The following is a 144,179-nucleotide window of genomic DNA, read 5'->3' as shown; positions in this document are numbered from 1 at the left end:
AAATTAAGCAACAGAATGCTATTATATATTTTTAGTCAACTAAAAACAAACCACCCAATCTTTAAAAAAGAAAAAGAAAGAAACAAAAGAGAGAAAGAGAAAAAGAAAGAAAGAAAGAGAGAGAGAGAGAGAGAGAAGGAATGAAGGAAGGAAGGAAGAAAAGGAAGGAAGGAAGGAAGGAAGGAAGGAAGGAAGGAAGGAAGGAAAGAGAACAAGAAACAAAGAAAGAGAAAAGCAAGGAAGGAAGGAAAGAAAGAAGGAAAGAAAGAAAGAAAGAAAGAAAGAAAGAAAGAAAGAAAGAAAGAAAGAAGGAAGGAAGGAAGGAAGGAAGGAAGGAAGGAAGGAAGGAAGGAAGGAAGGAAGGAAGGAAAGAAAGAAAGAAAGAAAGAAAGAAAGAAAGAAAGAAAGAAAGAAAGAAACTGAACCACTTTCTTACACCATATGCAAAAAATAAGTTTAAATGGATTAAAGACTTAAATGTAAAACCTAAAGCCAGAAAACTCCTAGACAAAAATATAGGTAGTAAGCCCTTGACATTGATCTTAGCAATATTTTTTGGATATGTCCTCCTGGACAAGAGCAACTAAAGCAAAAAATAAACAGGACTACATTAAACTCAAAAACTTTTTTACAGTGAAGGAAGCCACCAACAAAATAATAAGACAACCTGCTGAATGGGAGAAGATATTTTTAAATAATATATCTGATAAGGGGTTAATGACCAAAATACATAAGTAACTCATACAACTCAACCTAAAAACAAAAAGAGGTTACTGAAAAGATGGGTGAGGGCCTGAGAGCCACTTCTGCAAAGAAGAATACAGATGACCAACAGACATACGAAAAAATGCGCAACAACACTAATCATAAGAGAAATGCAAATCAAAACCACAATGAGATACAACCTCATACCTATTAGAACAGTTCATATCAAAAAGAAAACAAATAAGGCTTGACAAGTCTGTGGTGGAAAGGGAACCCTTGTGCACTGTTGCTGGTAATGTAATTTAGTGCAGCTACTATGCAAAAGAGTATGGAGGTTCCTCAAAAAATTAAAAATAGAAATATCAATACTGTATGATCCAACAATCCCAATTCTGAGTATATGAGGTCTGTCCAGAAGGTATCCAGCCATGTAATATGAAAAACAGAAACATTTATTGAGGATACAAGATACAAGAAACATTGTACATAGGGCAATGACACCTCAGTCCCCTTCAAAGTAGGCACATTGGGACCTCACACAGTTCTCCCAGTTACCACCAGCTGCCCAGTCATATTTTCCTGAATTTCATCAACAGTCTGAAATCTCTTCCCTTTCGAAGGTGACTTTAGTTTTGGGAAAATCCAGAATTCTTAGGGCACCAAATCTGGGCTGTAGGGGCACAGAGTCATCTGCGTGATTTGATGTTTCACCAAAACATTCTGTACAAGATGTGAGACATGATGCATGAGTGAGCACATTGTAATGAAGCTGCCAATCACCAGTTACCCATCTAATCATCCGAACAGTTTCTGAGGAGGAATGGTAAAGCTTAACACAAAATTTGATGCACATTCATTGTTCTCTTCTGTCATTTTGAATGTGGTGGTCACACAGTACACATGCATATGGCCCCCACCGACTAGTCGAGTGAAGTTGTCATTGTTCGTGCAGGTGCATTCCAGTCCATTCTCCTTGGCTGCCAAGTTACATCAGTATCATGCAAACTATTCTCATTATATTAACAATGGCTGGCTTTTTTCTGAACAGACCTCACATACTCAAAAGAAATGAAAACAGGATCTCAAAAAAAAAAGAAAAAATCTGTATACCTGTGGTCATTGCAGCATTATTCACCATAGTGAATATATGAAAACAACCTAGTATTTATGGATGGAAAGATAAAGAAGTTATGGTATGTATGTGTGTGTATGTGTCATATATCCATATATCATATAGATATCATATATATGGAATGTAACTTAGTCATGAGAAAGAAGGAAATCATGTTTGTGACAACATGGATGAACCTTGAGGGCGTTGTATTAAGTGAAGTAAGTCAGGCAGAGAAAGACAAATACTGAATTATATCACTGATATACTGAATGATCTCTGTTCTAACTGGAATCTTAAAAAGCCAAAATCATGAAAATAGAGACTATAATGGTATTCCTTGTGTCTGGGGGTGGGGCAAAAGGGAAGTGTTGGTCAGAGAATAAAAACTTCCAGAAAATAGGAAAGAAGGAAGGAAGGACGGAAGGAAAGAAAGAAGGAAGGAAGGAAGAATGGAAGTAAAGAATGAAGCAAGGAAGACAAAAGCACCATAGAGAAAATGAAGACAGCTGGGAAGAATTTGCTACTAAATATCATGAAGACTTGCTTGCTGAAAAAAAATGTATTATGTCCCTCCTTGATTGGTAAGACTCATTTTTTCATTAAAAATGGAACTACCTTATGACCTAGCAATTACCCTTCTGGCAATTTATCCAGAGAAACCTGAAACACTAATTTTAAGGACTATAAGCAACCCTGTGTTCATTGCAATGTTATTTACAATACCAAGATATGCAAGTAGCCCAAACAGTCCATCAGTAGATGAGTGGATAAAACAACTGTGGTAATTTACAAATGGAATACTACTCAGCCATGAAAAAAGAAAATTCTTCCATTGAGACAGTATGGAAAGACATGCAGAACATTATGCTAAGTCAAATAAGCCAGTCAGAGAAAGACAAATATCATATGGTTTTACTCATATGGAGAACCTAATGAACAAACTGAATTAACACCCAAAACAGAGACAGACTCACAGATGGAGAGCAGGATGACAGCTAAGGGGGGGGGGGGGGATTATGGGGTGAAAGAATTGAACACAAAAGAAAAAGGACTTGGATGCATACAACAGTATGGTGACTGTGGTGGTGGGGGGATGGAAGTGGAAGAGGGTACAAGGCGGGTAAACAGTAATGGAAAAATACAATAAAAATCTTTTAAAGAAAATAAATAAATAATGCAGCTAGAAAGAAACAGAAAGCACAAAATAGGGAAGTATAAAATAATAATCAAGATCAGCAGTATTAGAAGTAATGTTTAGCATGGCAACAATATATACTAAGGCAGAAGAATATAAGAAAATCTGTTATGGAGAAGATGATAACAGACTTTCAAAGAACTAAGCATAATTTTCCACCATCATTTATCCTGATTTTTCCTTAACTATTTCTTAAACTGCTATCACTCTCTGCTGCTTATAGAACATCATCACCATTTGTTGAGCATTTATTACACTCCAGATAGTGATTTTAAATGATTTACGCAGATCATCTTATTTATTCCTTGCATCTACTCTGTAAGGTTGATATTATTACTTTAAGTCCATGATTCGGGAAAACAAATTTAGCAGAGGTGAAAAAACCTTTCCCAGATCATAATACATTGTGGAAGTGACAGTTCTAGGATTTGAACTCCAGCCTATGTGTTTCCAAATAGTGAGCCATTACAATATTTTCAATGACTGAGAAAGAACATTATTATGCTGTTCCTACAAGTTGGCATCATATCCATGTGACTCCATTTTCCTCTCCATCTATATCACTGCCTATAGCTGAAGCTTTAGTGTTTTCCAATAAACAATGTTCATGGAGATTACTCTGACTCAATAAAAGAAAAAAATGGTTGTATCAAGCTCAGTGTACTATTTGGTTAAAAAGACAAGAAAGAAAGTAATTTACAAAGATATTCAGATAAGTATTTAAAATAAGTATATCCAAGCTTAAGGAGTTAACCTTTAGCTTTATTCCTTCTGAAAAGATACAGTTCACTAAAGATTTACTCTAATATCATTTTTTTTTACATGAGCAATTAGTGCTTTAAAAAAATGTATGTACATCAGATGACCCTTTGGGTAGACATATCAACATACACAGAAATATGAAGAATTCATTAAACTCTTCTATCTTTATTTAGCTAATAGATGTAAGATGTGGATATATATCGCTATATAATCTATAAACACACTAAATTCATTTTGAAAAATTCAGCAATAAATTTAAGCCACTCAGCTTTATACCATTTATATTTTAAAAACTTACTGAGATTACTTCCTGTTTATATTTTACTGCAGTGTCCATCAAATAAATTTTAATTGGGATGTAATTCATTTGGATCACGAAGTTTAATATCTCCCTAATTATTTTTAAAAGCCTTACTTATGACATTAAGAGCGTAACTTTTTAAAAAGTCACCTTATTATGAAGCACTGAACATTTTACTCAGTTTTATTTTCCCATACATAAGTGATATAATTTAAATATTTTTCTTTCCTAATTTCTACCATTGCCAAAGTAGATATTTTAGTGAATAATTAAAACTGTTTGAGATGCTAAAGTTTATGTAAGCTATATCTATTACAAAAGGCTCAGCAATACCAAATCTATGAAATTTATACAGAATACAGTATGGGTTAACCTTTTCTTTTTTGGAATATTTCATATTTTTGTATTTGATTATTCTGATCTGTACTGCATTGTGAGGCATGTTACTATTTAACATCCTACAGTGAGTTTGGCAGAAACAAGGACTAATACCAAGGTTATCTAAATCCTTTGTGGTTTTCTGGGCACTAAATACGCTTACAACACTGGAACCATTTTCTATGAGGAATCACTTAATTGTACAAGTTGTGAAGAACATGAAGACTAAGAAATAAAGATATAATAAAATCTTAGATTTTTAAAAATTTTAAATTTGTTCCTGAATAATGATAAACCTGATCTTTCTTCCTTTATGGTATGCTATGGAGTGGAATATAAGTATGATACTGGGGTCAAGGATTACTAGTAGCCCTAAAGATCATGAGGGTTCTTATTTTCTTAGTCTGTTAGCTTTTTCTTTCATCCATCCATTCATCCATCCATCCATCCTTTTGTTCATTTCCTTAATGAATAGTATCTCTTCACCTCAAACACAAGAAAAGAATAGGCCTCAGGAAAATCTGGATTATCTTTCTCTTCCTTTCTTCTGTAGACCATGTAAATAGTATGGCAAAAGTAGGTTTACAGTTGTGAGTATGTGAAAGTTTACTTTTGTATTATTATTTATTAATTATTGTATTATTTTCCATATAAAAAACTGTAAACTGACTTTTACCCCACCCCATATGTGCAGTTTTATTAATTTGACAAGAAAATGATACTTAAAAACAAAAGTACAGTGTTTGTTTGTAAAGATAGGTGATGTATATTTCAAAAAATTCTCCACAGAATCTTTTCACAATATTAAGTAATAGGAGCATAAAAGTCATCCTTGGAAGAGACAAGGATTCTCATTAAAGTTATGCTTCACAACTAAATATTTGCCTTGTTTTCTTCATCTGCAAATAACAGCTTTATTTAAAAAGGTCAAATTAGTTTTCTATTCATTTTATATAAGATATCTCATAACTGCAATTAACTACATTCGGTAAGGAAGAGTGTTTTTTAAAAATAAAGCACAAGGACTTCCGGCCAAGATGGAGGCTTAGACTGACGCGCTAGGTCTCCCTCTACAACTAGAGAGGAATACCACTACTTCAAAACAAAGGATAACTAGAAATTCCAGAAAATAAAACTACACGGAAGCCCAACATATGAAGTTATAAACCAGCAGCGCCCTTTGGGCAGGTAAGAGCGAAAGGGGGCGGTGCTATTTGCGGTCGCACCAGGGACAGTGGCGGGGAGAACAACCCCGGCTGCAGTCGAACCCCCGGCAGCTCGCGACCCCAACGCTGGGGAAAGCAGCCACCACATCGCCTTGAACAGTGAGGCCCAGGGGGGCGGGAGGACGGATCCCGGTCTCCTAGCGGAATAACTGTGTGAATCCATCTTGGACCCCCGCCCCCAAAGAAAGCGCCACAGGGCTGCGAAATAGGTCGCGGACAGGCGCCGGTCGCTGGGTTGTGACGACAAAGCACCACGGCACAGCAAGAAAGGTTGCCGAACGGCGCCAGTCGCTGGGTCATTACGAGTACACAGGCACTGCCCCCTACAGCCGGCCCAAGAAAACAAAACGCATCTGTCAAAATGAGGCAGGCAACTATAGAAATCCCAGTGACACAGCTCACCAGGCAACAGATGGAGAACCTGACAGATGAACAGATAAGAAACCTGTCAGATGCTCAGTTCTGGGCCATTGTTATCAGGTGGCTTACAGAATTCACAAAAGATCTGGAAAAAGATGAGAAAGAAGCGAAAAACACTCATAACGAAAGGAACAAAACCACATACGAGACAGATGGTGAGGAAAAAAAAATCCAGAGTTCATTTCAACAAACTGGAATATGGAGAAGGAACAAGCAGTCAACCAATGCAGAGAGAGGAAATGGGAAGCAACGATGAGAGGATCAGAAACCTCTGGGACAGCTATAAAAGGCCCAACATAAGAATCATTGGTTTGCCAGAGAGCGAGGAAGATGAACTAGAACTTGAAAAATTGAGTGAAAATATAATAAAGGAGAACTTCCCAGACTTGGGGAAGGAAATAGACTTACAGGTCCAGGAAGCACAGAGAGTTCCAAAAAAACTGGACCCAGGGAGAACCACTCCAAGACACATTATAATCAAAATGTCAAAAATTAAAGATAAAGAGAGAATCTTAAAAGCAGCAAGAGAGAAGAAAAGAATCATGTACAAAGGGGTCCCAATTAGACTACCAGCTGACTTCTCAAGGGAGACCCTGCAGGCAAGAAGGGACTGGCAAGAAATATTCAAAGTAATGAAAATCCAAAACCTACAACCACGAATACTCTATCCAGCGAAATTGTCATTCAGAATAGAAGGACAGAGAAAGTGTTTCCAGGACAAAATAAAACTGAAAGAGTTCATTAGATCCAAACCACTGTTATATGAGATGTTAAAGGGACTGGTTTAGAAAAAGGAGGATCAAGACAATGAAATCTAAAATGAAAACTGCATCACAAGAAACAACAGAAGCTAGGGAATTGAAACAAAGGCAAACTAAACAGGCAACAAGAGTGGAAAAAGAACTATAGGTACGGGGAACATATTGGGGGGAGGTCAACAGGGAGGGGGAATGGGGAGAGGGAGGGAGATGATATAGGAATTAAGGATCATGGTAGGAGGGAATGGAATAGACAGAGAGAGGTTGAGAAGAACTGTATGCACAACTAATGGACATGATCTAAAAGGGGGGGACAACTGGAGGGAGGGGGGCCACCGGGTGGAGGGGAGCAGAGGGAAGGGAAATTGGCACAAATGTAATATTATAATCAATAAAACGCATTAAAAAAATAAAAAAAAATAAAAATAAAGCACAAAATGATAATTGCAAATTTAGAACAAAATAGGGTAAATACATAATTTAAAAGTTAATAATTAATTTAGAATGGTGGTGTTCAGTTAGTTTAATTTTATGGAAAGCAACAATCATATTTTTCCACAAAATCACCATGGGTATCCCTTTAAGAGGTATAAATGTAACTATTAAATAAGTTTTTTTTTAAATTCCAAATAGGCAGTCAATTAAACATCTACTGTGTTTCTAAATTGTGATACATTACTCAAAACAGAGCTATTTATAGTTCTGGAGGGAGGATGGCTTGCAGTGGTGTGGATTACAGTCTGCTAAGGAAATTCAGAGACACTCCTGCAGATGGTAACATTAGAGCTGGACTTAGAAATCTGATTCTGGAGAGTAAGTTTATGAAACACTAAGTTTATTCCATTTGCCCAGAAAGTGAGGTTGATGAAGAAAATATCTGTTGTATGGAGGAAAATAGAAAACAACTAAGCAATAAAAGATAATACCAGTGTTAAAATTTAATATAAATTTAGAAAACATTAAGGAGCCCCTGGAGTCTTTTGATAAAGATAGTGGCATAATAGAGTTCTATTTATGAGCATTAGTCTGGCATTCATCTTGTAGGATAGATGGGAAATAGAAAATGTTTTGAGATTGAAAATAATTTAGGTTATTGAAATATGCCAAGAGAGATGATAAGATCTTGAAATAAGATAGAAGAGATGTCGGCAGCCGTCCGTCTCGAGAGACGATGGTGTAGCTTCTTAAGAGTCTATCTGCACCGCCGAGAATGGCTGTGCAGTCCGACTCGGGAGTGACACGGTATCTGTCTCCTCCCGTGTTGAATCGACATCTTGCGATGACGCTGGAGTGTCCTCTCCAGTGAAGCTGAAGCTACAGAGCCTGGGCAGGGTGATATGGAGGGTCTGCTGTTGCCCATGCAGCAGACCCCCCCTCTCTTCACAGCTGAAGGGCCCAAGGGAAAGACGGAGTCAATACAGCTTGGCTTCAGGTGCGCCGCAGGAGTTGCCGGTGTTGACTACAACGTCAAACCGCCTTAGGGACTCTGGCTCTGGATTTTCTGTCGGGGTTTACTCCCTTAGCCTTTCCCCTGAAGAGGTATGCCGCAAGGCAGCGGAGGTTTTTTGGAGTCAGAGTTTTCCTTCTCTGAGAAGAGATGTGAATTAACAAAAATCTAAGTATAAGGATGTTGCAGAATAAGCAGATCTCATCACTATTATCGTCCAGGATTATTAAGGTGCCTACTACAGTGTATAGGGCACCACACTAACTCAGAAAGTACAACAAAACATATCTTCATAGGTAAAACAATTTCTTCCCTTCAAACTGACAATACATTAAAAATCACAAGCTAGGGTTTGTTTTTTAAAGGAGTTTCCCAAGAAAATATTTATATAATGCACTTATATACATAATCATACCTCTAGAGTAAAGAAAACTTCCTTGAGCTATTTATTTTCATTGATAGGTATACAGACTGACTGATTTTGAAGAGGCAAACAAGAGCAGAGGAAAAAAGTAACAGAGATTTTTTTGCTATGCCAAAGATAATTAAGACTTCCATTTTAGGTTGGAAGAATATACTATACAAAGATATTATGTAAAGCTTTTTAGTTTGACTTTTATTAAAAGTTCTGTTTTCATTTTATTTAAGTTAACAATGTTATATTACAAATTTTAAGTAATGAATTTTTCATAAATGTTTGGAAATTTTAAAAATTCATTCAGCGGTAAATGGTAAATGGTACACCTGGTGCAGAAGAAAGTAGCAGAGAGAACAAGCAAGTGGTTGTAAAAACATATTAGAGATATTTGTAGTATTAGCTATAATTATAAATAGTATGTGATATTATTCTTTGAGAAAGTATTTCTTACAATTTATATGAAGTTTAATACAGCAATGAATCTGCCATAAAATAAAATGTAAGATTAAAAAATATACAGTGGATGATTATTGTATGTATTACAAATTTTGACTTGTTTTAAGGAGACAGGACACTTGTACTTTCATTTCAGACATAGTTGAAATTTATTAGATGAAATTCCTTAAATAAAATAATATTTTATTGATTAGCATGAAATTCCTTTCAAAGCTTTCTTCATTACATTTTATGTGTTTAATGTAACTTTTAAATCCTCACCTGAGGATATATTTATTGATATTAAAGAGAGAGTAAGTGGGAGAGAGAGAAGCATCAATGTGAGAGAGAAATACTGATTGATTGCCTCCTATCTTCTCCCCAACTGAGGATTGAACCTGTAAACTAGGTATGTGCCCTGACAGGGAATCAAATCCACATCATTTTGGTGTACAGTGTGACTCTCCAACTAAGCCATCTGGCCAAAACTAACATAATCTTTAATTAATGATTTGCTTACTATATAGGAGCTGATATAATTAAATTTATATTATCATTGTCATATTTGACATTCACATAAACTGAATATTCCAAAGAGTTTATATAATAGATGCATACTATTTTTAGAAATACATCCGTTTAGAAACTCTCTAAAGATAAAATTACAGAATTATAAAAGAAATACATTGTGCTGACTGATAAAGAATGAAACTAATATGTTCTTTGCATAAGTTGAGAAAAGTTTGTGTAAGAGGTACCAGTACTTTCTGCTCTCTAGGATGAAGATTGGCAGAATTATATTGGGAACCAATTAATCCTTTCTTGTTGGAGGGACTGCTCTAAAAGGCTCTGCTTTGGATTCGATGTTTAAATATAGGCCTTTGGGGAAGGTCTGAATACAGTGCAATAAATCAAGTGCAGATGTTTCAAGATAGAAAGTGTTCTGTTCAGTAATGTAATTGTTTATTTTAGAAAAACTCAGCCTCTGTAATATGTTGGACATAGTTATCCTAAATCCTAAAAATCTACACTTAGGTAGCATTGTGCCTGAAACATTGTTATGAGAGAATATTAAGCATTAGCAGAAGGCTATTGGAAATGGAGACAAGACAACTGCAAGAGAAAAAGCACAGTCCTGACATTCCACTTCCCTACAGAGTGAATGGATTAATAGTGCTGGGAAAAGAATGCTATTGTCTCATCCATGTATTAGTTAAAACTGAACAAACAATCAAGAGTTTGGAAAATGTTCTTTTTGGCTAATTATCATGCTGGAGCCATGGTATGGGACCACACACCAGGAAGTGTGGCCTGGGAGATTTCCCTGGAAGTAGCTATGGGAGAAATAAGTTAATCCAGGGCAGTAGTGTCATGGGGTTTAGATGGGGCAAGAGGTCTACCTAATCTTTTCTCAGTGGCTGATAATAAATGGTATGACAGTTTGGTCAATAGTCCAAGGCAACTAAATGTTTGAAATATATATACATTTAGGAAAAAGTTGACTCCTGTCAGGGGGAGACCAGCTAAAAGCTAGACAGAGGCACAGTAAGGTCTTGATGTCAAGTTGGGACATACAATACTTAAGAAAAGCCACTCCCAACCCTGGCTGATTTGGCTGAGTGGATTGAGCACCAGCCTGCAAACCAAAGGGTCACTGGTTCAATTCTCAGTCAGGGCACATGTCTGGGTTGCAGGTCAGGTCCCCAGTTGGGGGCACTCGAGAGGCAACCACACATTGATGTTTCTCTCCCTCTTTCCAATAAAGGAGAGCTATGCATAACAGGACACCACTACCCTGGGGGTCATTATTAGTGGAGTATTGTTGTAAATAGATAAGGAAGAAACTGAATTACCTGCATTGAACACACAGGGGTCAGCACACTAGAAACCTCTCAAAAAGAACTTAGGGGTGATTTAAGGGGACACAGTTTCCAGCAATTATAGCAAACAAGGGGTTTAACATTAATAATTTGAATATATAAAATAAAGTCTTATTTTTGTATACAGGCTGGAAGGGATCCAAGACATATGTGTTGAGCAAATAATGAATAAGGTAATATTCATAAATAATAAAATAGAAATATTGAGTACTACATCTTCTGTATTACAAATTTGGTATTGCTGGTTGCACTTTTTTATTGTTAAAGCTTTTGTGTGTGTGTGTGTGTGTGTGTGTGTGTGCTTCTTTAACCCTGCAGAAACTCCATTTCTTTAACAAGGCCCTTTCTCCTTTCTGTCAGTCTACTTCCTTCCTTAATCATTAAGCCGTAGGATATCAGATTCTGGTCAGCATCAAATTGTCTTAAGAACAAAGTCTTAGGTCTATTGATCACAGAAACAGAGTTAAGATAACATCAATACTTGTTTTGTTTCAGCCCCAGGCACATGAAAGCAGAAGACCCTATGGACCATACCCTCAGCAAACTAGACAGAACAATGCCATGGCTGACATCAGGACCTGACACAACGATCAACTACTCCCTACCCTGGAGCTGAAACAGGATAGTAAAAAGTTAGGAAAATTCATTGGCAAATATTATAGGGAAACTAAAAGAGAAAGACTGTTAAACAGGCCTTGCAATTTACAGCCAGAAAATAAATTGCAAGCTCTTATCTTCTCTAACCAATGACACTTAGGAGCAAATGGTTTACACATTCTAGAATGTGGAGGGTGTGGGGAGACCCACTTCAGTTCCAGGGTCCCTCTTCAGTAACATTCTTTGAAGATGAAACTGACCAGAGAATGGCCCTGAACCTTCTATGCACTTGTTTTGATGAATTAGCATATTAAAGGACACACTTGGAAAGCCAATGAATATCCTATTGAGATTGTACCCTGAGAGTGCCCCTAAAATTCTTGCCTTTAGAAAATAGATAAAAACCCTTAAGACAAAGGGCCCATTCCATTCTCTCCCTGGATCACCTTGGCACCTTTCCCACCTTTCTTTTCTTAGGTGCATATCTAGGTTTTCTTTCTCCTAAGCAATAAGGGTTCTGAGGAGATATGCAACCAAGGGAGCAACAGGCAGCAGCAGCTCATCCCAGGCTAACTCCTGAACCTGTCTCCAGCCTTGCCTCTGTAACTAGTTTCCTGAGTCCACATAGCCCACCTGGCTCACATCTTCTGCCTCTGTGACTTCCTTCCTAAAGGGACATGGTGACCTTGACTAGGTTTGACTCTTCTTCACATTTCTATGTCCAAGGTGGCTCCACGTAGCCTTGCTCTTGTTGCTATGATCTTGCCTCTTCTACCTTAAGTCCTTCCTTTGTTTCACTGTTCCCAGCTTTAATAAACATACTCTCAAAATCACATGGACTCATAAATTTTTTCATGCACAAGGTCAAAAACTCACACATTCCAGACAGTGGTGGGAAAGACCCACCTCAGTTCCAGTCCCTTTCTGGTAACTACTCTAACCAATCAGTAGAGCCCATGACCTCAACTCCTTTAGCAACCATTATTAATGATTCTTCCCCTATAAAACTAATTTCCTGGAAGTGATAGGAGAGCCAGTTCTTTGAGGCTGGGCTCAAATGTGACTCTGAGCGTAGCATCATTTTCTTTAAAATGAATAATTAACTTTCTTGGCTGCCAACTCCTGTTCTCAATTGATTAGGCTTCAATGTGTGTAAGCAAATGGACCCCGCTAGTCCTTTAACACTTCTGACAAGGGGTTAATATCCAAAATTTATAAAGAACTTACAAAACTCAATACCAAAAAAACAAACAACCTAATTAAAAAATAGGCAAAGGATTTGAATAGACACTTCTCCAAAGAGGACATACAGATGGCCAATAGATATGAAAAAATGCTCAACATCACTAATCATCAGAGAAGTGCAAATTAAAACCATAATGAGATGTCATCTCACACCTGTCAGAATGGCTGTCATCAAAGAACAAGTGCTGGCCAGGACGTGGAGAAAGGAGAACCCTTTAGCACTTTTTGTGGGAATGCAGACTGGTGCAGCCACTGTGGAAAGCATTGTGGAGATACCTCAAAAAATTAAAAGTGGATCTGCCTTTTGACCCAGTGATCCCACTTCTAGGACCATATCTGAAGAAACCCAAAACATTAATTTAAAAGAACATAAGCACCCCGGCATTTATTGCAGCATTATTTACAATCGCCAAGACATGGAAGCAGCCCAATTGTCCATCAGTAGATGAGTGGATAAAATAACCATGGGACATTTACATACTGGAATACTACTCATTATAAAAAAGAAGAAACTTTTACTCTTTGCAATAGTAGAGATGGATATGGAAAACATTATGCTAAGTGAAATAAGCCTGTCAAAGAAAGACAAACACCATATAATTTCACTCATATGTGGAATCTAATGAACAAACTGAACTAAACAAGGAAAATAGAAACAGATTCATAGATGGAGAGCAGGATGACAGCTAAGGTGGGGGAGCGTGAGGGGGAAGAGGGACTTGGGCAAAAAGGAAAAAGGATTCATGGACATGAACAACAGTGTGGTGATTAGGGGGAGGGGAATGAATAAGGAGATTAAATGGGAATGGAAAAAATAAAATAAAAAATAAGTCTGAAAATTAGGTAGGTAAAGGATATTTTAAACAATTTTTAATCATAAAATACAAGATAGTCCTAATATTTTCCATTCCAATTTTAAAATGTTTCACAAAAATTTTCTTAATACCTTATATTTGTTACACATAATTAATCAAAACTCTCTTAAATTTAGAAATTTAGAACTTCGGGTACTTTTCTTTTTAATGGTAAAAATCCTTTCTTTTTTAAAGGGAAAACTTTTTCAAAAGCTGATTTTTCTAATAATGTAGGTACCTAAGTGCAACATTGGAAAGCATCCAATTGAAGTTAAATTATTAAAACAAATGCTCTTCATGTCACAATACAGGACAACACAATGTTTTAACAAATGTAAATAGAATTATCAAGATGTTAGTTGGAAATATGTGCTTCCCTTCACTTATAAAGAAAATTATCATGTCAGTCAAAAACAAATTATATTTTCTCTCTCAAACATGTGTTTTAAGCTTTTAAAAATCAGCAAAGATTTGTTGTTTACATTTCAGGATACTTAAAAGAACCAAAAAGTACAATTAAGTAAAGCTGCCCTTACTGCTGGTGCACTGTCCTATCCCTCATGCAACAATTTTATTTGCCTAGTCCATAGTGTTTAAAAATTACATATCCCATATAAGCAGATGGGAATAGGAAGTCTTGTTAGCAGAAGAGAAAAGGATGAAGAATGAAAATTGATGCAAGCCTCAGAGATCTTGTAGCAGCAGCTTCCCTATTAAACATACTTGCTGTAAGAGAAGATACAGCCCATTACCCATAAAGCTTCATTGACCCTTTCTTGTTTATGCTAGTTTTGTTTTAAAATCATGATTACAGAATCAAAAAGAAAAGTACAGAGACAACAGACTGGTATTTGAGTTTGAATAAATGAAAAGGAAATTAATAGTATGCTACAAAAAGCATAACATTAATATCATTCATTGAGTGTATGGCATTCAACTTGATTTTGTGTGTGTGTGTGTGTGTGTGTGTGTGTGTGTGTGTGTCTGTGTTTAACTTCATTTAATCACCAGAACAACCCTAAAAGATAGATATGATAATTCCCATATAACAGATGAGAAACAGGCTCAGGAATGAAACTTGCCTCAAATCAAACGGCTGCTAAGGACTTGAACTTTGTGATGTTCTTTCCATTGATGCGAGAGCTGTCATCCTGGAGAATAAGCCACTATGAGTCAAATCAAAATCAAAATAGACTCCTTAAATGTTTTTAGGGAATTATAGCAGACCTAAATCATTTTAGTTTGTGGATGTTTCTGAAAGCTATCTTGTAAGAAATGTGAGACAATACAATAGACTGTCCCCTTTCCACAGACATTCACTGAGCTTAAATTAAAATAAGAACAGGCATATTCTACTGCTCTTGCACTTCTGCAAGGCTAGTAGGGATAAGAGCCACCAACTAAAGGTAATAATAACTCCTGCTAGTGGAACTTAGTTCAAGAATAATTAAGATAAGCAATAAAAGAAAATGGCATATTCACAATAACTTATCTTTCAAGATTTACTTTTTTACCATCTTTACTACCACCTAATATCTCCTTTTCATAGCCAAATTTCTTCTAATAATATTCCAAGCTATTTTCCAATCTAATTTATTTTCCCCATCATTTCACCAAAATCATCTTTGCTAAGACCACTAATGACTACCAGGTTGCTAAAGCCATTGGAGCATTTTCAGTTCTCATCTTTCTTGACCAGACAACAGCATATGTTGCTGATGACCATATTTTCCTTTGTGAAATCTGGTCCTTCCATGGATTCATAATATCACATCCACCTTATGCCTCTATCCTCTATGTCAAAGTCACTGACTGCAGCATCCTTTTCAAAAATAGCAAATGCCACAGGTACTCAAGACTTAGGGCCCCCATCTATCCCCTACAAAAGGGAAATCTCATTTATACCCACAGTTTGGCAACTGAAGAGTTACCAAACCAGTATATCAAACTTTCTATTCAGCTTGCATAGCACAAAAAGCCTCAAACTCTAAGTGTAAATATAAAAATTCAACAACTTCTTCCAAATATCTGGTCCACTTCCAACACTCAATAAATTGTGCTAGTGAGAAGTCTAAATATCAAATAATGCTTCCTTCCATTTCCCTTCATTTTCTCTTATTCAGTAAATCATCCCATGTTATAGATGTAGTCTTCTTAAATATCCACTGAATCCTGCGATTCCTCTCCAATTCTCCCACCACCACCCAAGTACAATTGGCCACCATTTTTACCTGGAACACTTTAATTGCCCCTTAGCTGTCTTCTTCATATATACTCCTCCTTTCAATATTTTCTACATAATGCAGCCAGGTTAACTATATTTAAATGCTATATAATAATATCACACTGTTGATTAAGCCTTTCAGTGGTGTCCCATTAATCTTAGGATAAAGAAAAAATTGCTTGATATTGTCTCAATCATATTCTAGTAGATAATTTGACCTACCTTTCCATCCTTGATTCATACCAGGCCTTCCTCATTCTCGTTGTTTCAATCCCTGGTTTACTTCCATTTCCTCAACTGTGCCAGCTCCTTCTCTCAGAGCTATTACATATGCTATTCCTCCTTCCTGGGCATTTTCTATCCTTGCTTACCTTCCTTTTAGTGCTCAGCTCTAAAAGTTTTCCTCAAGGAAGGCCTTCCTAACCTGTAAGGTTAGATCAGGTCCATAGGTACACACTCTCAAAGCACCAAGCAATTCTCCTTTATAATGGGCAAGCAATTATTTAAAGACTTTCATTCCTGCAGGACTAAAAGCTCCATGACTTCAGGGGCTAAGCCACAGTCATGGCTGCATTCCAGACACAATGCTTTGTATGTCACGAGTTTACAACAAATATATGTTGAAAGGATGAATTAGGCAATAGCTGATAATCATGTTCACTCTTTCAGAACTAATCCACACTCCAACATATTACTCTGCTTTCTAATCTCCACCTTCCAATAACATTGTTTTATTTTCAAAAAGTTACCAGTGACCAAACTTTAGTTGTCAAATCTGGTAAACACACTTATAAGCTGATATACTGAATTTCCCATATGTTTTAATACCCCTGATCTTCTATGCTTGAAGTTATCTTTTACTTTGTGTCCCATGACTTCATTATCTTCTGTTTTTTCCATTTTTCTGGCCTTTATTTTTGGGTCTTTTTGGCATAGTGTTTCTCTGCTTTTTCTTTGAAGGATGATATTCTGAAGGTTACAGACACAGCTTTCCTCTCTTTAACATGCTCCTTAGAAATATAGCTGATAGTTTCTTTAGTATTTTATACCACTTTCATAAGTATATTATAGATATTATCTCTTAAATTCTCAAAGTTTCATTATTATACCATATATATTTTACTGATAAGAAACAGACATTAAAAGGTTAATTAATTTTCTAAGGTTTTAAAGTTAGTAGCTGAAAAAGTTTTGATTTTAATCCAATTAGTCTAGTTCAAGAACAAGTTTCTTGACCTCTTTCTGTATTACAACTAATTTAAACCATTCAATTGACTATCCCTTTACAATGATGACTTTCAAATCTTTCAGCTCAAATATCTCTAACACACTCTGATTGTTAATATCCACCTGCCTACTGGATATTTCCACTTGGTGTCTCACAGGTATGTTGAAAACTGCATGACCCCGATATTGAACATGCACCTTTGCTCAAAATATTTTTCTAAATTCTTTGTATTGTAAAGCATCACCATGACCCTCACACAATCAGCAAATTTGCAAATTCAATTCCTTTCTCTCCTTCATTTCTACTGATGCTGCATCCCTAAATGAGTTTTCCTTGACCTCCCTCAGAGCCTAGTTATCTCAAAAATGCAACCTAGAGCCTCCTTAGAGGTTTTTTGCATTCTCTGGCAAAAGAATATCCCAAATGCTTTTGAAATTGTATATGAGCAATCTGTTTCCAAGGTTCATGGTTGCTATCACTGTTCTTTCATCACTCAGCCCCATGCCTAGGCATAGTTGAGTCCTCAAGGAATGATAAGATAAATATAACAAAAGTCTACATGTATTCTCTATTCTTTCTAGTATAGAAATTTTCATTTAAGACTTATTTTCCCTTGTCTACATTCTTCAGAACATTAACTGTCATAGACATTTTTATATATATCTTTACCACTTCTATAAAAGAATAAAAGAATGCATCCTTAAGACAGTGTTTTCTTTTGAAAACCATTGTTGGACAACATCCAAATAGCCATTCTGTTCTCTTATCACAAAAATCCTACCTTCAAATTGCTAATACACTGATGATAAGAAATGAATAGAAATACCAAGTTTTGGACTGTTAGTAATAACATGACTTAAAATGAACTTTTACAAACAGTGAGGTTTCATGGGGTATTTTTTCCATTTAAGACTTACTTTGTTTTCTTTTGCTTTGAGTAAAGAAATACTTTTACTGATGCAAAGGGCATCAAGTCTTTTAAAGAATTTAGAGTTTCTTGAATGACTTATAGTAGTTAAATAGCATCTTCCAAATTATTTCTCAATAATCACAGTGTTCAGTTTTAAAAATTTATCTTTTTTGTGCAACTCCCCTTATTTTTTAAATATGCAGTTTCTAATGATCTATAATGTGGTTAAAAATGATAATCAAACCATGTCAAAAATGGCAAGACCGCAGTACATTTATCAAGATTACGGATATACTACTCTGGCAGTGGAAACAAAAACATGTGACCTCCCATTTTTAAGCTTGAAAATACTGAATAGCTGTAGTCAGATGGAGTCTTTTTAGTGACCCTAAAAGACATTTTTAATACCAACAAAATTAAGCACTCATTTGCCCATAGCTTGGTTAATTTAGAAAATATGACTCATTGACATGTAATATATAATTATTAATAGCTATTTTGAAGATAAAATCCACAATGTATCAATAAAGCAAAATAAACAGAATGTTGGAGGAATGTACTCCAGTCTCTTGACACTCATTTGATGGAGGTGAGCCATGTTCTCACACAAAGTGTGTGTTTTTTGCTAATAATGGAGAGGAATATAGGCTGTGAGGACTGTAACTCTAACGTAACAAGTCTTAAGCATTTTTCCTAATACTACCACATCAAATAAGCTGACCTATTACTCTGCTATTAGCAGCATCAAGCTTGTGAACCTTACCTTGTTTACAGCACTTTCCTATTGATCTCATATCTACCTCACATTCCATTTCTGAGACTATCTCAGGCCTCCCTGATTTCCAATGTCTAGCTCCCTCCCTTCCTCCCTGATATGGTCTTTTGAACCTGGTGATGATGTGGTCCCTATGGCAATAATATTATGAATTGCTCTTGCTTCTCCATATTTATTCTCAAAATTAGCCCAGGACACTCCTGCAGAGCACCATGATTACTGCCAAAGTTCATGTATTACTCAAGGTAGTCTATGTTGTAATAAACTTTTAACATCTTTGTGGCTCTTTCTAACTCTGCCACAGGTCCAGCAGCTCTCTAGGAAGGCATGAGGATTCAGATGGGTCCAACCTGTGGCTCCACAATCTCACAGCGAAACTTCCATGAGCAAGAGTTTTTAAATATCCCAGCCTCAAGGAGACAAAGGTCACTCTCACAGCCCACTCACTAGACAACTAACATGGCCCCACGTTATTCCAAAAAAGACGAGGAATGTGAATGATCATATGCATATTTGGTAATCAATAAATATCTCATCCGAGAGTTTAATATTTTTTTTCTTTCATTTCAAAATGTAGTGGCAGTCCTAATTGAATCTGTTTGATACTCAAATCAAAAAGGAATTGCTAAATTCAGGAAAAAATAATAAAATTTAAGTGACAATTTAGTACTGAAAACCACATATTCTGTGTTTCTCTATTCAATGAGAATGAGACACTTAAAATTAATAAAAGTTAGCCCTGGCTGCTGTGGCTCAGTGGATTGAGCATTGGCCTGCAAACCAGATGTCGCTGTTTCGATTCCCAGTCAGGGCACATGACTAGGTTGCACACCAGGTCCCCAGTTGGGACCGTGTGAGAGGCAACCATGCATTAATGTTTCTCTCCCTCTCTTTCTCCTTTCCCCTCTCTCTAAAAACAAATAAATAAAATAAAATAAATTTAAAAAAATTAATAAAAGTTTTCAAAGGTGGCAGTGAACCAGGACTCTGTGGATCATATAAGTCACTTTCTCTTCAATGAAATGAAACATCAGGAAAATGGGGCAAGGTGATTTCTCAGGAAAAAGGCTATATGTTGTAGGTAGGTACTTTCAAACGTAAACAAAAATTAAGTTCAGAATTTTATAGTGATATAAACCACATTCTTTCATTGTTTATATATCTGCACACACACACCCACACAAGCTGAATACAACTACTGACTTCAGTGACAGTCTAATGATGGAAACAAAAGTAGACAGTACAAACTGTGAAGTAAGTGTGATGATAAATAAAAGTCTTAAGTTTTGGGGGGGCTTCAGTAGTCAGCTAATTCAGACTAATGAACTGGTGAAAAGAGGAAAGGAGATACAAGAGAACCATAAATATGCATGGTTTACAAAGAAGCTGTCTCTCCCACATTGTTATTAAAATCATAAGGCAGTTAAGGTCAAAGGTAGTAAAGAATAAATGTTTGAACAGTATTATGTGCCCAACATTTTTGGGATTAGCTGATTTTAAATATAGTTAAATCCCTGTCCTTGAGATACGTATAGTCAAATAAATAGATCACATACAGTCTTAATCCCCACATAATTGAGATACCTTTGGTCAACACAAAGAACACTAAAACTTGAATGGGATGTTACATTTGATCTGACATTACAATGCTCAAAGTAATACAACCATAAAGTACTATTCTGTAACCCAAATAGATGCAAAGTATATGAAGTATATGTTTAGGAGATTAAACATCTAATTAGAAAAACAAATAAATCAACTATTTGAAGGAAGGTAGAATACACGGACATAATTAGAGGTCCAAACCATGCTAAAAAATACCAATGACCAGTTGGTTTCCATTATAGTTATACAGGAAGGTACAGAGCTGGACCATAAAAAAATAGGAGTTCACTTTATTAGTAGAAAGTGAGATGAGGAGGTGGATATATTAAATATTGTGTGACTCCTCAGGGAAATCAAAGAGAAAATTCAGTAAAGTGATGGAATATAGAGTAGGGGTGGTCATGCAGGTGATTTCAAGACCAGAAAGATGAGTTGTAACAAGATTTTTAAAAGTCTCTGGAATGGTCCATGTCAAAATTGGTTTTTATTTGTAAAAAATCAAGTATTATGGAAAATTTCAGAAAAATAATTTTATATTGTTAACTCTGGTATAAAAGTGTAAGAAGCAAATTAAAGAAGAGGCTCCAGGTAGTACAATGATCATTAAAATAGTTATATAATGGGTTAAGGTGAAAATAATGATGGTATGAACTAAGTATTAAAATAAGGAGTTAGACATAGCAAGCATTTCAAAAAAATGACTGATTGGATGTTAAGGGTTATTGAGCAAAAGGAAAATTTACTATAACTCCTTTCCTTAATAATAAAAGAGAAGAAAAGAAAAAAGAGGTCATTACTGAATGAGATAAAAGTACAGAAGAAGCAAAAAGTTTTGCGATCATTCTTTGATTTTTATAATATTTGATATGAGTTGCATTGATATACAGCAAAAGATGAAAATTCACATCAGCAGTTCAAAAGAGAGGTCAGGGACAGAGATTTATAGATGGTAGTCAACTGAAGGCCCCTAATATAATGCTTAAAGACATGAAGTAGGTAACTTCACCTGTGACAGGGTTAGGAATGAAGCCTCATCATAGAAAAGCTATTGCTGAGGGGTAGTCTAAAAAAATGGCAGTCAACCAAGGAAAATAAGAATCAAAGGGGAGGAAAAGGGAGAATGGAAAATGTTTCACATCTGTACAATTTGGGCCTCAACTGTTTCCAACTTCTCATTAAACCTACCTCCATCCTAACCACAGGCATTGTAAACTTGAACCACACTATTTCCAAAACACACTATGCCGGTTCCCAACTCTATTTAATCTGCCTGAAACTCCTACTGAGTAATTCTTTCAAATACAACTTCCTCTGCAAAATTACCCCACAATGTCTTTGCCTGAAAATGTTTTACTTGGCAAACAGTTGCATTACAGTACTCATATCCCTGTACTTTAATTGTTCGGGCCTCTATTTCTGCATTTTAAATGGGAACTCCAGGTGGGCATACACGGGGCCTTTATCCATCTTCCAAAGTCTTGAACATAACGGGCAGCTACAGAATGCTTACTGAATATAGAAGGCTTAGATGGATATTAATGATACAGGTTTCTGAGTGATTAAGCAGAATGAGCACAAAGAACAGGAAGCGAGATTTGGCTATTTACAGGGAGGTGATGACTTTTGTAAGAATGATTTTGTTGCAGTGCTGTGGGTAGAAACCAGATAATAAAAGATTAAGGAAAGAAAGGGTGGTGATTAAAAAACTGCAGATCATTTTACTGACAAATTGTTACTAAAGGGCAGGTGAGAGATACGAGAGTAACTTGAACAGGAAGCAATGTTGAGGAAAGAAATCTAAAAATAAAAATATCTTGATTACATTTATAAGCTGAAAGTCGTCGTCGGCAGCCGTCCGTCTCGAGAGACGATGGTGTAGCTTCTTCAGAGTCTATCTGCACCGCCAAGAATGGCTGTGCAGTCCGACTCGGGAGTGACATGGTATCTGTCTCCTCCCGTGTTGAATCGACATCTTGCGATGACGCTGAAGCTACAGAGCCTGGGCAGGGTAATATGGAGGGTCTGCTGTTGCCCATGCAGCAGACCCCCCCCTCTCTTCGCAGCTGAAGGGTCCAAGGGAAAGACGGAGTCGATACAGCTTGGGTTCAGGTGCGCCGCAGGAGTTGCCGGTGTTGACTACAACGTCAAACCGCCTTAGGGACTCCGGCTCCGGATTTTCTGTCGGGGTTTACTCCCTTAGCCTTTCCCCTGAAGAGGTATGCCGCAAGGCAGCGGAGGTTTTTTGGAGTCAGAGTTTTCCTTCTCTGATGTACCCTGACTGGAAGATCGAACCAGCGACACTTAGCTCGCAGGCCGACGCTCAATCCACTGAGCTAAACCAGCCAGGGCAAAAGCTGAAAGTAGATACTTAAGAAACCAGATAATAGGGGTAATTTTGCGATGTAAAGAAAGATGAAGAGGGAGAGCTACCAAGTATGCAGGTAGCTGAACACAAATAGGAACCTTTCCTCCTTTGAGATTAGAAGGCAAAAGGGAAGTGTCATAGAAATTTTCTGTTGTAGGTGAGAAAATAGTTTTTTCTCTTATTGAGAGGCTTCTGAGAAAAGGTGGTAATTATTCTGCCACCTTCCATGAGTTACAGGACTAGAGAATGAGAATATGAACAAATGGATGTAGAATTAAGGAAAGCTGCATGGCTATATAACTCAGAGAGAAATAATTTTTCAAGCATTTAAAACTAACTTTGCTAGAAAATGTAGTTTCAACACAGAGAGAATAAAGCACTTAAAAAACATAAAAGCTTATTTAAAGTAAAAAATAATGTAGAAATTCTATAAAAGTTTTTCCAAACTCTAATATTACTTAAATTTTTCTTACCCTAATCCACTGTAAAGTACCACAAATACATCACCTTATTTATTGTCTTCAAATTATCACCATGAAGAAGGCTCCTAAAACATAGTACAGTGGTTAAGAGTCTGAGGTTTGGCATTAAACAGACCTGTTTAAATACTCAATGCAACATTTACTAGCTAAGTGTTTCTTGGCAAGATGCTTCACTGTCCACACCTGTTACCTATTGTGCAATGGAGATAACAGCACCAATCTCATGGGTTTGTGGTAAAGATAAAACAACCTGCTGCATGTAAACCATTTAATAAGGTGCCTGGCACGGAGTGAGCTCTCAATAAATGGTGGCTACAGTTACCACTAATGGCTTTCTACAGACCAACCATTCTCCTTCTGACAGGTTTCTTCTACACTAATTTTTAAAAAATCAAATACATATGAAGGAAGAGCTGTTACTTTTGTTAATCGAATATTACCAATATATCACACAGAGTGATAGCAGTATTCTTTGGCAAATCAACTTTTGAAAAATCAATTAGCTTAATCTACTAATGAAAGGAAAACAAAATGAGGAGATTAATGTTTTATTAAAATGGTTCAGGTAAAAATACCTTTGGATAACTTTCAAAAGTGTCATGTCCTTATGATTAGCAATTATGGGAATATATAGACATTTGCAATTTGGAGATAAATATGCAATATACATATCAAAATAAAAATGTCAAGCACCTTCTGATAAAATAACAAGAAATTACTGAAAACCTTAGTGTTTAAAACCCCCATTTATTACATTGTCCTCCCTCTCCTTCAATACTAATTAATTTATTTTTGTTTCTTTCTCATATTACTATATACTGTTCCAGTACAAAGTCAGATATTCATTATCTCATCTGAAAGACATCATTTTCAAAATTCCCAATGCATTACCCATGTTTGTATTTACCTCAACAAAAAGTCAGATGAAAAATTAAATTAAATAATGCAGTCAAAATGACCACGTATTTAATAATGTTTGTTTCTTCAATCTTGAGAATGTAATTGAAAAAGCAACATTTACCAACAAAGATTCATATTTAAAGACTTCCCGAAATATTATAATTGAATTAAATAAAAATATTTTATAAATGCTCTTTAAAAGAAAAACTATGCACCCAAATAAAAGACAATTACATAAAATTTCAGCTAAAAATGTTCAATTCTGGATGCGCCACTTTCTTGACTAAACTTGAAGTCCAAATGTGTCTGGATAGAGAAGTTACTCTGAATTACCCACGTGTCTCATAATGCAAAATATGTCAAACGTGACATTGAACAGAAGGGTCAAGAACTACTGAGCCAGATGTTTTCTGAAAATCAAGAGAGCCATCACATGCATGCTGCTTGCCATAACGGGATATGTTCCACAAAACTCCCTAGGACCCTATAGTTACAATATCCAGGTGGGAACAAACTAGCTCTCGCTTACAGTGCAGCACACCTCTGCACAGCCCTGTCACTGTTTGAAAAGCTCATTTCAGCTCATTTTCTTTGAGGACTAACTGGACTTTGGTTTTGATGTGCTAACAAAAAAGTGAAAGTGGCTACAACATAAGAAACAGTAAAATACAAATACAAATATCAAGCCTGAATATGCAAGGAAACCACAAAACTACTAATAAATGAAAAAAAAAAAAGAATGTGAACAGCATACTTTCAGTATTCAGTATTGCAATTTTTCTCAATAATGTTTCAACTACAAATTTTAAAAAATGGTCAGGAAGGATGTGGGAATCAAATCTGATTACAACTCACCATTGTCTTCTTTTCTCATCTTTCCTCTCCAGTTAAAAGATCACTCAGTTATGCCATAGCCCTATCACATACTGTACATTCACTGTTGACTGGTCACATGTAAACATGGTTGTTTGGGGGAAAAGTAAATACTTAAATCAGTATATTTCATAACAAAGAGTATCCTTTCTACATAGAGGTACAGATTATTTTCAGCAAGCATGCATCAGAAATGTACAGAGTGAGGCGTTTTTGTCACACTACGTTGGACAATAAAAGAGAAACAATAAATTCACAACTTGACCCTCAGGAGCCTACCATCTTGTGAAGAATATACATAGAATGGTATTAAAAAATAATTTCAGAGTTTTTGGTAATTGCCATGATAGTGATGCATAGAATTTGATGGGCAACTCTGGGAGGCCACCTAACACAGACAGTGGTAGGTAGATATGGGGACAGAGGGCAGTAGAAAAAGAGATATAAATTATTTTCTTCAGAATATAGTGTTGGAAATGCTCTGACCCACACAATTCTTTTGATTAATTCCACCTAATATCCCAGCAGCAACAAATTAGAAATTGTGAATATTTTAATTAGCTTTTTGGATGGGTTGCGAAGAACAAAAATCTAGTTATCTCTAACCAAAATACCCTCATGTATATGAGTGTGCGTGTGTGTGTGTGTGTGTGTGTGTGTGTGTATCTGTATGTGTGTGTTGCGGAGGGACAATTTTAAGGACACAGACAGTGGGAATAAAAAGCCATCAGGAGACTTGGCAATCTTGGCCCCACTGTTTCTCAGGGCTGTTTATTCTCTCTCTCACATGGCATCTCTGCTTTTTCTCCCTACCTCTGTTCTTTTTATTGCAGTTTCTGCTTCCTTATGTATGTTCAGCCATGATTTTCCTGATTTAGCTCTTCCTGCTAGTGGCTTTAGTCTCTGCTTAAACATACCTCAAATTCTGATGCCAGGGCAGGCATAGAAGGATAAGTAACTGTCATTGGGTCAGGAACCCATTGAAATCTAGCCAGGTATGCACAGGAAAGTGGTTCCAACCACATCTGCCAGTCAGTAGGTAGTTTCTTTGGAAGGAGATATGGGCAAGTAAGCACAGACTGAGCATTGAGACTCAATATATTTCCTGACAGGTTTAAGGCACATTCTGGCTCTTTCCTATTTTAGCCTTTGTTCTTTGTACTTTGACCTTTAGAATCCTGTGACTCCTTCCAATTCTCTAAAATTTGAACCTTGGCCTGAAAAACCTAATTGTTTTAGCTGAATTCCTAATTATCTTTGTCATGCTGCATTCCATGACACAAATTTAACTTGCTCATATAAGGAAGGAAACTTTGACTTTGGCCTTATTAGTTCTCTGCACAGAGTAAGACCCTAAGTAAACTCCAGGTTATCCTTCCCACTATGATTCTATAATCAAATTCTAATGGCAGTATTTTTTCATTTAAGGATAATTTGTTCATTTGTTAAATAATTATTTACCTTTTATTGTGTGCCAGAAACTATTATAAATGAAAGGCACAAACAAAAATAATTCTTTATTCATCAGAAAATAGGAGAAGATAAAAAATATGAACAATAAAGTGGCAACAAATATATATCTATCAACAAATGAATCTACAGAACAAAAAGGCAAACAAGTAACACAGAAACAGAATCATGGATGCGGAGAGCATTTTGATGGTTGCCAAAGGGGGGTGGGTGGGTGAGGAGAATGGGCAAAAAAAGAGAAGGGATTAAGAAGTACAAATTGGTAGCTACAGAATAGTCATGGAGATATAAAGTCCAGCAAAGAAAATAGAAGAGCCAAAAAAAGTCATCTGTAGGACCCATGGACATGGACAATGGCATAGGGATTGCCTGAGAGAGCAGGGTAGCTAGGTGGAGGGGAGCAAAGGGGGGAAACTTGGCATAATCAATAAAATCTAATTATAAAACAAAATTGCTGGAAAATGGAATATTTGAAATAATAGCTATTCTAGAAAATGAAACATATCCTTTTAATTAACACATTTTGAAATAAGTCTTTTTATGATAAATTTGATAAATTCCTACCTTTTAATCAATAATCTTGGAAAGATTTCACCATTTCCTAATGAATAAGAACAATTATTATGAACATCTATGTGCCACATAATACTTATGGTACTGTGTATAATTCTATATTGTGTTTATAATATTATATTTCAATTGTTTCTTTTCCTCTCTTCCAAAAATGTGAGCTCTTTGAAGACATTTTCTATTCCCCCAGCCCCATCCTAATCCCTGCCAGAGAACTGGCCTTGACCTTGAATGAATAAGGATAAAATATTTATTGGTATAGCTTTGAGGGATAATTGATTTGATCATGTACACTTATAATATGATTTCAAGTAGAAATTAAAGAGCATGCTGTTGTACAGAACTTTACACACTTATCAGAGTCCAACAGTTTCAACTTCAAAGTGTTTTGAGAGTATTCCCTACTGATCATCTCTGAACACCAATGAAAAAGCAAAGAAGCCTCAGGTGGCAGGAGAAGCTTTTTCATTTGTGGCTTTTGAAGTGCCTAGAAAAATAAGCTCATAGTAGAATGCTGAGCACTACACCTTTCTAATCCTCAGGTGTACAGACAGCAGGCTAGACACATCTGTGCTGGGCAGAGCATCGTGATGAGTGCCACATCATGTGCAATGAAGCATCCCAAAGGCCAATGACGCTAAAAGCACATGCTGAGATTTCCACCCATATATAATGTCAAAAAAGGAGCAGAGCCAAATTTTGGATGGGAGGAACCACTCTTCAAGAACCTCTAATGATCACCTTCACTAACCCTTTTACCATTGGCCCTCTAGAAAATAAGGAGGCAATGTGGGGATGAGAGAGCACCCATAAGTTTTACTCCAAAAAATCCTGCCAAAGCATAAGCAGAGACTATGCTGCATAAGGCCTATAATATATTTCTGGGAGGAGAGGGAGAGAAAACAAGAAACAGGGATCTTCTGGGTTAAAGTTCAAGGCTGCTCTCTTAAAACTAGACTCTTGGTGCTTTTACTCTTTAGCACCACAACTTCTCAATAACTTTCTATATAATTATGACAATTCATTTGAAATCCTTGAGCTCAGTTTTCTCAGCTGCAAATGAATGGTTTGTGCAGTGCATCGATGAATGTACTTGTACTTCCAAGGCCCTCCCTTTTCTAAAACTCAAGTTGGTAGTCCTTCTCTCTATCCTCCAGCCAGGGCACTGAAAGAAACCCGCACATGTTGCCCTCTCTCTCAATCACTCTCTACTATGACAAAATCTATTGACAGACCAAATTAAAATTCACCCAGTGCTATTCATTTATGATTAGCTTATTACCTAGGTCAGCACTGTGTTTGATGCTAAAGATTTACAGCAATCTTCCCAACTGAAAATCTTTGCCACAGTATCAGAAAGTGAGAGGCCACCACATAAACATGTTTTGTCTATTACACTAATAAATTTGTTTCCTAGTACTATCTGTTCAGTTTCTGTGGCAAAATAAAATCCCAATAATTAAAAAAATCAACATGAAGTGATAATTATATAAGTAGGCATAAAAATGATGCTCAGGTGAAAATCAGCTCCTACCTCAGTGCTGAATTCTTCTTGGTATGTCTTATAATGTCAAAGATTTTGTCCATTTAGTTCCCTTCTGTGTCCCCAGGACCTAGAAAAATGCCAGACACACTGGATGCACAATTTCTTGTTTATTAAATGAGTGAATGAACATAATTGGGATTCAGCTAGATCCAGACATAACCATGTTCATTTACTAACTGAAAAAAATATTTAAATTTCTCAATCATAAATCTTTCAGAGTCTTACTCCCCTAAAATTCTGTTCCCATTGATCTAATCCCAAAGTCACTCATGCCTATGTATAGTGATAAAAATGAATAGTATAATAAATTATGAATAACCTAAGCTAGCATACAAAAATAAACTAGAATAGTCTTTATGGGCTTGAAAATGTGAATACCACCTGCATGTCTCCACAACAGAGACAACCATCTCATTTGCCTATTTGCAAAGGCTCTGTAAACCTCTTTCAAATGAGAACTAGACTTGGAAGTTTACTGTACACCAGTCTCTTAAAAAAATGCTATCTTCCTATAAGTTTCATTCTGAAGGTTTTCTGGACAAGCTCTCAGTAAACAGGCATCTCTGAGGGTAACAGTGTAGGGGGAAGTTTGAGATCACAGTGATTTGGCTCTTGCTGTCCATTCGTGGAGAAACTATAGTCATGAGGTGAGTCTTAGATGGTGCTGACCTGAGGCTTCCTCAGGTTGTTGGAGCAGAGGCAACACAGAGGTGAAAATGATAAAATTCCCAAGATCATAAAACATTCATGTTTCTATCCCAAATGGCTACCAAAAGATTTAGAAAAACCACTTTATTTTCTAGGTAAGGAAACAGAAACCCAGAGAAGTGAAGAAACATGCCCAAGGTTATTCAGCTTATTAGTGGCAGATGGGTGTTCTCTCCAAATCATAAATGCTTTGAAAGTAAAACTGTACCAACAGCATTTTTGCACATGCTACATCTGTCTACTTTCACTGCATATGTGGGAACATGCTATTCACTTTTGACTAGAAAGGTAAAATTGAGCCAAATAATATTTAATTCCCCACTGTAATAGTGGTTTTACATTCCACATTCAGACAGCTGGCATAATTGAAGATAGCTCAGAACCCCTGAGGATATCCAAACTGTCACAATGGGAGAAAAGAGTTAAGTATCCCGCAGTGTAAGACCTACTCAATGACATTACAAAGCTGATTCAAAATATCATCTTTCTTGGATTCTCAATATCCAATCTATGAACAATAGACATAATTAAACATAAAAGCTGTAAATTAAGCAAACTAAATGATGGAGCAAATCATTTCATTTTTGCACCTGTGAAGTACAGTATGCCATTGTTAATTTCCCAAAGAAAAGAGAGAAAGCAGACTTTCATGGACAATTATCAAAAGAGTTCAGAGCAGTAGCAGCTATAATGGACAATAGATTTCTTTCCAAAGACTAACAAGATATCAATGAATGTAGTTTTCAAGTCAAAGTAAGAATACACAGCTGCCTCTACAGATTCTATTTAATGTATTTCAATGTTACTAATTAAAATAAAAGCTTAAGTCTCCTATTTTCAAGCTAATAAAAAGCAGAGAACACAGAAAAAAACTTCAAGTTATAATTTTGTATGTCTTTGAAAAAGAGCTTTTGGCTCTTTTTGTGCTTGACAGCTATAGAAAAAGTCTGTGTAATGAAGCACCCTGCCTAGACATGACTGTCAAAGGAGGTGGTATCATGGTTTAGAGCTTGAGTTCCAGAGACAGGGGCCTGGATGCAAACTTTACTTGGCTACCTCCTGACTCCTGAGTAGCCTCAGGCAAGTTATTTAACTACCTCATGGTGTGTTTTCAACAGCTAGTAAAATGGGGCAATTATAGTTCTTACCTTATTGCATTGCTGTGACAATTAAAAGCTACAATCTAGATAAAGCACCTGAAACATTGACACTCAGTGACTACACAGCAAGTGTTAGCTTTTATTATTTTGGTTTAAAATATTGGATGTGAGATTTTAAATCAGGCCAACAAGAGCAGGTTGCTGACTTAATTTACTAAGATCCTATTCTTATCCTAGCATTTTAATGTCAAATTCATACCACGACCAAGGAAATTTCAACCATAAAGTAGCTCTCTAAAAATTTAAGTGAAAAACAAACAAACAAAAATCCATTTAAATCAGGTAGAAGAAAAATATTCTAATATGAACTGGTAAAATATTGGCAATGTCATTGTATGTGTATTGCCAGTAGAGATACAGTGTCACCTCAGAGACCGGAATGAACTGAAGAGCCAAGGGAAGGATCTGCCAATGAGCCCACCATGAACTAGCACAAAACCACCTGCAAAATCCATTCAAGCATCTGTCTCTGTGAAATGCCAAGCCTTCTCCTCCAACCCCACCCGGCTGGCCCCATCTACCACAGAAAATACTAGAAGTCATCCTTTTTTCCCAATTCATTATTACTAGTCTTCTGCCATTGGATCGTTCCAGGATATGTAACCACCTACAGGAACTTGTTTACATTCTATGTCACCATTTATGTTGTATATGCTTCTCCCTCTAATGTAGTGCTTGCCAAAACCAATCAGATTGGTCATGTGTTCAAGTATTGGACCTTTAATATCCCCTAAAATAATCTTTGAAATTGTCATAAGGAAAATCAATGGTCATTTCTCATCTTCAGAGGGTTTAAAGTAGGGAAGGAAGAGTGGATTATCTTTAACGAAGTTTCAGCTATAATGGTTCTCTGCATCAATGCAAAGGTTAAAACAGAAGCAAGAGGAGTAACCATGCCTACATTTCAACATCTGTAACTGAAGATACTACCTGCTTCACATGGTTTTTGTGAAGATTTAATGATTCTATAAATCTAAGTCCTTACAGCAGTTTCTGTCAGGTCCTAACAACTCAATAAATGTTAGATATGAAGAGATCATGATCATGTGATGGTAATAAAAATGATGATGGTGAAAAAATTTGGTAATAGACAATGCACCTATCACCATACAGCAGACTAATAAATGCAATTTGGAGAGGATAATTATAATATTCAGCTCATGCTCTGCTTGCACTGATTTTACATGTTTTAGGAGAAAATGGAATATACAATAACATAGATGGCAGACATTTATTTCATAATAATGAGGCATGAGCGAGAAAAGCAAAAATAGATGAGAGCTGGAGGAATACAGAAAAGCCAAAAAGTATGAAATATATACTAGAACTATAAAATTATCTTTTCTTTTGTGGTTAAATTCAGGAGTTAATAAAATAATATCACAGGATGGTATTAATAGCACACATCGCTTGCAATGTATCAGTCACTATTCTATAGTCTCTAATGTGTATCACTAATTTAATCTAAACAATAATCCTATGTGGTAGGAACTATTATTAACCTGTAAAACTGGGGCACAGAAAGATTAATTTGTCATAAGTGATAAATGATAAAACCAGGATTTAATACCTTCAATTTGTCTCCAGTCTTTGCTCTTATCTGCTCTGCTACAATGTACCTTTGTTATATGAAGAAGATCTTTCAAGAGTCTTAACACTTAAGCTAAGGCAAATTATTGGGGGAGATATGGGAAATTCTCAAACAAATTACCCATGTAAAATTTCAATGTTTCCAAGGGTATAAGATTAACCATTAGAGGTGATTATCATACAATGTTTAAAGTAATCAGACTCAGTTAAGACAGAAATACTTATCACTATTTTTCTGAAATCATTTATGAGGGAACTGTAATATTTTATATTATCATTTTAATAATAAAGATGCTTATCCCATAACAGATTTTATATTTTTATTATTTGTCATCATATCTCAATATCACTCTTATTGGTAACATAAGTAAATAGAAATAATCCATTGCCCTTTAAGAGTCTGCAATCCAAAAGTGAATAACCATGAAAAGTGCATGCAATACACTTAAGTAAAGTAGAGATTTTACTCCATTCAGCTTCATGGAAGACATGGATGGGGAACTAGATGCTGGGGAATGAGAAAGCTGGATGAAGCTGTTCAAGAAAAATAAATCTGAGAACTAAATGGTAGCACAGAAAAACAAGAATTATAATCTCACGAAAATAGGAAAGAAAAGATAAATGAGTCAAAAATTCAGGTATGTTGTAAGACTCTGAAAAGAATAGCTATTTATAAAATAAAACAAATCTTTGGGAGGTCTTTGTGAGAAAGGCTTCAAGGTTTGTTGCTTAAGAATTGAGAGGTATAATTATGGTTCCAAAATCTCAGATTAACTTCAAATTAAAATCTTAACCAAGCAAAACATTAGTCTTATAAAAAATATAATACATATTGGCATTATACTTATTTAAAAATTCATACTCTTTTATATTCTCTAAAATCAAGCCAAGTGCCTATGATACACAAATATGCAAACTTATGCACTTCATAATTACACAGTCATGTGTTCTCAAACAGGCTTCCATAACATAGTTATTCAGGTTCTGAGATGAAACATGGCTCAACCTGAGGTCTATGTTTGTGAAGGAATGTGCTTCTGTCCAGAGCATTCAGCCTCTGGACAGGACACAGGAGTCCATAGGATAAACATGACACACGATTTTAAGCACATTTTCTTGAAGATATAGGAATATATTATTTTTATATTTCAACAAAACCTCTGTATTACAGAATAAAATGCCAAATGTAAATAAAATTTAAGTGACTTCCAAGAGATTTGCTCTTAAAATAAGCCACACTGGGTAACTCTAACTGGAAATGTGCACATGGCCTTTAGAAGCTCCTAGAAAACAAAGTGAAAGAAGCACCACTTAGCTTTGTTTTGTGAGAAAGAACATACAGAGGTGATGCTCTGAAGCCTCCATACACCTGTGAGGTAGATCAGAGAAGCACTAATCTACTTAAGACGTCAGGAAAAAAGGCCAACCATCTGGGAGCACCTTCCCAGTGACAGAACTAAACATTCACAGAGAAATATTAAGGAATTATTAATATAATCTAAAATTAACGAACAATTTGAGAATGGGTCTTAGAAGGTTTGAGATAGGAAAAACTCCAGAGGAAAAAAAGAGCGGCAAAGATGAGAAAATAACTTGTTTAGCTTTGAACATATAACTTGAAGAAATAGAAAACATGTGAAATCAACTCCTTATTTTTCTACAAAAGAAGCAAACAAACCTTTTTTTGAAAGCATTTTTCTATATTTATCTCTTCAGCAGAATGCAATAGGAGATTTGGAAAAAATCTGCAGGTTGCACAATGAGAAAACCCGAGTCTGAATTTTAGGTCCACCATTACTTGGTTGGATAGCCTGGAACAAATTAACTTTTCTGAATTTCAGTTCTCTCCATTGAATAATGAGCAGAATAATAACTCTATCAAAGAATTCTTTTAAGGATTAAATGATTTGAAATGTGTCAGAGCACAGAGCATGGTTAAAGGGGAGGCACCCAAAGGAGATTAGCTGACTTGAAAAGAAGCCCACATAACATAAAAAGAGGAAAGCATATTACAAGTATAGAATCCAAAATAAAATAGTAATTGAGAGGAGAGACAAAAGAGAGAAGCACTATAGTGGTGATTTATACAGAATCTACAACAATGATACAGGTCCTGTATGGTGCATGAAATTGAGTCACATATTGCCTATTTCCCAGGCAGGACCAAAGCCCAGTGTCACTCCTGAGGGTGCAATGAAGGTACTGCTCTATAGGAGAACAGAACTGACATGGAAGTTCAGTGAGTTAAAAAGCAGAACCTATTCAGACTTTTCTTTTTTCTTTCTTTTTCTTTTTCTTTTTCTTTTTATGTTTTACTGTTTATGCTGTTACAGTTTGAATTACTTCCCCTTCTTCCCCCCTCTGCCCAGCCTGCCCCCCACTTCCACAGTCAAACCCCACCCCGTTGTCCATGTCCACAGGTCCTTCATATTTTTTCCTTGACTAATCCCTTCACCTTCTCTCAAACAGTGCCCCCTTTCATCCTCCCACCTTACCACTGTCAGTCTATTCTGTGATTCCATGCCTCTGGTTCTATTTTGCCCCTTAATTTGTTTTGTTCATTAGATTCTTCTTGTAAGTGAGGTCATGTGGTATTTCTCTTTCACCAACTGACATTTCACTTAGCGTGATAGTACCCAATTTCATCCATGCTGTCCCAAAAGGTATGAGTTCCTTCTTTCTCTCTGCTGTGAGCACTCCATTGTGTAAAAGTACCACAGTTTTTTAATCCACTCACCAACTGATGGCCACTTTGGCTGTTTCCAGCACTTGACTATTGTAAGTAGCGCTGCTATGAACATAGGGGTGCATAAATTCTTCTGTATTGGTGTTTCAGGATTCTTAGGGTATATTCCCAGCAGTAGAATAATTGGGTCAAAAGGTAATTTCATTTTAAATTTTTTAGGAAATTCCTTCTTGTTTTCCACAGAGGTTGCACCAGTCTTCATTCCCACCAGCAGTGCACTAGGGTTCCCTTTTCTCCACATCCTCGCCAGCACTTGTTTCTTGATTTGTTAGTGATGGCCATTCTGACAGGTGTGAGATTGTATCTTATTGTGGTTTTAATTTGCACCTCTCTGATGGGTAGTGATGTTGAGCATTTTTTCATTGTCTATGGGCCATTTGTACATCCTCCTTGGAGAAGTGTCTATTCAAGTCATTTGCCCATTTTTAATTGGATTATTTGTCTTCCTGGTGTTGAATCATATGAGTTCTGCACACCAAGTATATTTTGGAGATTGAACCCTTGTCCAAGGTATGATTGGCAAATATGTTCTCCCATATAGTTGGTTTCCTTCTCATTCTGATGATGGTTTCTTTAGTCTTGCAGAAGCTTTTTAATTTGTTGTAGTCCCATTCGTTTATTTTTCCTTTATTTCTGTCTTAGGAGATACACTGGCAAAAATATTGCTATGTGAGATATCCTAAATTTTACCACCTAAGTTTTCCACTAGTATTTTTATGATATCACAACCTTTATTTAAATATTTTATCCATTTGAGGTGTATGGTATGAGTTGGTGGTCTAGTTTCTTTCTTTTTTTTTTTCCATGCTTTTTCTTAAATGATGACATGGTATAGGAATGCCTTAAAATTCTATTTAGAATACAAAATATCCTATATAGACAATCTATCAGTTCAAACTCAATTTTCTCTAGTATATAATTTTTCAATTATAAAAAATTGTTATTGTTTTTATTCCCCCCCAGGCAATCTTTTTTATCTCTTAATTATTATTTTTTAAATAAAAAGAGAAAAGAAGAAAGGTCGAAGAATAGGAGGGAGGTAGAATAAGAAGAAAATAAATTTGGTTACAATTTACTGAAAAGAAGCAAAAACACTAAACCCACTCACTGTCAATGCAGTTTTGACACTCTTCCATCAATGCAACCTAGTGCCTGTGTATTTTAAGTAATTACAGCCCTGCGTTCTTGACATATGCTCAACCAGTGTCCCACTGAGATCACAGCACTTCTTCTGCTGTATTATACTCTGCTTACTCAATCATTTTCTATCACAAGGCACCATTTGGAGCTCATCACTAAAAGCAATACTTTGGCCAATTCCTTACTAAGCATTATTCTGTAATTGACAATTCATTGTCTGTATTACATTTTTCACTTATTTAACAAAATGCTTGTAGCTACTATTGAAGCACTTTATAAACAATAACTTGTTTAATCCTCAGAACAACTCTAAGGGTTAAGAATTATTATCCCTGGCTGCTGTGGCTCAGTGGATTGAGCGTCGGCCTGGGTGCCAAGTGTTGCTGGTTCGATTCCCAGTCAGGGCACACGACTAGGTTGCACGTCAAATCCCCAGTTGGGGGCGTGAGTGAGAGGCAACCACACAGTGATGTTTCTCTCCCTCTCTTTCTCCTTTCCCCTCTCTTTAAAAATAAATAAACAAACAAACAAATTTTAGAAAAAGAATTATTATCATCAATTGCACATGAGCAATCCTAGACAGAGAGACAGAATATCTTGCCCAAGGCACCACATAGATAAATTGTAGAGCTAGAGTTGAACCCAGGCTTAGGAGTCTTTGCCTTTAAAGAGCATCTGATGCTGTTTATTAAATAGGATAAATGGGCTAATACATATAAAATCCCATAGAATAATTCTTGGCACATAATAAGGGCTGAATAAATGTCAGTTTCTTCATTGTTTTTGTGAAGGTGTTGTTGAGATCACATATAAAGGTATTGGGTGATCATTCTGGCAAAGTTTATTTGAAATGTTCCCATTGGGCAAAACTATCACTAACCTTTTGCATACTGGTAGGAAAGTTTACATTTCCCAGGCTGTTAACTGGGATACAGTTCAGAATAAAAGAAAAGATTCACTAAGTCAAGTCATATTGACACTTTGACTTCAGGTGGATTTACTAAGTCTGTCATTTTGGCACAGAAGGAAATTGGATTAATCCAACAAGTTTTCCTCATGGAGTCACATTGATTTTTGCCTGCATTAAATGTTCTTCCATATGCTTACAAAATTGACCAAATTTAGGTGAACAGAAAATCTATCATTTTTGGAGTCTGTCCTTTTTTTGTTTGCTTGGATTTTAAATGGCTTTGAGCTTACCTATTATTAAGCATATATTCCAAAAGTAAAGATGAAAAGAGAATCAAATTTTCCATAAAATACAAATATAGTTTTTACTCTTATATGGCTTAACACAACAGTAGTTCTCAATTAAATTATCCTAATAATTATTTATCTTTTCTTACCAACCTGATAACAATGAATCAGTAGTAACCTAAACATATGACAGCTTTTAAATAAAATAACCACTAATAACATTCCACAAGTACAATAGGGACATAGTTATTAATGTACCATTCTTGATACCACTGAATTTTCATTTTATGTGAAGGCAATAATGTTTCACAGTTTAGTTAATTTTCTGTTTGAGCTATGAGGTCATTTATACTCTTATAGTTACTATATAATAATAACTATATAAAAGCTCCAAATGCCTTATGCTCTACCCCAATAGCTTTTTGTAAGTAGGGTCTAAAAGTTGCTGAGTTGGAAATACATTGCACTTATTTACATAACACTTAAAATAGTACAAGCTATTATCTTTTATGTACATTTTCTGACAGAAAGAAATGTCTTTTAAAGGAAGATGCTGCCATTTTTTTCTTCAGGTTCTGTGCATTAAACACAATCTTCTCACTATAGCCACCATTCTTTATGTATGTATGTTACTGATATGAAAGCATTTATATACATTATGTGCCTGTAAAATGCAAAGAGCCCTCAAGTTCTGGATACAATGAACATGATATATAGACAATTTACTTTTAAGAGAATTATTATTTAATTTTGAAATACTATTATGATTCAGTTACTTTTATCTTCATTTTACAAGAAATATCTCTTAAATCTTATTCTAAACTATAATTAGTCTACCTTTGAACTAGATCCCACCAAAGCCTTAAAAAAAATCAGATGATTATTACAGTTCCCTTAGAGTAAAAACACCCTAAAATCTATGACCTTTTTTGGCAAGGAGTCTTACAGTCTATCTGCTGTGTTCAACTACTAAGAGAATACAAACAGAATAGTGAACAATCAAAAGTCATGGTGTATAATTATACTTTGTTAATACAGGGAAAGAAATTACATTGTCTTTATGATCTATAAGTATATAATTAATACATATTAGAAGAAAGCAAGAAGAGAAAAAGTGAGGAAAGGAGGGAGGGAGGGAGAAACAAAAGGAAATGAATGGAAAAAGGGAAGAACAAGATGAAGCTTGACCTCCTTCACTATCCACTGACCAATGTGTGTTTTAATAGCCCCTGAAGGTCACTGGGTTAAGAGTTTGCTAACCTGTACTGGCTAGAAGTCATGGTGGCTGGAATCTCCTCTCGGACCAACCTCCCTTTTCACTCCCTGCCTTGAAAACAGAAGTATTATTACATAATTTAAGTCTACTAGTTTTCACTGGAAATTTGAATACTGAAAACAGACATACAAAAATAGAATTTTAAACTGAGTCATCCAAAGTCCACAAATTCTGTTGTCGAGATTCAATGCTGCCATAGTTCCCATCTTTTCCCAAAGTTTATGTTCAACTGTTCATTCAATTCCAACTATAGCTAGCCTCTCAAAGAATCTGTTTTTCTTTTACTTGCTTACACTAGTCAGATTGGAGTTGAAATCCTGGCTTATTCTTCGTCGGCAGCCGTCCGTCGCGAGAGACGATGGTGTAGCTTCTTAAGAGTCTATCTGCACCGCCGAGAATGGTTGTGCAGTCCGACTCGGGAGTGACACGGTATCTGTCTTCTCCCGTGTTGAATCAACATCTTGCGATGACGCTGGAGTATCCTCTCCAGTGAAGCTGAAGCTACAGAGCCTGGGCAGGGTGATATGGAGGGTCTGCTGTTGCCCATGCAGCAGACCCCCCCTCTCTTCGCAGCTGAAGGGCCCAAGGGAAAGACAGAGTCAATACAGCTTGGCTTCAGGTGCGCCGCAGGAGTTGCCGGTGTTGACTACAACATCAAACCTCCTTAGGGACTCCGGCTCCAGATTTTCTGTCGGGGTTTACTCCCTTAGCTTTTCCCCTGAAGAGGTATGCCGCAAGGCAGCGGAGGTTTTTTGGAGTCAGGGTTTTCCTTCTCTGATGTGCCCTGACTGGAAGATCGAACCAGCGACACTTAGCTCGCAGGCCGATGCTCAATCCACTCCTGGCTTATTAATAACTTTAATATACCACTGTAAATCCCCATGCATAGCTGAGAAAGACAGATATTCTAAATCTTCTTCTTCATGGAATCCTTACTTTACCACAATTCCCAGATAAATATAATTATATTTCATTTGGGATTTATAGAAACTTAAAATTAGAAAGAACCTTAAAGAAAGGCCATTCAGTGTCCCACTCACAAGTTTTGAAAAGCTCCAAAATATAACCATGCAACTGCTCTTTGAATACAACCATTGACAGGGGAACTGACAGCACACAAGCAGTTTGTTTCCCCTCTGGATGGTTCTAGTTGTCAGAAAGGCCTGTCATTTAGCTAAAATTTGATCTCTCAGAAATTTTCATAACTTTCCAAGGATCATTATTTTCTTTGCCATTTCTTATAAAGGTCTAAACTTAATCTGAAACTTTCACTATTGACCAGTTTTCTCATATGTTCCAATATAAATTGTCAGAACAGGCTCAAAATCCTAAAAATAGAGTTGCAAAAACATGTACATCTTCACAGACCACAACTTTGACCACAAAAAAATAGCCATGCTTGAATGAACATTAAAAGATCAGGTGAAAACTGCCAAGAAACTCTAACCTTTCATGACAAGCTGCCAAAAAAATAAATATTTCCTGGCAAGTAGACCAGGTCCAAAGGCCAAATATCAATGGATGCTCTCACCCTCCAATTTTTAATATGATTCAATGAATCTTAACATTGGTCAGAATTTTAGAGATCATGTAGGCAAAATCCTGTCATTTTACTAAAAGGAAACTGAGGCATGGAAATTAACTTCGTTCTTTAAATAAAGTTGCTGTTACTTTTTGAAAAATCATTCCCTCTAAGATAGAATTTCTGGTGTTTTAAGATGTGAGAAAAACCTAGACTTAAAATTGTTATTTTTATTGTGCAGGCATGACATAAGGCATTGAGAATTGGGTTTCTTTATGACTCACTCGTCTAGAATGCAAAGTATGAGACAAAAACTTAAATGTACTTGGGAGATGTCATATTAGCAAAGACTGTAAGAGGCTGCCCATTAAAAAGCCATAAATAAATGAAGATTATCACTTATTGCTACCCCTCCTAAGCAGATGACTTTTAAAATTATGGTAATTAATTGAAGATGATAAATAGCGATTTCAAAATTTCAATTTCCTGTTTTAGACGTCTTAAAATTTGAAAAAGAAGGACTCGTGGACATGGACAACAGTGTGGCAACTGCTGGGGGACAGGGGATTAGGGGGCTAAATAGTTAAGGAAAAATATACAATAAAGATAAAATAAAAATCTTTGCAGGCAAGAAGGGACTGGCGAGCAGTATTCAATGTGATGAAAAGCAAGGACCTACAACCAGGATTACTCTACCCAGCAAAGCTATCACTTAGAATGGAAGGGCAGATAAGTGCTTCCCAGACAAGGTAAAGCTAAAGGAGTTCATCACCACCAAGCCTCTATTACATGAAATGTTAAAGGGATTTATTCAAGAAAAAGATGATCAAAACCATGAGCATTAAAAAGGCAACACATTCACAACTATCAACAGCTGAATCAAAAAAACAAACAAACAAACAAACAAAAAAACTAAACAGACAACTGGAACTGGAACAGAATCATACATATGGAGATCATTTGGAGGGTTATCAGCTAAGAGGGCGGAGAAGGAGAATGGGGGAAATTGCACATGAATTAAGAATTATATTTGGAAGGGACAAAATAGGCAAGGGGATGTTAAGAATAATATAGGAAGTGGAGAAGCCAAAGAACTTATATGCATGACCCATGGACATGAACTCAGGGGGATGATTGCTGGAGGGAAGGATTACCAGGTGGAGGAGGAAAAGGGGGAAACAATTGGGACAACTGTAATAGCATAATCAATAAAATATATTTTATAAAAGTAAAATAAAATAATTTAAAAAGATTAAATTTAAAAATAAAAAGTGTCTTCAATGATTCATATTATTTTCTTTTTTTCTATTTCCATGATAACTTAATTAATGTTCTAAATTTGGGGGTTGAACTGATTTTCATTTCTTCAGTATAATATATAACACTTCCAAAATACAATAATAACTCCACTTATCATTAAGTTAGCCATCCAGCATTCTCAATCATAGAAAATTCAGCTAGAAGATGATGTTGATAAAAGAGACATTTGGGCAGCAGAAATAAATTTTAAAAAACATTCATTAAACCCATATTTTAATTATAAGAAAAGACTGATATGCTTACTCAGAGCCTATTTGTTCTTATTCTGCAGACATTTCTAACCTATTCACATAGATTTTAAAAAATAGTAATTAAGTGAATAACATGGAGAAGGAGCTCTGATAGTTAAGGAACAGTTGATAGGAATGTGTATTATACCAGACTGGCATCATTTAGAGTAAACACAATCAAGGCTTAATAAGCAAAAGTTCCTGAGGGCATCTATGAGTCACAGAAAAATACTATAATCAATAGCCTTAATTATGCATCCTGACCATCAAGGAAAAATTTAAATCTGCTCAATGTACTATGTATAAAAAAATTAAGAATATACTATCTATCAAAATTTTTCTATCATGAGTGGCAAAAACTTGACAAATTACTAATGTTTAAAATGGTAACTTTAATTATATAAAAAATTAGGTTGGGAATATATCATATTATCTATCATTGTCAAAGAATATACAATGTCACAATAAAAACACAGATCAGTATAAGTTTTACTCTTCAATCTATTTGTATACCTGGGTGTTCAGTTGCCATTGTTAAGCTTAGATTAATTTATTCTATTCTCTGAATATAGAAAACTATATCCTAAATAATCTACTTGAGCATCTTGGCATCTTGAGATAAATATAAGTCAAATATATGCTTTATAGTAAAACCTCAAAGCCAAAAGTTATTCTGTAAGCAAAAGATGCTAGATTATAATGTGTTGTTACCAAGAGCCTTGTTGGCTTCAAATATTGTTGACATTGTGCATACTTTTTGTTATTCAGTTTCCCTCACAATCAGTCTAAACCTGAATATTTCATCTTCGTTATATTTCAGAATTCTTGAAGAAAACAATACTATGCAGATGGTTTTCAGAAAATCTTAATGTGATAAGCATTTGCTAAGCGATGACTGCTCATATTATGGTATTCCCTCCAGCACTGCTGAATTGTTTTGTTAAATGGCAGTGGCACATGTAAAACACGGCACTTAAAAACAGGAGACTTTGGTTCCCTCTTCAGCTGTGTCATTGATAAGTTGCAAAAGCCAACATTTCTTAATTAATAGCAAGCTAGAAAAACTATCAATAGTTCTAAGTCTGCAGGCAATTTGAAATCTCCTCAAGCCATTCTACCTTGCCAGGACTATCACCCTCTGTCTGTGGCACAGAGGCCCATGTGACCACAAATACTGGGACACAGGTAAAGAAATCACTAAAAAGTCATTGCTTTCTGCCTCTGTCAACCTTGGAATATTGCCCCTCTGATTTGCATAAAACAAGACAAAAATAAAATCACTCTCATTCTGTGAAACAAAACAATTAATTCAAATGCTGACTTGTTTTTAACTATTGGCTTTCAAGCAATGGATTTACTTTAGCTGAAACTACTATTTATTAAGCAAAATACAACTATCTTCTGTTGACTGGTACACAAAATGGAATTAAAATGTATTATAAATTCATTTTTAGTCCTTATTGAAAAGAGTAGTTTATATATAATATGAATTATAAAATAATAAGGAATAAAAACATGGAGAGCCAAAAGTGCTCCGCGGGACTAAAAGATCATTTTCACAAGTACATTTAACTCATTTGGCCCACTGGGGTATCATTTCAAGTTCTAGCAGAATAACATACTAAATGAAACTCTTGTGACCTAGAGGAGCAATCATGCCTCAGTGTATTTCGATCCACTTCCACACCAGACCAACAGCATACCACATTCATTTGAAAAGCCATATATTTAGAATTTTTATCTTCTTAATCCTCAATATTAAGATTAAAATTGATAATGTTAAGCTTATTTGGATTGTAATAATGTGGAATTGATTATAACTACAATAAATTTGGCCTTTTAACTAAGAATTATTATATACTGGAATCTAAATGAATGTATATGAACTTTTCACTAATAAAAATTGTTTTATATTCATGATAATAATCTGATTATAACCCAAGTAGGTTGATAAATACTTATCTAAAATTATTAAAGGAAGCTCTGGAGCCAGAGAAAAATTATGTTATGACTTAAAGCATAATATATAACAGAATAAACCTAATAATAAATAAACAATTAGAATCCAAGTAATGTAATTTCTGTAAATGTTTTTTTCTTATTCATTTTGTGCTGCTTACCCCTACTCCCACCCTGCTGGACTCCATACCTGGAAAAACTAAATGTACAGATATCTTTCATAAAAAAAACAATATATAGGGAGAATAAAAGAAGATAGACATGCTAGAATGAAAAGAAGAAGTCCCTGCTATGCCTAAGATCATTCTTGAAAGTTGAATACATGGAATACATTTTCCTGCCACAATAGCATTCTATATAAGGTATTGCAAAAACCAGATCATCTCTGATGAACAACATGAATGGAATATGTTGGAGCAATGTATATCATTCCTGAACACCTTTTAGCAACAAAAAGAATGAGGGCTTTGAAAGCAAGTTCATGAAAACAGCGTCCTTTACCCTTTTAAAATGTCAATGAAACAAATGGGAAATGGAATTAATAATAGGTAATTAGTATAATAATTATCTTTGATGACCATGAAATTATAGCTTGTCCCTCAAGATTTTCTATCTGCTGCCATGCAACTAGGAAGAATTAAATCCATGAATTAAAGAGAAAATGCATTAAAATCTGCTAGCAGGCTATATACTTTCTCTCTGAAGCATAGTCTGCTAATTGGTTTGATGTTTTGCTTAAACACTAAAGTGTGTGTGACCAAAACATTTGCACAATACTTCATTTAGGTGCTTACTGTCAATAAAAGCAGCATTTTACAGCAACAAGATGTTGTATCTTCGTAAAGTATGTCCGCATTATGAAAGAAAAGAGAAAAAACCATAGCCAGTGAATTCTTCAACATAGCTCATCTATATCATATACAAGCATAATATTACAATCACTTTTTAAATAGAAGAGAACCCAACAATTGTACAATGTGACCCTATTTACTTTATATACTAGAGTTAATTCAGTGAAGGGAAGAAGGGAGGTGAACAAATATACTAAGAACTGAAATAAGAGCATGGCAATTATATGATCGCCACTTGAATTAAAAAATGATCAGCAGTTTGTTATCACCTTAATTTCCCAAACAAAGCCATCTTGTAGTACAGTTGCCTGGCTTTTATTTTCCTTACATTAAAAACAAAACATTATCAACATGGACAGGAGAAGAATTATGCCTTAGATCAAAAAGCAAATTTCCAGTTTCATGTGTTACAACTAGGCAGTTATAGTCTGTTAGTTGACAAGCACGATATTGCTACCATACTGATGTAATCTCAGTTTAAGCCCAATATTTCATGAATGTTTCTCATTTCCAGCCAAGATTTAGAGATATCAACAGTAAACACATTATGCCTTTATGGAGGTTTTAGTTCCCCTCTGACACACCATTTTAGTGATACATTTTGTTACATTAATAGAATTCTGTTGTTGGTTTTTTTTCTTTTTAACAGGACTGGAGCAATACCTAGTTATTTTCACAGAAATCATACGTTTTACTTCTTGTAGAAAATGTGGGGTATTATGCCACAAAATGAAACTCCTTTGCTTTTAGGCATAAACAGTATGTTAATGATGTAGTTCAGAACCCAGCAAAATAATGTCAAACTAATCTGCAATCTGCCCAGAAAAAAATGAAATGTCAGCCAATTCTACCAAATGGCAAATAGTTTTGCTATTCGAGTATATGGCTTATAAATCTGATGCTTTAGAGTAAGGATGAAAAAGGAAAGAAAAATAGAAAGCCTGAAAAAAAATAATGATGATGCTATCTTTTATTCTTTCTCAGAGAAAAATCCTAAAATTTTGATGATGCTTTAATTAGCAAGTTTTGTTTTATTTTCAGGGCTGTTAGAATGACTGATTTAGTAGCAAAAAGATATGTTAGCATTTTTCAGGGTTTGTAGGACAATATGCTTCAAAGGAATTATAAACAGAGAGACTGTCTTCCTCAAACATTAATTTTAAAAATAGCCCTTAAAACTAACCCATTAAATGAAATTTTGTACATAAAGTCATTCACCTGCATCAACATTCACAAGGATTTCCACAGATTGCACTAGGAGTACATCTAACTTAAAACTAAGACCAGCATAAAATGCCTTCTGTATATGGTTTAGATCATTTGTACTGACTTCAGAACCACTCATCATAATAGTAGCATATAGATTTAATGTGTTGTGGGTAAGAAAGCAAAATAGTATTTCCAGAACCAGTATGTCTTAAAAAGTGATAACCTTTTCAAATATGTTAACACCACAAACTGGCTGAAGCTTTTCTGTATTAAATGCAGACATGGAAAGCATTCAGCAATGCCCTTTAATGCCAGTGTCTAATCAACCAATATCAAACAAATCTTAGTGTCAGTCATTGATAAAAGGCGACAAAGTTGTGAGCGTTTATCTTTCAACTCATATTATTTTCCTAAGACTAGCAATGCTGTTAAATTGTGTAAATTATATTTAGAAAAAAAAAAGTTAATACAATTTATAATCACATCTCTGCTCCTTATTAGCTGTAGATTATTCCCCCTACTTCTAGTCTACGTCACCAAAAACCCCTCCTAAAGACTGTTTCCAGAACAACTTCTAACTAAGGGATTTTAGTAATCATTACTCAGTTCAAAACCATAGTTGCCCCTCTCTGTATTTGCCAATCACAAAGAGTCAGATTTGTATTTTTTTAAGCTTTGCAGGATTTTCCAATTATTAGTTTTCCAAATTTACTTCAGCCATCTTTTCTTCATCATTTTTTCATCTACTTTCTGCTCTCATCAAACTGGACTGTTTTCATGAATACACACACACACAGCTATAATTTCTAATTGTCTTGTTCTTCACTAATTTATTACTAAAAGTTAAAATATTGTTCATAATAACATAATAACTTTAAATTACTTCAGTTCTTTTGTAAAACTGATTCACAGTCACTGCAAATTATTCAAAGAAAATAGAAAATACAAAGAAGTAGGTAAATAGTATCTGAAATTCTATTCAACTTTTGTTAAACACCTTTTCAGCCAATTATATATATATATATATATATATATATATATATAATTTTATACAAATAGATCATACTACACATGCTGCTATTTATCTTGTTCTTTAAAATTTAACAGCATGTTTCAGGTATCCTTCTATGTAAAGAAACGTAGATTTAAGTCTTTATTTTAATTATTCTATACTCCATTAGAGGTAAGGTTCATATTCAGCCAATATGTGTTAGTATAGTGCATAGGTAGGCATCTGTCCATTCTGAAAAGTCTGACATCTATTCTGAACTGTTAGTATGAACATTGTAATGGCTGTTAGATATTTTTAATGTCAGCTTTATTTTAGAAGTGTACCCAGCCCTGACCAGGTAGCCCAATTGGTTGGGATGTCATCCTGATACACCGAGGCTGCAGGTTCGATCCTTGGTCAAAGCACATATAAGAATCAACTAATGAATATATAAATAAGTGGAACAACATACTGATATCTCTCATTAATAAATAAAAATTTAAAAAAGAAGTGTACTATTATTTGCCTAGGCAGTTAACTTTTGATGAACTATAAAAAAGGTAACATTTTAACCAATTTTAATAAAAATAAATTGCATTTATTCTTTAATATACCACTTAGTGCCATTTCCTCAATTAAAACAACTCCAACCAGAATCTCCATTCTTCTTCAGGATTCCCATAGGACTTTGCCCAAGCCTCTGCATTTATCACTTTCAACCTTGAATTCTAATTGTCTTAGTCTTCTTTCCCTATTAGAACATAAGCTCCTTTAGGACAACAACCCTCTTTAAAGATTCTACAGAAGTTGGATCAATGCCTTGCTCATCATAAACATTCAAAAACTGTTTGTTGAATAATGGTTGAATTAATTCATGCTAAAAATATATCAACAGAGAACATGATATCACAAGGGCAACTCAGAATTCAGCATGTTGAAATTATTTGTAAATACTTAAATAAATTATGTAACTTATCCTAAATTATCTAGTAAGCAAATTAGCAACTGTCAATGACTAGAAGGGAAAAGGAGAAAAACCTATCAAATAGCAATTTCTCATAAAGCAATTAGAAAAGCAATTAATGAGTGATGAGCCTAGGAGACTATTATGGAATTATTGGGTTGAAATGCATCCATTTAGCCATCATTTTTCTAAAGGTCAAGCAAAATTCTACAAAGTTAATTTGCTGATGGTGTTCTGCTGTAAAAAGGAAAAAGCTAAAAACAACAACAACAACAAAAAAAAAAAAAAAAACAGAAGGAGACAGATAAATGAAATTGTGTGAACTATAGTTTGAGTTTTGCCATCATCAGTATACTCCAAAAGAATTTTGAAATCTATAAAGAAACAAGGTAAAGGAATATTAATACAAGTTTAATTTCTACAGGCATGGGGCTTCCAGGCACTCAATCTTTTGTTGATAAGAAAGAAATCCAACTTAACACTCCAGCTGGACCATTAATCTGACAAAATAGAAGGCACGGGTTTTTGCCCTTAAGAGAAGATATTCATAGACTAAGCCATAGCATCACCCAATCTCATGCCTTAGATAATTAACTTTTCTCAGTGTAGTTAAGTAATATAGAAAGTCATTTCTTTACCTTACATTTCATAACCAAAGTAATAACATGAATTTGTAGCACTATCATGTAGTGAATATTCAGAATGGGGGAAACAGCAAAATGAGTTAGTTTTTGGAATACCGTAATTAAGTGGATGGTTTGACATTTTCTTATTTAGAACTTCAAATCAACCTTCCTATTGAACATCATTGTCCACATAAGCATAGCAAAACAGCAATGTGGGACCTGGATATAGGCACTGGAGACCTGGAGGCGAGCCCTTCTGCCTCTGGGCACCAGGAGCTTTCTGGGAAAACGTGGGATGAGCCAAAGCTAGATGATTCTGTGGACGTGAGATCCAGCTAGAGGCAGCCTTATGTATCTTGTATCAAGAAAAATCTCTGAAGTAGTGGGACAATGCCAGATTGTGAGAACATGTTTTATGAAAATCAAGCTGGGATATTTCAGTGAGGAATAATTTCATTTCATGTGTATTGTCTGTTCAGTCCTAAGAGAATATTAGGACCTTCATACAAGCCTCACAGCCCTACAGTGAGGCCTCAGTCAGCAATATGTTGCAAATCACAGAGAATGAGTCTGGCCTTGTTCTTGCAGGAATGCTCACCATCCTACTGTACGGTCTGGCTTGGCTTAGGGATATAGGAAATATCATAGAGGTTTACAATCCCTTATCTGAAATATACAAATATAAATTTCTCTCTTTAAAAAAGATTTTTGGTAACTTGGTTAGTAGCAAAACCTAACTTGAGTTGACCTGAGTCTGTTTATAATTTTCCTTCATCCCATATAGTACAAATATTCTACATATTTTTCTATAGAAGTATCAATGTGTTTCATTTATAGTTTCTGCTTCAGACCCTAAAGTGGGAGTTATATAACATATTGGTAACTCTAAAATCTACATTCTTACTTCCAAAATCTATGGTCCCACAGGTTTCAAATGTAATCAGTTAATATTATCACAGTTAATATTTTTTACTAAGCACTAGCTGATTTCCAGGTACCTTTCTAAGCACTCAATATGAGTTGGCTCATTTAATTCTTATTGCAGGAACTCTATGATTATGCACATTTTATAGTTGAAGAAACCAGGTAAAGGTAGATTCAGCAACTTGCACAGTTACCCGTCACACTAAGTAGAGAGCTGGGATACAAACCCAGTAGCCTGATGCCACAGCGCACACACCTACCAACTCCAGCCATCCTACATGCCTTGCTAGAAGACAGTGTGAATTAATCTGCTCCTTGAAAGAATTAACTCTATGATAAAGCCTTGCTCCACAAGGAAAGATTAAACATGTAGTCACCACCAGTCATCACCTGCCAAAATTTCCCTAGAGTGGGTGGATAAGGAAAGAGCACCTATTTTCCTATTTTCTACAAAATGTTACTGAACGAGGCATACTGTATGAGACATTGTGCCCTGGAATGAACCGATGAGATGGTCACTGCTGGCATCCACTCCTAATGACATCTGAAGAACACCAGAAATACTTCTGTGCACCTCTTCACGTCACACACGAGGCCATGGAGACACACAGGTGCAACTGGCCTTCCTCAAAAAGCAGTTGACATATTCAGAGAACACTCCCTTCTGGTAACTGGAAATTGACTTTTTAACTGAAAATTAACTTGCATTCTAAACTTTAGTTCCAACTATGTCATCACAATATTATATCTATTTTGATAAGAGGTCCCTGAGACCATCCTCTTTGGCTGAGCTTTAGGGGATTCTTAAGCAAATACCCTTTTGTAACCAGACTTGCTTTCTTGGGTTCCTGAAAGAGAGGATGCCTATGGGACTCCAATCTAAAGTTAGCTAATAGAGTTTAATCATAATACAGTAGTTTTCATTTGAATGGCAAAATTAAGTGTAAGTGTGTGACTGGTTTATAGTTAACTTTTCTAAAAGGATGAGCAGATTGTTTTTGCTTGTGGGGGAGACTTAGAGCATCTTGCTATACTTGATGTGATGGGGTACCTGGTATCTGATCTGTCCACTCTCTGAAAGATTGCAAGCCACCCTTTTGCTGGGTTCAACAGGAAAAGAACGTGAAAGCCTCTACTCTGGGGCAGCCTGCGGTTGTGCACACATCTAGGGAATCACTTCTACTCTGCTGCCTTTACAGATACCATTCCAGCTTTTTCTGGTTTATGCACTCTAATTTCACAATCTCAGTGCATCTTGTTGTACACTACTCTTTTTTTTTTTTTTTTCATTCTTCACTATACCACACTTTCTACAGTACTAGTGTGATTGTTTCCCTCTCTTTTTATTCACTTCATTATATGGTCTTTAAAGCAGCAATAATGCTCAGAGGAGAAAAGTCAGAAACCACATGCCCGACTAATATACAGACTTTATAATCCTCCTTCATATAAGAGAAATGACAGCATGTAATTTTACACTCTCAGTATTTTCATAAAGTTACTCTCCTAGGTCATGTGTGAAATTCATAGTACAATTCTTATTTTTTATAAGGCAAGTGCTGAAAAATAAGGAAGTTTGACTCATCCTAAAGGATAAGAAATTAAAGTAAGAGTGTGAAGGTATATAAATGATTTTAATAGTTTGCTCTTCTATGAAATTCAAGGATTGGTCCTTTAAAGGTATCAAACATTTAAAAATGAAAGGACATTTATTAACTAAGCTCCTATAGGTTTGCATCAGTTGTGTTTTTTCTTAGCTCTTTGTGTTTTCCATATTTGCATTTTCCTACTTGGCAGTAGGACTCAATCTTCCAAAAGGTGAAGAGGTTCTAATTCTTTGTCAATAACAGAAATATACACTCCACCATAATTGGTAGAATACTGAAACCCCAGAATCGGTAACTCATGAGGCTGTCTTAACTCCTAGAGCTGAATATAAACACTAGCCTTACCTCCAGAGTAAATATTCATGCTGCAGATAATATAAATCCACCCTCAAAATAAACAATCATCTCTGTGTAACTGAACATGTGAAAAACAGGAAGTAAATGACACAATCTAAAACAAATAAACTGTGTTTTTCTTGAATGAAAATAACATGTATGCATACTCTTCTTTAAATAGTCTAACTTCCCATCTGTGCTATGTCTAGCCACATCACTGCAGTTTTTAATGCCTGTCAAGTTACTCATTAGGTATCAGAATGTGAAGAACAACAACAAAAATACCCTGGAGAACTAATTTTTTATACTGCCCACAAGAGGATGAAACTCCTACGTTTACTATCAATTTGAGGAAAAATCAATTTCTAAAATAGTATGATGTCAGGTGATTAAATGTTAGACAAAAAATTGGCAGTCTATTTACTGTCTATCACTGTCTTGTATCTGGGGAGTATACAATCTAAGCCACAGGCTTTTCCTATGGATTTCACTTATTAAATCCCAGTCTGACATTTAAAGTAGGCAGAGAGAATATACATCTAATGAATAAAATTAAGTACTATTTAAAATTCTTAATATCAACTCCATTATAAATTTAAATATTATATATATGTACATGTATAATGGAACATTGACTAGATTTCTGCAGTTGGTTAGAATAAACTAGATTATGTTATAGTAACAATCAAATCCAAATATCAGTGATTTTAAAGAACAAATGTTTCTTTCTTGCTCATGCTACATGCTCAACAGGTGTTGATGAAGAGGGTTCTGACCCATATCGGCAAGGGCCCCCTCAAAAAAAACAGAATTAACTTCTGGGGGGCAGACCCCTTGTAGTACAGGCTTCTCCCACTAGGTGAGTGTTCTAGGAACCCATCTGCTGGGGGCAACACTCTGTAAGGTACATAATTTTCTAACCATTTTGCTGTACACCTGAAACTAGTACAGAATACTATTGAATGTAAACTGTAACTAGAAAAAATGTTTTAAAAAAAGAATAGTGTAATTACCCCCCCTAAAAAAATGTTGCATGATTTTTCATGCCTTTTCCTCTATATTGTTTATTGCAGAATTGTCAGTTAAGTTAGATGTACTACAAGATGGAAGAAAGTGGAAGACAGAGACTCTACATGAAAAACATGACAGTCTATGACAGCCACCTCCATCTACAACAGGCTTGTTTGAGTGAGAAATAAATATTTGCTATGCTAAAGCACTGAGATTTGGTCTCTTTTTAAATGCATCATAACCTAGCCTATCCAAACTAATACATACAGACCAACAGAATAAACAGGGATTGGCCTAATGAAAGGGGCAAGAAAAAGGACAAGATGTATTAAGGAAAAAAAAAGCTGGGACAAAGCCTTGGCATCAGAGATGACAGGTGCTTTTGAGAAAAAGGACAAATTTAACTTCATGGTTTAAATTGATACAAAAGAACCTAAATAGTTTCTAGGGGGAGCTCTACAAAGTGGTATATTAGACCTAAAATTCTGATATCAACTGACGAGATGTGAGGTACAAATCTGACCTATAATAACACAACCTCTAAGGAAACATTATCTCTGTAATATCTTCAATACATTAATGAAAATAAATGCCCACAATAATCATTGAAATTTCTTTAAATATAAACACTGTCACTTTGAATGCTTACTTTATTTTTGAGTTAAAGGAACTTAATCCAAAAAATACATTGTTTCAGAAGATTAAATTTTGTTTACATGTCAATTAAAATAAAATTGAGCTCCTTCTATATGATTATTTCTATATTCTCTCTGAAATGCATAAACCAAAAAAAATGAGGTAGATGGAATAGTTATTTTATCCCACATCATAAATTATTTCAAAATAACTCTAATTTACTATTAAGAAACTAAACATGTATCCCCTATATAAAAATTGCTTTAAAGTAAAAATACCTTGTTATTTTACTCTATTTTATTTTAAAATAAAATAATTTTACTCAATTTCTGATCAATATTGTTAATTGTTTACCAATTTTTTAACTTTGAACAACTGAGGATAAAAGACTTCAATCATCACAGAAACAGTTTTGTGCCGCCAAGTAATGCAGTGTAAAATTAACAACAACAAAAAATACAAATAAAAGTCTACATAAAGGTGGTATAAATGGCCAATTCCTAGAACTAATGGTTCTACAAAATAATACTTATTGAAACATACAAGCAAAAAAAGTATATTAATGTAGGTTTGCTAATAAAGTTAGTGATTTGTTTCTATACTTTTATTTTTAATAAACCCAGTCAACTGGCCTGTTATTAAAACACAACTCAAAATCTATTAAGACTACATGAAGTTTAGTTTATACAATAGTTTTCTTAGCCAGAATAGATGTAGCAACTCTTTTACTAGGAAGTGAAATCAGAATTTATCTTTGAAATAGTAATTCATATGTTTTCATTTCTATAGAGAAACTAAGTATAAAAATTGATTATGAACATTTTATTTCAGAGTAATGAAAATCTAGCATGGTCATATATTATAATACAATGTTGCTTCTATTTGACAAACTTTCTTTTTCATTTTAGGGATTTTTTTTTCTGGGGAACTTAATTTCCTATGTATATAAAACATGACATATCAACACACATACATATTAATAATTCTGAAAACTTTGAACATAGTTGAATATGTTTCCATGAAAACAATCATAAACAAAATTAAGTTTTAGAGATAACAAGACAGTGTTCTGCTTCACAGCACTGCAATATGTCACATTTAATTCCACAGTATGTACATTAAGAATATTGAGGAGATTATGTTCTACTTTACTAAGTCTGTGTGATCACTTGGTTGTCCACATTTTTTAAATGCTTATTGATTGTTTACCACCATATATATTTTCTCAGAAAGAAGTTGCAAATAAAATGTTAAATGAAACTGGATATCAGATAGATAAGAAGTTCCTGGTCCTTGACTACATTCCATGAGATTTGAGAACACTGGGCCTAAAATAACCAGTGTTTTATGGTATTTTCTTCTCTAAGTACCTTTTTTTTTTCCTGTTTTTATTTGATTATCCAGTACTTATAATATCAAACATATATTAGCTGTTCATTACCAGTTACTCCACCCTCAGTACATATTCTGTCTGGTGCTTATTGAGCTCTGTCAAACACCTCACATATTAGTTTGATATATAAAAGAAAATGCGAACACTGAAAAAGTGCTAAATGTTAAAGAAAAAATTACCTTGTATAATAGCAGTTAATTATGAAAATCCAGAAAAAGTGTGAAAAATATTGATAGTTATTTACATTTGTGTGGGATGAAAAAATAGTTTTCCATGTATAATAATAAAAAATAACTTTAATAATTTTATTATGTTAGTATTCTAAACATGATCCATACTACTAACACTTTATCAATAACATTGGACTAAAAAGAAGTCAGAAAATCTTTGGACTCCCTGTAGGCTCCCCCTGATTTTTTGAGGCAATCTATATCTTTCAGTTAATGTTTATATATATGTATACACACACACACACACACACACACACACACACACACACACATATATATATATATATATATATATATATATATATATTTCTCATACATACTGCTGTGGAGATTATCTAGATGATTTTGCATCATTAAATAAACTCAATCTCAATTCTAGCCGATTGTACTAACAAAAGAAACAAATCAAGCAAGTAATTAGAACTGTCCCATATATACTCTATGGAAACAATAATATATAAAATTACTTAAGAAAGAGTCAAATATAGAGTCCAGATAAGCAAGTTGACTGGATCCATTTCGGATCAAGAGAAGTTCAGAATTTATATAAATAATTTGAGTTTGATACTTTTTATGCATATGTACAATTGCAACTCAAGTAACAGCAGTGGTTCATAATCTTTTTTTATTTTTATGTCCCATCAATAACTCAAACAAAGAATGTGGGTTTCAGTATGATAGAAAAGAAATAACATTTTCCTTAAGAATAAGAAAGAAACTATTCGGTATTCTGGGACTTAATTAGACAATAATCTTATACCAATATAACAAAATGACTAAAATACAAGCTCTGAGATGGGGTTATAAATCTCCAACAGTCACTAGAAGTGTAACCCAAGTAAGTTTACATGAACTCTCAGTCACTTGATGTATATAAAAAAGAAAAATAATAAAATTAATTTCATGGAATGGTTTTATGGACTGAAATATAATAACATGCTGAAAACACTGTCTGACATGTAATAGCACCACCAGCCAAAAAAAAAAAAAAGGAAATTTTTAATTCCACAATGTACCAATTGCTCATTTTGGACTTGGAATTTGGAGTATCAAATGTAGAATGATGTCTCTTCTCTTATCAAAATATTGCCCATCCACTGAGGCTGATTTAAGTCCCACATGCTCCATGAATCTTTTTCCAACCTTTCTACCCTGCATAAATCTGTCTCTGTTCTTCATCTCAGCAGCACATTCTGTGTGTGCCAGTAGATCCCAAGGTGTTTTGGAAAATGTTGCAAAGGATATTACCTAGCATGCTGATAAGATTACTCTCAGTCCAGAAGCAAGGCTTACCCATTAAGAGCGTTTGAACATGGGTAAATTTCTAGAAGCATGATTCCTAAGCCACAAGCATTTATATTTTATATTTTTGCATGTTGTAGCAAATTTTTCTCCTGAAAGGCTGTAACTATACTAACTGCCTTCAATAATGTATTTTTTAATGGACACTTTTAAAATCAGCATTTCATCATGGAAAATAAGCTTTCCAATCCATTAAGACGTTCTGTGGATTAATTAGATTCAAAATCAAGATGCATTTCCTGAAGTGGGTTCCTATAGAGAATACTCAGGAACATGGTCAAAACAAGTTTGGAAAATTTCTTGTCCATGTAATTTTTACTGGCTTCTTTATTGCAGTTCATCAAAGGATCTTTAATATTCTAAAGTATACTGTAAATCTCTAAAAGAAATATATATTGCACCACATTTCCCAAATACATTTGACTATAGAATTTTTTTCCCAGAGCGTTTCAAGGAAACAATGTTTCACAGAATACTTTGGGAAATGGTGTTCAACATTCATAAATATCAGCTAACACTGCTATCTATTGCATGTGGAGATAATATTCTTTCCAAAGTGATGGGAAGCTACTTACCTTTTCTTACAACCTTTGTATTCTGCATAACTATCACAGCATAGATTGCAGGAAAGGTCTTCAATAAATCTTGGATGATTACATCTTTAACAAAAGAAAATTATGTATGCTAGGAGTTAAAACAGAATACATAAGAAAGTAATGCCCCTAAGTAAGTAGGGCCTCAAGTCATTTCCATCTTTTTAACTAATGAAAGTATTTTTTGCTTTTATCACACACAGAAGTGTCATTAAAGGCTGCAGTACATTAACAGTGACTGTTTCCTCTCTAACAAGAATTAAAACACTTACTACACTACTTTTCAAAAACTTTATTGCCAATATATTTGTCTGCCAACAAGACACACTCCAATAAACACTTGATCTTGCAGTCTTAATAATTCAATACAGTTGGGGTCTTAAAACAGTCACAGTATCTCTTTATGTGAGGAATACTTTTTTTTTTAAGTATGATTCATATCTAAAGAAGATTAGCTTTAGGTTGAAAAGGCTACAGCTTATAATAATCACATAATTGTCTGGTGGGAAACAGACACCAGGGAGTCAATTCCTAACTGTGAGAACAGTAAAAGAAAATAGTTAATATATGGCTACAGCTATTATGAATTTTAAAATATCTTTATCCTATTAATAAGATTCTTTATTAGGAATTAAATATTGCTTGAGAAACAGGCACTGAGTAAAATCACAACTCTTCACATGCAATACTTTAGATAAAGCCAATAAATGTTACTCAGTATCTGCTTAGAAGGCAACACATTTTCCATAATTAACACAACAGATTAAAATTCAAAATGTGTTTGCCCACTTGACTGTTGCCTGACTAGAGCACATCATGCTGCCTGCTTTAAAGAACAATATACTTACAATTGGAGATCTTTTTTTGGTATGCTTAAACTTCCTACATAAGTAAATGCCATATTTAGTATTGCAATAAAAGTAAATACATAATTGGCTCAAATTTTTTAAAATTTTCAACTAATTTTTTATTACTTCTCATTTCTTTTTTCTTTGTTATTCATTCTAATACAATTGTCTCAATTTTTTTCCACTTTGCCCCCCTCACCCAGCCTACCCCACAGTCAACTCCTTCTCTGATGTCCAGGTACAAGAGTCATTCATACATATTCTCTGACTAATCCCTTCTCCTTTCTTCCTCCATTTCTCCTCTCTCTCCTCCCCTCCTACAGCTCTCAGTCTGTTCCCAGTTTCCATGTCTCTGGTTCTATTTTCCTTGTTAGTTTATTTTGTTCATTAGATTGTAGTTATCAACGAGGTCATATGGTATTTGTCTTTCACTGACTGACTTATTCCACTTAGCATAAGCCTCCAGTTCCATCCATGCTTTCCCAAAAGGTAGGATATTTTCTTTTCTTTCTGCTCCTTAGTATTCCACTCTGTAAACATACCACAGTTTTTTAATCCACTCATCTACTGATGGGTACGTGGACTGTTTCCAACACTAGACTATTATAAATAGCACTGTTATCAACAGAGGAGTGCATAGGTTCTTTGATTGGTATTTCAGGATTCTTAGAGTATATTCCCATCAGAAGAATCTCTTGGTAATAAGCCAATTCCATTTTTAACTTTTGAGGAAATTACATAGATTTTTTTACAGTGGCTGCACCAGTCTGCATTCCCATCAACAGTGCACTAGGGTTCCCTTTTCTCCACATCCTCACCAGCATTTGTTGTTTGCTAATTTGTTAATGATGACCATTCTGACTGGTGTGAGGTGATATCTCATTGTGGTTTTAATTTGTATCTCTCTGATGGCTAGTGATGTTGAGCATGTTTTCATATGCCTATGGGCCCTCTGTATGTCCTCCTCAGAGAAGTGTCTGTTCAGGTCCTTTGCCCATTTTTAGTTGGGTTGACTGTCTTCCTGGTGTTGAGTCACATGAGTTCTTTATATATTTGGAGATTAAACCCTTGTCTGTGCTATCATTTGCAAATATGTTCTCCCATACAGTCAGTTCCCTTTTCATTTTGATGATGGTTTCTTTAACCATGCAGAAACTTCTTAATTTGATGTTGTCCCATTCATTTATTTTTTCTTTTATTTCCCTTGTCCGAGGAGAGATATCAACAAAAATATTGCTAGATGCAGTGTCTGAAATCTTACCACCTATATTTTCTACTAAGAGTTTTATGGTATCACAACTCACAATATTTAAGTACTTTATTCAGTTTTTAGTTTATTCTGATGTATGGTATAAGTTGGTGGTTTAGTTTCTTTTCTTTTCTTTTATTCTTTTTTTTTTTTTTGTATGTACCAGTCCAGTTCTCCCAACACTTTTTATTGACAAGATTGTTTTTACTCCACTGTATGCTCATGCACCCTTTGTTAAATAGTAACTGAACATAGAGACATACATTTATTTCTGAATTTTCTGTTCTTATGCCATATCAGACTGTTTTGATTACAGTGGCCTTGTAGTGTAGTTTTATATCAGGTATTATGATCCCTCCTACTTTGTTCTTCTTTCTCAGGATTGCTGAGGCTATTCGGGGTGTTTTTGGGTTTCATATAAACTTTTGAAATATTTGTTCTAGTTCTGTGAAATACATCATTGGAATCTTGATAGGAATTGTGTTGAATCTATAGTTTACTTTGGGTAGTATGAAGATTTTAATAATGTTAATTCCTCTAATCCATGAACATGGTATATGCTTCCATTTATTTATATCTTTCTCAATTTCTTTTATCAGTGTTCTATAGCTTTCCAAGGACAGGTCTTTTACATCCTTTGTTAAATTTATTCCTAGGTACTTTATTTTTCTTATTGCTATAGTAAATGGGATTTTTTCCCCTAGTTTTTTCTTTCTGATATTTCGTCCTTGGTGTACCAAAATGTCATTGATTTCAGAATATTGACTTTGCATCTGGATATTTTGCTGAATTCACTAATTAGGTCAAGTACATTTTTAGTGGAGGCTATAGTGTTTTCCATGTACATTATTACATCGTCTGTGAATAATGACAGTTTTACTTCCTCCTTTCCGATTTGGATGCCCTTTATTTATTTTTTCTTGTGTAATCACTATTGCCAGAACTTCCAGTAGTATGTTGAATAAGAGTAGTGAAAGTGGACATCTTTGTCTTGTTCCTGATTTCAAGGGAAACACATTCATTTTTTGTCCGTTGAGTATGTTGGCTATAGGTTTCTCATATATGGCCTTTATTATGTTGCGGTAATTCCCTCTATTCCCATTTTGCTAAGTGTTTATCATGAATGGGTTCTGGATTTTATCAAGTGCTTTTTCATCATCCATTGATATGATCATGTGACTTTTGTCTTTCATTTTGTTTATTTGATGTTATGTTTATTGATTTGGGAATGTTATATCATCCTTGCATCCTTGGATAAATCCCACTTCAAATTTTCTTTGAGTCTTACATAACAGTAAAATATAATTGATTAATCATCTACTATGAGGACCCATTTCATACACTATAGTTAAATTCTCTTGCATTTAACCACCCCTCTCAAATATGCAAACTGAGACACAAGATAAGCAACTCTCCTAGTTTCACAGTTAGCAAGTGATAAGTTCAGGTTTCAAGCTCAAGGTCCACCTGGTTTTTAAGAATGTCCTCCTCTCTCTACAACATGCTGGCTCATTTCGTAATCACACATCCTCCCACAAACTAGGTGCATTTAGTATTATGTCTTATAAAACATGCATACTCATTAAATAAAAAGTAAAAATTAAGAAGATTGTGTACCTTAATTTAAGTTATTCAATAAAAAGGTCTGGATGCAGAAAATGTATTCCAGAGAAAAGCAATTGACCATTGCTTATACAGTGACCTGAGAATTTGGTCTTTTAGTTCCATTAAAAAATTGTAGTTTGGGACATAAGACTACTAACTCTAATTACCAGAGTCAAAGCACAGAAAATTTATCTGCATGTGATTTACCAAATAGAATAAAAAGATGTGTTATCACTGAAATTACATACACATGCACAAAAGGTCTGTTCAGAAAGTATTGAAGACATGAAGAAGATACAAGAAAGACTGCACATAGGACAATGACGCCTCAGTCCCCTTCAAAGTAGGCACCTTGGGACCTCATGCAGTTCTTTCAATCTCCATCAGATGCCCTGTCATGTTTTCCTGAATCTCATTGATGGTCTGAAATCTTTTCCCTTTCAAAGATTATTTTAGTTTTGGGAAAAGCCAGAAGTCACAGGGCTGCAGGGGGGCTAAATCACCTCAGTGACTATGTTTTGCCAAGCAACTCTGCACGAGATGTGCTGCTTGGGGGGGGGGGGGTGTGCAGTGTCATGATGAAGCTGCCGATCATCAGTTGCTTATAGCTGTGGCCTTCTGAAACATCTGAATAGTTTCCATGGAAAAAATGTGCAAGCTTAATGCAAAATCTGATGCAGATTCATTGCTCTAGTCACTCAGTCATTCTGAATGTGATGGCCACACAGTACACATGCTCATTCGACGGCATCTATAGCCCCCCACTGACTAGTCCAGTGAAGCCATCACTGCTCACATGTGAACATTCCCATCACTCTCCTTGGCTTCTAGGTTACATTGATGTCATGCAAACTGTTCTTGTTATATTAACAATGGTTAGGCTTTTTCCTCACACAGCACAGATATATAAATACATGGGGTTGAGGAGGCCAACTTGTTTAACAGATGAGGACATTCAGTTTTTATATACTTGTCTTTTGCTGGGAAGGCAGCCAAATTTCTAACTGTATCTCAGAAAGTCTTTATTTTATTATAGCTATATACATGTAAATGAAGAGTGTAGAAAATATGGGTAGTCTCCTTTCACATTATTTAAAGAATAAGGGATGAGTATAGCATTAAGAAAACATTTTCTGTTCCACTTTTCTTTAGAAATTAAAAATTTCAAGATGTCTTCAAAAGTTGTCATTTCAGAATTTCAATATTTCCATAAAATTACACATAAGAGCTAACTTACTTTATTCTAAGGGAAAAAAAACATGGAAGAAGCTATCTGATCATTACATATTTCTATACTGCAATATCTTGGTATAGGTATAATTCACTATCATGATCTCATTTGTTGTAAACTACCTTTATTCTACCATCACTGCTCTCATTTTTTTATAAACAGTTGGATTGCTACACAGCTAACTCAAACAAAATATCTTTAACATGTCTCAGGGGCATTAGAGTGTTAAAAAAAAAATCCATGTTCTACTTATGAACATGATGAAGTTGCCAATCATCAGTTGCTTGTAGCTATGGCCTTCTAAATCATCTGAATCATTAAAGCCAATGTTCCAATAGAGAATTTGTAGCCTTAAGATTAAATGAATTCCTTAAAGATAATATTCTATGCAAAGACTGTATATAAGTGACGGGGTGTAAATGTAACTGAAATTTAAAAAATAGCAAAACTAGGATACAGTAATAGCATCACATATGAAAGCAACAGTTTATATTAATTATAAGCAAAATATTATGACAAACAATTTGAAGCCTGTTTTCTGAGTGTGACAAGATATTGTCAAAGCAGTTAATCATTTGAAAACAAGACTTTTAAAACATAGTAAATCTTTATAATACTTTGTATTGAAGTGAGGCTGACCATAAAGTCATTGCTGCCACACACTGATTTGCTGACTATATCAGGGCAAATGGGGGGAAAAAGTGGTTTATTTAAAAAAAAAAAAAAAAAAGACGTTAATACTATGAAAAGAATGTGGTAAAAGTGTATGTTTAGAAATATTTTCATTATGTTTTACAAGATTTTAAACCTGTTTGTTAAGAATGTATATAAGACTAATTCCTTGTGATTAGTTTAGAATAACTGACTTATTTCAATTGAGATGAAAATTTACTAACTGTATTTCAATTAAAATCCTTGGCATAATTATAGGCCAACAATTTTCTTTCTACATTTGGAACTATATAGCTTTGTGAGAACTCATTTTTCAGTTATCCTAGCCATTAAACAAATAAACCAAACTTCAGGACCAGAACTAGACTTTCAATTCCTACATTTCAAAGTATTAAGCCAATTTTTTAAAAAATCATTCATATTATATTGTATTACTTCACAGAAATATTAGCATTATTCCATTACTATGTTTTAGCTAGAACAAAATATAGCATGAGTGGAAGTAAATAAATTTCTTTTTAAAATATCAGTTATTTCATTATCTTATCCTTCTAAATTTCTACATTGTATATTTTATAAGGTACATAAGATAGGCTATGTATATATAATTCATAAATAAATAAAATGGAGGTATAGCCTTAAATATATTTTATGTACACTCGTATGTATATATTTATATTTTAAAAGTAGACATAGTAAACAAAAATGTTTTTAGAAACCATGGCTTTAGCAAAATGACATTTCTGGGCCTAACTTTATAGACTGTTTTCTTTAGCTAGTTATCTAGTCCCACTTAACTGTTCAACCAATAATTAGTGCATATCCCACTCTGTGTTCTAGGTATTCAAAATATCAAGTTACACTACTAATCCAATCACTGGTAAGAGGTAGCTCCATAAAAAAGTGCCGTACATTTTCTGAAGTAATAATCTTTAACCAATATACATAAAAAAAAAAAAATAAGATTAAGTATCTCAAAAGTTTCTCACCATATAACTATGATTAAAACAGTCTTCCATTTTCAATTTCCATTTTGCTATTTCCGTAACTCAGAAATATTAAAACAATAATTTAATTTTATATTTGTCTTTCTAATAGTAAATTTTAATTATTAGAAAATTTATATATTTTATAACCATAGAGTCTAAAATGCTTAACACATTGATCTATGTGCTGTACATATAAATTTTAAACATTAAATAATCTTCACATTAATACTTCTCTCCATAATTTTATTTGTGCCACTTAGAATAATCTGACTACAATGTTTTACTGAATTGGAAGGGATCTTTAAGATCATCACCCAACAGCTTCACTCAGCAAATAAGGGATTAGGGACCAAGACCATTGCTAAAGGTCAAGAAGGCAGGTCATGTAAATCTTTATCCAGTATTTTCCCCATTAAACTGCAAGAATGCAGGAGATCCACATGCAAATTAAATTGTAATGATCTCTTATTGGGACAGAAAATTTCCAATGATAAATTCTTAAGGTACTCTTTTTGTTGTAAGATAAGCAGTATTCTCAGTCCCATAAGATATTTACCTTGTGGCAGAGCAACTTCCCTAACCTCCAGGTAAATGGATGTTTATAAAATGTCCTACAAGTTTCCTGTAATGTTTCCACTTAGTGTTAATAGCTGATTTGATAAGGTCTCTGTGATTTACATTATAAAGCAGAATATCTCATCTTTTGCTTGATCATTTTATTCTATTTTTATGAATCCTACTCTACTAAATATTTTTGTTATTTTCTACACACATACACAAGTTCACAGATTATGAATTATTTGATAATATCTAAATGTCATTTTCTCCAGACCAAAGTAAGTAATTTACAGAAGATAACATATAATTAAAGATGCAGACTGTGAAACCCAAAGGAATCATTTAAGCCAGCATAGCGATTACACAGCTAATCACATTTCCTTTACAAAAGGATGAAATTTAATATAATTTTGGAAATTCAACAAAGTTGTGCTCAAAATAGAAAAAATAGCTCCAATATTGTGTTTTCTAAAACTTAATGGTGAATCTAGTCTCTTCTAGGTCCTACAAAATAGGTTCAGAGAGCAAAGGTTTAAGCTGTTCCTCAGGATATGTAGCTGTTGCTGTTTTGGGTAAGTTCTGAATAATTGCAGAAACACTTCCTTTTACTGAAATCATAGTTTGCCTTTCATCAGTGTTCCTTGAAAATGTTTAGACTTGCTCTCTAAAGTACTTAGGATTAAGAATTTCAGGTATCCTTACATCTCTGAAATTGAATATGCTGCTAAAAAAGCAAACAATCGTTATAAACTAAGTTGTACTATATCCAATTCAAATTATAAACTATTATTTGACTCGTAAAAATAAAGATGTTTCTGAGCACTAAATTCATTTTAAATATTTTTACCTCTCACCACCCCCCTAGAAAAGCCAAACAGTTTGTAGGGATATTTTTTTGACAGAATCAAAACCTTCCAATTAGTTGTTTACAAAATTTAGAATTACTGAATTCTAATTACTAGGACATGGGTATTGATTTTATTTAAGGAATTATAAACCTACTTCAATGTCATTAAAATAAGTTTATTTAAATTTCTTTTAAAATTGAGATAGTCATTTATTTAAAGAGAATTAATGTATACTTCTAAATTGATAAAAATATGACAAAATTTAGCCAGTTAATTATAATTAACTAAATATATATTTGAAAGAGGTTTGCATGCACTTCTAAAGAAGCAGTGAAACATTACAAATTTAAAATACTTTGTGAAGGTTTAGGTGTTTTTTGTTTTGTTTTTGTTTTGTTTTCTTGGAAACAGGACTGAACAGAACAGAGGGAGGGGAGAGAGAGACTGACGTGCACACAGTAGTGACATTTCTATAGTCAACTCCAATGATTCATACTAAGAAAGCAAAGCAATAGAGCAGAAAGCACCAAACTGCAAACAATCCAAATACTATTTGGAATGCATGTGTTGCTTTCTATTTGATTATAAATACCCTTGATACTTTGGGATTTACAGGCAGGACTTCAAACAAAAGAACCAAGCCAAGGTTATTATCTAATTCAGAAACAGATGGAAAGCTTCCCAGATTCTTCATCCTCTATCTGGATCATTTCCTTTCTGTGCCTATTCCATCCCAGGATGCAGAGACAAGGTAGTGTGAGCTTCTCTATAATTTCTTTCTAACCTTTCAGTTCAAGGCAAGAAGATAACAATACATTTTTGTTAAAAAGATATTTACTGGTAGCTGAATTAAGAAAGAAGTCTTCAAACACCCTTGACTTTCAGCTTTTAATGGGTAATTCATTTATAAATTCAGTCACTCAGCACATCCAGGTCTAGGAAACTAATAAATTCAGTGTTTTTAAAAATTCAGTTTTTATTCACTGAAACCATATCTTTAAGTGACCTTAATTCCTATCTGGCATTATGGGGGATATAAACAAATAACAGCCACCATAGTCAGTCTGGGTAAGCACTTTGTATACATAATAAAATTTAGTATCTCCCAGCTTTGTCTGGGAGATATTAGCAACTCCATTGTACATATGAAGAAATTGAGGCTTAGAGAAAATAAATAATTTACATAAATTCACATAGACAGAAAATGTCAGAGATGAAATTCAAACCAAGTCTCTCAAAAACTTGATGCTCTTTTCAACATACCAAACTGATTCTTAGAGAAGGTAAAGGACTTGTTAAATTAAAATAAATTATAATGTTATCCAGGTCAAGGGTCTCTGGTATAAACATATCTTTGGCATAAGCTATACCACAGTTACTTCATTAAACTGATACACTAGCCTTCATATCTTAATATATTAAAAAGAAAAAAATCATAAGGATGAGCTTTATACAAACTTATGTAATGATCAAAGCAAAGAGAGAGTTGACAAAATAAACAGTTTCATATCTTTTCTGTTTAAGCTGTTATATAAGACTTTTCTTAAAGGAACTAAATAGAACAAAGAGCAGAATAGCAGTCAATAGGGGGGAGGGGAGAGGAAGAGAAGGGGGATAAGTAAGGGAAAGGTTTAGCCAAAGAACCCATATAAATGACTCATGGACATGGACAACGGGGAGGGATATGATTGCGGGAGAGGGGGTGGGTTGGGTGGGAGAGAGAAATTAGGGGAAAAGGGGACAGCTGTAACTGAAAAACCAAAATTAAAAAAAAAAAAAAGACTTTTCTTTATTCACATTTTTGGAATATTAAAGGATAGATTAGTTTCAAGTATTCCTTTCACTGAAATTTGCTTAACTCTTTGTGTTTTCAGAATTTGTACTAATTAGAATGATAGGAAGAGTTGCACATTGCTCACTTTAAATAAAAAACTAGAAATGATTAAGCTTAGTTATGAAGGCAGGTTGAAAGCTGTGATAGGTTGAAATCTAGGCCTCTTGTGACAGTTAGCCAAATTGTGGGTTGCCTCCCACATCTCCTTGTGCATCACTCTGTTCTAGAGGGTAACCCCTGTGTGGCCCTGCATGAGTTTGTTTTCCTCCTCCCCTGGGCTGTGAGTATTCGTGACCACTGCTACCATACCTGTATAGTACTGTATGTCAATTTAGATTGTATAGAGTAAATCTATGATTCATGTAGCATGCTGAAGTAAATTTTATACTTTGACTCCTTGAGAGTATAGAAAATACCTGTAGTGGTCTTTCTCCCCAGTTCCTGGCACCGAGCTCCGAAAACCCTTGTAATTTCTTCAGTGATAATGTTACCAAGTGAAAGGAGGTTCTTTCACGTGGCACCTTCGTGTAAAACCCAACAATTAGTGTTGAGAAAAACAGGTCTTTATCTATAATATTCCAACTTGGGGAGGGCAGTGAGCACTTTAGCTCAGAGCTCTGTTTTCCCACGGGACCCAGCACTTCCCTTGCTCCCCAAAACGCTAGAAGCCAAAAACATGCCCAGAAGTTCCCCATCCCTTATCTGTCAGCTGTCTCCTTCAGGATCTGGAGTACAATGTTATCAGCCTCCATATAACAGTCCAGGAAAACATGTGCTGTGTTACACTGGATCACACATGGTTCTCTCCTTTTTCCTTTCAAAGCCGCATGGTTTTCTCTTTTCCCTTTCAAAACTGCATGGATCTCTTTTTCTTCTAAAACCACATGGTGCTCTCTCTACAAAATGGCTGCCACCTTATTTTTAAATCTCTGAACTGTGGCCTTTGATGCAGGGGGTGTGGTAACAGGTTCTGACCATTCGCAGAACCTTGCGCAGGCCCCGTATGCTCTTTCCTCACCATTCTATGGTCACCTCCCATCTCCTTGGGGCCTTGGAAGAACCAGATCCATTTGCATAACTAAAACACTGGCTATGAGCCATAGATGTGCAAAGGCTTGAGAGCTGTCCCCTTCCCCCCATCCCCCAACCACAGGCTTTGGGGAATTTTGGGGACCCCACTCTGTAACAATAACAGTGCTAAAAGCATCATTTGTTCTAATATTTGGTCATTGACTCTAGTTTCTGACAGAGTTCCTGAATCCCTTGGAATTTCCTGGGTGATAGAAACGTCTTTGTTCTAATGAGTTGACTTTTGGTGGGTCCTGGATGGGGCCTAGTCACCAGAAAGACCAAGCCATGAGTAGAAGCTTAGAATTTTCAACTCCATCCCCATTCTCCAGAGAGAGGAGAGCTCAGTAGCCACATGTCGTTCATGGCTACTGTGGTGGAGAGTGGAGTTCTAGACCTTTTGGGGAGAGCATTTTCATACATATGTATGTATCTACTGAGTGGATCTGAGTAGGGCCACCTGGTAGTGCGTGGGTTCTTGACTTTGTGCAGGAAAAATTTCAAAATACGAGTCCAAGTACTTTTTAGGGGACTATCGGGGTATATTTCCCCCTGGCTGGTTTGGCTCAGTGGATTGAGCGTCGGCCTGCGAGCTAAGTGTCGCTGGTTCGATCTTCCAGTCAGGGCACATCAGAGAAGGAAAACTCTGATTCCAAAAAACCTCCGCTGCCTTGCGGCATACCTCTTCAGGGGAAAGGCTAAGGAGAAGGGAAACTCTGACTCCAAACCTCCGCTGCCTTGCGGCATACCTCCTCAGGGGAAAGGCTAAGGGAGTAAACCCTGACAGAAAATCCGGAGCCGGAGTCCCTAAGGCGGTTTGACGTTGTAGTCAACACCGGCAACTCCTGCGGCGCACCTGAAGCCAAGCTGTATTGACTCTGTCTTTCCCCTTGGATCCTTCAGCTGCGAAGAGAGGGGGGGTCTGCTGCATGGGCAACAGCTGGCCCTCCATATCACCCTGCCCAGGCTTTGTAGCTTCACTGGAGAGGACACTCCAGCGTCATCGCAAGATGTCAACTTAACACAGGAGGAGACAGTTACCGGTTATAAGCTCATCCGATTGGCGAAGGAAACAAGTGCCAGGGGTCTCCTCTGACGGTGGGAGAGGTCATCGCACCTCACTGGACAGCTACCGCCCGCCTCAAGCTGGGCAGCCCCCAGCCAATTAGGTGCCGTCTCGCCATGGCTCACCTGCCCCACTGGGTGCGTGGGGATCAGAGAGGCGTCTCTTGAAAAGTGAGCCATAAAACACTCGCAACAGGCAATTCCAAGCAAACAACAAGAAAGAAGCCTCCAGCTCTTTGCCTCGCTAGCTGGAACATCAGGACCATGTGTCCCGGACTTACTGCAGACCTTCCGTGGATCAATGGTGCCAGGAAAACCGCCGTCATCGACAGGGAACTGGCACGACTAAACATCGACATTGCGGCTCTACAGGAGACCCGGTTGGCCGACAACGGAACTATCAGAGAAACCAACTACACCTTCTACTGGCAAGGGAAGTCTCCGGACCAACCAAGACAGCACGGTGTTGGGTTCGCTGTGAAGAACACGCTTGTTAACTCCATAGAGCCACCCACAGGAGGCACAGAGAGATTACTTACCCTCCAATTGTCAACAACTTTCGGCCCAGTCAGCATTCTTAGCACTTATGCCCCAACCCTCTGCGCCACCACTGAAGAGAAAGAACAGTTCTACCATGCACTGGACGAAGCGTTATCCAAGATCCCCAGAAGTAACGCTCTTTATCTCCTTGGAGACTTCAATGCAAGAGTAGGAGCCGACCACATGGCCTGGCCCACCTGCCTCGGAAACTTTGGGAGAGGAAAAATCAATGAGAATGGTCAGCGACTGCTTGAGCTTTTGTGTCACCACGGCCTGTGCGTGACAAACACATTCTTCAAGTGCAAAGAGATCCACCAGGTGTCATGGAGGCACCCCCGCTCCCACCACTGGCACCAGCTTGACCTCGTCATCACCAGAAGAACGGATATTGGCAGCACCCTCCTCACCCGCAGCTACCACAGTGCAGACTGCGACACAGACCATGCCCTCGTGGTAAGCAATGTGCGCATAATGCCGAAGAGATTGCACCACTCCAAGATGAAGGGTCGCCCACGCATCAACACCAGTTGTGCCAGCAACCCAGTTAAGACCCAGCAATTCATCAACAGGATGGAAGATGCACTCGGCAAGGGAATGGCGGCAGACGACATTATCGAATCCAATTGGTCACGTCTCCGCGACGCCATATACAACTCCACCATTATTGCTTACGGGAAGAAAGAGCGGAAGAACGCTGACTGATACGAGGCTCACTGGGAAGAAATGGAACCCGTGATCGAGGCTAAGAGGAAGGCCCTACTGGCTTACAAGGCCACGCCCACTCCCAGTACACTTCAAGCTCTACGGGCTGCCAAGAACAAAGTCCAGAAGACCGCCCGCCACTGTGCCAACACCTATTGGCTAAACCTGTGCAGAACCATCCAGGAAGCCGCCGATATAGGCAACGCACGAGGAATGTATGAGGGTATCAAGAAGGCAACAGGCCCAATCCCTTCCAAGATCGCCCCCCTTAAGTCCAAGACAGGTGAGGTCATCACTGACCAGGAACAGCAAATGCGGCGGTGGACCGAGCACTACCTCGAGCTGTACGCGACGAGGAACACCGTAACAGACACTGCTCTTAACGCCATCCCAGACCTACCAGTCATGGAGGAGCTAGACACCCCACCTACTGCGGCAGAGCTCGGCAAAGCCATCGACCGCCTCGCTTGCGGGAAAACACCAGGAAGCGATGGAATCCCTCCAGAAATCCTAAAGAGTGGGAAACCAGTCCTGCTACAGCCGCTCCACCATCTACTCTGTCTCTGCTGGAAGGAGGGTTACATCCCCTAGGAGATGAGAGACGCCAACATTATCACCATGTACAAGAACAAAGGAGACCGCAGTGACTGCAACAACTACCGGGGCATCTCTCTCCTCAGCGTTGTCAGCAAAGTATTCGCCCGGGTCGCTCTTGCCCGCCTGCAGACCCTTGCTTCCCGTGTCTACCCAGAGTCCCAGTGTGGCTTCAGAGCTGGCCGATCAACAGTGGACATGATCTTCTCCCTACGCCAGCTGCAGGAGAAGTGTCACGAGCAGCATAAACCACTCTACCTCGCCTTTATCGACCTCACAAAGGCATTTGATCTGGTCAGTCGAAGCGGACTCTTCAGCTTGCTACGGAAGATTGGCTGTCCACCACATCTGCTTGCTGTGGTCATGTCCTTTCACGACAACATGCACAGCACGGTGTCCTACAACGGCGCAACCTCTGAGGCCTTCCCAGTCAGCAGCGGAGTAAAGCAGGGCTGCGTCCTCGCGCCTACGCTGTTCGGAATCTTCTTCTCCATGCTCCTCCAATACGCCTTTAAGGACTGCAGCGAGGGTGTCTTCATTCACACCAGATCCGATGGCAAGCTCTACAACCTGGCCCGTCTACGAGCAAAGACCAAAGTCAAAGAGGTGCTCATCCGTGAGATGCTCTTCGCCGACGACGCAGCCTTGACATCACACTCCGAAGAGGGACTCCAGCAGCTAGTCACTTGCCTTTCCCACGCATGCAAGGAGTTCGGACTAGCCATCAGCCTGACGAAGACAAACGTTATGGCTCAAGGCACGGGGACTCCCCCATGCATCACCATCGACGGATACACCCTGGAGGTTGTCAACGACTTCACTTACCTCGGGTCCACCATCTCGAGCTCTCTGTCAGTTGACTTGGAGGTCAACTGGAGAATCGCCAGGGCAGCCACAGTTATGGCCAAACTGAACTGGCGAGTGTGGAACAATTCCAGCCTCACTGAGAAAACCAGACTGCGCATCTACCAAGCCTGCGTACTCAGCACTCTCCTCTATGGCAGTGAGACGTGGACCACCTACGCAAGGCACGAAAGGAAACTCAACAGCTTCCACATGAGGTGCCTGCGATGAGTCCTGCATGTCGCCTGGCAGGATAAGGTTCCCAACACCGAGGTGCTGAAGTGAGCCAACATGAGCAGTTTGCATGCAGTTCTTAGTGAGAGACGCCTCAGGTGGCTCGGCCATGTCAAAAGAATGGATGCAGGCCGTATTCCCAAAGACCTCCTCTACGGCGAGCTAGCAGAAGGCAAGAGGATGACAGGGCGCCCAAAACTGCGGTTCAAAGACATCTGCAAAAAGGACATGACACAATGCTCCATCAATCTCAACACATGGGAAGTTCAAGCAGACGACCGCCTAGCCTGGAGGCTCGCTGTCAGACAAGGTACGTCACGCGCAGAGGCTGCGCGCAACGAGGAGGCGGTCCAGAAAAGATCGAGGCGGAAGCAGCGTCAACAGCAGCAACAACAGCCATCTGCCTTCACCTGTAACAAGTGCGGCAGGGATTGTCACTCCCGAGTCGGAATGCACAGCCATTCTCGGCGGTGCAGATAGACTCTCAAGAAGCTACGCCATCGTCTCTCGAGACGGATGGCTGCCGATGATCGATGAGAATGATAGTCAAATTTCATTCTCATAGCCCTGTTGAACTTCAAGATCCTGAAGAACAGAAATTCATTTTCTTCACTCTGGAACTTCAGCAGTTGCCAATACACTATCTCACAAGTGGTGAGAGAGCAATAAATATCCATTAGGTTTAATTTTCTCTTCTCTGTTTAATTTTGTCTGAAGTGAATTAAAATTAATATTAAATAGAAAAACAAAATATAAAGCTTTAAGAGCAGATGATTTAGTCCTCACTAAAAATAAAATCCATACGCCTATTATTTGATTTCATGTGGATATAACAACTACTTAATTGACTAAATTTCCCACTTCACTAGTTTCTTCTAAGGCATATGCAATGACAAACAGGCAGAAAATCAACTATTGTCTTTCAATTTTTTTATGATTTGTTATCATGGACCCAAAATGATGTATGTTTGAGTAAGTTATGAAGCATGATAATAAAGCTAACTCTTATGGTTTCACCATTAAGTTCAGCCCTAGTATATTATCATTACCTTCTCTTCAAACTCAGCCCCTTAACTCCCCAATGGGGGCATTATCTTGATTTTTGTATTTGCCATTCTTTTTGTGTCCTTTTAAAACATAGTTTTATCACATATTTGTATACTGCTAAACAACTTAGTGTTTTGTATTTTTTTACTTTATAAAAATGGGAACACCCTCTATGTGGTCCTCTACAACTTGTGGTTTTCATTCCACATTATGATTTTATAATCCATCCTTCCCTGTTTTATTATAGCTGCAATTTTTCATATTTATATCCACTGAATAATATAACATTGTGTAAATATACTATATCTTATTATTTCTTAACTTTAAATTTTTGGAATTTTTTTAAACCTCAGTTTGTAATCTTTGATATTTCAGAAGAAACTTGGCCTTATCCCACATAGGGAAATTCTGATGAAAACCTATAGTAGGAAATAATTCTGAAATATAAGTAGAATAACTTGATGTATTTAAACATACAAGCAACAATTTAGATACATCTCTAAGGCAATAACTAATTATCTATCTAAAATCAATGAACTCTTCTCTTTGGAGTAGCACAATTCATTAAAACAAAGGGGTGCATATATACAATGGAATACTGCTCAGCTGTAAGAAAAATGAAATACTGCCATTTGCAACAACATGAATGGATCTTGAAAAAGCAAAACAAGTCAAGCAGAAAACATTAAGAGCCATGTGATTTCACTCATATGGTGGGATAAAAAATTGAAAGCAACAAATGAACAAATAAGAGAAACAAACAAAAACTCATGGGCGCAGACAAAAGTATGGTATGGTGGTGACCAGAGGGAAGAGGGTGGAGGGGTAGTAAAGGGTAAAGGGGATCAAATATATGGTGACAAAAGAAGATTTGACTTTGGGTTGTGGACACACAATGCAATACACAGACCATGTATCATAGAAATGTACACTTGAAACCTATATAATCTTATTATCCAATATCTCCTCAAAAACGTTTTTAAAAAATAATTTAAAAATAAAACAAAGTGCTCTAAATTTAATCACCTATAGTGCATGGTTAATATACACACATTTTAAAGGACAGATTTTCTAAACAAATTTAAATTATATATGTAAAGAAAGTTAATAATTTCCAGACTCCTAAAATAGTAAAATTAGGAATAAATCCTCAAAGTCTATGAAAAATTAAACATCTGACCCTAGCGGTCATGTTTATTTAAATATACAAAGAATTCATTTGAATACAGAGGTCCTAACTGCTTCAATCTTTTCGGAAAGTCACATGCCTGTTTTTCCTACTTTCCACAAAGAGTAGTGTGAATAATTCAAGTGACTATCACTTCAGTGACATTAAGAACAGGTTTTCATCAGTGACTCATTCCAACCTGATTTAGATAATATTTAATACAAAAATCTAAACTGTTTTGTATCAGACTCAGTTCTGCAAACTGTCCTTCATATCTTTACCCAATTCACAGCTCCTCCAAAATATACACATAGGTATACAATTTAAGACTTTTTAATGTATAAAACTATTATTCATTTAAAATATATCAGGAGCTAACAGCATCAGCAGCTGCTTTCAAAATTAGAAAGAGCTCTATTGATCTGTGTCAGTCACTAGTCTAACCAATCAAGAAATGAAAATAAACATGAAAACATCTTTAAGTGAGGATTTTAATTACATTTCCATGGAACTCCAATCTTTTAAAAGTATATATTCATCTAGTATACAAAACCAAACACATAAGTGGAAGTTAAAATTTCAGTCCTGAAATCACATATTGATATTGAAAAATATCTGTAGGTGAGATCCAAGATGGCGGAGGAGTAAGTGGAAGCTACACTAACCTCCTCCCAGAACTAGTCTGGATTTACAACTTAATTTTGGAGAAATCATCTGGAATAACCAACGGAACACTAGCTGGAAAGAAGTCTTATAACCACGGAGAGAGAGAAAAGGCCGCTACATCACAACTTGACCGGTAGGGAGTGCGGAGACGCGGAAGGGCTGGCTGGGCTCACATGGGTGGCAGCTGAAGGGACTGAGAAACAGCTCAGCAGCCGGGGATTCCCCCTGAGAAGGGCAGGGTCTAAACCCCCAGCTGGGCTTCCCAGCCTACAGCAACAGAGTGGAAAGTAAAATAGTATCAGCTGTGAAAAGCGAAAAGCCACAGGGTTTCTTGCTAGCCAGAGAGAAACAGCAGGAGAAAAAGAGCTCTTAAGTGGATAACATATGAAAATATTTTGGCCACCACTTACCCTGGGCTCAAGCAGAGGGAAGGCAGAGAGGACTGGAGACCCTTGGGGGGAGTTTGGCACGGTGGCTTTGAGGGGAGAACTGGAGGAGCAGCCGACTGGGTCCCAGTGCTGACTCATCCCCAATACTGCGGGTAGACCATTCCCCTCCAAGTGGCGTCAGCCTGAGGGGAAGCAAAAGCCCTGCCTACAGGAATTAAGCTGCCACACCCACAGTCCTTAAGCCTGACAGCTAATCACAGATTGAGTAGATTAACAAAGAAGACAGATAACAGCAGTAGATCCCTGGAAGTCTCCAACAGGCTGCCTAGGGCCAGACTGGTACATGATCTGACGCCACCAGAGGCAGATCCAGGAAGGGCAGATCATTCTAAGAAGCACCAACAAACAATAGGAGTCAAAAAAATGGGGAGACAGAGAAACAACCTCCCATCAAAAGGAAAGGTAGAATCCCCAGAAAGAGTGCTAAATGAAATAGAGGGGAGCGAACTATCAGATATGGAATTCAAAACATGGATTATGGAGAAGCTAAATGAGCTCAGCGGAAACTACAAAGAACTCCAGAAAAACTACAAGGAACTCACAGAAAATTACGTGAGCATGAAAAAGGACATAGAAGCTATCAATAAGAGCCAGGAGGAAATGAAGAATACGATCTCTGAATTGAAGAACACAGTAGAAGGAATTAAAAGCAGGCTAGAGGAAGCAGAAGATCGGATCAGCGAGCTGGAGGACAACCTACACAAAAACTCCCAGACAATGCAACAAAATGAAAAAAGACTGAACAAGACTGAAGAGGTTCTAAGACAGCTGCAGAACAACATGAAATGTAATAATATCCATATCATAGGAATTCCAGAAGGCGAAGAAGAAGAGCAAGGGATAGAAAACCTCTTTGAAAAACTAATGACAGAAAACTTTCCTAACATGACAAGAGAAAGAGTCACGCAAGTCCAGGAAGCAGAGGGTCCCAATGAAGATGAACCCCAACAGGCCCACCTCAAGACACATCATAATTAAAATGGCAACATTCAAAGACAAAGAGAGGATCCTAAAAGCAGCAAGAGAAAAACAACTAATAACATACAAGGGTACTCCAATAAGGCTATCATCAGATTTCTCAGCAGAAACACTACAAGCCAGAAGGGAATGGCAAAAAATATTCCAAGCAATGAAAAACAAAGGCCTACAACCCAGAATACTATACCCAGCAAAGCTCTCATTCAAAATGGAGGGTGAAATAAGGAGCTTCCAAGACAAAAGAAGGCTAAAAGAATACATCTCCACCAAATCAGCAATGCAAGAGATGCTAAAGGGTCTGCTCTAAGAAGATAAAGAAACAGAGAGAGACAGAGAAGAACACGAGTACAAAGGGGAAAAATGACAATGAATAAGTACTTATCGGTAATAACCTTAAATGTAAATGGATTAAACGCTCCAATTAAAAGACATAGGGTAGCTGAATGGATTAGAAAGAATGACCCACATATATGCTGTCTACAAGAGACCCACCTTAGAACAAAAGATCTACACAGACTGAAAGTAAAGGGATGGAAAAAAGTATTTCAAGCAAATGGGCATGAAAAAAAAGCCGGGGTAGCAATACTTATATCAGACAAAACAGATTTCACAGCAAAGTCCATAAAAAGAGACAAAGAAGGGCATTTCATAATACTTAAGGGAAAAATCCATCAAGAAGATATAACCCTTATAAATATATATGCACCCAACTTAGGAGCACCCAAATATATAAGGAAACTTTTGAAAGACTCCAAGAAAGATATAGACAACAACACACTCATAGTAGGGGACTTTAACACCCCATTGTCAACAATGGACAGATCTTCGAAGCAAAGAAACACCAAAGATATTGAGGCACTGAACAACACTCTAGATCAAATGGACTTAGTTGATATATATAGAAGTTTTCACCCCAAAGAAGCAAAATATACATACTTCTCAAGTGCACATGGAACATTTTCAAAGATAGACCACAAGGTAGGACACAAAACAAGCCTTAACAAATTCAAGAAAATTGAAATTATATCAAGCATCTTCTCAGATCACAATAGCTTAAAATTGGAAATCAACCTCAAGGAAAAAACTCAAAAACATTCAAACTCATGGAGAATGAATAACATGCTATTAAATAATGAATGGGTTAACAATGACATCAAGGAAGAAATCAAAAAGTTTCTGGAAACTAATGATAATGAACACACAACAACCCAAAACCTATGGGATACAGCGAAAGCAGTCCTAAGAGGAAAGTTCATAGCAATACAGGCCTACCTAAAAAAGCTAGAGGAATATCTAATAAAAAATTTAACCCTACAGCTACAAGATCTAGAGGAAGAACAACAAGCAAAGCCCAGATCAAGTAGAAGGAAGGAAATCATCAAGATCAGAGCAGAATTAAATGACATAGAGTCTAAACTAACAATTCAAAAGATCAACAAAAGTAGGAGCTGATTCTTTGAAAAAATAAACATAATTGACAAGCCTTTAACCTGGCTCATCAAGAAAAAAAGAGAGAGGACGCAAATAAATAAAATCAGAAACAAAAGAGGAGAAATCACAACTGATACCACAGAAATACAAAGGATTATAAGAAATTATTATGAACAACTGTATGGCAAGAAATTTGACAACCTAGAGGAAATGGACAAATTCCTGGAAACCTATAGTCTTCCCAAACTGAATCAAGAAGAAGCAGAAAGTCTGAATAGACCAATAACAGCTAGTGAAATTGAAGCAGTAATCAAAAAACTCCCAGCACACAAAAGCCCTGGACCGGATGGCTTCACAAGTGAATTCTACAAAGCATTTAGGAAAGAACTAACTCCTATCCTTCTCAGACTATTCCAAAAGATACAAGAAGAGGGAAGACTGCCAAACTCATTCTATGAAGCCAGTATAACCCTAATTCCAAAACCAGGTCAAGACACAACAAAGAAAGAAAACTACAGGCCAATATCGCTGATGAACATAGATGCTAAAATCCTCAACAAAATATTGGCAAACCGGATCCAGCAACACATTAGAAAGATCATACACCACGATCAAGTAGGATTCATCCCAGGGATGCAAGGATGGTTTAATATTCGCAAATCAACAAACGTAATACACCACATAAACAAAATGAAAGACAAAAACCACATGATAATATCAATAGATGCAGAAAAAGCATTTGATAAAGTACAACACCCATTTATGATAAAAACTCTCAGCAAAATGGGAATAGAGGGAGCATACCTCAACATAATAAAGGCCATATATGAGAAACCTGAAGCCAACATCATACTCAATGGGCAAAAACTGAGAGCATTCCCCCTGAGATCAGGAACAAGACAAGGATGTCCGCTCTCCCCACTCCTATTCAACATAGTCTTGGAAGTTCTAGCCACCGCAATCAGACAAGAAAGAGAAATAAAAGGCATCCAAATTGGAAAAGAGGAAGTAAAACTGTCATTATTTGCAGATGACATGATAGTGTACATAGAAAACCCTATAGACTCCACAAAAAAACTACTTGACCTAATAAGTGAATTTGGCAAAATAGCAGGATACAAAGTCAATATTAAGAAATCAAAGGCATTTTTATACACCAACAATAAAAACTCAGAGATAGAAACTGAAAGAAAAATTCAATTTACCATAGCAACAAGAAAAATAAAATACCTATGAATAAACTTAACCAAGGAGGTAAAAGACCTGTACTCAGAAAACTACATAACACTGAAGAAAGAAATTAAAGAAGATATAAATAAATGGAAGCATATACCATGCTCATGGATGGGAAGAATCAACATCATTAAAATGTCCATACTACCCAAAGCAATTTATAGATTCAATGCAATCCCTATTAAAATACCAGCAACATATTTCACAGACCTAGAACAAATACTTCAAAAATTTATATGGAACCATAAAAGAGCCCGAATAGACACAGCAATATTGAGGAAGAACACAGTAGGAGGAATCACAATACCTGATATCAAACTATACTACAAGGCCACGGTAATCAAAACAGTCTGGTACTGGCATAAAAACAGACATATAGATCAATGGAACAGAATAGAGAGCCCAGAAATAAACCCAGGTTCATATGGTCAACTAATATTTGACAAAGGGGGAAAGAACATCAAATGGAGTGAAAAGAGCCTCTTCAACAAATGGTGTTGGGAGAACTGGACAGGGACATGCAAAAAAATGAAACTAGACCACCAACTTACACCATACACCAGAATAAACTCAAAATGGATCAAAGACTTAAATGTAAGCCGTGATACCATAAAAGTCCTAGAGGAAAAAATAGGCAGGAAAATTTCAGATATCCCACATAGCAACATTTTCACTGATATATCTCCTAAGGCAAGGGAAATAAAGGAAAGAATAAACAAATGGGACTACATCAAACTAAAAAGTTTCTGCTCAGCTAAAGAAAACATCAGCAAGATGAAAAGGAAACCAACCATATGGGAAAATATATTCGCCAATGACATCTCAGACAAGGGATTGATCTCCAAAATATATAAAGAACTCATACGACTCAACACCAAGAAGACAGACAACCCAATTAAAAAATGGGCAAAGGACCTGAACAAACACTTCTCCAAAGAAGACATACAGAGGGCCCATAGACATATGAAAGTATGCTCAACATCACTAGCCATCAGAGAGATGCAAATAAAAACCACAATGAGATACCACCTCACACCAGTCAGAATGGCCATAATCAACAAATCAACAAACAACTTGTGCTGGAGAGGATGCGGAGAAATGGGAACCCTGGTGCATTGCTGGTGGGAATGCAGACTGGTGCAGCCACTATGGAAAACAGTTTGGAATTTCCTCAAAAAACTAAAAATGGAACTGCCTTTTGAACCAGCAATTCCATTACTGGGATTATATCCGAAAAATCCTGAAACACCAATTCAAAAGAACCTATGCACTCCAATGTTCATAGCAGCACTATTTACAATAGCCAAGTGCTGGAAACAACCTAAATGCCCATCTGTAGATGAGTGGATCAAAAAACTGTGGTACATTTACACAATGGAGTTCTATGTAGCAGAAAGAAAGAAGGAACTTCTACCATTTGCAACAACATGGATGGAACTAGAGAGAATTATGCTTAGCGAAATAAGCCAGGCAACGAAAGAAAAATATGTTATGCTGTCACCTATTACAGGAAACTAATGAACAACACAAACAAATGAGCAAAATTGAACCAGAGGTATGTAAACAAGGAGTAGACAAACAGTAACAAGGGGGGAGGTGGGAGGGAGAAAAGGGGGTAAGAAGGGGAAGTGTCAAATCAAAGAACATGTATAAATGACCCACAGACATGGGCAACTGAGTGGGGACTGAATGTGGGGGAAGGGAGGGGCAGGATACAGGGAAGCGAGAGGGGGGAAAAAAAGTGAGACAAGTGTAATGGAAAAACAAACAAAAAAATTTTTTTAGTGGGGGAAAATGAAAATATGAAGAATGGAAATGCCAGTTCAGTGAATATTAGGACAAAGATTTTCCTTCACGTTGTATATTTTTCTCCCTATTTGATCTCTCCAGAGTTTGGCATTCTAAACAAGTAAGTAATGACTTAAATTTCTTTGCATAGAACTAATAAGACCAGTTGTTAATAGAGGTTCCTTTTTCTGACCAAGCCTTTGACTGGAATGTCAAGCCTAAAGGAGACATGCTTGGGCTCAGGTTGTTACCAAAAAGCCCTAAGGAACTGGGAATGACTTTCAAAGGTAATAAAAGCCCACGAAATAAAAGGCCTGCTGCCATGGTTGGTTGTGCGGTCCACAGCAATCTCTCCAGGGAAGGAACGAAGGTTGTTTTCCTGAAAGATGGCTAGAAGGGACATTAAGGCACAATGGAAAACCAGAAAGACTTGGAAAGGACAGGTGTGTACAGGCAAGGATGAATGCCAGGTATGTGGCCCAGCTTCTGTACCCTGAAGAGCAGACTGAAGGTCACCCTAAGTGTTCCTTGGGTAAGTTCCAGCAAAACAGAACTAAAGATCATAAGTGATCATTCGCTGCTCTTGTTATGTTTATGCAAATGAACAGGATAAATTAAAAATGGACTTAATGTAGTCCCTTTAAAGACAAGGAGAGTAATCTTAGGGAGAAAAATCATTATTCAAGGAAAATCACAATGATCAGTGGCAGACTGTAAAGTAGGGCAGCTAACCGTCTTAAAAGTTTCTTCTCATTTAAAAAATGGTTTCACTTGAAAATTAAACCATATATGTGATAATACCAAAGAGATTCAAGTTGCAGGCAAGTAGAATGTCAAGTGCCTTGCAACTGGATGTCTTCCCAATAAGACAGTCTTACAGATTTAGAGACTTGTTTGTTGGTTATGTTACATAAATTAACATGTGTTTTCTGTTTTCAAGGGCATAAGCCTATGACTGCATTACCTGAGTGATTGTCTGTATGCATAAGCCTCACTTAATCCTCTCTGCAGCACTGCCTCCTGAGACTCAACAGTTTGGCTGAACTAAATGGCTGGGTTGGTGAAGAATGGGGTGGTCTGTGGGCTTCACTTTAAAACTGGTTTCTCTTTTCTATCCTAATGGCTTGGACAGAAAGGGCCCAGAGGTCTGAGAGGGGGGAAACATAAACTATTTCCCTCAGCCCAAACTAAATATAATGGGCAAAAGGGTTTTGGACAGGCGAGATGTGCCTAGCACACCTTCCTCCAAAGAAGCCCCCCCCCCTTTTTTTTTTCTCCTAATGTGGAACATTGAAAAATTAATCGCTGCCTTTTGTCACCTAGTAGTTATGGATTGAATGATGCTTTTTAACCCTTTTTGCCAAATCTGTTGCCCCCAGAACACAACAAGGATGCCAGCCTGCTAAACCAAGCACGCCATTGTCCGGAGACAGCCAACTGACCTGGAGTCTGCACAATCTTCCCCATGTGGGAAGGCCACCCTCCCCTCCACACCCCCACTATTATTAGGGATTTCTGGACCCAAGGGTAGGTAGGACGACAACCATGTCCAGCTTGAAGCAGCTAGAGGAGCTTGAGACCTTCGCCCATTATCCTTTACAAGATTACAAAGGGTCTTAATATCTGAGAGGGAGGGATAGTTATTTTTTACAAACCATGGGTATCGACATGGGGGGGGATGCTGGGGGAGGGAGATACTGGGTGGAGGGGAGTAAAGGGGAAAAAATTGGAACTACTGTAACAACATAATCAATAAAATATACTTTAAAAAAAAAGAAAAATATCTGTAGTTGTACTATTCTTTTTTGCTTTTTTTGAGGTTTGGGGTATTTTTAAATATTTAAATCCTTTTTAAAAAACTTTTAAATAAATATATTCAGCATCAGACAGGCATAGAACCATTATTCTCTATACTTCTATATATTATGTTAAAAGATTAAGGTCATGAGAAGGATATGGATTTTGAATTTTCATATGAGAATAAGATTTTTTTTAAGTAAATGTTTAGTTCAACTTCTTTCAATTAGAAATTTAAAAAAAAAAAAAAAATTCCACTATCTGAACCAAGTCCCAGGTCCCATACAGAGTGTTCCTAAGTAGAGAGCAACCCAGTGTGGGAATTCAGCCCGTGGGCACCAGGGCCTATGGCCTGGGCTTGGACCCCAGCTATACCACCTCGTTGCAGTGTGACAGTTGATCCCACTATATATTATTTCCATCATCTGGAAAATTAGAATAATTACAATATATATTTCATTGATTGATAGCATAAAATTGCTTAATTTATGTAAAGCACTGTAACAATACCCAAACATAAAATACTCAAAAAAACAATTTGTGTTTTGATTACCTGTAATTAATTTGCAGTTTATTAACCTATTTCTAATAACAATATACTTTATCCTGATTTAAAACCTCAAAATGCCAATTCAAAATTTATTTTTAATATATTTTAGTTTAAAAAAACTTTTATCAAAAAAATGATTAGAGATTGCTGCTCCTTTTTCTCTACTTTTTTAGATTAAAAAAATGAAATGTCATGTGATTTTTTAAGTTTTTCAAGTAGTTGTGTCTGTACAAGAGATTGTGGAAGTCTAATCTTTTTTAAAGCATCATCTTAGAAATGAGCACTGGCCACTCTTCTTTCCTCCCCTAATTTTTTCTCTTAAATTGGTATAATTGACACTGATATAATTGGAACTTTGTGAAACATGATCAATAAACTGAGGGGACTTGTATGCATTCATAAGAAAAAGGCTATGTAATGTAAATAGTATTGTCATAGTGCCATTATTTTAGTTTTATAAGTCTGGTACAATGGGACCAAACATATTTTTAGTTTAGTGTTAATGACTACAGAAGTCACAGAGAACTGAATCATTGAAGGAAGGAGAGTCAACAGTCTGAGCCAAGTGTAAAAACCCTTTTCACTTTTTTCTAAGGAAATACTAGACTATAGCCAGCTATAATATAGGAAATCTTCCACAAGTCATTGGCAAGAGACATTAGCTTGAGCAACATTTTCAAAAGCAGCAACAAATGAACTTCTATTAGCACAAAGTGTATCAGATACTAAAAGACATGAAAGCAGAACTGAAAATGCATAAAGGAAGTGAACAATGTGGGTAATAAAAGCAATGCAATCCTCAACAATCTAGGATACCAACTCCACCAAAGACTAAATAAACATAGTAATTTTTAGACAATGCCAGAGCTGTACTTCATCCAAAAAGGTTGTTCCCTGAAACAAATTTAAATGTTTTATGCTTACTATATTATTTAAATACTGAATTAACAACTGAATTGCAAAAAATAATCATTTCTCACTCTTCTCTGCACTCACTATGATTGTATCCAGGGAAACATTTTTTCATGCAAATTTCTGAGCTCACACAAGAAGTATTTTGGGCTATAAAACTAATAGGCTACTTCTTGCTTGAATAAGATTGTACCTTATTTTTCTTTATGCATAATCTCATAAAATCCATAAAGTACTTAAAATAATTTACAATGACTTTAACAAACAATCGTCGGCGGCGGCAGCCGTCCGTCTCGAGAGACGATGGTGTAGCTTCTTAAGAGTCTATCTGCACCGCCGAGAATGGCTGTGCAGTCCGACTCGGGAGTGACATCGTATCTGTCTCCTCCCGTGTTGAATCGACATCTTGCGATGACGCTGAAGCTACAGAGCCTGGGCAGGGTGATATGGAGGGTCTGCTGTTGCCCATGCAGCAGACCCCCCCTCTCTTCGCAGCTGAAGGGTCCAAGGGAAAGACGGAGTCAATACAGCTTGGCTTCAGGTGCGCCGCAGGAGTTGACGGTGTTGACTACAACGTCAAACCGCCTTAGGGACTCCGGCTCCGGATTTTCTGTTGGGGTTTACTCCCTTAGCCTTTCCCCTGAAGAGGTATGCCGCAAGGCAGCGGAGGTTTTTTGGAGTCAGAGTTTTCCTTCTCTGATGTACCCTGACTGGAAGATCGAACCAGCGACACTTAGCTCGCAGGCCAACGCTCAATCCACTGAGCTAAACCAGCCAGGGCCTAACAAACAATAGAACAGAGTATTTAACATAATATCTGTTTAAAGATGCTAGTGCTAAACCCAGGCTGTCAACAAGTGACCCCAAGGTACAATAACCAACCTGATATAATTTATATTGTTGTTCTTGTCCTGCAATATGACCAGTATTAACAGAAAAAAAAATTACTAAAAATATAATAGTGGAAAAATCAGAATTATGTTATGATGGATTTTTCTTACTTTTCTATGGTTTTCAAATTTTATATAGTCATATCTTAAGACAAAAAAAAATCATGTCAGAAGTTTGCTGACCTAGTAACATGATTCATAGCCCTTATGACTGAGTATAATATTTATACCACACAAATGACCCCTTTGCTAAGTAAAAGGTTTTAATCTTATTTTATCTATGTCTCAGGAAAGTATATAAAACACAATGGAATTTTTGGGTTGTTCCATGGATCAACTCAATAACTTGAATAGAACCAAAGAGAAATATGTAATTTAGAATGTTACCCATTTTCCAATTTACATGTATGATATAGGTATTTAGACTTAGTTTTTTCATCTATAAACGAACTGGTTAGACATAACCAGTTCTTTTTTAAATTTACTGATTTGGGAGAGAAAGAGTCAGAAAGAGATCAATTTATTATTCTACTCATCTACGCTGTCATTGGTTGTCTCTTGTATGTACCCTAATTGGGGATTGAACACACTTCTTTAGCATATTGGGACAATGCTCTAACCAACTGAGCACCTGGCTGGGGCAGGTTCTTAAGTCTGTATTATTTACATGAAGTTCCTAGGTTAAAAAATGATGCTACCAGTTGCTTTCTCCGAGGATTGTACCACCCAGATATCCTCCACACAGGATTTCTATACAAGCCTATCTTTTCCCCTCTCCCTGCCTCATACCCACCAACTACGCCATCTTGCCTGTTTCTACATCTAGCTTAGTATTCTATGATAGGAGAAGACACAGAGTTAGATTGAAAAAAAGCCATGAGCAAAGCCAAAATTTCACTAATTAAAAGTTGAGGAGAAATAACTATGAACGACTATATGCCAAGAAATTGGACAATCTGAGAAAAATGGACAAATTTCTAGAAACATATAATCTGCCAAAACTGAATCAAGAAGAAGCAGAAAGCTTGACTAGAACAATAACAACTAGTGAAATTGAAGGAGTAATCAAAAAAACTCCCAGCACACAAAAGCCCTGGAGAGGATGGCTTCACAGGTGAGTTTTGCCAAATATTTAAGGAAGAACTAAATCTTGTCCTTCTCAAACCATTCCAAAAAATTGAAGAAGAGGGAAGATTCCCAAACACTTTTTATGAGGCCAGTGTCATTTTAATTCCAAAACCAGGTAAAGACACAACAAAGAAAGAAGACTACACACCAATGTCTCTCATGAACATAGATGCTAAAATCCTCAATAAAATGCTGACAATCCATATTTGAAAATACATTAAAGAGATTATCCAATATGATCAAGTGGGATTCATCCCAGGGATGCAAGGATAGTACAATATTCACAAATCAATAAAAGTAATACACCACATAAACAAAATGAAGGACAAAAATCACATGATCACATTAATAAATGCTGGAAAAGCATCTGATAACATTCAGAATCAATTTATAATTTTAAAAAAACACAGAAAAAAACATTCAGCAAAGTGGGAACAAAGGGAGCATACCTCAACTTAATAAAAGCCATATACAAGGAAACTATAGCCAACATTTTACTCAGTGGGAAAAAGATAAAAGCTTTCCTTTTAATATCAGTGACAAGAAAAGAATGTCTGCTTTCACCACTCTTATTTAACATATTATTGGCAGTTCTAGCCACAATGATTAGACAAGAAAAATAAATTAAGAGCATGCAAACTGGAAAGGAGGAAATAAAACTGTCATTATTTGTACATGATATGATAGTGTACATAGAAAACCGTATAGTCTCCAGTAAAAACCTACTTAACTTAATGAATTTTTCAAAATAGAGGAATACAAAGTCAATATTCAGAAATCAATGACATTTTGGTACACTAACAATGAAATATCAGTAAAGGAAACTAGGGGAAAAAAATCCCATTTACTATAGCAACAAGAAAAATAAAGTACCAATAAATAAATTTAACAAAGGATGTATAAGACCTATACTTGGAAAGCTATAGAACACTGGAGGAAGACATATATAGATGGAAGTATCTACCATGTTCATGGATTAGAAGAATTAACATCATTAAAATATTCATACTACCCAAAGCAATCTATAGATTCAGTGCAGTTCCTACTAAAATACCCACAGCATATTTCACAGATCTAGAGTAAATATTTTGAAAATTTATATGGAACCTCAAAACACCCTGAATAGCCTCAGCAATCTTGAGAATGAAGAACACAGTAGGAGGGATCACAATACCGAATATCAAACTATACTACAAGGCCACTGTAATCAAAATAACCTGGTACTGGCATAAGAACAGATACATAGATCAATGAAACAGAGTAGAGAACCCAGCAATAAACTTAAGTCTCTATGGTCAATTAATATTTGAGAAAGGGGGCATGAGCATACAATGGAGTAAAGACAGCCTCTTCAATAAATGGTATTAGGAGAATGGAACCGGTACATGTAAAAAAAAAAAAAAAATGAAATTAGACCAACAACTTACACCATATACCAGATATACTCAAAATGGATAAAATAATTAAATATAAGTCATGACACCTTAAAAGTTGGAGGGAATGCAGACTGCTGCAGCCTCTGTGGAAAACAGGATGGAATGTCTTCAAAAAACAAAAAAATGGAACTGCCATTGACCCAGTGATTCCGCTGCTGGGAATATACCCTAAGCTTCTTGAAACACCAATTCAAAAGAACCTATGCACCCCTATGTTCATAGCAGCGGTATTTACAATAGCCAAGTGCTGGAAACAGCGTAAGTGCCCATCAGTGGATGAGTGGGTAAAAAAACTGTGGCAGATTTATGCAATGGAGTGCTCACAGCAGAAAGAAAGAAGGAACTCCTACCTTTTGCATAGATGGAATTAGAGAGTATTATGCTAAGTTAAATAAGCCAGTCGATGAGAGATAGGTATCATATGATCTCACCAATAAGAGGAATCTAATGAACAAAGTAAACTAAGTAACAAAACAGAACCACAGACATGGAAACATGCAACAGACTGAAAGTGACCAGAGGGGAGAAGGGAGGGGGATTATGGTAGAAAAAAGGGGAAGTGACAAATGTAATAGAATAACAATAAAAAAATGATTTCACAAAAAAATCTTTCAACAAAGCAGGTGACATACTTTATACAATGTTAAAAAAAAGACCAATAACATGAATAAGGTTTACTTAAAATATTGTTACCATTATAAAATAAATCAAGCAATGCAAGTATATTTCTTTTTTAAAAAATTGAGGAGAATGTTGAAGCGCATAAAGAGTTTTGCTTAAGCCATGGAAAGAGAGGAGAAACACTTCAAAACATGTATCATAAAACATGAAAGAGATAAAATTAAACTGGGAAATTTATAAGTTACTAAACACCCCCTTTGACTTTCAAAAATCTCAGTGAAGTGTCAAGAAAAAAGGTCAAAATTGAACAACATAACTTGTTTGGACAGTTTCCAAGAAAAACCAGATACAAATGTATGCTTAAGGAATGAAAATGATTTGTTTTTCAGTTAATTATTTGAAGTTCGGATGTCTACCAAAAATGATGATTTTGGACAAGTGTTACATTTTTTAAATTGTCTTCAAAAAATAATAAGGTTTAGGACATCCAAGAGTCTTTCCTCATTTTTTACTCCCTCTTCCCTTATATTTACATTCATAGCCAAATGTCTTGAAAAGAGTCATCTACAACACATATGTTCTCATTTCCTCTTCTTCATTCATTACTGCTAGACTAACTCCCCAGCCTCCATCAACTGTTCTCACCAATTACCACTGTGTTAAAATTATATATATATACACCTTCCTTCAATAGCTAATGTATTTGACTTCTCTACAGGTTTTGACATGATTGACTACTACTTTCTTTCTTGAAACTCGGTCTTTCCCAGGCTCCAGGAATGCCACAATCTCCCAGCTTTTCTTTATTAATCTTCTTTAAGGGTCTTTTTCCTTTTCCTTCCCATTGGATGTTTGGTCTTAATTTTCTTAGGCCCTTCTCCTCTATGACCCCTCCCATCAGCCACACCTCACTAGAGTAGTCATCCTGAGTTTGAGGTAGTGGGTGGGCGGGGTGTCAAGCATTCAATGTGGGAAGAAGGTAGCAAATATAGTTTGCAAACACCCTGCAGTCCTACATAGAACTTATTTACACTTAGAGTGTCCTGTCCCTACCAATTAGGGCAAGAATCTCAAGGGAGATTGTGAATCCTGAACTGGACTGATGACAAGGGAGTTAATAATGGTGAAAAAAACAGCAGTACCCATTTTTTTAAATTAATAATATTTGTTTTAACTTAGCATTTCGATGACATACGAATGCATTCACCAGCCCCCAAATCCCAAATATCCTAGCATTGCCCCCAAAAAGATCCACTCTGAATAACTGTGTATCATTTCAGTATTCTACAAAATAATTATAATAGTACATAAGAATTATATATTGCTTTAATATACAAGTTATAATTTCATATTAATAACCTTTATGCTTTATATTTTTACATAAATAGTATACTTTCTATAACATGTGATTTATTTTTTATTTATGTTTCAGGGATCCTTTCATTTCAGTACAATATTTTTCATGCTGCATGAGTATACGATGATTCATTTAACTTTCCCTAATAATGGATAATTAAGTGTTTCCCAAGTTACCTATGATAAATAATGTTCCAATACTCATCCTTGTACATAAATCTATTTGTACCAATGCATTTCCATAGAGTATATTCCAGGAAATTATATTACTGAGCTAAAGGTAGTATTCCTTTTAATGTTTAACAGTAATACCAAATTGCCCTAAACATATTTTTAATAATGAATAATATCACCAACAGTTTTTTTACATCAATGTCATTATTTTTTGCTAATAAGATAAGTAATATTTCTTTGTTATATTATTACCTCAATATTACAGACGAGGAAACTACAATTCAAAGATGCTAAGTAACTTCCCAAGGTTAGTAATCAGTAGGACCATGTTTCAAATAAAGTTACTCTAGATTTTTCTACAGATTTGGGTGCTTTCAAGAAAATACAAATGGGTAAGATGTAGAATGTACAGGACATGCTGACTGGTAATCATCTCCCTTGCCAATTTAAATGGCAAGCCCATCTGATTATGTCTAGACAGATGAAGTGTGGTCATTGAGTAGATAAATGTGACATGTTGCCACTAAAGTATTTGTGCAGCAATTATGCAGTCTAAAATTACAAGCAAGATAATTAGTATAAGTAATTTTTAAAATTAATTCTAGAGAGAGTGAAAGGGGAGGGGAGACAGAGAGAGTAACATCGATGTGAGAGAGAAACATCAGTTGGTTGCCTCTTGCACAGGACTGCCCTGACCAGGAATAAAACTATAAACCTTTTGGTTTGCAGGGTGATGCTCAACCGACTGAGCCACACCAACCAGGGCTGGTGTAAGTAATTTTATAAAAATCAAAGCTTGCTATATATTTCAAACTTTATATTATATGCATAATATTAACTGGTCTCTGAACTTTTAATTAATAGTATAACTCTAGAAAAAAATGAAACTACCTCCAGTTCTTAAGCTTCATAGTGCATTTTGAAAATTGTTTAAAAACAGCCAAAAAAATCATCTTCTCTATTTAATGGAATTTAAAAAAAACACTCCCAAATATGTTTGAATAGAATCACATATTGATACTGAGATACAAACTGAAGTGTTTAAGACATTCCTCCATCCCTCATTTATTCAAGATGCTTTTTATTATTTTGAATGTGTTCTTGAAGTGTTGTTTGTCTCTTAATCTGTATTTATAGGATTGTCAAGCGAGTTGGTTCTCAAACTGAGAAAACATTTCTGTCATTAATATTGAAAAGGTAACTCACCATCATAATTATCTCAATGTATTTGACAATCTCCTTTTTTTTAAATATAAGAGCAATCTAGAAGAAAGTTATCAGAGCTTATAAAGTATTAATAACAATAACTGGCATTCACCAAGTACCTCATCAGGCAATGATCTAAACATTTCACATACCTTGTACAATTCTACATTAAAATCTTGAATGGTAGATATTATCATACTCAATTTACAAATATACTCAACCTGATCGAATAAGCTAAATCGGGATTCAAATCCTGGTTTTGGTTTGTGTAATGGACATGTTACACTATTCTACATTGTTTAAAAAATGAAAAATTAGTTATGACCAAAAGCATGAACTGCCAATAAATTTGAATAAAAATTTTTGCAGGATAATGACTTTAACAATAATTTTAATCTTTCCCAGATTTTCTTTTTTAACATTCACTTTCTTTCCCTCAGTCATGTAGACAAGAGCACTACAAGAAAAGCAAATTCATGCTTTTTCTAAGATCTAGTTTACCTACTTAAATACATTCAGAATCACACACACACAAATCCATCAACTACATTAAACTCATCAAGATAAGGCTGAAAACCATTCACCAAAAGCACTTTTCTTCAAAGTCACCTGGACCTAAAAGTTAATCAATTTTCTGTTCCAACAGAATTAGTTCTATATAAGATCAATGTGCTTGTCTAGAAAATCTGCAGATCACTACAAAATTAAGCAATGCAAATAAAGATTAAGGAAAAAAGAAGTCTCATCCCTATGTAGTTCCCTTATATTTGTGCCATAAATTCCAACTTTTTGTTATGACAGACTTACACTTAGAATTTAGAACTCCTAGACTCATTTTATTTCTAAAAGTTCAATATGCAAAGATGATTGACTTTCTTGGAAAAAATTTAACTTTTTCTATGCCTACATAGATAATCAATATTGACAGTTTAATAGAAATAGAATTTACTTTAAATCCTTTATTCCAGAAACTACCATTAACTAGATTAACTCCTAGGACACATTATTTCATTTCACAGTTTCAGGTCCCTATATCAATAAGTGAGGAGGACCTTTCCATCCAGCAGTATCAGAGAGAATCAGAGTCAAAATATAAATGCTATATTTTATCTAGTAAAGGTAACATATGCAATACCATGAACACCTAGAATATTCAATCTGGTCCTTCCCTGCTACTGAAAGGAAATATTAGTTCACTCTTGTTCCTTCATCATTTAATTAAGGAAGGAAGTAAACACAATTCACTGAGTACTAAGTAAGAGCAAAGCACTTTTGTAGTCTTTGCAACACAATTCCACCCAAATGAATCTTAAAATAGAATGTACATCTATACTATGCCTATAAATCAACAAGTAGAAAAAAAGTCCAATCTGAAAACATAAATTTTAGTGGGAGAAATAAAGAGAAATGTAAGATATTGCATATAACATTTTTCTGCAAAATTAACTATTTTTTTCCAAAAAGAAACTAAAAAGAAAAAGCAAACCAAGGGTTTCACAAAATCAAAGCACATTAAAATTTATCAAATACCATTGCCACTTTTATAAACCATACAATCCTAAACTTAATTTGCTACAGAATTAATTGAATGGTCTAAAACAAACAGAGCCTTTATAATAGGACAGCTATAAAATGTACTAACATATCAATAAAAAGCATAATTTACTAAAGAAGGTAGAATATTTTATTTTAAATTGACTAAGACATTTGAATATTTAGTAAGTGAAAAAGTTGCATTGCTATTTCAAACACGGACTTTTTTCTAAAACAACTATTATTGCATTTCAAAATCTTTTGTAAGTACATCCCATCTTTTTAGTGTTCATAACAGTTTTTATTAATAAAAATAAGCTTGTAAAATAATAAATGTTTAAAATTTAAATTGGAGTACTCAATGAGCATATTTTAGAAAATTCCAGCATAACTTTCCATTTATTTTAAAGTAAAATTTCATAACACTTTTTAAATGCAGAACATAAAGTTAACTTTAAATTAGCTATGAATGTGAACATATGGAACTTCTACATAAAAATAAATCTTTAGTACTAACTATGACATTTTATGATATTAGGTACACAAGTAAGAATAAACAATAGTATAATAGGTTAAGCATTTTTTTCAACTTCATTTACCTATTTAGTGGAACAAAAACGTCACTAGCTCATTTTAAAATGTGAAAATCAAAGATAGAAACTATCTTATTTTTACAAACTCAATAAAAAGTGAACAGAATCAACCCCAAAATGTGTATATTTCTGATTCATTCATTTTGTCATTCGGTTTACATTAAGTCAACAAAACATTTATTGAGCATCTACTATGTGCCCAGCACTATGACAAATATTGGAGACATGGTTAAAAAGCTAGGTGTGATCTCAGACAGGTGGAGTTTATCATCTAATGCAGGTGGTATGGATTGAATAAGCCAATGGAAAGATGAATATAGAATCCCAGGTTGTGGTAAGGCTGATAAAAAACAGGGGGTGGAGGGGATAATGTGAAAACAAAAATAGAAGAAATAGCTTTCTTAAGTTTGTTTATGCAGGAAAGCAGATTATTGCAGAATGAAAAGGAGAATACATAAAAGGGAGTTGACTAAGAAAGAACAGCACATATGAAAGCTTCAGTGTGGAAAGGGATTTAGTGTGTTTGAAAAAGACCAGAGAGACTGAAGCAGAGTGAGAAGAAAATCAGAGTAAGGCTCATGAAAACTGTGTATTTATTAATTTAATTATTTTTAGCCTACTTAGTATCTTTTACCAAGCGTAAAACCAGGGACTATTAGGTACAAAAGCTATTTCTCAAACTATATTCAGAGCTATTTCTAAGGTTTATTTAATCAGTCTGTCTTTAATCCTTATGTTATCAGCTAAACTGATAACAAATTGTGAGAAACACTCACAATAAATCACCAGGACACAGGACTTGAGCAGCAAAGTGGGGCTTTTATTCCTGAGTCTGTACAGTCAGGCACTCCACCAGCCAGGAGCATGTGCGTGTGAAGTAGACAAAGAAAACTGGTTTTATACTAATGCAATTAGTCCCCCTCCCTAATGTGATTAGCTCCCCCTCCCCTTTGTTTCTCCCCCAGTTTCTCCATTACTGGTTAATGTGGGTTCACAATCTAATGCGATTAACTAATTAACTGAGGGTGTGATTAACTAAGGATACTCTAGTTATAGGTCTATCTCCAACTTATTTGCAAAGTTATCTAGCTACATATTTCCATTTCTGTGTGTTTGGTGACAACAGTTTTCCTCCTTTTGATCCCAAAGATATGTGTGAGGAACTGCAGAATGGCATTTCCTCGCTCCTTTCCCATCTGTTAATTTTCTACTGGTTTGAGAGTCACTGGCTTGCTTCTTTATCCCTTACAATATGAGTGACCTTGAAGCTCAGGATAACTGCAGTTTTGTTTTGTTTTTTGAAATTGAAAGCTCACTCTAACTCATTATTTGGGGACAAATGTTGGTAACGACCACTTAAATTGTTTTTAAAAATCCAAAATCATGCACTTCCCCATTAAATTTGAAAGCAATAATTATATATCATGAGTGTTTAGTTACTCTCCAAACCTTGCTACTTTAAAAGCACATATTTTGTTTTTCTTGGGTGCTAAAAATGAAACATTTTTTTTTAACACCAAGTTAATCTTTGTTGGCAAAATACATACCATGCACAGTGTTTGTACAGTTTGTAATTACAAACTGACACCCACTGACAGCATAGAATAGCTTCTACCCGAGCAAGTAGTTAGGGATATTGAAAACCATTTTCTGATTCCATAAGGCATGCCATTAATTTTCATTATTACTAATAGGAGTTATGGGCATACTTCCAAAATAAATCACAGGCACCTTGTCACATCACTGCTCCTAAAAAGGCTTTATTTTCAGGTTGGATATTTTTGGCCATGTGGGCATTTTGTGATTTTATTTTCCTCCTTAGAAAAGTCCAGATACACAAAACACCAGCACATCTTTCCTTTCTCATCCTATTTTCCCTCTTAGTCATATATAATTTAAGAAATAAAATCAGTATAAATATGTACTTAGAAACATCTTATGTAAAAAATAAAAGACTTATTTGTATAACAGAACCCAGTGTTGGTAAGTGAAATGTATTTTTCTATATTGTTTTACGTATGAATTAATATGACCTTTATGGTAATCTGACCATGTGAATAAGAAACCTTAAAAACATTCCAAATATTTTATTCAATAATTCCACATTAAGATATTTATAATAATAAAATAATCCAAAATTTATATGTGCCAAAGAACTCAAATATCTTGGGAAAGTCAATGAACTTTCCATGATACATGGAAAGCGATCCAATCTTATCTGCAACTTAAAGGCTGAATGACAATATTGCTAAGTAAGAACTTAGGTAAGTAGATAGGTATGTAGATGGTAAATGTATAGATAATAATTATATACAAATATATTTAGATAAAATTGAAAAATGTCTTAAGAGGTTGCATTAAAATTTTGACAATCTCTAAATGAAGAAATTACAGATAATTTTCTTTAATATATATGTCTTCACACAATCATATGGTATTACACAACGGAAACTATTATTTGTTTTTAAATGTATTAAGTTGTGTATTTATTGTGAACTATATAATCTGGTATTCTAAATTCCTTAGAACAAATTTGGAATACAATTTGTTTTTACAAACAGTAGAATCAGGAAAGGCAACGCGCTTCAAAGTATTTAAACCTCAGGTGTTGTAGTATGTAAATAATATGTTTTCACACAGGCAAGGACTGCAGCCTGCCCTAACTCTGTGGCTGGACTTATGCTTGTCTCTGCACATCCACTCTGTCATTTCTCCCTGTATACTTATTTCTGTTCTTTTCATGGCTGCCCTAGAAATTAGAGAATATACGTTTAACTTAATCTAAATTTAATCAAAATAATGCAAAAAATAGCAATGCTTTAACTCTGATCACTATCCTTCAGACCCATATACTACTTTTGTCTAGTATTTTAGTTCTTTATAAATTTATCATTATTTTATACAGTCCATAATTATTTATATGTACACATGTTGATTCTTTTTTTTGATAATTCCTTTTTGCCTCCCTGACCCACTTCAAGTTCCTGTTTTTGTTTTTGTTTTTTCTGTTTCCTAAACTATATTCACTGAAAGTTCATTAGTTAGTAAACAATTCTTGATTTTTGTGGTCTGAGAACGTTTTTATTTTGCCCATATTTTTGAAAAATAATATTGCTGAGTTAACTTCTGATTTCAATTGTTATTACTCATATATTAGCTGTCAGTCCAGTTTTGTTCCTTTGTAGTAATCAATTTTCCATCTGGTTGCTGCTAAGATTTTTTGACCTGTCCTAGATATTGTGAAGTTTCACTACAATGCGCCCAGGCATGAATTTCTATTTTGATTTGTTGGATATCCAGAATCCGAGAATTTGTGACTTTAATATTTCCAGAAACACCTAGCCAGCACTTTTTTGACTATTGTTTCCTTCTATTCTCTCTAATCTCACCTTCTAGCATCCTGAACAAATAAATGTATATTATACCTTCTTCATCTTCTATATTTAAAACTTTTCTCTTTGATATCTATGCTATATTCTGGATAATTATACAGATCTTTTAAGTTCACTAATTCTCTTAGCCATGTTGAATCTACTATTAAAGTCATCTATTGTACTTCTAATTTCAATAATTGCATATAATTATATAAATATATAGTTTTATTTGAAATAAACATATTTCAAGAAGTTCTATTTAATTCTTTTTTTCAAACCTGCCAGGTTAATTTTGATAGTCTTGTTCCTGTTCTTATTCCTTTGTTAAACTATCAATACCCCCTCTTTTATTTCTATTAACATAGTAAACATATTTGCTTTTTTGAACATAATTGTAATATATTCTTTGAAAGTCTGATTCTAGAATTTTTTTTCTTTGCTGTCTCCAGTGATACTCATTTTACCATATATTTTGAGATTATTTTATGTGAGTGAATCATTGTTACTGGTAAAGTTATCCAAGGGATTTTTCTTTAAAGTAAATTACTTGGGGCTCCTTAGAGAAGTGTCTAATTCAGTTCTGAGGCAGAGAAAGTACAAGTACAGCCTAGGACACCTTGTGCTATGGAGAAAGGAAACCCTGAAAAACAAATGAGAGAATGTCAATAAGACACGGGAGATAGCTTAGGAAATGTGGCCTTCAATTGTACATTAACTAATTTATATAATTCCTGGAATAATTTTTAAATGAGTTCACAGTGATACTCAAGAGAGAGAAAAAGGAAAGTGGGTATCTTATTTGCTCTTATTAGAAGTGACGGTTATGCCAATAACTTTCACTGATAATTGATAATTGAAGTAAAAAAATAATCATTTACCTTTTAGGGGGAGCTGTGTTTCATTCCCAGTTGAGGGGGAAAAGGGCATTGTTACAGAACATCAGCTGATAAATGTTAAATATCTGCTAATGTATATCAATTCCCAATAAAGTAACAGATTCAGCTAGTATCATTATAGGATGCTGTAAGTAACATGAGAAAAGTTCTCTGGATAAAAATATATTTGACTAGATACAAAGTATCACCTGAGGATGACTTGTTAATGTCAAAGGAAAATATAAGTACATTTATAAGGATATCTGGTAGACAACTACCTCAACCCTATAGCCTCATTAACAGTGCAGTATTCTTATTCCTTGCATGTCCTGAGATGCAATATGAAGTATGTACATAATAGAAACAACCTTGCCAAAGTGTTTAAACTTTACCTAATAAGCATTTATAACTTTCAATTACTACATTTATATATGCAGACATAGTACATTTATATACATAAGCATGTGTGTGTGTGTGTGTGTGTGTGTGTGTGTGTTTAAGGTATATCAATTATGACAGAACCCTAGGGGGGGAAAAACTATGAAAGATGATATAGCATCACCCATGGAAAACTGAACATGGATTAGATATGAGATAATAATAAGGAATTATTAATTATTTCAGGAGTGATTGTGATAATTTGTGGTATGTAAGCTCGTGTTTTTGGAGACATATGCTGAAATAATTATGGGTAAAGCACCATGATCTCTGAAGTTTACATCCAAATGGTTCAATAATGAGACAGAAAATGAAAAGGTAAAGACAGAGATAAGAGACAAATATAAAGCAAATTTGGCAAAATGCTGCCAACTGATTTTTGAATCTAAGAGTTGGTTATATAGGTTTTCACTGTACTACTCTTTCATTATTTATGTGTTTGAATTTATCAAAATTAAAGTATTTGGAAACATTCAAAAAAATAAAATGTATCCTTCCAGAGTAGGCTGTATTTGCTTCTGTCATGGGCCTGAGGACAACCTAAGACAACTTGACTCCTTTTCTTGACTTGATGATTTTTTAGGCCACCCACACTAGCAATGTAAATCCCAGCCCCAAATAAATGTAATATTTTCCTTTTTGTACCCCTTCATTTAGAAACAATGTATATAATACAAACAAATATATTTCTGTATTTGGAAAGACAGGGTTTTTTTTTTTTTTCTTTTTCCTCATAAGCTCATATACTCAGAAAATAAGAATTTGATAGAAGAGCACCACATGACTGGAAAAACCTAGCTACTTATTTCAACAGCCTCTAAAAGTTTTCTTTGACTTCAACCGTTTAATTACAAAAATATAAAACTTAATTGGTAAGTTCACAAATAAATCAAACAAGATGTTACCACAACAGGCAAGATGCTGATTTCACAAATTTAGCCTCTACAGAAGTACTTCAGGATGCCACCACATTAAAACAGAAACACAAACACTAGATTCTCAAGTAAAAAAATGAACCAGTGTTCAGGAAATCAAAATGCCAATTGGACTTTACTTATGTTTTAAATAAATGGGTTTCTGCAGAAAAAATAATTAACTGGCCTCCAGACACTTCCTTGGCTCTTCCTGGAGAGTTCCCATGGAACATCAAGTGCCCCACTTTCACTTTTCATGGTTCTCTAGCCACACTCACTTAATGAAAGCAGTGTCTGTCTGGGATGACTGCCGTGGTGACTTTTACTCCTGTAATAAAAGCTAAACGTGTATCACCTCCTTATGTAAATAAGGCACACTTTTCCCTGAGTATGACATTTTGCCAATATGCATTTAGAAACACAGTTGAAAAGAGGGATTCTATAAGTAGGCTTATGTTCAAAATTAAATCTAATGGTCAAAGTGTTCAATACAGGAAAGTCTTAGAATTCTAATGAACATACAGATATTCACCTCTATCATTATTCAACAAATTTATATTAAGCAAAATTGAATTTATTTTTCTAAAGAAGAATTACCTCTTCAAATACTATTTAGCTTCTTTCCTTTGGCTTGCCAGTTCTTTCTCTAACTCTCAGATTTATAAAGAAAATTGCAGTAACTACATCAATGTGCTTTTACATTTTTTATTTATTGATTCAAGAGAGAGAGAGAGAGGAAGGGAGAGAGACAAACAGACAGACATTGATTTGTTGTTCCACTTATTTATGAATTCATTGGTTGATTCTTACATGTGTCCTGACCAGAGATGGCTTATTGGGATGATGCTCTAACCAATTGAGCTACCTGGCCAGGGACTATTTACATGTTTTCTATACATACCAATTAATCCCCTATGGAACAGAAAAGGTAACCCGTCCTCCTATTATCAGGAATGGAATATCAAGAAAAGTATTTTGAAAACTAAATAAAAACATCAACCCATGTGTGAATGTAAGAACCTAAATAAAAGAATTTAGACATTAATTTGGTCTGATCACTTCATTTTGGATAAGGGATGATGAGCCCAGAAAAGAAAAGTAGCTTCCAAGTCATACATAATAAAACCAAAACTAGAACCGAGGTTCCCCCAAAATGAATAAATTTATTCATCCATCAACAAATATATTAACTAGAATAAACCCCAAAGTGAAAATAATAATTCTCTCAACAATTTCAGATTAATCTCACACCAAACTAACCTCTACCACTTATGTGAGGACTTTAACAAATTGTCCTTACTATAATGACATGCACTGTTTTCTCCCATTGACAACACTTAAGACAGAATAATTTGATTAAATACAGGGTAGGATGATTATTTATAAGGAGAATAAAAAATACTAAAAAATTTTTTGGAACACTAATGTTATATAAAATATTTCAGACTCATCTCTATTTAGAGCTACCTTATATTGTTTTAAAATACAGTTGAAATGGAAAGGAAAAAGAGGAGATCATATACTTTTAAAATCAAAATCCATTTTAGTCAAAAATAAAATTATAATTTGTATCTTTTAACATGAGGGAGATTAGAGTGGTTATACGTTTCTTGGTAATAAAATATAAAGATACAAAATTTCCTTTTAATGGGCAGTGTTTTTCCTACTGAATAATGAAATGAAATGATAACATTTATTATTATTACTATGTTATCTCCTACATATCTCTGAAAAAAAATTCTCACTAATTCCCCTATTCCCTCATTGAAAGACAAGCTTCATGAAGCAGAGATGTTTGTCTTTTTCATTTATTATAGTATCCCCAGCACCTAGAGCATCATATAGCATAATTATCACATAGTATTAATAAATATTTGTTGAGTAAACAAATGAATGATGAGAAAGAACAGATGGGCTACATATGTAAGTTATGTGATCATGATCGTATATATAAGCCACATGGTATTTTTTCATTAGTTTATGTTTTACATGTTGATGATATTCATATAAGATGGCTGTCAAAGCTCATTGACAAAAAATTAAAAAGCAACACTGTCCCCATACAAGTAAAAATTAATGAGCATTCCCATTCACAAGCACCTTCCTCTTTTATCCTTATAAAAATGCCATGGTCGAGGTAGAACTGATATTATTACCTCCAGTTTACAATGAAGAACTGAGAAAGGGAGACTTCTGCCTGTTTCTAAGGTTGATCAGGAGCAGAGTCAGTTTTGGATGGTCAATATCTTCAGTCTTTTAAACCAGTGTTCCCTGGTTCATAACAAAAATAATCTAGGGTATTTTAACAATCATTTGCACAATAACATTACTAACTACTACTACACTATTATTGTAGTAACATATTAAACATTACTACACACCTGGAAAAAAATGACTTTGTCCGAACATAAGACTGGCTTTACACAAAGTCAGAGTAAGTAGTTCTCTGTGTGGCATGAATTGAGAAACTACGTGAGCCCTTCTTCTCGCCCATATTTTCCCTCATCTATGAAATTGCCTAAAAAAGGGAAATGGTGTGAGTTAAAGACATAATTTGCTTCCTCAATATGATGCTTTCCACGGTGCCAGATTTCAAAGTCTAGTGTGCTGTAATCAAATATCTACACATAATATCTAGAGACTTAATCTTGTTCCACATAACTATATCCTCAGAACTTGGCAACACTTTATTTACCTGGCCATTGCAATTACTACAAATAATATTATGTGTGCAAGAATTACAAGTCGATTACCTAAGTGTAAACTCTGGCTCCTATTCTTCTTGGTTGTTGCATATCTACCAAAGAAAGATCCACCCTAATTTACTACTGTTAATATGTGAAAAGAGATTTAATGGAATTAATTTTTGAAGCCTACTTTTAGATTCAATAAACAAAAGTACAAGCAAAGAGTTAATAGATCATTGAGGTTCTCTCCCAACCTGGTGTTCCTTCACCCACCAGGAGTTGGTCAAGATGATTGCAATGCTTAAATTAAACACAAAAATGTATTCTGCGCACTCTACCTTAGCAGTTCCTTGCTTAAATACCTTAGTGACAACTTCTCATCTGCAGCTTGGAATGAAAACCCTTTAATTTATTGGCTTTCCACAGTCTACTTGCTTGCATGCCACTTCTCAAAATGCCATTTCCATCACGGTCATCTGACAGTAATCCTATGGATACCCCACAAGGAAGCCAGCTTCATAAACATTCAGTTACTACTAATCTGCGGACTGCTTTCCCCCATACCTACTCAAACTGAAAGTGTCCCTTGATGACATCACTTCTCCTTCCACTTCAAGGTTGTTCCTAAATTTTACCTGTTAACAATTCTTAAGGAGAAGAAGACTAATAACACTATGGCATGGTTTCCCACAGACAACATCCCTCCCAGGGAAAACCTTGATACAAACTTAAGGCCCACCAGAAGTCATCAATTTCATTAGTAAAAGGCTGATAAATTACATTTCATATAAGCATAAAACAGCATGACTAAAAATCATAACTAGAAATCTGTAGATTTCACACAATAATGCTTTATACACATATCACTACCCCCACAAAAAAGCAAAGCTATTTTACTAAATGCAAAATTACATCTTCTAATTATATTTTCTACCAAAGAGAAAAATGGCAGCATAAATTGAAAATATAAAGCTCCTTTAGATCACATAACATAGTTTGAAAGAACTATAGCTTTCCTTTGCCTATTATGCAGAAATATAGCTGTAATTGTGTTATTTTTCTAAAACAAATATTCATATTAAAGACTTTCATTTTATATTCATGTTTTATCATCTAAATATATTTCAATATAATTTCCTTAATCCCTATAAAACCACCCTCTTATAATCAAATCTACTAATATTTATCCTTCTCTAAATTCCACAAGAATTACTTATTAGAATTATTGACTGAAACAAAATAATTAACATATAAGTTTATTATATCACTATATTTCATATAAGTATCACAGAACAAGTTCCCCAAAAATGTCACCACTGTATTTTGCACCTAACAATATAAGCATTCTTTTAAGTGACACAAAATTCCCATAAAAGGAACATATTTATGTTTGAAAGATTAAAATATTACTGGTCATTCAAATTAATATATTACTCCTAAAAATAAATATAAGGCAATGCAAAAAATATACTGCACTGAACTGAGGTAATATGTCTTGCATTATATCCATACTCAGTCAGTAACCAGCTGTTGAAAATCATGTAACCTCTAAGGGACTTGAGTGTTTTCATTCACAAAATGAATAAACTGAATTATCTCTTTGCTATGATGCCTTAAAAATATATGATTCTATACCTATAAGTAGTTAACATATTTGGAGTAAGATATAGGATTTAATATATGGATATTTAGACCTATTCTTTTTGTTGAAGCAAATGATCTGTGTTTAGTCAAGGTTGTTATCATCACACTATGTAAAGTCAAGGGTATTTGATGCTATTTAGTTTTCCTGCTAGGAGAAATGTGTTTCAATTGAATTACAACATGCTTCTGCAGTCTGATTCCTGCAGCTGTCCGCTGTATGTAAGCTATGCCAATAAAGTGATAAATGTTTCCAATGATTAAGTTACTTGTCAATAATTGAAGAAGCATTTTGAACTCATAAATTCTGCACCTATAATTTCTCACTTGTTTAAAAATATACAATCTATTTAAGCACTAAATGTAACAGAAATAGTTGAGAAAACAAGTAGCAAATTTTCTAGGTTAAAGAAATATACTTTACCTCAGACTTTTCTGATGCCTGAGAAAAGTGCCAATAATAAATAATAATAATAATTATTATTATTGAGGCCTTCACTGCTTCTTTAAGACAGTTTCTTGAATAACATCTTAACATTATCCAACCACACATCATTTCCTCAGATCAAGGACATACTCAACTTATGTCACATGCATTTATTATATGCATGTATGCATAAATTTTAAATGTCATAGCAATGCAGTATAAAAATCAGCTAGCAACTTTTCAAAATAGAATATATTTAAAATTGATTTTAAAATATGACAGGATTCCCAAGGAAATATTTTCCAAAAAATACAATGAGGATAATATGCTATGTAGTAATATTCAATCTGTAGTAGGTCTTGGGGGAAATATTCAATGTTCTCTTCAGCTTTCATTGAAAAACAAAATAAACAAAATACAAGAAACAGGATGATTTCCCCTCTGGACATGGATGGTTATAGATGTATTAAGGAGTATAACATATGCTATTAAATATGGATGCTGAATAATTCAAATATGCTATCAAAAGAGCCAAGCAACTGGGGCTAATATCTACTCTGCTAGAATTCTCATTTCATTCTTTGTTGTCTTTTACAATCAGTAGACTCATAGAATATCTGGTGTAAATGAAAATAAGGATGATTGCAAAGTTGTAAAAAATAAACAAATTAAACTCAGGTTATAAGACAATGCTGATACATTTCTCTTTACTTGAGAAAGTCTACAAAACACTCTAACTAGCTGTCACGTATCTCTCATTATAATCTAAGTAATGTGTTGGCAAGATGTCCATACTAATTTTCTATTTTAAACAACTCTTTGGTTGAGAGAGAGGGTAAGTAGACCAAAAAATTAACACAGGAAAAGAGAAGAAACAGTCATATAAATTATACCAGTGATAGATGATTTTTAAAGGTGATTATTTAAAGGTGACATTCTGCTTAAAAAACGTATCTGGTTAAGCAAGAATGTAGTTCTGGAAACCACTTAGACTGGTATAAACTCAAAAAGGTCCAAAGTGGCATTTCTGCACCCACTACTCAATACTGCTTAAAATCTGAAAGAAGTCAAAGTTGCTTAATGAATGTACTTTGATAGTAAAAATCATTGTAAATTATGACATCACTGTTTGCCAGCATAGTCTTTGCCACAATGAAAACCCTGAAGAGGATAGGTCTCAGAGAGTACAATTTCGTAGAAAATAAAAATAAATAAATAAATAAACTGAATGCCCATTATAAATTTTGCAACATTATAAGAACTGTAAAAAAGTAAATAAGTTTTAGAAATCGTGATTACTCCTTTTGAAAGACACATAACAAAAAATATTATAAGACTGTTAGGATGCAATGGTAAGCCTAATTTTACATCTTTGTGTCATATAGCTAATATATAAAAACTACATATTAATGCAAATAATTGCATATTAAAACTACCAAATAAAAATTATTATTAGTTTATCATTATAAAATTTGTTAAAATAACAAGTAAAAATATCCTCTTATGGACATTGAAAATGAGCTTTATATATTGCAGATAATGAAGGAGGTAACTTTAAAGTCATGTTTTCCCATCATTCCTCACTTCCATTTTGTCCCGAAGTCATACTAAGTCAACTGTCTTCTTCATCACTTCTCCATTCCTACTCCCACTACTTTAGCTCAGGCCTCTTCATTTCTTATCTGGATTATTCTCGTAGTCTCTTGACAGGTCTCTCACTTTGTCAAATTTGCTTACACCCACTTAGCCTCGCTCCCACACACACATCTCACATTCCCATTGCTTCCAGAGGGATCTTCTTAAAATACAAATCGAATGCCATTCCTTTGCTCGAAATCCTTCAAAGATTTTCCATTACTTTTATACTGTCAATCAGTGTCCTTATTCAAATTAGAAAGATTTTCCTGATCTCATTGCTGCCTGTCTCCTTAACCTCATCTTCAGCTCTGGCCTCACACATATCCTTTTCTCTTTGCACACTTAATGATTTGATGTGCCTTAACAGTGCAGTCCGTTGCCGCCATCCCTCCGTCTCCCACCCAAGCCTTCGCTCACAGTGATTTCTCTGCATGAAAATGCCTTTTCCTCTTGTCTCACTCAAATGAACATGTCCATTAATTTCTGGGTGGCATCACCTGCTTTGGAAAGCCTGAACTGCCCAGTCTGTTGTGGATCCCCATCTTTTGCACCCCATTTCACTCAAGGCAGCATAGTCCAATCATAGATTTATCACTGACAATCCCTATTTTGCCTGTTGATAAAGCTGGGAAATCCACTGAGACAAGGAAACATAATTCATCCTGTTTTTTCAATGCTAAGCATAGGCCTGATAATAGCAGATGCTCAATAAATGTGTGTCACATTAATGAATCAAAGGGAGAAAGTTTAACATAATGAGGGGAATAAAAATATTAGTACTTTGGCTTTACTAGTGTACATAATAATAAATGACATATGTCTATATTCATTCACTGATTAAATCTAAATCCAACTACATCTACTTGACAAAAATTTTAGAAATACTTTTTAAAATTAATCTTGGTCACATGTAATTTTTAAAAAATGAATTTACCTTAAAACATTATATATTTAATATTCAAAAGTCACTTGTGGTGGCCTCTCCAATGGTATAAATAATTAAAACCTTAAATGAATAGTAAAAATTTTGCAAACAAATTACAACAAATCACAGTTTTATGGATTTTGTCTTTCTGTAAGTAATGCCTTCTAAAGTATGTATAGCTAGAGATTTATGTCTGTATCTCCAAGGATACATTCCAATCTTTCACAGGTGGAATGAAAATTAATTAATTATTAATTGGTAATTATGAATGTAATGATAGCAAAATATGAAACTCTTTTGAGATTTGCTCAGAATATACTGGCTAATTAGCTAAAAAGGCTTTCTACATTGATTCCAAATCAAAACAGCCTATACACTCCTTTTCCAGAACACAGGGTTTCACAATTTATGCTATTAGCTTCTAGTCCCAAGTAAAGACAGCCCCTGAAATATATGATAATATATTTCCTTAGTTACATCAAAGGAAATTAATGTCACTAAATTTATTTTTAATTAGATGAACATCAGAGTAAAATGAATCAAGCACAGAATTATTTTGACATTAAAATTATCGTTGGGTTTAAAAATAGGCTTGTCTTCTCATTTCCAAAATACATTTTCATAAAGAACCATATTGTTTGCCTATGCCATTCCCATTTGTCAATAGACTATTCATGGTCAATTTTCCTTATATTACGTAATTACTTTATGCTCAGGCTTTTTCTTGCTTTCTCAATAACTGATACTATATTTCTTTATCAATATCTGTAATTACAGAACTCTTCCTTTTTGAATTGGCTAATATTTCTAAGACTAAGAAAGTGACTGAGGGAAAAGCCAAGATGAGACCACTGGCCAAGGCACATTTCTCATATTTTTTTAACCATCTGATATGATCTTGAGTTGGCAATCTGCAAAGAAAATTCTTAGTAACAAAGTAAAAGTAAATAAATAAAATGCTGTCTTAACAGTTGGCACAAGACTTCCCAAGAGAGAAAAAACTTCCTTTGGGAAAATGCCGTAGGGAGTAGAAAGCCATACTTTGGCTGAGGTGTCAGTCAGACCAACAAAGTAACAGTGATGCTTTGCAGGAAGCAGGAAGATGAGATTTCACTTGTAGTTTAAAAATGAGATTGGATTCCTCTTGGCAAAAGAGAAGATTAGGATGATAAGGGAGGAAGAAGAAGGGGAGCCAGTGGAATGCTATGAATTGAGGCCAAATAAAATTTCTGAGGAATATATTAATAGCAAGGTTGGCCTAAATTCCAATTAAAAGTCATTTGCATAAATGTAATATAACTCCTACCCCAGCTTGTTCTCCTAAAATCATCAGCAAAGTTTATTGCTCTTGAGAATAACTAGTTTAAGTGGTTGCTTTTTTGGACATAAAGAGGTTTGGTTTGTCCTCTGAATTGATACTTTGCAGAACAGAAACCTCAGAATAAACAGAAACCTTTCTGTGGAATGACCTTGAGGGCACAAACATTCCCACCCACCACAAGACTAAATTTGCGAAAGCTGTGGGGAGGGGACGGGACCTGCAGGGGAGAATGAAGCCAATATTACTTGGATTTTCTGCTGATTATCTGTGTTGCTTTACGAGTTTATGAGATTTGGTCAGTCCCTCCTTTCTTTCCATTGAATACAGTGTGATTTTGCCTCTCAAAATTGAAGTATTTTGTAATAAAAATCTTCAGAATATACCATTAAAGATATTGCCCTAATAAAATAATTGAAAAGATCAAGACACCAAAGCGCAGCCATTAGTCACTCGTGTGTACAAATCACCAATAACAAAATCTATTTAATTAAATAAGTAACTGACACATCCATGTTAATAACCTATTCATCATTCTAACAGGCAAGAGAAAGAGTTAAAGTAAGCCAAAGATAAAATATGTTGAAATTAGAAATAATAACTCCATCACTAAGAAGTTTTTTTTTTTTCAATTACAGTTGTCCCCTTTTCTCCCAGTTTCTCTCCCCCACCCAACCCACCCCCTCTCCTGCAATCCTATCCCTCCCCGTTGTCCATGTCCATGAGTCGTTTATATATGTTCTTTGACTAAACCTGCTGCATGGGCAACAGCAGACCCTCCATATCATCCTGCCCAGGCTCTGTAGCTTCAGCTTCACTGGAGAGGACACTCCAGCGTCATCACAAGATGTCGATTCAACACGGGAGGAGACAGATACCGTGTCGCTCCCGAGTTGGACTGCACAGCCATTCTCGGCGGTGCAGATAGACTCTTAAGAAGCTACACCATCGTCTCTCGAGACGGACGGCTGCCGACGACGACTAAACCCTTCCCTTACTTATCCCCCTTCTCTCCCTCCCCCCTCCCCCCTATTAAGAAGTTTTAGAAAACTCAAAATACTAGTATTAATTTTTTCCAACTAGTTTTTAAAACCAAAGCACTCTTCCGTAGAGCTCAAATCAACCCTTTCGTCTCCTAATCTGCATGCAGGCCCCTGTGCAAACACACACGGTAAACAGCCAGGACAATAAATAGCAGCTGGTTTTCAACCATAACAAAGTCATAAAATCTTTTTCAAAAATTTCTCCCTCCCAAAGAAGAGAATACTTACATTATATAACCATCCATCCAACAAATACTGCTTACAGCACCTTTAAAACAGATAGTCTCATGATCATTCCTAATAAAATTAGAATAAGTAACAAGACTGTTAAGAAGTAAAGGTTACAGGGAAAAACAAGGTCAAAGAAATGAGATTAGTGACCATAGCCATAGGAATTAGAGGTTGGATCTGTCTAGACATTTTCTCTCTAATTTGTATTATTGTGTAAGGTCAAACTTTTAAAACCAAAATAAAATGAGAACAAAGTACTATTAATTTTCTGGTTCATGATGGCACATTCTTTTTGTCTGTTTGTTATTCACATGTCCATTGTGTCTCAGTTTATTTCCTCAATTGAAAAAGTTTGCTGATTTTATAGCTATGAACAGTATAATCTATTTCAATAAAAATGCCAATACAGGGTGGGGCAAAAGTATGTTTACAGTTGTGGGTACATGAATCACAGAGTTTATTCTTGTATCAATATTAGTATTTATTAAGTATGGTAATATTTTCCATAAGAACAACTATAGACCTGCTTGTGCCTCACCCTGTATATGTTTGAAAATTAAGGGTATCCTGCTATAAATAACACACAAAAGGCTAAATAATGCCAAAAAAGTAAAGGTGGCAGGATGAGGCAGAATGGATGTTACATTCATTAATATTAGACCCAGTTTTCAATTTTTAACACTACCTTTTAAAGCAATTGTTATAAAACACAAATGAAATGGCAAGTTCATCCCTTTGCATATAATGCAATTTTTTAAAACCTTAATATTGTGGTTTTATTTAAAACCATTTTTAATCATTCATCCAACCAGTCATCATTAATTGTGATCTGTTTATAGAACATCCTGAACAAAGAAAAGCAAGCATTCACTATGTTACACAGGATACAAAGATATAATAACAAATCCTCTCACAATTAAGTTCTGGTGATAGAATCAAATTTTTGAAGTATGTAACAATTGTCAGAGACTCAAACAACCCATATATGTGAAAACCTGGATATAAAGAACATAATCAATTTTCCTTAACTTTCAATGAATTTATGTCATAATCCCATTCACATAGACACCCCTATTTAAAAGTGTACTTTTTAGTAAAGATAGTTCATAGTGTATAATGTACCCAAACCCTGTCATAAAAAATAATCGGAGATATGCTCACTCAGCTGTCTCAGCTTAATTTTCAAGTAATGTCTGGCACAGGTGATATATGTTTGATTGCAAAGACATTCGTATTTTTTAAAGGGTACCCATAGCGCTATTTCTAGGAATGGCAAGCATGATGCAGCCACAGATTCCACAGCTACTACAATGCAACTGAAAATACAAAATGTAAATTATGGCCTAAACTGGTGAAGAGAACAATCAGTTAGTGTTTAATCTATTTGAAGTTCTTTCTAAAAGTTTCTAAGAATAAAAGACACCTTTCTCCTGTTGCTCATTTAACATTGGCATTTCTGTGTGGCAGATGGTGACCTTATCCCTGTGCTTGAGCTAAACAGATTTTTATTAAGGCTAAACAAGTGTGAACAGCATTAATTTCCTGCAGCAGGCAGATATGAATAAACCACTAGAATGCATGTAAGTGCCCAGCCTCACCATATGGTTAAAGTCCACATTCTGCCAATAGAATGGACTGAAAAGTAGCCAACATGCTTGAATCCTGCCCTCAGTCCCATGTTTCATCATTAGCCATCCAATCAAAGAATAACTACAGAGGAAGGGAGATCATAGTGAATGAGAAACATAATTTGATGAATTGTTTGGTGGCTAAGCTCTGAAGAAGGGTCAGTTGTAGTTGATTCTGAAATCTGAAACATTCGCCTTTCAGTAGCTCTCACCATTCTTGCCAATTTTCTTCCTAATACTGATATACCATGCCCCTTCTGTCAACCTTGAGTCCATTGATAACTGATACTGAATCATTGCTCTGGTCATACCACCCCAAACTGCCCCCTTAAGTGTGTGTTCCACACTCTCAAGGTGCGTCTCAAACTTAAGGTCTATATCCAACTCCTTTAAAATAAAACATATTTTCACAGACCCTAGTCTTAACTTACTTTACAAGGTTTCTTAAATATACAAACATAAACTAGGTAGAACCTTAGTATATTCTTAGTACATAGGGAATTTGAAATTTTACAAAATAATATTTGAAAACCTCTAAGATTAATACATTTTAATTAAACACAGTTTGCTGCCTTGTTATGATAAATAGGTTAAGATTTGAATATGGTACAATTTTTTCCAGTATGGCTATACTACTGAACCTTGGTAATGATCTAAGATCACACCACTTTGTCTCCCAGGAATCATGTAGAAACTTCATTCATAGATCCTTGGCTTAACATCCTTGGTTTAAATATGCTGTAAATGTGATAATACATGCTTAGTATCTGGTAATGTCAGTGGTTAACCAAGTGAGACAGAATAATTTTTTTTATAAATCATTAAATGAACATTAAAAAAATTAAAAATCGCCATGAGGAACACAAAAAATATTATAAGAACTATCATTCTGAAATTTCACCTCTTCTTTCCCCTACCATAATTACTGTATAGGTAAGATTCAATTAACTCTTTCCTAGTACCAAACTCTTTCCATGGTTTGTCTCTGGAGATTCTCCCAACAGTTATACAAGATAAATACTATAATCATTCACATTTTATAGATGAACAATTAAAGGCAAACCCAGTCTTAGTGGGCTCCAGAGCCTTTTCTGTTAATTACTAAAATACACCACCTACCAAAGTATTTCAACTTGCCCAGTTGAAAGGCACCTACCAGTTAACTCTCCTTAAAGACCTGACTACCTTGCCTAAGAATAGTATGTAACAGCTAAATCCATTAACAATTATGTTCTAAATTAATTGTATTCTTGCGGTTAGTTGTATATTTGGTAAATTAAAGAAAAAAATGGCACAACCTTCTTAATCAATATTTCCAATGTCACACACACACACACACACAAAAAACGTGAAATGTTTCATTTTATGACATGCCTGTATGTATTTTGTCCTTCCATAAAATCTTCCCAGATTAAACAGATCAAATGTGGTATTTTTCTGACTCATTTCTATGTATTTCACTCTGTATATAAAAACATTAACCCTTTATATATCCCTCTAATATGAAAGTATTCTTGTACTTTAAATCTGTACAGATTATACAATTTTAGTCTATTTGTATAGGTAATAATGATTTTCATTCCTATGTGTCTTCTTTCACTCCACTCATCCATGTACATACTACCTTTTTTCTGACTTGAATTCCAATGTTCTATAAATTCTATGTCATTAAGACATTGCCTATCTACCAAATAGTACCATACATCAATAGACCACCAAATACTATATGCAACTCTTCTTCCTTTTGTTTATGTAGAGAGAGAATTGTAATATGTCCTAAATTCTTCCAAAAGTGCAACATGAAATAAAACAAAACAAACAAATCAAAAATAAGAACTAATTTTCTCATTAAATAGATGTGAAAGTGATAAAATAGCTTTCTATAATTTATACATTTCTTAAATCTGATCCAACTTTTAAACTGATTAAAGTTTAGAGTTGTACTATACAACTTTTCCTTAGCCAAAAGAATGTCTCTATCACACATTTCTCATACAATTTTAAAATATTTTGATGGACTCAAATATGTAATATTTGTGATGCAAAAATATATATAAGAAACTCAGTTATGTTTGCTTACCATATGTATTTTTAAAAATTCACTGAACACAGGAGAATGAGAATAATAGCAGGGTGTTTGTTTGTTATTTAGTGAAGAAAAGCATCAGATCTCTAGGGCATAATACACCTTCCCCAAAATTGATGTCAACTTCTAACTCATATTATCCTTCAGATGTGTTATCAGTCATCAAAGAGAGTCAGGCAGAGCAGATAAGAATTTCTTTCAATAATTCTTTTTCTAAGGCCGCAAGGGAAGTTTCCTATAATTGATCAACACAAAAGTTACACTTTCTGGTTATCTAGGAAGAACAAATGATCCATGTAATGAAGCACTCAAGTGTTTGCTTGCATGGGAAGATGGGAAGAAGAAAAATCTGTGAGCTCCACCAGGAAAAAAGAAGTCAGTGGTGTCAAGATTTACACTGAGCTTTCCAAGAATGTACAACTGTAGATATTGTGATAAACAATATTATGTGAGCTTTCTTTTACAGTATATATTGTAATTAATCAAATAATTACATTATGCATACAAGTTATCTAACATCCAATTTGCACAAAGTGACTTGAGTAGTTAAAGTACACAGGCTGAAAAAACATGCCATTCTTCCGTTTTTTCTTCTGTGGAATCTTAATTTATTTCTCTGACTTAGATATAATAGTGATATTTGTAACAGCTTAGTAAGAATCCAAAATAGAGAATAAGGGTCTTCAAATATAATTATCATAGAAATAAGATACTTAAAACCATAATGCCTTTATAGTATATCTTAGAAAAATCCACAGCAAAAATAAGAAGTACAATATTCAAGTGTGAACTTTCATAATAAGCCCAATATTTTTAATAGTTAATTTTTATTATATTTTTTCCATTACCATTTATCTCTCCCATCTCCACCCACATGTGGCTAATAAGTTATAAAGAACTGTGATGCAAGGTGTATTGTTTTGTTTTGTTTTGTTTCAGATATCTAACAGTGAGAAGATGCACTGTACAATATTACTACAAACCTTTCTATGAGTTTAATTTGTGATATGCAAAACAAGGCAAAATAAGAGAGCAACATCTGCTGCTCATTTTTTGTGCTTTCAATTTAGTGATCAATCACTACATCTATTCCTCAAAGCTATGAATGTAAGTGTTTTACTTTAAGACAGAGCAGATAAATAAAATGTGCTACAAACCTAAGGGCATCTGGTATGTTGAAATATGGGCAGAAACAGACCCATAACTAGTAATAGAACCAATTGATTTAGTGGTTATTTAGTTCTGGAACAAAAATACATGTTATTTTAAAGGTGGGAAGTATAGTCCAACAGAGCTAGTAACTGAAAATTTTTAGTTCAGTTCCAATTCCTATTTGAAAGAAAATATTTGTTTTCTACTAAATAGTATGGTACTATTTAGTAGTCTAACTGAATTTTTTACATGACTGCTATTTTTGTTATCCAATAACAAAGGATATTCTGATTGTTTACAAAATCCATGTTGTGCATAGAGAAACACAAAGAAATGGGTGCCACTTGGCCTAAAATCCTTAAAACTCCTAAAATTCTTACAATAAGTGATGACTGAATAAAACATGTAAACTGAAATAAGTTACTTATTTTGATATTTATTATGATATACCTTTCTGAAGCAGTATATCAGATTCTGAATTGAACACAGAAGCTTTAAAAATATGATTAGTGTTTTTTTTCAGTCTGAAATGCAAAAAAAAAAAAGTGGAAGAAAATAATTTTCTTACTGTAGGGCTGAGATCTCAGTAATAAAAGAAAAAATATGAATTGTAAAAAAATCATACAAAAATGAAAGAATTTTCTTGAATGGGCTGAATAAACACAACAAGATATGATCAATTAGAGAAAATTTCAATTTCTGTTATTAAACCTTTCTTTTTGCCTCCTCACATTTATTCTGAAGTTTCTATTGAACTAAAAAAATCAAAATGAATACAATTGGTTGCTTTCCAGTTCTGAATATATAACATTCTTCATTCTGAAATGAATATCATTCTTTCAAATTAGCAATCAAAGAACTTTGAAAGGGGACAGTGCAACAAACTGCGTAATGATTTTAAATCACTAGAAGGAATAGCTGACAATCAGCTAATTGTAATTATGTATTGTGCCTGCTCAAAAGAACCTGAAATGGAAATTGTTTCTTATTCTTGCACTTAAAATAAATTTTGGTCTGCACAAACTTCATGAATTTTGAATAATCTTGAGGCTGTATATCATGAAAGGCTTTTCTGATTTACCAAAAAAAAGTACCTTTATATTTCTGTAAACATTTTGTGGATGCATTTAAAATAAATGCATATATTCAGTATGAGAAATCTACAATGTATCTCTTATGACACTATATTGAATACTGAAGTCAAAATAAATAACCCTGGATATTTTGAAAAATACCAGAAAGAAAAGTAATCTTCTGTATAACTATTTCTAAACTATTATATCTCTACAGAGAAAAGAAATTCAAACAAAAAATAAGACACAAATGAAAGAGTGTCTTTGAAAAAGCAATCTTTTTGGTGCTGAAATTTCCAAAAAGGAAGCTATCCACAAAGAGAAGCCTTAAGAGAAATGTAGATACCATCAATCACAAACATATCATTAAAGAAAGATAATTTATAAAGACACATTTTTAGAAAGGTTAATGCTCTATGGCAAACAAATTGCTGTTACTAATAATCTGGTATAGATAACACTAAAAATGCTTACAGATAGAAATCCAACATCCAAGTATATTGAGAAAAAACTATACTTTAAATGTAGCATGACAATATAAAAATATTATTTATTAAAGAAAATTTCTTTATGGACACCATGACTTGTGTGGAAGATACAGCTCATCTTGAATGCTTAAAATAATGCCCTCTTTTCTATTCATGTATACACATAGTAAAACAAATCTTGTGTTATTAATGAAAAAGAAGCATACTAAGCAAAAAGAATTTCTCTCAAATGAATACCAACCTGCAGATATATATATGCTTCGATTACATATGCATGCTTAAAGATTTAATGATCTTTAAGCCATTCAGTTAATGAATTACAAAGCTGCATATTTTAAAGAAATACATCACATTTCTCAAATAATATTTGCAAGACTGAAACATCAGTCTCAATCTTAAAAAGATATAGATCCGGCACAAAACTCAAAGCATCTCAGTTTTACATAAATTACTATTTATAATGTTTAAAGTCATTTTTATGACTCTGGTGTTTAGCTATAAGATATGTTTACCACTCTATCTTTAAATTGGTATATTGCAGTGATCAAAACAACTAGCGCAAAACGTCTAAAGGTCTACTTTAATAGGATTGTGCAAAGGTTATAGACAGCAAATCATTATGGAATATCAGACTACTAAGGACAATTAAATCAGGTCACATTAAGTAAATATTGAAAAAGCATATTAAGTTATTGACTCAGCAGTTTCTAAATAATTAGGATTAGTACATGGCATAATGTGAGAGACTGAATAATCTACGAAAGTGTTTTACATAAGCCTACTAAATACTCAAGTCTAACAAAGATAAGGAAATGACCCACAGTCACACAGCAATGCAGTCACCCAGAAGAGGCTAGATTTGAACCCAGGTTTTGTGATGTCAAGTTCAGGACTCTTTCTCAAGGACATGCACATAGAAAATGCTGGCTGTACATTAAGAGAAGAAAGTGAAAGTGGGACTGATGCAACCATAGTTACCACTCTGCATAAGGACACAAAAAGAATACAGCAAAAGGTAACATTTATATTTGTGTTATTATAGTCACCTTAGCAATTTCTCCCCAAATATATCCTGGAGTTTATAGCATCATGGTTGTACTGTAGATCATGCAGTCCTCTAACTGTTTTCACATGTGTAAAATATCTGATAAAAGATGTTCATTATTGGCTATTATACTGAAAAAAGCTAAGAATTTATTAAATTGTTTTCATCTTATTTTCCTTGTACAGTCTAATATCAGTGTGTGGGAGGACAGTGATAAAGGACTTTCCTGTTATGCAGAAACATGACTTAGTTCACAGACAGAGGACAAAGACTCACTAGGTCTGAAAATAATAACCCTCTGGAAGATAATGAGCTCACCCTTCTGAGAGAGAGCATTCCAACTACCCTTTCAGGATACAAAAGGAGAAGGCTTGGGAAGAAGAGAGAGGGATTTCTAAGCTGGCACAATGAAGGACTTCTGAGGTAAGAGAGAATGCCCCTCCCCACAAAGCCAAGTGCTTATGTATGTATGACCAATTTGAAAGAGAACGACACCTTAAAAGTGAAGACACCTCCAAGGAGAGATGAACTTTTTGCTCCTTTCTTAGAGATCTGTTTGGATAACAAACTTCCTGATTGCTTCCCTATATAACCAAGCAAGGAAAAGAGAAGAAGAAAGAGGTGGCAGAGGGAAGAGATGAGGGCTTTACTATAGCAAAGCAGCTCATACTTCACCAACTGCCATGCAAGAATGCAAGCGTGTCCTTCAGGTCAGGAGAAAAGAACCACATTCAACTAATTTTCTTAGCATGCCATCAGGGGAGCTATCTACCAGCAAGGACAGCCTAGAAACAAGCTACTGAACTGCCTGATGCCGAGCTGAGGTGGGACAGTGTAAGAAGTCAAGTCAAACTTCCCTTGTCAAGGGCCAGTCCAGTGGGAAGGGCCACCAGAGACTCTGAGAACTTGCGACACAAAGGCCATCAGCACTCAGGCAGAAGTAGCCAGAGAATCACTGGCCTCCAACAGAAAGAACCCACAACAGCAGTGCCTTAAGTGGAGAGTGCTCATTGCTTTGCCTTTTGCCCCTGGTCCTGGAGGAGCCAGGTCCTGAAGAGAAAGAGGAGGTGTCTAGAAGCAAATTTTTCCCCTCGTACCTGTGCCATTCGAAGAAATCATGGTTCCCCCACTCAGGTGTGCAATGGGAAGATGGCACAGGCTGATATGAAAGTGAAGTATTAAACTGAACTGACTTTTAAGAATTAAAGTGATTGGAAAGTTATAGACTCTGATAAAAGATTACTAAAGGTTGGAAAGTTAACACTCCATACAGCATCATAAAGCATGGCTTGGAGAAAAACAAAACCATTTAAGGTTTTATATTCCACCATCTACTGAATTCATAGAGTTAAATGAACCTAACATTTACAAATGTGTAAACCCATGGGTGTTTACTTATCAATGATATCAATTCTTCGTCAGTAGTAACAAAAATTCTATCTGGACAGTCCATTAATCTAAAAAGGCCTCATCACATAACATCCTCTAGAAGAAAAAGGAAAAAGAATGTAATGTCTATTTCAAATAAATTTTTTGGCTTGGGTCTTGCATTAAGAAGTATGGGGAAGAGGGTTGTCTTGTCTTGCATGCTAGTAACAGTTTTCCCTTTTTTCATTTGCACATTGTTTTCATCTTATAAAATAATAAGTAGTAACCCATGTGTTAAAATAGTGTAGATCAGCCCTGGCTGGTGTGGCTCAGTGGACTGAGAGCCTGCCTGAGAATCAAAGGGTCACTGATTCTATTACCAGTCAGGACACATGTCTGGGTTGTGGGCCAGGTCCCCAGTTGGGGGTGTACAAGAAGCAACCACACATTGATGTTTCTCTCCATCTCTTTCTCCCTCCCTTCACCTCTCTAAAAATAAATAAATAAATAAAATATTTTTAAAAATAGTGTAGATCATTTATCAAGAAATCTGAAATCATAAGTTCCAATAGTATTGAATAAAATTCCTTGTCTTCTCTAGTATGGGGTTACAACCTTAGAATGTTCTAGTTGGTGGATAATTAGAGAACACATAGTAAACTGCTCACTCATGTCACAATCTTCCCTTCAAGAACACTGAGAGATGACCATTCGAACTCTAAATATGTCTAGCAGTTGCTGTCCTGATGGCCTCAATGGAACTGGAGTCACTGCTGGGATACCTATTCCTCACCCCGTGGGTCTGCTTTCCGTGCTGTCCAACGAAACAAATAGTAGTGGTTTGTGCTGGGTGCAGGCAGAGAGAAGGAGCAACTAAGAAAAAGTGAGGTTGTTATAATATGGCACCCTATAAAATATGAAGAAGTTTCCTCTCTCTTAGTCAGACTTGGAAGAGGATATACCTAATTCTGTGGTTTACTGGATTGCTGTGGTTCAGGAAAATCTCCTAAGACTCTACCTGCAAAAGGCCTCTATCTTCTCTGTTTCCTGTGAAGTTATAACAGGATCCAGTAAGGGCTGTTGAAAGAGGAATCTGTCCTAGGACCTGTTCCAAAAGCAAACTAAAAACCACAAGAGTCAGATGTCTACCTTTTACAAGTTTTTTTTTTTTTCTACAACATTTTCAACTTTTTTATTATTCAACTAAAATCTGCCTGTACTTTCCACTGTAGTTCACATGGATAACAACTGAAGCTTTTGGTTCATGCCAAAGTGAAAGCATACTATAAAAACACAGGGAGTAAAAATACTATAAAATGTCAGCTGAAATTGGACTTAGAGTTCTGTTTGATCTAGTCCTCCAATATAAACATAAACTAAAAAATTGGGTGGTTTCTGATGAAGATAACCTTTAGTAGAGGAATAGAAAGTAAAACTGAACTATGGAAGTAATCTACAAAAAATGAGAAAGGATTATGGAAGCAACACATACTGGGTGCTTATATATGGAGTAATATTCTAGGTTACCTTTCACTTTAGGAGGTTCCACATGTGTAAGCTAAAGTATAGCATGAGGTTTATATGTTGATGTTTTACTATGTTGCTGAACTTAGATGATAAAAAAAGATAGGAGTAGAGTAGATAAGTATTTTTAAATGTTATTACTCAGGGTAAAATATTTCCCTACCAGTGTCCTACCAGAAACTATTCCCCTTCTTTCTTTCCACCACACCGTATAAGAACAATATTAGGTAATGGAAGCTAGAACCCTAGTTTTGTCAACTAGTAAAAATCAGGATGAAAGATTCTAGCTTGCCCTACTCGGCATTTGAACCATTGTGTGTTTTTACCAGGCTATATAGAGGCACTAAAAACCTTGTCTCTGATCCAAACCTTGAAAGCTTTTTTTATCTTTTATAAAATCTCTGATTATGTTAATGAAACACAATCCATAATTGGCCTATGTTACTTTAGTATCTGGCAGCTTTACAAACTTCACTAAAATATATGTATAAAGCCCACTACTGTATAATTAAATGAAAGGTTGGCTTTATTCAAAAATGCAAATGAATTCTTGGCTTTTTCTCTTATACACTTTTTAATTATTTATATGTACCTCCATTCATAGTGTTTTCTCTTGTGCAGAAACAATTCAATTTCAACAAATTTTCAGTTTGTTTAAAATTTTACAATAGAAGATGGCTTTAAATTATACAGTAAAGCTTATTTCTGTTTCTGGAAAAGGATATGGCATGTGTTTTGTGATATGCAACTTGCCAAATCAGAAGTGAATGAATAGGCATTTCATTTTCTTGTTTCATCTGACACAGTTACTACTTACGTATATTATCAGGTGCTTAGATCACATCTCAGAACAAAGAATATTATTTTATAAGGTTTTATTTGAAAGCAATAAATGAACACCTTTAAATTTTGTCCATTCTTCAAAATCTAGTAAGTCAATAAGTAACTTTCTAATTCTTAGGTCAAAGGCAAATAATCAAGGGCAAACATTTCTATGTCTCCACCTTCTTCATCTGAAAGTGTATCCTGCTAAACTTCATGAAGCACATTCACTCTTCAAAGTTCGTCAGAGCTTTTTGTAGTTGCCTGATATAGCTGATGTCTCCTTTGCTCTCTGTAAAGGGTGATACCGTAAGTTATTTATGCCTTGGAAAATGAATAAGTGAAAAACAATATAAGTGTCATGCATGACAAGTTGAAGTAGTGAGACAGCTTTTATTTTTATAATATTAATATTCAAAGTAACCAACAAACATGTTTTAACTAACTCAAAATGACTTTACTTACACAGCAATTGAATACTAATTGTGAAATAAATAAATGCTACAAGCTGTAGCATACAAAAAATTTCCTATTGAGTTTTGGGCATTTTTAGGGCTGTTCAACTCATTGAAATGCTGACAATAGCAACATGCTAATATTAATCAAGTTATTAAAATGGCACAAATTGTATATTACTTGTTTTCCATGTATATATGTATATATAATTGAATTAATAAAGTAGAAGCATGTTAATGAATATTGTATCAAATCTTATACATTCATAAACTACAAGTGTGCTTGTCTGAGGTACATAGAATTAATTTAAGTAGGTCAATTTAAGTTCAACGAATCAGTGAAATCTGAGGAGTTTTAAGGTGATGAAACCATGATCCAGAAAGACATGATTTGACAAATTAAGAACACGGGTGATAACAGAAAAAATATATTATGGAAACAACTGAGTAAGTATGAACCATAATAGCTTAGAGTGTCAATGACAACATTGACTGGAGGCCAAGATTTAAATAAACCTGTCTTTGATTTATTGTTGTTCTTGTTGTTCTTGTTTTTGAGTTCATTTGGGAAGACAATCTTACCTCATGCTTTTAGACATTGCCTCCCTCTAGTCCAAACAGCACTCAACCTCCATAAGACTTGACTTAATTTAATCTTATTCTCTAAATTGAGGATAATTTTCTTTCTGAGAAATGCTGCTAAATACTTGACCTGACTGGAATTTTAAAAATCTGAATACATTTGATTTAAGTAACACAAGTATACTGCTTGATATTCCCCAGCCAGATAAGAGTGATATATTTGCTACCACAAAGATTGCAGGACAATGTCCTCAGAACGGCTCCTGGATTTTCTGCCTCCGAGTGATGTAGGCAGCTCATCAAAACTGGACAGCCTTGGATCCCACTGCAGTCCTACTGGGTCAGACTCTCTAAATCTGGGGTCTGAGAATTTGCTTTTATATTAAGTTCTCCAAGGGAAGTCAAACTCTATGGCTCTTAGATATCATCTCCTTGGATATACTGAATTTTAGGACAATTAAAGTGCTACAGGTAACGAAATAGTGGAGGAAAGCTTTAGGAGTTCTGTTACCAAGATTGGCTCACAAAGAACTGCAGCTCTAACACCCACATATATTACATCTCTGCTGGGTATAAACCGTTTAAAATGTCTATATTGTTCTGCCTAGGGGAACCCACCACAAAATCTTTTTATAAGAAGTAAAAATTACAAGTTCAATGCAATTGCTTTTAACAACAGGCAAGGTTTATAGCTGCTCCACTGAGACTGGCTCCTGCCCAAGAGGAACCACCAAACACATCTGAAATCTGTAGTAAGTTACTTCATTAGTCACATTTTCTTCACCTCGCTCTATACATCTATGTATGTGTCGTTGTACTTCACTTACTGAGCACTATCCTTGCTAAAGAATGTTGATTTCCCCTTTAGGCTGACTTGATCTTGTGCAGGACAGCCCATCTTCCTGATAGTATGTTTTCTGCTTATTATTTTTTGTTGCCAGCTTCCAAACCTGTGCTGATACTATTCCATGTGTGCTCCTTTACTAATTCTTTCCACAAACACCTCACTTAAGTGGACTCCTAGTAATTTTTTTTAATGTCACAGAGGAGGGTACTATATTCAAGTCATTTTGGAAAATGCCATAGACATTATATTTTACCTTCTCTAATTATTAAATATACTATTGCATTAAAAAAATTTGAGAATTCTTGCAGTAAGGAAAGTCTATAATATATTCTAATCCAACCTTCAAGTGAACCGTTTTTTGGATTAAAACAACCATATTCAATGGCACCAGTGCTCCTCAGGATAAAATTAGAAAATGTTGTTCACTTCCGGCCAAGATGGAGGCTTAGACGGACACGCTTGGTCTCCCTCTACAACTAAAGAGGATTACAACTACTTCAAAACAAAAGATAACTAGAAATTCCAGAAAATAAAGCTACACGGAAGCCCAACGTATGAAGTTATAAACCAGCGGCGCCCTTTGGGCAGGTAGGAAGAGCGAAAGTGGGTGATGCTGTTTGCGGTCGCATCAGGGACAGCAGCAGGGAGAGCAATCCCAGCGGCAGGGAGAACAATCCCGGCTGCAGTCGAACCCCGGAAGCTCGCGACCCCAACGCTGGGGAAAGCAGCCACCACATCGCCTTGAACAGTGAGGCCCAGGGGGGCGGGAGGACGGATCCTGGTCTCCTAGCGGAATAACTGTGTGAATCCATCTTGGACCCCCGCCCCCAAAGAAAGCGCCACAGGGCTGCGAAATAGGTTGCAGACAGGCGCCTGTCGCTGGGTTGTGACGACAAAGCACCACGGCGCAGCGAGAAAGGTTGCGGATTGCTGCCGGTTGCTGGGTCGTGACGAGTACACAGGCACTGCCCCCTACAGCCGGCCCAAGAAAACAAAACGCATCTGTCAAAATGAGGCAGACAACTATAGAAATCCTGGTGGCACAGCTCACCAGGCAACAGATGAGGAATCTGACAGACGAACAAATAAGAAACCTGTCAGAGGCTCAGTTCAGGGCCATTGTTATCAGGTGGCTTACAGAATTAACAAAAGATCTGGAAAAAGATGAGAAAGAAGCGAAAAACACTCATAACGAAAGGAACAAAACCACATACGAGACAGATGGTGAGGAAAAAAAATCCAGAGTTCATTTCAACAAACCAGAATATAGAGAAGGAACGGGAAGCAACGATGAGAGGATCAGAAACCTCTGGGACAGCTATAAAAGGCCCAACATGAGAATCATTGGCTTGCCAGAGAACGAAGAAGACGAACTAGAACTTGAAAAATTGAGTGAAAATATAATAAAGGAGAACTTCCCAAACTTGGGGAAGGAAATAGACTTACAGGTCCAGAGCACAGAGAATTCCAAAAAAACTGGACCCAGGGAGAACCACTCCAAGACACATTATAATCAAAATGTCAAAAATTAAAGATAAAGAGAGAATCTTAAAAGCAGCAAGAGAGAAGAAAAGAATCATGTACAAAGGGGTCCCAATTAGACTATCAGCTGACTTCTCAAGGGAGACCCTGCAGGCAAGAAGGGACTGGCAAGAAATATTCAAAGTAATGAAAATCCAAAACCTACAACCATGAATACTCTATCCAGCGAAATTGTCATTTAGAATAGAAGGGCAGAGAAAGTGTTTCCAGGACAAAATTAAACTGAAAGAGTTCATTAGATCCAAACCACTGTTATATGAGATGTTAAAGGGACTGGTTTAGAAAAAGGAGGATCAAGACAATGAAATCTAAAATGAAAACTGCATCACAAGAAACAACAGAAGCTAGGGAATTGAAACAAAGGCGAACTAAATAGGCAACGAGAGTGGAAAAAGAACTATAGGTATGGGGAACATATTGGGGGGAGGTCAACAGGGAGGGGGAATGGGAAGAGGGAGGGAGATGATATAGGAATTAAGGATCATGGTAGGAGGGAATGGAATAGACAGAGAGAGGTTGAGAAGAACTATATGCACAACTAATGGACATGGTCTAAAAGGGGGAGACAACTGGAGGGAGAGGGACCACAAGGTGGAGGGGAGCAGAGGGAAGGGAAATTGGGACAAATGTAATATTATAATCAATAAAACACATTTTAAAAAAAAAAGAAAGAAAGAAAATGTTGTTCACTATACACACTGGAGTCCCTTTGCTTTGTGCTCATGACTTAATTCTATCTGCAGTGGTGCAGGTCAGAACCCTGGAGTTATCCTTGGATAGAGGCAAAATCCTGGAGATACCTGCAAGAAATAAATCTCCTTATCTCCTGTGCATATAAAGTGGTTCTCCGAGAAAGGGTTACAGCACTTTAACCCATTCTCTCAAAACTGATTTTCAGGACTACTCCAAATCAACAGATAGTATATTCCCAGTTGGAACTGAGTTTTCTAGTTTCATGGAAAGACAATCAAAGTAGAACATGAAGTACAATTTATATTCTTCCTATTTTAGTCCCATTCCAACCATTATGTCTGACATTAAGACAGTCTATAACCCTCTTGATTAGAAAAAAAATTACCTTTCATCACAAATTCCTTTAAAGAAATAGTAGTACCCACTGTGATGATAACAAGGTATTTATTAAGTAATACAGTGATGAACTAATGCTACTCAGTGTAATTTAGAAATAGATTAGAATTTCTTTTCTTAACATTTTGTGTGGACTTTTACAGACTTTAGACACTTTGTCTCTATAAATACTACCTGTAAAATGCCATCATTTAAGCTATTAGATTATTTTAGTAGAATATCCTTTGAAATGATGATTTAACCTATTGCTGTATTTCACTAAAGTTTCAAACAAAATACTTTGATAGAAAATATGTAAAAATATTTTGATAGATAATATTTAAAATAGTTAAGATATCTAACTATTTGTCTATGACATTTTAATGGAGCAATATAAAGGAGGGTATATGCTTTCTTTAACACAGTAATACTCAACTTTATAAACTGTTGCTTCAATAAAAGAGTAGTTTCTTATTGTAGTTTATATATTTCAAGTTGCTAGATGTCTTCCCAATAAGACCCACCTTAGCCAATCCCCACCTTTGACTAGCCACTGCCCCCTACACAGTTTTGGGAATTCTCCAGGATATATTCAAGGGAGATAAATCAAGGCTGAGTGTTGACTGTCCCCTTGGCAAGAAGCCCTGTTCAACCCCCTGCCCTGCTCTTCTGCATAGCGACTCTTGTTTCTCCATTCTGTCTTTACTGGGACTATACCAACGAACTTACTTCTTACAAATTCCTCACAAACACTGGCACAGCCCAGACTTTTACTCCCCCAAACACAGATAAAAGCAAACTAGAGTGTGTAATGAGACATTTCAGCAGGCACTGGGGAATTTTATATCATAAGCAAAGATTAAAACTGGACTCTAGAAATGAATGCCCCCAAGAGCTACAGGCTAAGCCTCTGTCTATGATGAGGCATAGCCTGGCTCTTCCTCTTGTCTGTCCTGTCCCCAGAAAAGTCACAGGTCCTTCATCGCAGCGTTCTTGCTTTCTTTTCCTGAATTCTGGCTTCCTATTCATCCGGAGTCCCATAAATACAATCTTTTTATTTCTTAAAAGGAAATGTAATTTCTAATATGTACCTGTACCTATTTTATATATATATATATATATATATATATATATATATATATATATCGGCGGCGGCGGCAGCCGTCCGTCTCGAGAGACGATGGTGTAGCTTCTTAAGAGTCTATCTGCACCGCCGAGAATGGCTGTGCAGTCCGACTCGGGAGTGACACGGCATCTGTCTCCTCCCGTGTTGAATCGACATCTTGCGATGACGCTGGAGTGTCCTCTCCAGTGGAGCTGAAGCTACAGAGCTCTGTAGCTATATATATATATATATACACACACATATATACATACACACATATATATGCATAGAAGAGTTTAGTTCCTCAAAGTCTTGAAGATTCTATTTTAGAATAATATTTTGACCGTACTTTTGTTGAAATAAAAAGCCCAGTGACAATTTTCCCCCAAAACAAAGGAGCATTCTACCCTCTTAGTTAAGTTCAATCTTCTCTTGATAAATGTAAAATACACTGTCAACTTTAGAATAATTTGTCATAATCCCCAACCCCAATCCATCACCAACTTAAAAAGTACTTGGGTACCATTTCATATGAAGCACACTAGGATTATACCCAAAAAATCCTGAAATACCAATTCAAAAGAACCTATTCATCCCTATGTTCATAGCAGCACTCTTTATAATAGCCAAGTGCTGGAAACAGCCTAAGTGCCCATCAGTGGATAAGTGGATCAAAAAACTATGGAACATTTACACAATAAAATACTATGCAACAGAGAGAAAGAAAGAACTCCTCCCTTTTACGACAACATGGATGGAACTGAATAGTATTATGTTTAGTGAAATAAGCCAGGCAACAAGAGACAAATACCATATAATATCACCTAATACAGAAAACTAATGAACAACGCAAACAAACATGCAAAACTGAACCAGAGGCATGTAAACAAGGAACAAACTGACAGTGATCAGAGGGGATGGGGGAGGAGGAATAGGGGGGAAAGAAGGGGAAGGGTCTAGTCAAGGAACTAATATGAATGACCTATGGACATGAACAACAGAATGGGAATTGACTGTGGGAAGGGGGGTGGGAGGGGTAGTGGGGGGAAATGGGGGAAAAATGGGACAACTGTAATAGAAAAAATAATTAATTAATTAATTAATTAAAAAAAACTTTTTAATTATTGAGGTTAAGGACATTGGTAGCACTTAATAGCAATGTATGTAGTTCTATAATAATTGCACATAGTTTATGTATGCTAGGCACAAATAATGTTAATTGAAAAATATATTAACATTTAATATCCTGCAATGAATACAATTAGTAACTATATTTTACATAATCAACGTTAGGCACAGAAAGGTTATATAACTTCCCCAGCTGATAAGTCAGAACTGAGTTCAAAACCAGACAGCCTTGTGAAGCAATCCTCAGCTTCACATGTCTAAAAATAGCTAACAATGTCAGGGAATATAACACTAAAATAGCCTGGTTCTATAGAAAAACTACTGGAAGTCAGAAGGCTTGGGCTTTAGAACATACAAAATTAAGTTTTTACTCCTTTAGCCCAGTTTAACTCAGATTGATATTCTCCTGGTAATCCTAATTGTTCAGTGATTTTTAGCAACAGAGAAATATTAAGATCATTTTAATCAGCATTATGGTAAACAGAGAAATGGTTTCACAAGGATGTTCACATCTTAATCCTTGAAACCTATGAATATAGTATGTTACATGGCAAAAGGGATTTTGCAGATATGATTAAAACTGTGGACCAGGATACATGGAGATTTTCATGGATCATCCTGATGGCCCAAATCTAATTGCATGAATCCTTGAAAGTGGAGAATTTTTCAGGGCTGTGTCAGAAAAATGGAATGTGATAGCTGAATTGGCCATTACTGGCTTTGAATATGGAGGAAGTGGCTATGAAACAAGGAATGTGGTGGCCTCTGGAACCTGGGAACAGCCATCACCTGATAGCCAGCAAGGAAGGAGGATATCAGTCCTATAACCGCAAGGAACAGACTGCTGCCAACAACTCAATAGGCAGTTAGGGACCATCCTCTAGAGATTTAAGAAGAACTTCCACCCTGCCGACACCTTAATTTTAGCCTTGTGAGACCAAAATCAGACTTCTGACCTAAAAACTAGAAGATAATAAGTATGTGTTGTTTTAAGCCACAAAGTTTGTGGTAATTTGTTAGCAATAGAAAACTAATATAATCACCAAGAGTCAGCATGTGTAAGTGTCCACATGGCTTCATCTCCATTTAAGAACTAGGAAATTAGCTATTTCTTCTGCCTGAATTAAAGAATATTAAGAGTTATCACTTTATCTCTAAAGTAATGCCACACATACCAGGCACACATAGACCAGTACTAAAGGTACTGCTATTAAAAATGGTTATATGTCACTTATAATTCTCATCATAAAATGACTATCTACATAACTTAATTACAAAGAGTCAATTTGTTGTGAAACCAAAGTAAAAAAAGACAGACAATTTTTCATCAAAGTAAAAAAATTAACTTGTCAGGAATGTCCTTCTGCTTTCCCTCAGGCTTCTAAGGACACAAAATTTGATGTTAGAGAATCCATGTTTAATTCTTCCAGGAGTCCTTGCAGAGAAAATTAAGAAACTGCATAGTGAAAATTGAAGATCCTCTATATGGAGATAACTCCTGCTGTCCACATATTGAATGCTAACTTTCCCAGGATGGCGTTCTAAATATCCAATTTATATGAAACGGGCCACTGTATTAAAATGTGCTTTATCATTCTTATTATATTTTAAAAAAGCAGTCAAACTTGAAAAATAACTATTCTAGTTTATTTGCAACATTTCCTGTCTGTGTTAAGAATGCATATTGTTCTAAATCGGTGTTTAAACTGGTGTTACATTACTAATATAATAAGTTTATTTTAGGATCTATTATTCTAGTAAAAAAAAGCAAACACCCAATTGAGGAGTAACACCTATTTCTCAAATTAATTCCATCAGAATGTTCTATATTTACTCTTGGGTCTGTAAAATGGTTACTCTTAGAAGAATACTTTTTCTTTTCTGAGCATTTGTTCATGTATGAACAGACTTAAATGGCCCCATTAGAAGCACAGTCACACACTGCTTAAGGGACAGAAAACTGGAGAGAAGCTAGGAAAGGCTTCATGGAGGAGGTGGTGTTTCTACTGTGGCTTCACAATTGTCACAGCACATCTAGAAAACTGGCAGAGAGAGATGGGAGTGGAAGGAGAAGTAGTAGAGGCAGAACTTGGAAGGCACAAGTAAGGAAAAGAGCAAGTGCTACGCAATGTCCGCAGTCCAAAGCAGAATACCACTTACGGTACAAGAATACAGAGGGATGTGTCAAGGACTCCCTACAGAGAGCCTATATATTTGGGAACCGGCTCATTGACCACAATGAATGGTCCAATACAGCTGAAAAACTTATTAATCTGAAATTTCCTATAAGGTTTCTGTTTTGCATGGTAAATATTCAATTTCATGAAGAATCATCACGACTGTTTCCAAATAAGTTGTGCCTTCTAAAAGTGTGTTTAGTTTCTCTGTGTCTTTGAATAAAGCTTTATTGTGTATATACTAACAAAGAGTGGGAAAGTTATTTCAGTAAAGGTATGTCATGGTAAATATTCTTAAGGTGCATAGCAAATGTATTTATGCCTTCTAAATGGGGAACTAGATGGTTTCTTCCACATCAACAGAAATTTTTAATATATGGCTATTATTCTTTTTCCTCTTTGGACTGTCTCACATGCTTTAAAATGACAATATTCAAAGGCTCAATTCAATTTAGGTAATCATCAGAAATGTCAGCAGCATTTCAAAAGACCCTTGGAGTCTGCCACATTGGGCTAGAAATTACGCTTAGATAGTTTTCATTACATGTGAGCTGACAGTTTCTGCTTCTGATCAAGAAAAATATATTTCTGCAAAGGTGCGCTGGATGCCCTAGCCCCAGCCCCAGGTATAGCACAGAAGCAGAACGCAGATGACCAGGAGGTTTTATTTTTCCTGTTATTATGACTCCAACTTTCAAAAAATCAGAAATTTGATGATTTGTATTTTTATACCTTCTGAAAATATTAAGGTAAAAAATTGGAGTCATAATCACAAAAAGATTCAATTTGATTTTTAAATGAATAGCAACCATATTTTCTTAGATTAAAAATTAATTTCAAATCAAGAAATCTTTGTCCTCCTGGAATGATATATTCTATGTTTTGAAATAAATTTAACACGATAATATTCTATGCTGATAAATGAGCCCATTCAGGAGAAGCCCCCACAGAAACTGGCAAAGATCCTGCCTCCTTTTTGTAAAAAGGCTAACCCCCTATGCAAACATTTAGAGCAGAAGTGGGCCAGGTTTCACCAGGAGAACACCTCTGTGGTGTTCTACATCATAGGACGCAGAGAAGGTCATGATCCTGGCTGATTGGACTTTGTACCCACTGGCCCTAGAACTGAGGCTGAGTCAGAGTTAAGTGAGTATCAGTTACATCAGAGTCTCTGAAACACGCAAGGCTGAGGGATGTACTGGAGCATACTGGGATGGTCCAAACTCTGGGCCAGCAACCACCAGCTGCCAGCATCCTCATCTGCACCTTCACCCTACTTGGTCACAGAGAGATGATCATTTTCTACATGTACCAAAAGTTGAAAAATATTGGAAACATTGAATTGAATTAATTAATATCCCCATCAAGGAAGTAGCTAACAGGCCTGTTTAAAAAGAGATTGGTTCACAGCTTTTCACAAACATAATGTGATGGGATTAGTCAGTTACATAAAATTCCTGAATAACAAAATAAATAATAATTTATTTTAATGTTAACATTTTTTCCAAAAATTTGGTTTTTAAAATAGTAGACTGTCTCACAGAAGGGAAAAAAATTGTACAATAGAATAGAGAAAAAAATTAATCAGGTATCAAAGCAATAATACTATCAAATTTAAATACCAAATCTATATTTTAATGTTTTCAAAATATATATAGTGTGTTTTTATGGAATACTTATTTTCCAAGACAAGTCTTAAAAATTATAGTTTAAGTGCTTTTGCTTTTTGTTTTTCAAAATAAATTATTTTCAAAGTCTAAATATATTTTCATTATTTAAAATAAAGGCATTATAGAATGAGTTAATGGTTTTAAATTTACTTTAAAATCGTTTGCCCTTGCAGTGAATGCTCTTTACCTTCACTCTCAAAGTAGTGGCCACAGGGTTCTGTGACATCCCCAAACTTGATGTTTAGTAAGACTAGGTATAATTTCTAATTCCAGGTCAACCTTGTCATGTAGAAGAAAAAATTCAAAGGAATAACCTGTGAAGCATGAAAACCATAAATGTTAATATAGGTGAAATTCCTAATTCCATAAAAGGAATCAAAGAAACCACAGGAGGATTTAGTAAGTACCTGTAACTATAGTGAGGCTACAGACCACAATGGACATTCATTTTTAGAAATAGAAAAGTCAAAATGTAAATTAAAGCAGGATTAGCTGTGAAAAAAAGTTAATTATCCCATAAGAGCAAAAGGTAGGTAGACTATCTTGGCTAATAAAGATTATACACAGATGTAGAAAATATATATATTGAAATCTCAGGGATGCTAGATCCCATACTACCGTACTGACATGATGTTAATTTATACTTGGTACCATCCTGCCATAATGTCCAAAAGCATTTACTCCATTAAATGCACATTAAAGATATCAAGATTTGTTTGTAATCAATAGATGACCTCAAGTGAGGCAAATTGATTAACATACGCTTATGCCTCACCAAGTTTCCCATACCTGTCATGATTACCTAATTTATAATACTGATGCTGATATTAAAATTGTGTACACAAGGCAAAAACAGGAGTACAATTAGAATTCACTCAGAAGTTTCTAGGCAATGATTTGATCACTGACAGTTACATATCTGCAGCTTATTATGCATGTCAGTTTTACTCATTCATACTCTCAGCTTCTCTTAAGCATGCGTACATATGCAAAATACCCATGTTCCCCTTAAAGTTGTTTAGCACTAAATCCAATAATTCACCTAAACTAAACGTTGCATTTTTAATAAAGCTTGCTTCAACCAGGTGATTAACTTCACTCTGTTAGACAGTCCCCAAACAGTCTAGAAATAATCACCTAACTCTAGGTTTATCCTGTACCATTGTGTTTGTTTTGGTATATTTTTATCTATAAGAGTCATATTTTTTTTTGCCTGACTAAAAAATCTGAAAATACATACAGAGGATCCATAGGCATATGAAAGAATGCTCAACATCACTAGCCACCAGAGAGATGAAAATAGAAACCACAATGAGATACCACTTTACACCAGTCAGAATGGCCATCATCAGCAAACCAACAAACAACAAGTGCTGGTGAGAATGTGTAGAAACGGGAACCCTACTGCACTGTTGGTGGGAATGCAGACTGGTGCAGCCACTATGGAGAACAGTACAGAATTTCCTCAAAAAACTAAAAATGGAACTGCCTTTTGATCCAGCAATTCCATTGCTAGGATTATACCAGAAGAATCCTGAAACACCAATTCAAAAGAACCTATGCACCCCTATGTTTGTAGCAGCACTATTTACAATAGCCAAGTTCTGGAAACAGCCTAAGTGCCCATTTGTAGATGAGTGGATTAGAAAAATTGTGGTATATTTACACAATGGAATATTATGCAACGGAAAGCAAGAAAGAACTACCATTTGTGACAGCACGGATGGAACTGGAGAGAGTTATGCTTGGTAAAGTGTGCCAGGCAATGAGGGACAAGTGCCATATGATATCACCTAATATAGGAAACTGATGAGCAACACGGACAAGTGAACAGGAGTGAACCAGAGGCATGTAAACAAGGAGCAGACTGACAGTCACCAGAGGGGAGGGGGGAGGGAAAGGACAAGGGTAAGCAGGGAAAGGGTATAGTCAAGAAACTAGTATAAATGACCCATTGACATGGACAACAGGGTGGGGATTGACTGTAGGGGAAGGGGTGGAGCAGAGCAATGGGGGGAAAAGTGGGACAACTGTAATAGAAAAACAATATTTTTTTTTAAAATTTGAAAATATTAAAAACTTTTGATTTAGATATAAAACTGAACATACCTAAAATTGAAGTCTTACTCATTAATGAAAGAACCCAAGACTTATAAATAAGAACTACAGTAAAAATTTCACGTTCTTCTTTAATCTATTTTTTCTAAATTAAGATTGTATTTACACACAAATGCACAAATGCACATCACATACACACATGATGTTAAATAAATAATATTTTTCCATTATTCCAGCAAAGATTTTTGAGCCTTTACCATGTGCAAATAGTGTTCTCTAGACACAGAAAATGTGTATTTCAGGTGATCATTGGTTATTTGACTAAACTTTGTTCTTATTATGTTTATATTCAATATTATTTTGTATTTGTCTTGGGTATACAGCATAATGGTTAGACAATCATATACTTTACAAAGTGTATCACCTGATATTTCTAGTACCCACCTGGAACTTATCTGTTTTTTAGAATTTGATTTTCAAAACAACTCTAAGTAGTGGATCTCAGGTCTCCAATCCCACCCCGCCCAGCTCCACCACTGACTAGCTTACTGGATAAACAATATTCAGATAAAGCATGTTTGAGCATAAATTATTCCAAGGAAAACATTCCACCTCAAAATGAAAATACTTCAGTATCTAATTCTGGGTTCTACGAAAGCATTTCTGGGTCTTATGTGTTAATATTATCCTTTCCTATTAATTCAGGGCCATATACCATTAAATTTTAACATTAGTAAAGTTTTCCTTTAGTCTCTTCTCATATGCACGTGCCCCTTTCTGCATTTTTCTTTTCTTTTTCAAAAATCTGTCCCTATTCCTGCCAATTCCCAACAACTTAAAGGTACTTAAGGCCCCCCAAGACCTGCCCTATATTAGAAGGATCTCATATTTCAGATCAAGTTCATGAATCAAACATGACAGATTACATCCTCTCTCAAATAACATGAGTGTTTATTGAGAACCTGCTCTGCATCAAACCCCTTTGGGACACTGCTGATGAACCTTATGGAAGCTCATCTGGTGAGTCAAGCTAATGTGTCCAACTGGGATAATGGATTGCTTTCACAGTAGTATGTTGCATGTTAATAAGAGCTTCCTGGAAATAGAGCCTTAATCTTTGTGAATCACTGTGGTAGTTGGAATTCCAGGAACCAGGACAAGCCTATCTTTAGAGGTTATTTCAGATCTGGAAAGGACTCTGAAGCCCATCTAGTTAAACTCCATTTATAGAAACCAAAGAAATGTTATATGACCTACCTAAAAATATATATCTGGCTCCTGGAAAAACCAACATTTAAGTTTCAGTTGTGTTATACTTCAGCCTTTGGAGTTTTCACTTCTCAACTCAGAATAAACTACCAAAGTATTTGACGAAATTACATATTAAGCAAACCCTGTGCTTGTGGAGCCATAATTCTGATTCTGCTGACAGCCACCGTCAGAAGTATTATAGTCATAAATAGCATTCTTTTCTCTCCTACTAAACTCTTAATGTATTTTAATGGACCACAAGATTAAAGTGGGTTTATCTCATGTTTATATGAAGATTTCCAAATCAAACCATTATCTATCTGTATTATCCAGGTAGATGAACCACTAAACAAGAATATTACTGAAACTTCAGTTTTTAAGAACCCACAAAATGTCCACTTTCACTTGAAATTAACTTGGGTAGTATAAATCTAACATGTCTAATTATATTGTGACATAGCTCCTACACTGTTATAATTATGTGACCTTCTCATGTCATGCTAAAAGCAGGAAGATGGGAACAATTCAGCACAAATTTGGGCAATTAGAAAATAAGATAAAAAAGAATGACTCACTACTCCCAAACCCAATTTCTTGAGGGGAATTTTGCCCTCCTCCCAGTCTAATCACACCATAAACACTTCCCTAAATTATGGAACTTTGTTTGAAGAAACGGCTTAACATAGAAAATACAACATGTCACTGAAATCTTTGAAACTAAATTGAACCAACATTTCTAAACACATTATCTACCTCTTCTTCTTTTTTTTTTAAACATACAACACACAGGGAACAAAAACAAGCAAATGAATCCAATTTGCCAGGAAAAGTCTTTGCTCCCTTTCCTTCTGGCACACCCTATCAATCCCTATACCCCACAGAAAATGCCCCAAATTAATAGTTTTATTCCTGTTATCTCTAAACCCAGTTGCTAAAATATGAAGACATTTATAAATTAGTGAGTCATACAAAATTTTTTCAAATAGCAGTAAAATTTAGAATTACATAAAAAATACACATTAAAGAAACAATACTGTTAAAAGTAACACATTTGCTGTATATAAAACTTTTTGAATGCTCAGGTATGTGTGAAGAATTTCTGGGATTCTCAGCATAATTTGAAGCATCTGTAAGAAAATAATCTCCACATGCTAGGTTTGTGGAAAAGTCTAGAAGTATAACTGATCAAAAAACAGATCATTTAATTAGCCAAGCATCAGGAAATATCGAGTGAATCCAGTAACTTCAATTAGAAAAAAAAATTAATATTAAATATTGATGCCAATTTATCACTGGTCCCCTTTTATTGATGAACTGACTTACAACTTGGACTGCTCCCTTTTATTTATTAGCTTTCTGCCAGCTCTATGGCCAGCTTCCTTTCTTTCTCTTTTTTTTGTGATGAAGAAGAGATTCCACAAAGCTAAATCCTGACCTAGCAGTAAAACTGGATTTCTAATTAGTTGGAACTGACCACAAATTAAAGACAACTATGAAATTTTAAACCAAAAAATAAAAACAAAAACCTAATAAACCTAATGGTTACAAAATGCTGGAGCAGAATGGGAAAATGTCTATAATTTAATCTTATTTAAAACATCATAACACAAAATTGTTTATAGAAAATAAATGCATAAAAAACTGAAAGAAAACAAACTAAATTGCTATTAAGTTAAAGATGTAAGTTATAGAAGGGATTTTTTTTCTTGTTTCTATTTTCCAATATTCCTGTGATATCGATGTTTAACGTCTATGATAAAATATTAAATTAAAAAGTATACTAAATCATTAGTGTATGTTATTAAATCCAAAATTTTCTTTAGATTTCCTTAAAGAAATACAAGAAGGGTCCCGATGGATTGGCACTACCCAATAATTACTGCGACTTCTGCCTGGGGGACTCAAAGATCAACAAGAAGACAGGACAACCTGAGGAGCTGGTGTCGTGTTCTGATTGTGGTCGCTCAGGGCATCCATCTTGCCTGCAGTTTACCTCTGTGATGATGGCAGCAGTGAAGACCTACTGCTGGCAGTGCATCGAGTGCAAGTGCTGCAACATCTGTGGCACCTCCGAGAATGATGACCAGCTGCTATTCTGTGATGACTGCGATCGTGGCTATCACATGTACTGTCTTACCCCATCCGTGTCTGAGCCTCCTGAAGGAACTTGGAGCTCCCACTTGTGTCTGGACCTGCTGAAGGAGAAAGCCTCCATCTACCAGAATCAGAACTCCTCTTGATGTGGCCACTCCCCCTGCCCCCCCATACATCTATGGCTCTTTTCTCCTCTCTTGTGTTTCATACCCATCAAAAACACTATCCATATTAGACAGTATTTTCATTCTGATTTAGCAATGTGACCATTTTTATTTTTATTTTATTTTATGTTTCAGTGATACTTTCCCTTGCTTTAATATTGTTTGTCTTTTTCTGCTTTGGAAATGAGACATCAATTACAAAATATAAAACTACACTAAAAAATGCCAGCCACTGGCACAGCATGAAAAAGCCCACAAAGGAAGACAGATAGCAGCAGCAGGTGGCAAGGGGCAGGGAAGTGATTGAAACAGTGGTTAACAAACATTCACAGGAAGGTAAAACTATCCAATAGGTTGTGCCCTAATTTAGCACAGGTTACACTAGTCACTACCATGGTGGGTGGCCTCAGTGTATTTGGGTTCAGATTCTACACAGCAATACAGTTTCTTTCAGTTGAGTTCTCGACTTGCACTGATCACAGGGGGGATTAGTCTACTAGTTTTTTCAAAATGCTGTCACAGACTTCATAGATGTACTGAGAGACTTTAGGAGTTCTACACTTCAGTGACAGCATAAAATTGGGGTTTCCTGGATGGATACGTGGCTCAGCCAAGATCCAAATGCCATTGGTGAGCTTCAGAGATTGATACAGCATGTCCTACCCTTCCACATTTCTCTTGGCAAGAGTATAAATGTTGTTGCTTTGCAACTTGTTGGAAACAATGTCAGCATTTAAATGGCATTCCTTAATCTGAAACTGAAATCCATTTTCATTGGGAATATCCTTCCATGTTGCAAGGAAGACGTGGCGCTCCATCTTGCCATCTTCTACAAAAAGCACATTGAGTGGGATGAAGCAGCTGAAGTAGAAGACATCAATATTATTTTTCATAGCCACCTGCAGGTTATTCAGAGGTTCCATCTTCATGGCTGAGCCCAAGGTGTTGAGAGTCAGGGCAAGATCAATGCTCTGGTTTGGCATCAGTGGTGTATGAATGGCCACAGGAGTGCCAAGGATGACCCCAAAGCTATTCTTGTTAAACTGGATTGCAAAGCCTGCTATGTGCTACAGAGCTTTGTTGGTGAAGTTCATTTCCATGTATATGTGTCCCTGACGATGAGTAAATGTTGCAGAAATTCCCAAGCCTTTAGCCTTTATTGCAGGCAGCCAGACAGCCTTAGCAGCCACAAATCCACCAGGTGCCATGCCTATCCCTGTAGAGTTCAAATAGATCATTCCAACCACTGCTGACCACGGCAGGCAGAGGTGAAGGAGCAAAGGTTGAAGGCACTGATGATGGGATGCAGGGCTGTCCCACTGCTGGGTTTCCTCTAATGCCCCCGCCAAGGTCACTTCCAAGCAAACTATCTGGTCCTCCTCCCAAGAGATCCACTGTTCCCACCTGCATGGAGGATACCTATAGCACATTGACAGGGGGATAGAGGTCAAGATTTCAAAGGTTTCCCAGAAGGTCACCTTGAGAGGGAATAATCTGAGGCTGCTCCAGGTGGGTAGCAGTGGTGGTGCCAACAGAGTTGTCACCTGCATCAGTGCTTCCATGATGTATTGGAAAGTGTTTGCAATGGATCCCATGACTTCCTTCCACAAAAGCATTGGGAGGCTTGTGGTACACAGAGGCCAAAAAACCAATGTGGCAGGTTAACTCATCCAGCAGAGTTGGCTCAGTAAGACTGTCTCCTCAGAGATCAGTGGCTTCTCAGACAAGACTACTTTTTTGGCTCTGACAGGGTCTGTTGAGAGAAACCACCAATAAATATAGCCCCTATCTCGAAGAACAGGATTATCAGAATCCTGTGTGACCAAACTCAAGACCTGCTGAACCAGCTCCTGTGTTTCCGATGGTTTCTTGAGAAACAGCTTCAGCATGGCAGTAAGCAGAGTGAACTGCACCTGGGTGCTTTCATCATGAAAACCCTCATCTGCATTGTCAATTCATTCAGCACATCCTCCCACAACCCAAATCACAGCTGCTCCAGCATATGACTCATCCAGCGAGTCTAAGTTCTCACACAGAATAGCAATGACACTTTAATACATTTTGGGTTACTTGCAGAAGATGTCCCAGATTACAATTGCCTCTTGGACCACATCATTTACTTCAGTCTGGATGAGATCAAGTAATGTGCTTACATACCATTCTGCAGACTGCTCCACCTTTATGGCACACCGTCCAAGGACCTGCACATCTTTGCGAACAAAGTTGACATCCACCTCTGTGGCATATTCCTTCAGTTCTGCCAGAACCTGAGCAATATTGGCTTGGGATGCTAAACAAATCATGATGTCCAACATCTCTAGTGTTATATAGATAGGATCACTATACTACGCAAAGACTTTTATTTCCTGCTTCAAGATTTCAAGAACAGTCAGGCTGATGTTCCTTATGGGGACGTACTGAATGCCTGGCTCCCCAGACAGCAAAGTGATGAGTGGAGGGGCCAACTTCTTCAGCAGTGTATTGTAGTCATCAGAGTCCTTGGGTAATAACTAGAAATTTCAATAGGACTTTTACAGTTGAAACCATCACTGCTGAGATGACATGAGACAGCCAGGGAGTTATCCACTCATGGAGGCTCTCAGCCTCTCGATCATCTTTAGGGTTGTAATTGGACAGGCCATCCAGGATGAAAATCTGGCCCCATTCAATGCACTCATTCAGGGCTGTCAGCAGCTTTTAATGTTCTGTGATCAAGTAAGTTGCTATTTGGGTGAGGTTCACTGATTCACAGCATTAGTCTCCACCATTGCATTTGAATCTGCTATGAGGTCCCGCAGAGAATCCAGAAATTCCTGACCTCCCACCATTTGGGCATTAATAGCATGGAGTTTCCCCACACAGACTGCTGCTGTTTTCCAAACGTAAGAATCTTCATCCTTCAAGCACTTGAGGAGGGGCTCACAGAGATATTCTGTAATCTTGTCCACCCAGATGCACCCCATGGTTCTGACTGCCAAGGCCCAAATCAGAGGATTAGGATCTTCACAGTCCTTCACAAAGCCATTGACAGACATGATGGCCATGTCACAAGCTTCTTTGGTTGCAGGTGGTCAGTCTGCATACAGTTCACTACGGCTGGGAAGAGGGAGCTAACTTCCTTCCCCACAGTCATAGGAGCGGTCACTTTCTTCACAGCCTCCTTTCTCTTTTCTTCTGTTCATTGTTGAGTTCAGCCTTTAATGCAAAAATTTCTCCTTTTTTATTCGTTGTGAAGTACTTGGAGTCAGTCATGGTGTTGGCTTTTTAATGTGTACCGGAGGCAGGGGCGGGGGTGGCAGCAGCAGCCATAGAGCATGGCCAAGTGGTGCTGTAATGGTTTCCTGCACGTCACCAATGTCACCACTTTTAATGAATATATTGTTCACTCTCTTTCATAAATGGCATATAAGTTCATCACTTCAAAAGAGATCACTATTTAATTTTTTAAATGGGAAATAGTTCTGATGATCATGCATTGTTGATCTGACTTACAATCCTAAGGTAGAGCTAAAAATGAATTTCAATGAAACGTAGCTTTGTCATATGAAGAATTATACAAATGCCCATGATCAACATCTGAAAATCTTGAGAACCCACCAAATTCACACCAATGTGATTAAATTCCCACTCTTCACAGAGCACTAAAGTTAGTACTCCTGTAATCTTCGCAAACTCTGCCCCAGCAGGTATAAATCTCCCTGAAGTCAAAAATGACCTGTGGTTTCTCCACAGGGAAATGTTTTGGAACTTCTCTCTAACACTACAACATAAAGAAAAAAATTCAGTCAAAGCTAATAGTTGGATTGAACCTGCCAAGGGTTTAGTTTCAGAAGTTCTAAAAACAGCTCAGTATAGGGTGTGTTATTCTAAGCAGTCTCATGACCAGACCTACTGCTATAACAGGTCAGTCTCCTATATTGAAATCCCAGCATTTAAACAGAAGGCATAAAACAGCACCAGAGTCTTGTCTGGGACAGCTGTCATGGTTTTCCAGGCTCCTCCCTGACTGGGAATGTCTAGCATGCGTGGCCATATTCACATTAAGACTGGAGGTTGGACAGTGGCAATTCTCACTGACATCATGTGAATTTATATTGAATTTTGTAGAGTGCTTTGAAAATGCTCCCATCCTATAAACCATGGATCATTCTAGTCATTAGAATCTATGATTATAAACATAATCATAATCATATTGGAATTTTAAAATTATGAATAGTTTCTCTGTCTTGAAGGAAACATTTAAAAAAACAATTTTATACTAAATCAGATGCTTTAAATCTGCAATGGAAATGCTACCAATCTAAGAAGATTAAGAAGGAGAAGAGGCAGTTGGAGGAGGCAGCAAGGGAATGAGGCTGCTTGCTTCAGTCTGCGGTAGGAATAACTCAACTTTGCCCTTTAATACAAAGGTGTGAATTTGGCTTCTCCTCCTTTGCTTCCTTTATCAGTTCATGTAATGATTATTTGGCACTCAGTGTTTCTTGATTATAGTAGCCCCTCCCCCCTTATCCACCGTTTTGCTTTCTTTGATTTAACTACCTGCAGTCAACTATCATCTAAAAATATCAGTGGAAAATTCCAAAAATAAACAATTTATAAGTTTTAAGTATGCATGGTCTAAGTAGTGTGCTGAAACTTCGTGCTGTCTTGCTTTGTCTGACCAAGAACAGGAATCATCCTTTTGCCCAGCTTATCCACGCTGTACTGTATATTCCCCCCACCTCTTAGTCACTTAGTAACCATCTCAGTCATCAAAGAGAGAGAGGGAGTGAGAGACCACATTCACATAACTTTTATTATAGGATACTGTTATAATTGCTCTATTTTATTAATATTGTTGTTAATCTCTTTATGTGCCTAATTTATAAAATCACCTTTATCATACATATGTATGTAGAGAAAAAAAACATTGTGTAAAGGGTTTAGTACTATATGTGGTTTCAGGAATCCACTGGAGAATATATTTCCCATGGATAATGGGGGATCATTGTATTTCCTTTTTTCTATCTTATACTATGTTCAAACAATTGGGAATCCTCAAAGCCTATCACTGAAAAGTAATTTAATGTTTTATATAAAATTTTTAAATTGTAGATTTTTGAGGAACATCAATAAAGAAGGGAAAATAAATATAATAAAATGTACTGTGTATGTGTTATAGGAGTGCTTATAAAACCAGAGTTAGACATAAAGCACATGGAATAGAAGAATTTATATATTTAATAACATAACATTCTAGGGGTTATATCCAATAGATATTTCAAGAGAAAAATATTATATATGTATTGCTCTAGTGACTGGAAAATCATAAACAAATTAGACATTTTGAATGCATCACAACTAATAAACTATGGAAATTTTTCCTTATTAAACTAGGTTAACATTATCAATTTAAAGCACATTTCTGAAAGTTAAAATATAGTTTTTGGCCATATAACAGGTTTGCAAATTGTAAATGGTTTCACATTTCCCTGAACCAAAATAAGAGTATAACATGAATATTTAAGCAGCTTAGCTTTAATTTAAATATATTTGTTCAGGATATGCTGGCAGCAACCCAAAATGTAGTGTAGTATCCTCAAAGTTGGCAATTCCAAACTCATTTAAGAAAGCAGATAATGTGGGCTGGCAGTATTAAAGCAAATAAAGTCAATTAATTTTTTTCTTAATTTGTTTCTTCTAGCTTAAAATTGCCAGGAAGAATAAAAAAGAAATTACGGGAAGGGGGAAATAAAACAAAGGAAAGGATGAAAAAATCTAAAACTGTTATTTCTTATTCTGATCTTCATAGCAGGTTACAGTTGAATAATAACATGATCTATTGGAAGTCAATGAAATGTAGAGAGGAAAATCCATTTTGAAAACTTTAATATGTAGAAAGTCAGTGCATCATTTTCAAAGCAATATCCTAAAGAGAACGTGTTTTTTAGCACTACTACCTTATTGAAAACTGCATTTTTATAGTAACTGAAAGATGCAAACTTACCACAAAAATAAAATTGTCATTTGCTTTTATTACCATTAATCATAGGGTTTGAACTTTGGTCCTTTTTTGAAGCTGAGACTTAAGTGGTGAGATATTTCTACAGACCACATTCAGACAGTATTCTCAATATTTTGCTACTTCTCTTTAACTCATTTTGGTTTACTTTGAGACTGTAACACTGCTTTTTGTTTTTGTTTTTTTAAGATGGGAAGCAATAAAGAAGTACATTGAAATGGAATCCTAAGCTGCTTTCCAATAAAATTACAGTTTGCATTATTTAGTTTTTGCTTGAAGGCACTTCAATTTTTGATGCCGAGAAGTGACTCAATATAAGCGTTGAGCAAACGTATCTTTTATATTATCATTGCCACCTTTTAGGAAAAAAAAGTCATAGAGTGGAGTAGTTTTGGAGGAACCTAAAAGCAGTATCTTATTTGATATTTTGAAAGCCATAGTTCTCAATCCTACTTACACACCGGAGAACTTAAACATGAACAAATAAAAGCACATGCTTGCACTGCAACCCCAAATCAGTTAAAAAAACAATGATTCAGGCACAATAGCTTTTAAAAGTTCCCCAAGTGATTCTAACATTGGCCAAGCTTAAGAGCAGAGTGAGTTATTCTTAAAATGTAAGTAAGGTTTTTACTACTGGCTAAATGAAGGACTCTTAATCTTTAATTAAATCAGGACATCATGTCATGCTGATTATCAATACGATAGCCATGTTTCTTGAAGAAAGTGTTTTAACATATGGAGATCCATATGTTTCAATTGTATGTCCAGATGCTCTGTTTCTTTGCATGTTTTTCAAAATATGATTTTAGTTTTTATGTCACTTTCATAAGAAATGTGTCCTTTATATTTTATAAATTAATTGATAGAATGATATTTAAATGATTTATATATAATGGCTTTAAATTAATAAAAATATTATTTAAAGTTATAATTCATGAAAAACTATTCATAAGCATTAAATACTAACTTGAATATTAGTGGGTACTTTTGTATTTTAATAAATAATATTGGATATCAACAATGCCTCCATAAGAAGACTGAGATAACATAAAATAAGTAGTACAAAATAAAGTTTCCAATATGTACTAAAAGAGTAATAGAAAGAACAATGACATTTAGAAGGCACATCTTCTGGCCAGTCACTTTAAATATATTATTTCACCTTTCTTTAAAAAAAATCTGAGAGATAGGTGACAACCATTATCAGAATTAAATAATGTGGTATCAGAAAATGAATAATTAGTCCGATTTCACACAATAATTCAATTAAAAAATGAAGTGTAAATCCAGATTTTATTCTGTACTTTTTTCAACCACAACATGCTGTCTCTAACAGAAACAAATAATCTTAAGAAAAACGCCATACTGAATCCAACTCCATTCAACTAATTTATTGACTGCCTGATATAATAAAGAGCTACTAGTAGCTATGAAAATTATAGGATTGAAACTTGTATGACCTCTTTATTCAAAGATATTATTACACATATAATAATTGATAATAAAATATATTAAGAGCTGTAAGAGAGGTATAAACTAAGAAATACTATAGTAGTGCAAAGGGAAGAGAAATTAATTTCAGCATCAGGAACCAAGGAGGCTATGGGGATGATAATTGAACTCAACCACAATTAAGTAGAATTTCCACAGGACACGGGATATGAGAAAGCTGTGCAATGATTAATCTACAAAGAAAAAGAATGGTTTACAGAGTGGTAAGAAGTAGTGATATCTGGCTGGAGTATAGAACACATGAAAAGATGGAGTGGAAAAGAAGACTCAGACATTGTCCTCAGATCAAAACCGAAAGACCTGAAAGCCACTTTAAAGATTATCAAGTAGTAGCTTCTCTTTTTACATTGAGGAAGCTGAGGCCCAGAGATGTTTAATATTTCATCACACATCACACACCACACCAGGAATAACTGGCAGAGATATAAATGAAAAACAAACCTCTTACTCCCCTTTTCTCTGTTCCTTCCCCTATTTCTTCCCGCCTCCCACTTTCCATCTGTTTGCTCCCTTTCCCTCTCTCTTTCTCTCTTTTCTTCATTATCTTACACTTTCCTTTTTTCTTCCATTTCATTAAATTTTGTTTTTCTTTCATGGACATGGACAACGGGGAGGGATATAATTGTGGGAGAAGGGATGGGCTGGGAGGGGGGAGCAATGGGGGAAAAATGGGACAACTGTAATTGAATAACAAAAAATAAAATTAAAAAAAAATTGTTTTTCTTTGAGGGAGTATTTGTAAACACCATATATACAATAAATTGCACAATAATAAGGTTAAAACAAAGTAGGGAATGATGAAAAGCCACACTTATAGGTGCCATTTACTGACTAGCAAAATAATGTTTTCTCTTGTGTATAGCTCACTTTAAGTCAGTTAGATTCTGAACCAGAAGCTCTGAAGGTGATCCTGAAATTGGCCCTGTGCCAGAATCATATCCTTGATGTGATGTTTGAGACCCCAAAATATCTGGCATATTCATGGGTATTCAATCTGCTACATATCTAAAACTCCACAGAATTAATAATAGCAACAAAGAGAGCAGTGTTAAAAAAAATATATTATGACATTTTAATGAGGTTCATTCCCAGGCTTATTACAAATTCATTTAAATAAACACTCCATTATGACTGTCCTTTTCTTTGCTTTTCCTTTTTTTTTTTTTTGGCATTCACGTTCTAAATCTATAGGTACTAGAGCTACAAAATCAAAATTTTATGTCATTTGTACATGCAGGGTGGTTCCCAATAGACTCAATAATATTTTGGAGTCTATCAGCCAATGTATCAAAGAACAATTTACCAGAACAATTTATAAAGAACAAAGAGTGAAAAATTTACACTTTAGGTAGTCATGCTGATCTTTAATTTCCCTCACATTTTTTCAAATTAGGAAATGTTGCCATTTTCATGATTTTTCTGGTTTATCTTTGTATTATTAGTCTCAATATTTTAAGAAAATCATGTTCAAAGTCTTCCTATCAGATAGTTCTCTTTTTCTATATATTTAAAAATATTTATTAAAGGCATCTGAAATATACAGAAAGGATTACTTGACTAACAAATATATTCAAAGCATTCTACCACTGACAAATTTTCAAACAAAAATACTTTCAAAGCCTCTCAGTGGAAATAATTTAACTAAAAAACTTATTTTCATAGACTGTACTTTGAAAAAAATGTATTAGATCCTCTGATTCATTCTAAATATACTGCTAATATAGTTTATCCTAAATATAAATAGGTTGCAATAAATGTTAATCAATGACATAATTTCTTAAATTC

General features: G+C 35.5%; 2 pseudogenes; one reads left to right on the top strand and one right to left on the bottom strand.

Annotated features, from left to right (window-relative positions):
* The first annotated feature begins 48,382 nt into the window (after positions 1-48,382).
* Positions 48,383-134,860, top strand: LOC150007527 (zinc finger protein ubi-d4 pseudogene; annotated as a pseudogene).
* Positions 134,861-135,366: 506 nt separating this feature from the next.
* On the bottom strand, positions 135,367-138,130 carry LOC150007526 (AP-1 complex subunit beta-1 pseudogene; annotated as a pseudogene).
* Between the last annotated feature and the right edge of the window lie 6,049 nt (positions 138,131-144,179).

This window comes from Furipterus horrens, unplaced genomic scaffold, assembly GCF_987537825.1.
Source record: "Furipterus horrens unplaced genomic scaffold, mFurHor1.1.pri manual_scaffold_6, whole genome shotgun sequence".
Lineage (NCBI taxonomy): Eukaryota > Metazoa > Chordata > Mammalia > Chiroptera > Furipteridae > Furipterus > Furipterus horrens.
The sequence above is the reverse complement of the archived record's forward strand: the minus strand, read 5'-3'. Positions and strand labels throughout refer to the sequence as shown.